General features: G+C 34.8%; 26 protein-coding genes and 1 non-coding gene across 41 annotated transcripts; 11 read left to right on the forward strand and 16 right to left on the reverse strand.

The window, feature by feature from the left end:
* Nucleotides 1-739: 739 nt before the first annotated feature.
* Nucleotides 740-4629, reverse strand: LOC127240069 (uncharacterized). Its single transcript, XM_051258510.1, has 7 exons — nt 4328-4629; nt 3491-3576; nt 3101-3247; nt 2867-2975; nt 2133-2256; nt 1145-1418; nt 740-1066 (listed from the first exon to the last, which is right to left on the reverse strand). The coding sequence occupies exons 1-7, from the start codon at nt 4452-4454 to the stop codon at nt 959-961; spliced, it is 975 nt and encodes a 324-aa protein (XP_051114467.1). The 5' UTR covers nt 4455-4629; the 3' UTR covers nt 740-958.
* An 85-nt stretch (nt 4630-4714) lies between these two features.
* Nucleotides 4715-4788, reverse strand: TRNAV-CAC (transfer RNA valine (anticodon CAC)). Its single transcript has one exon. It is a non-coding gene; the product is annotated as a tRNA-Val (tRNA).
* Nucleotides 4789-4890: 102 nt separating this feature from the next.
* LOC127240056 (UBP1-associated protein 2B-like) lies at nt 4891-6844 on the forward strand. Its single transcript, XM_051258492.1, has 2 exons — nt 4891-6127; nt 6610-6844. Coding segments are annotated over exons 1-2 (1203 nt in total). The 5' UTR covers nt 4891-4925; the 3' UTR covers nt 6611-6844.
* Nucleotides 6845-8708: 1864 nt separating this feature from the next.
* LOC127240058 (probable L-type lectin-domain containing receptor kinase S.5) lies at nt 8709-11156 on the reverse strand. The gene is made up of 2 exons (XM_051258495.1): nt 9876-11156; nt 8709-9779 (listed from the first exon to the last, which is right to left on the reverse strand). Exons 1-2 carry the CDS (start codon nt 11146-11148, stop codon nt 9013-9015), a joined length of 2040 nt encoding a protein of 679 aa, XP_051114452.1. The 5' UTR covers nt 11149-11156; the 3' UTR covers nt 8709-9012.
* LOC127240057 (transcription factor TGA7-like) lies at nt 10992-19181 on the forward strand. Of its 2 annotated transcripts, XM_051258494.1 has the most exons (7): nt 10992-11134; nt 12213-12281; nt 17469-17568; nt 18200-18236; nt 18311-18582; nt 18659-18892; nt 18977-19181. In XM_051258494.1, exons 3-7 carry the CDS (start codon nt 17473-17475, stop codon nt 19160-19162), a joined length of 825 nt encoding a protein of 274 aa, XP_051114451.1. In that variant the 5' UTR covers nt 10992-11134; nt 12213-12281; nt 17469-17472; the 3' UTR covers nt 19163-19181. The 2 variants fall into 2 exon arrangements, with proteins under 2 accessions (XP_051114451.1, XP_051114450.1); XM_051258493.1 differs by lacking the exons at nt 10992-11134; nt 12213-12281 and adding an exon at nt 16868-17233.
* A 36-nt stretch (nt 19182-19217) lies between these two features.
* LOC127240055 (alanine--glyoxylate aminotransferase 2 homolog 1, mitochondrial) lies at nt 19218-22327 on the reverse strand. The gene is made up of 9 exons (XM_051258491.1): nt 21943-22327; nt 21285-21515; nt 20972-21142; nt 20666-20809; nt 20413-20592; nt 20045-20270; nt 19835-19948; nt 19659-19745; nt 19218-19570 (listed from the first exon to the last, which is right to left on the reverse strand). The coding sequence occupies exons 1-9, from the start codon at nt 22186-22188 to the stop codon at nt 19527-19529; spliced, it is 1443 nt and encodes a 480-aa protein (XP_051114448.1). The 5' UTR covers nt 22189-22327; the 3' UTR covers nt 19218-19526.
* Nucleotides 22328-25890: 3563 nt separating this feature from the next.
* LOC127240487 (cytochrome P450 71AU50-like) lies at nt 25891-27512 on the forward strand. Its single transcript, XM_051259200.1, has 2 exons — nt 25891-26820; nt 26898-27512. Exons 1-2 carry the CDS (start codon nt 25891-25893, stop codon nt 27510-27512), a joined length of 1545 nt encoding a protein of 514 aa, XP_051115157.1.
* A 2092-nt stretch (nt 27513-29604) lies between these two features.
* LOC127240550 (nuclear transcription factor Y subunit B-1-like) lies at nt 29605-30361 on the reverse strand. Its single transcript, XM_051259274.1, has one exon. It carries the CDS (start codon nt 30239-30241, stop codon nt 29672-29674), a length of 570 nt encoding a protein of 189 aa, XP_051115231.1. The 5' UTR covers nt 30242-30361; the 3' UTR covers nt 29605-29671.
* A 1903-nt stretch (nt 30362-32264) lies between these two features.
* Nucleotides 32265-32891, forward strand: LOC127240648 (uncharacterized). Its single transcript, XM_051259443.1, has 3 exons — nt 32265-32410; nt 32479-32522; nt 32655-32891. The coding sequence occupies exons 1-3, from the start codon at nt 32287-32289 to the stop codon at nt 32778-32780; spliced, it is 294 nt and encodes a 97-aa protein (XP_051115400.1). The 5' UTR covers nt 32265-32286; the 3' UTR covers nt 32781-32891.
* Nucleotides 32892-33548: 657 nt separating this feature from the next.
* LOC127240600 (4-alpha-glucanotransferase, chloroplastic/amyloplastic) lies at nt 33549-39195 on the forward strand. The gene is made up of 17 exons (XM_051259347.1): nt 33549-34145; nt 34440-34502; nt 34823-34911; nt 35001-35061; nt 35894-35972; nt 36415-36551; nt 36649-36807; nt 36885-36961; nt 37090-37229; nt 37307-37338; nt 37422-37496; nt 37602-37674; nt 37766-37854; nt 38171-38215; nt 38352-38504; nt 38682-38811; nt 38910-39195. The coding sequence occupies exons 1-16, from the start codon at nt 33837-33839 to the stop codon at nt 38784-38786; spliced, it is 1686 nt and encodes a 561-aa protein (XP_051115304.1). The 5' UTR covers nt 33549-33836; the 3' UTR covers nt 38787-38811; nt 38910-39195.
* Nucleotides 39195-39890, reverse strand: LOC127240601 (monothiol glutaredoxin-S6-like). The gene has a single exon (XM_051259348.1). It carries the CDS (start codon nt 39662-39664, stop codon nt 39356-39358), a length of 309 nt encoding a protein of 102 aa, XP_051115305.1. The 5' UTR covers nt 39665-39890; the 3' UTR covers nt 39195-39355.
* Nucleotides 39891-43170: 3280 nt separating this feature from the next.
* LOC127240073 (uncharacterized) lies at nt 43171-44868 on the reverse strand. 2 transcript variants are annotated; one of them, XM_051258513.1, is made up of 3 exons: nt 44758-44868; nt 43919-44149; nt 43171-43536 (listed from the first exon to the last, which is right to left on the reverse strand). In XM_051258513.1, exons 1-3 carry the CDS (start codon nt 44773-44775, stop codon nt 43480-43482), a joined length of 306 nt encoding a protein of 101 aa, XP_051114470.1. In that variant the 5' UTR covers nt 44776-44868; the 3' UTR covers nt 43171-43479. The 2 variants fall into 2 exon arrangements, with proteins under 2 accessions (XP_051114470.1, XP_051114471.1); XM_051258514.1 differs by having other exon boundaries at nt 43171-43533; nt 44758-44790.
* A 318-nt stretch (nt 44869-45186) lies between these two features.
* LOC127240202 (ABC transporter F family member 5) lies at nt 45187-49236 on the forward strand. Its single transcript, XM_051258739.1, has 9 exons — nt 45187-46219; nt 46548-46889; nt 47024-47164; nt 47633-47812; nt 47930-48085; nt 48263-48364; nt 48448-48576; nt 48690-48794; nt 48885-49236. Exons 1-9 carry the CDS (start codon nt 45350-45352, stop codon nt 48978-48980), a joined length of 2121 nt encoding a protein of 706 aa, XP_051114696.1. The 5' UTR covers nt 45187-45349; the 3' UTR covers nt 48981-49236.
* LOC127240203 (uncharacterized) lies at nt 49147-52416 on the reverse strand. Of its 4 annotated transcripts, none has more exons than XM_051258742.1 (9): nt 52245-52416; nt 51912-51989; nt 51482-51555; nt 51307-51390; nt 51138-51226; nt 50698-50984; nt 49946-50180; nt 49650-49854; nt 49147-49377 (listed from the first exon to the last, which is right to left on the reverse strand). In XM_051258742.1, the coding sequence occupies exons 3-9, from the start codon at nt 51551-51553 to the stop codon at nt 49291-49293; spliced, it is 1059 nt and encodes a 352-aa protein (XP_051114699.1). In that variant the 5' UTR covers nt 51554-51555; nt 51912-51989; nt 52245-52416; the 3' UTR covers nt 49147-49290. The 4 variants fall into 4 exon arrangements, with proteins under 4 accessions (XP_051114699.1, XP_051114698.1, XP_051114697.1 ...); XM_051258741.1 differs by having other exon boundaries at nt 51482-51612; XM_051258740.1 differs by having other exon boundaries at nt 51482-51617.
* Nucleotides 52417-57468: 5052 nt separating this feature from the next.
* LOC127240336 (alkane hydroxylase MAH1-like) lies at nt 57469-58986 on the forward strand. The gene has a single exon (XM_051258955.1). The coding sequence runs from the start codon at nt 57472-57474 to the stop codon at nt 58984-58986; it is 1515 nt and encodes a 504-aa protein (XP_051114912.1). The 5' UTR covers nt 57469-57471.
* A 154-nt stretch (nt 58987-59140) lies between these two features.
* Nucleotides 59141-61387, forward strand: LOC127240335 (pentatricopeptide repeat-containing protein At2g33680). The gene has a single exon (XM_051258954.1). It carries the CDS (start codon nt 59154-59156, stop codon nt 61305-61307), a length of 2154 nt encoding a protein of 717 aa, XP_051114911.1. The 5' UTR covers nt 59141-59153; the 3' UTR covers nt 61308-61387.
* Nucleotides 61388-61466: 79 nt separating this feature from the next.
* LOC127240334 (RNA cytidine acetyltransferase 1-like) lies at nt 61467-70428 on the reverse strand. The gene is made up of 26 exons (XM_051258953.1): nt 70119-70428; nt 69923-70014; nt 69370-69541; nt 69138-69260; nt 68760-68933; nt 68417-68527; nt 68211-68344; nt 68009-68102; nt 67649-67747; nt 67211-67347; nt 66930-67027; nt 66011-66134; nt 65842-65929; nt 65619-65718; nt 65490-65542; nt 64990-65166; nt 64874-64911; nt 64417-64510; nt 63801-63980; nt 63603-63711; nt 63450-63519; nt 63231-63378; nt 62593-62721; nt 62099-62224; nt 61956-62021; nt 61467-61859 (listed from the first exon to the last, which is right to left on the reverse strand). Exons 1-26 carry the CDS (start codon nt 70221-70223, stop codon nt 61602-61604), a joined length of 3099 nt encoding a protein of 1032 aa, XP_051114910.1. The 5' UTR covers nt 70224-70428; the 3' UTR covers nt 61467-61601.
* Nucleotides 70429-75785: 5357 nt separating this feature from the next.
* On the reverse strand, nt 75786-79828 carry LOC127240337 (systemin receptor SR160-like). The gene has a single exon (XM_051258956.1). It carries the CDS (start codon nt 79613-79615, stop codon nt 76034-76036), a length of 3582 nt encoding a protein of 1193 aa, XP_051114913.1. The 5' UTR covers nt 79616-79828; the 3' UTR covers nt 75786-76033.
* Nucleotides 79829-83040: 3212 nt separating this feature from the next.
* LOC127240344 (uncharacterized) lies at nt 83041-85681 on the forward strand. Of its 3 annotated transcripts, none has more exons than XR_007836326.1 (4): nt 83041-83313; nt 83626-83706; nt 84734-85246; nt 85417-85681. XR_007836326.1 is itself a non-coding variant. In XM_051258970.1 (3 exons), the coding sequence occupies exons 1-3, from the start codon at nt 83152-83154 to the stop codon at nt 85115-85117; spliced, it is 627 nt and encodes a 208-aa protein (XP_051114927.1). In that variant the 5' UTR covers nt 83041-83151; the 3' UTR covers nt 85118-85294. The 3 variants fall into 3 exon arrangements, 1 of the variants encoding a protein (XP_051114927.1); XR_007836325.1 differs by having other exon boundaries at nt 83042-83313; nt 84734-85225; XM_051258970.1 differs by lacking the exon at nt 85417-85681 and having other exon boundaries at nt 84734-85294.
* A 621-nt stretch (nt 85682-86302) lies between these two features.
* On the reverse strand, nt 86303-92209 carry LOC127240340 (crossover junction endonuclease EME1B-like). The gene is made up of 12 exons (XM_051258966.1): nt 91855-92209; nt 91291-91449; nt 90445-90611; nt 89954-90136; nt 89706-89859; nt 89492-89601; nt 88579-88754; nt 87775-87838; nt 87560-87678; nt 87212-87301; nt 86903-87017; nt 86303-86822 (listed from the first exon to the last, which is right to left on the reverse strand). The coding sequence occupies exons 1-12, from the start codon at nt 92174-92176 to the stop codon at nt 86619-86621; spliced, it is 1863 nt and encodes a 620-aa protein (XP_051114923.1). The 5' UTR covers nt 92177-92209; the 3' UTR covers nt 86303-86618.
* Nucleotides 92210-92302: 93 nt separating this feature from the next.
* LOC127240338 (pentatricopeptide repeat-containing protein At4g19191, mitochondrial) lies at nt 92303-94417 on the forward strand. The gene has a single exon (XM_051258957.1). The coding sequence runs from the start codon at nt 92467-92469 to the stop codon at nt 94414-94416; it is 1950 nt and encodes a 649-aa protein (XP_051114914.1). The 5' UTR covers nt 92303-92466; the 3' UTR covers nt 94417.
* Nucleotides 94418-95439: 1022 nt separating this feature from the next.
* LOC127240343 (fasciclin-like arabinogalactan protein 19) lies at nt 95440-96345 on the reverse strand. The gene has a single exon (XM_051258969.1). It carries the CDS (start codon nt 96343-96345, stop codon nt 95440-95442), a length of 906 nt encoding a protein of 301 aa, XP_051114926.1.
* A 183-nt stretch (nt 96346-96528) lies between these two features.
* Nucleotides 96529-99023, forward strand: LOC127240341 (mediator of RNA polymerase II transcription subunit 4). 2 transcript variants are annotated; one of them, XM_051258968.1, is made up of 2 exons: nt 96529-96619; nt 97612-99023. In XM_051258968.1, the coding sequence occupies exon 2, from the start codon at nt 97641-97643 to the stop codon at nt 98865-98867; it is 1227 nt and encodes a 408-aa protein (XP_051114925.1). In that variant the 5' UTR covers nt 96529-96619; nt 97612-97640; the 3' UTR covers nt 98868-99023. The 2 variants fall into 2 exon arrangements, with proteins under 2 accessions (XP_051114925.1, XP_051114924.1); XM_051258967.1 differs by lacking the exon at nt 96529-96619 and adding an exon at nt 96744-96845.
* Nucleotides 99024-99079: 56 nt separating this feature from the next.
* LOC127240339 (kinesin-like protein KIN-7H) lies at nt 99080-103780 on the reverse strand. Of its 7 annotated transcripts, none has more exons than XM_051258965.1 (8): nt 103465-103780; nt 102625-102919; nt 102071-102175; nt 101870-101993; nt 101120-101758; nt 100945-101030; nt 100316-100638; nt 99080-99808 (listed from the first exon to the last, which is right to left on the reverse strand). In XM_051258965.1, the coding sequence occupies exons 2-8, from the start codon at nt 102823-102825 to the stop codon at nt 99484-99486; spliced, it is 1803 nt and encodes a 600-aa protein (XP_051114922.1). In that variant the 5' UTR covers nt 102826-102919; nt 103465-103780; the 3' UTR covers nt 99080-99483. The 7 variants fall into 7 exon arrangements, with proteins under 7 accessions (XP_051114922.1, XP_051114921.1, XP_051114919.1 ...); XM_051258964.1 differs by adding an exon at nt 103006-103057 and having other exon boundaries at nt 101120-101993; nt 102625-102850; XM_051258962.1 differs by adding an exon at nt 103006-103057 and having other exon boundaries at nt 101120-101993; nt 102625-102889.
* A 1139-nt stretch (nt 103781-104919) lies between these two features.
* LOC127240671 (PHAF1 protein At3g51130) lies at nt 104920-108808 on the reverse strand. Its single transcript, XM_051259472.1, has 15 exons — nt 108440-108808; nt 108084-108166; nt 107377-107451; nt 107142-107209; nt 106956-107061; nt 106798-106858; nt 106546-106712; nt 106303-106365; nt 106081-106128; nt 105878-105991; nt 105690-105789; nt 105544-105602; nt 105308-105412; nt 105167-105227; nt 104920-105021 (listed from the first exon to the last, which is right to left on the reverse strand). Exons 1-14 carry the CDS (start codon nt 108531-108533, stop codon nt 105180-105182), a joined length of 1191 nt encoding a protein of 396 aa, XP_051115429.1. The 5' UTR covers nt 108534-108808; the 3' UTR covers nt 104920-105021; nt 105167-105179.
* Nucleotides 108809-110935: 2127 nt separating this feature from the next.
* Nucleotides 110936-115586, reverse strand: LOC127240292 (uncharacterized). The gene is made up of 15 exons (XM_051258871.1): nt 115001-115586; nt 114847-114925; nt 114250-114759; nt 113983-114148; nt 113758-113910; nt 113564-113661; nt 113371-113462; nt 113201-113271; nt 112988-113123; nt 112856-112915; nt 112656-112741; nt 112480-112559; nt 111409-111479; nt 111270-111327; nt 110936-111201 (listed from the first exon to the last, which is right to left on the reverse strand). Exons 1-15 carry the CDS (start codon nt 115285-115287, stop codon nt 110953-110955), a joined length of 2196 nt encoding a protein of 731 aa, XP_051114828.1. The 5' UTR covers nt 115288-115586; the 3' UTR covers nt 110936-110952.
* A 1048-nt stretch (nt 115587-116634) lies between these two features.
* On the reverse strand, nt 116635-119762 carry LOC127240293 (plant intracellular Ras-group-related LRR protein 4-like). The gene is made up of 5 exons (XM_051258872.1): nt 119243-119762; nt 118298-119025; nt 117301-118214; nt 117065-117212; nt 116635-116935 (listed from the first exon to the last, which is right to left on the reverse strand). The coding sequence occupies exons 2-4, from the start codon at nt 118995-118997 to the stop codon at nt 117066-117068; spliced, it is 1761 nt and encodes a 586-aa protein (XP_051114829.1). The 5' UTR covers nt 118998-119025; nt 119243-119762; the 3' UTR covers nt 116635-116935; nt 117065.
* Nucleotides 119763-126548: the final 6786 nt, after the last annotated feature.

Consider the following 126548-nt stretch of genomic DNA (forward strand, 5'->3'; position numbering starts at 1 on the left):
ACTGATGTCGATATGAGTTAATAACCGCCAAACTATTATAAATAAGAAAAATAGAGCTGTGTTTGGTTGGGATTTTGTGGGGATTTTTTTATTTAATTTAAACATAAAATTATTTTTTATTTTTAATATTGTGTTCAAAATTAATTTATATTCAAAATATTATATAATATTTATTTATGTAAAATTTTTTACTATTCTCGAATTGAAATCAAAAACACATTCATACGTGCTCTAAATGGGATGCGTTTTTTTTTTTTTTTAGTTTATTTATTGATTTTTTCTTAAATTTTAAATATATTCTTGACAAAATTAGAATAGAAATGTAAAAAACAGAAAAGTCAAATATATTTTAGCTCCATATATATAAAAAGACAAGATTATTTATACATATTTATTTTAAAAGACTGATATATATATATATATGTATCAACAAAAATCAAAAAATAAAATCAAAATTATAACGTATGATTCAGCCCAATTCTTTGTTTTTAAACCAAAATCGAGACTGGAATCTTAAGCCATATCTACATTATATTGAGGTATACATATATTCATATACCTTTTGATCATCCTAATAAAGCAGAAGGTTGGGATAAGAACAATGAGTCAGATACACATCATAACTTTAATCGCATTCTTATTAAAATATATATATATATATATATTAATTTGATTACGAGGGTTTTATTTACATACCTATTACTTTTTATTTGAATAAAATGACGATGAATCAAAGCTGTAAAATAAGTATGAATTATATTTCAATCAGTACATATTTTCCTGTATGTTGCAAAAAAAACAACATAATAATATCTATAATCAGTGTTTTTCATATCTCAAACAAAGTAAAATTAATTTGCTCATATATGGATGGATGGATGGATGGATGGGTAGGTAGGCACATAAACATTCCTTATAATTAGTAAAAAGAGACTTACAGTAGTAGTCAGTCAGGGACTCACAGAAGCCCCAGTCCTTTGAGCTGCTGAACATGCTCCGGCGGCAGCGGAGGAGGCGACCAATCCGAGCCTGCCATCTCAGCGTCCACATCCTCGACAACATACTCCTGTAATAACCACACAAGATTACAACGAGCAAGAATCACGCGCGAAAGCTATGGGATTGAATTGGATCCATCACTCACTTTTGTCAGCATTCTTTTCGCGAGTATGTGGTAGTGTCGCTGCCAGATCCTTTGCCCGACCATGGTGGCGACCAGGACGCTGTAAAATATGCCGATGATTGTGAATAAGCCGAGGACAATTAATGCCATTATAAATAGTAGTGGCAGTCCAGCTTCACCAGCACCTCCCAGGCAACCACTGCATTCGCCAGCAGCGCCGGTGCAAGTTTCAAAGCAAGCTGCGCAGTCGGTCCACATACAGAGAGTTCCTGGCAAATGGCAATCTGCGCAAATTCTGCAGAAATGATGCAGCTGAGTATTGATTCGATGAGATGAAACTAGATACATTGCTGTTGGATTCGGGAAATAAACTCATCAATAGAACTATGAAAAATAAATGTTTGGATGTCTTCTTCGAAGGCAGAGAGAAGAAAAGTGCACAACAAATCAACCATAACTTTCACATAATAAAAGTTAAATATTTCTATAACTATTTACTGCTAAAATTTATCGCTACACACCATGCACTTAATAGATACCATCATCAATTTAGTATAAAGTCATTGCATCACCATAGCATCCAATCATATACATAGTTAACTAATAATAGTTTAAATACTATTCATATCAACAATGAGCACATAATTTTGTAGATTTGAAACACAACCAAATAGATTCACATACAGCCAATGCTTTTAATTAATAATGGCAAGGCTATGCTGAGTACACCTTCAAAATTAGGGTAAGTTTGTCAATGTTTCCTACAATAGGCATTGACATATGCAACAATCTATGTCCATAGTGAAAGAAAATTTCTTATTTATTCACCAAAAATTTCTTGACACAAACACGTGAAAATGCTTTCCAATTTCCAAACTTTACAAATGAAGCACAATTTTGGGCCCAATCATGGAAGCAGAGTAATCAACATTGTAGGATGGAAATGGGGAAATTGCATACTTATTTTTGACATAAAATATAGTAGCTGATTTCAAGAGAGATTACACACCCAGGATGACAGCAACAAAGGCACAACTCACGACATGGCTGGGCTAGGTCGTTGCGTACTCTTCTATCATAGCAGGTTATGAAGCACCCAGATAATCCGAGCAAAGCAAAAAATATTAGAGCACCTGCAGCAAAATATAAAGTTGGATTCCCCCCACATATTCACAGGAATCTTCATAAATTAGTGGACAAGTTCCAAGTCAATATTAGAACAGGCATTTTGTCATGTCATAAAATTGTCTGAGAGCCATTGTTTAGTGTTTAGATTTGTGTACTCCGAATGCAATTGTTTTCTTTTGTAAAACTGATTGAAGAAAAAGACATGATCAAATCAAAAAGAGAATAATCACAAACACACTTGCGAAGGAAGAGGAATGCAAGGAAAAGTTGGAAAGTGGGTAAATGATGTCAGTCCATCCATCTTGACAACATCATGCCTTTCTAAATCTAATTGCCAAAAAACACCATGACTCAACCAACCACTGTAATTTATGACCATAATATCAGTTCATCCGATCAATTGGAGCATAAGACCAACTAGCATACTTCATTCTTGGCAAATAACTTGCAAGAATGCACTTCTTTGAATTAATAATAAAAAGGTTTAGGTGTTTTGACAGCTGAGTAGAAACATGAAAAACTTCAGCCATATGCATCAGGAAGCTTATTAATTTATTACATATTCTCAGAATTTAACATAATATAAAAAATAGAGAACTACACAAGTTTCTTTACCACATATATAGTAGAAACTAAATTCACTGTCAATGCCCCAGGCAAGGCGAAGCCAAAATTTTTGAAAGCCGTCAATAAGATATACCAAATATGCCAATAGAGAAATAACCTGTAAAAAAAATGTGATTGGATGTTATTTAATGACAAGAAAAACTCACAAAAACAATGGTTCTTAAATGCACAGATGACGAAAACTCTGAATAAACCAGGAAAGAAAGAGGTCAAATAACCTACCAGTTGCACAGCAAGAAAGATAAATAGAATGTCCCGAGTAACAAAAAACCGGAACTTCAATGTTCGCCATTTCCTATCTGCAATGATGTGCACTCTCAAATAATAAGGAGCCTTGCAAGTGGTGCAGTGAGAAAATGCAAACCCTTCCTGCAGGGAGAAAAAAGCCAACAAATTGAAAGATATAACCCTGATTATATTAAGAACATACAAGCAGAGCATAAAGTTATATGTCACTCAGCATTTTAACAAATTAGCTGTAATAATTATTAACATACATGTGGTCTAGCAGAGAATGCTTACAAAACCAGGTTTATATGAAACTTCAAATACAAAGAAGAAAAAAAAAAAAAGCAGAATAGATATGTACTAAAGTTCACAGCTTAAATGAACCTTCACAGCACGCCAATGATCCAGGCATTCTCTGTGGACATAATTTGATGTCCCTTTGCACTTGCAAGGAGCAATAAAGTCCCTACCTGGGAAAGAAGATAATATCAAATACAACATGTGTTAGATATCATATCATCAATAAAAAATTTCAACTAATGCATCACTGATTCTCCGGGTTATTAAGACCACTAGATTGCTGAGTCAGAGTTCAAAACAAAACAATGAAATTATAGAGCTAATGTTCCTTAAAAATGTTTTTCAGAGATGTTGGCCCATTCCAGCAGGTGACAAATCCATGTCAATAAGGTGCAGAAAGCTTATAACTTCTAATTTACCTTCATTATTTAAGGAAGTGTATACTCTAAATCAACAACACAGCACGCGAATAGTACATTAAATTAATCTCCAAGAAGAAGATGAAGAAGAATGATTTAGAACACTAGGAACCAAATTATGAATAGAGATGATTGCGAGGAAGTGTCTTCTTTATACAGTGAACATCGTCCAACCAAAAGACTGCTATCATATGAAATCTTTCGTAAGATCAGAAACATGGGTGAAACCTGGTCAAATTTTAGATACTTTTATCAACATCTAGTCCACAAATACCTCCGAAGTGAAATCAAACCCAACCTGGGAAGCACTATAACAGAACCGACATTGTTGAGAAGACAATATATTCATATCCTCCAGCTTACACCACAACACACATTATAGACAGGATTCGGAACTCATTACGCATATGATTACCACAGCAAGAAAGCGATTTTCCACTAAATTCCTTCCCCAAAGCAAAAAACGGAAACAATATAGTGCAAAATCGCTGAAGAACTTTACCATCTGTTTCAAGGCAAATTCTGCACTGAATTTGCTCATCCGGTCCCGCCTCTAGGTCAATCTCCGAGGGCAGCGGGATCTTCGGCGGCACCACCAATGGCGAAGACTCAGATTCTTCAATATCCATTCCTACTACAAATTCGAGCTCAATCTCGCAGACACGGATTTGAAAACACACAATTCGCCTTGAACAATGCTGTTTCTCTACCAAAGGAAGATCGGCAGTTTAATTCTGCTTCAAGCAGAGGGGCTTCAGAAGCCAAACTTCCATTGAGCAGTACGTCCCAGTTCGGAAAACGCCAAGGACAAGAATACGTCGCAGAAAAGTCTTTGCACCTTCTTCACTGTGAATTCCCCAAATTGCCCCCAAAACAATTAGAAAAAAATTGTCTGAGCCCGGGTTCGAACCGGGGACCTCTAGTGTGTGAGACTAGCGTGATAACCAACTACACCACCCAGACATTTGTGAAAGAATTAAATTGATGTTTTATTTATTCAAAATAGTTTACATTAGTTGTTTCTGATGCTCATCAATTTCGCGTTCACGTATTTTGTTTACCCTATCTTGGTCGAAGTAGCGCCTCCAATTGCAGCAGCGATGGCGAAATCGAAATTGGGGAAAGGGAAGGCGGTGAAGAAGAATATAGCCGCCGGTTCGGTTTCCAAAATCGAGAAGAAGATGAAGAAGAAGAAGAAAGTCAAGCAAACGAAGGTGGGTTCCTCCGATTCGGACTCGGATATGGACCCGCAGACCAAGGTCCAAACCCTACTCGAACCCTTATCCAAGGACCAGCTCGTTAATCTCGTCACGGACCTCGCGCTAGCGAACGATTCCCTATACGCTCTCGTGAAATCATCCGCCGACCGGGATATCTCCCACCGGAAGATTTTTATTCATGGCCTGAGCTGGGAGGCCACGACGCAGTCGGTTCAATCGGTTTTTGGGGCTTATGGCGAGATTGAAGATCTTAATGTGGTGATGGATCGAAATTCTGGGAAGTGTAAAGGCTACGGTTTCATCACCTACAAAACTCGGAAAGCTGCGAAGAAGTTGTTGAAAAACCCTAAGGTCCAAGTAGGGAATCGTATTACGGCGTGCCAGTTAGCGTCGGAGGGGCCTACTGCTCCTGGCCCCGGTGGAATAGTTTCTCAGCAACATTTCTCGTCCGATTATCCTCAGCGGAAGATTTATGTGAGTAACGTCTCGTTTAACGTTAACGCAGAGAGGTTGAGGAATTTCTTCGAGAAATTTGGGGATATTGAGGCTGGGCCGAAGGGGTTTGATCCGGTGACGGGGAAATTCAAAGGGTATGCGATTTTTGTTTATAAAACCGTGGAAGGAGCGAAGAAGGCTTTGGAGGAGCCACACAAAATCTTTGAAGGACATCAATTGCATTGTCGAAAGGCGGCTGAGGGGAAGAATAAAGTGGCTAGTGGGGCAGCCTCTATAACAACAGCTTTGCAGCCAATGCAGCCTCAAATGCTGGCTGCAGTGGCGGCTGCGCAGCAGGTGCAGAATATGGCCTTGTTGGGGCAGCAAGCAGGGATTGTGAATCCTTTGTTTGGTGGTGAGATGGTTGCGAATACAAATTTAGGTGCATTGATGGAAGGGTATTATGGGATGGTGGGTGGACCAATGCACGTGGGTGCGGGTGCATATGGTGCTCCTGCTGAGCGCTCCTCCAGTCAGACAATGATTCAAGGGTTGCAATATATGTACCCAAATATGAAAAGCGGAAGAATGTCGTCCTCACCGAGGAATGCAGCCCAGGGTAACGGGGGTGGTTACTCTCCATTGTGGTATGATTATGGTTCTGCTTTATCGCACTAATTAAATGATATCTAGGTCAGTGTTTTTGCATGGATCAAAGTTACTTTCTTTGTTTGATACTCAAATTTGATAAGATATTTTGAAGATACAGTAGTTGTGGATGATTCAATTAGAGAAAGAAAAGCTTTTGTTTGGTTGTGTTTTTGGTAATAATAAAAGTTTGAATTGAAAATAGGCTATTGGGTGTGATGTTTTAAATTGAAATAGGTGCTTGATGCCATGCTTTTCAATGGGAAAAGAATTTGTTATTGTAGAATTTACAGTGATGAAAATGACTGCAAATACAACCAAACTTGTGTTTTCTGAAAGGTTTCTTGCATTTTTTATTTAGTTGGTTTAATACGCCGGTTCTTTGACGTGATTTTCCTCTCAATTAATCATCCTACGATGTTTGTTTTACTGGCTTAGTGCTATTTTCTGCTGTGTATAACTATTTACTTTAATTTTGCAGAGTTGTGGAGAAAAAGATGGATGACCGTAGGGCTGGTGAAATATACTAAGGAAACATTTAAATCATGGTGTCGGGTGTTGCAGATTAATTTTTCCAACTTTGATTTTATAGTTTGTTTGACGACTGTTTTTACACTTTTGGAAAACCATTTGCAAAATGTTGTATGCAACATCCTGTTTTGTTTGAACTTTAAAGTCTTCTATATTTGAATTTGGATAGTTTTTTATATTTATTATTGAAGTTGTTTCTCTCATTATTATTATTGTCTATTTTCTAATTATTGGTTTTGACCATTATCTCCTTTGTGTTTATGCTCACGCATCTCCTTGTTTTTTACCCTTCTAATTTTGTTTGTTGACATTTTCTTTGGTGTTGCTCCGGGAATTCTAATTACTTGGTACTTTTCATGAGTTGTTACATGGTTGTTTTTGTTTGATTTTCTTATAACTTTTTGTATGCAAGTTTTTCTATTTGAATGTTTGTAATACCGTTATCTCAGCCCCTGAGGAGTTGCTTGGATTTGATATTCTTCATTCAGTCATTTTAATGCACATACCGTGGGTGATTTTTATTTATAATTTGTTATTTCATTTATATTTTATTGTCTAAATGGAGGATTATTTGAATTGTTGCAATAAATTTATTTCTTTTCATGTTGGTTCTGTTTTTCATGTCAACTGCTAGTCATTATAGCAAGTGACCTGTGGCAGGCGAGTTATTTTTGACCGCTGGAAATTTGTTTTGTTATTTTCCATGATTTTTTACTTTCATGAAGACTGATCCTGTGCTGGTAACTAAGAAATTGTGACTGATTTATATTTTGTTGTTTAAATTGTGGATTATTCGGCATGCTGCAATGATTTAGTTTTCTTTCATATTGGTCCTGTTTTTCATCCCAGCTGCTTGCCTTTTTACTTATTTAAGCAAGGGAATCCAACTCTTTTCGTTTAGTAAGTGGGTTGGCATATCAGTTGACTTGGACTGCAGGGGGAAAGATGTTTTGCGATTTTTTATTTGTTGGTATGGTGTTTGAGTTTTGTTTATTGAAGTTTTTTTCTTCAGCATCTCACTATATTGACTTGCTGTGATCTTGAGGCATTTTTGAGCTGATTACACCAATTTGATTTTATTTTCGGCTATATGAGCTAAGAGCAGTATAAAATATTTTTGAGGTTTTATTTTGTTCATTTCACTTAATATATAATTGATTCATCAATAAACCAAGGATCACTCAAAGGCCACCAGAGAGATTGCTTATTCTAGTAAGGTTGAAGATTTACTTATGTATTTTTTTCTTAATCATTGCGTGATGTATGCCATTTCTTATACTGGCTACTGCTTAAATATTTCTCAGAGTACAGAAATCGTAGTTGGAGGACGACAAACATTCATTGTTGCAAACTATTGAAGAATTTTCAGAAGGGATTATAAAGATTATTTGGGGGATAAAACCTTGTATTTGGTCTTGATGCAGATTGGCTGGAATTATACACATTCCTCCGACACCATCCTTCCGTTAAGGAACATATTGCCGGACATTTGAATTTGAGAAACTGAGCTGATCTTTCTAGGCATTGATGCAAATCGATTTTGACATAAGTCGCATAACCATTCAAGGGCTCATTGTTATGGATAGAAGAATTAGAATTGGGAATTGTTGACATAGCGCCTGCCTGGACTATATAAACTTCAAAAGTAGGGAATTTTCAATGGATGGATGAATTATTCCAATTTGGGTGCTCATGGATTTCATATTTCATGGAAATGCACGGTATGCCTATAAGCAAGTAGCATATGGTCTTGAAGAATTATGTGCTTCTCGCTATTTTTTGCAACTGGCTTGGTTGTAATATCATGTAGAGTGAAATCGTTTGAGTTTTTGCTTTTTATAATGTTTGGATCATAAGCCTCTAGTAGTGCAATACAATTATAAATTGCAATGCCATTATCTCCTATAGATATTTTTAGGGAATATAATCTTGGGAACTATATATGTAGAAAAGGGTTTGGGAAATTTATTTACCTAATATACTAAAACAGTGGTACTTTTTCAACCCATAAACTGGTTTAGATTTCAAAAAATTTGGGAGGAATCTGAACCATTAAATCTATAGTACAGAGTTGTGAAAGTTGAAATTGGTCACAGCGTGGAGTTTAGAACTGTGATTCGATGTGGTTTTCCGGAAAGTTGGAACAGCACTACACCATCATATCTCAAACCTGATGTCTATGGATCTTTGTGGTTACGGTTGTCGCATCACTTGTGGCGGATGATGGCTGGTAGATATGCTATTTGAAATCTTTATGTTGTGTTGGTTTATATCATTAAAAACGCATCTTCTGATTCTGTTTTCTGATTGCAAATACAAGTGTGAGGAGGACAGAGCTATTTTTTTTAACATCTTACCTTCCTGAAATGATGAATGAATTTGTAATTGACTGTGTGTTGATTGATTCCATGTCCATTGCTCCACAGGCAGTTGCAGGCCATACAAATGCCGGTTTGAAAGGCGGCACTGTGGGCAGTGGCATTGTCCCGGACATGATCTGAAAGACATCCTTTGTTTTAGGCCTCTCAGAAGCATTAGGATGCGAACATGCTAATCCCAGCAGCAGTAGCCTCTCGGCTTCTTCAGCTATATAGTCATTGCCTAGTCTTTGATCCACGGCTTCGAGCAGTCTTCCTTCCCTATGCAGCAGCCAAACCCAATCCACCAAGAACTGGAAACCAGCAATCTTAGTTCCTGGCCTTTGGCCACAGACTACTTCCAACAATACAGCCCCAAAAGCATACACATCAGATTGCCGTGTGGCTTTTCCGGTTAGGAAACATTCTGGAGCAATGTATCCCATTGTGCCCATCACTCCCTCTGCCTCTGCATATGATGTTTTCTCATTGTCGAGAGCTCTTGCAAGACCAAAGTCACCTAGGCGAGCATTGAAGTTGGAGTCAAGCATAATATTGCTGGCTTTAAGATCTCGATGGACCACTTTTTTATCATATTCATTGTGAAGGTAGTGCAGGGCAGAAACCACACCGGAAAGGACTTGTTGCCGGAGATTCCACTTCAAAGGCTCTGCATCCCCTCCAACAAAGAGGTGCTGGTCGAGGCTACCATTGGGCATGTACTCATACACCAAGAGTAACTTCCCATTCTTGTAGCACCATCCTGTGATACAAAATAAAGAAAGGTAATATGATAGCATCTTGAATATTTGACTTAATTCAGATCATATGTTTGTTTAGTTTAATTCTTCTTGCTTACCAAGCAATTTGATGAGATGCTTGTGTCGAAGACGGTTAATAATGGTAAGCTCTGCCAAGAAGTCATGTTGGCTTTTTGTAGTTTCTCTTGAAAACCACTTGACTGCGATGTTGATCTTCTCTTTGGCCAAAACCCCTTTGTACACTACTCCGAATCCTCCTTGTCCGAGCTTGTTATTATTGCCGAAACTGTTGGTTGCCTTTTTCAGGTCCTTGAATCTGAATTCCTTTGGCATTCCGGGCAGGCATCTCAGCACCGCGCCCAATCTATGGTTCAAGTATGCGATCCTCTTCTTGTAGAGACAATATCCAGCCATGGATGCACAAATTAGAATCAGCAACATTGCCCCCAAGGCGGATCCTAATGCTATCTTCCACCGCCTCTTCCAGCTCTGCCTGTCTGTTTTTGTATCTGGAAAGTGGTGGATCGTCAGATTCCATCTCACCACACTGTTCAACTGCATATCGTTGCCTGTGGATGCCGAGAACCCGAAGTAGGAGTATTGGCTCACGTGATCTCTCAGGTTAAGATCAGCTGATAAGATTGGAGAACCTGGTTTTTTCGGGGTTGGATCCCAGTATCCACTCTGTTCTGCAATATACACATCCATCACTTTAGTAAAGCCACTGTAGTCGATCCACACGTTGTAAAACCTGGCACCTTCTGCAGGTGCGACCGAGATGTTATGTGGCGTCAAAGATGCAGTCTTTACAGAAATGATGCTGTGGACATCAATTCCGACATGGTTGTCATCTGGATCAAAGTATTGCTTCGAGGCATCGAGCTCAACCGCAACTAACTTGTTATCTTCCATGCCATCTGAGTGAGAATTTGTCAGGCCAAGAAACTGGCCATTGCTGTTTGTTGGCACGTCAAGGTCCGGGGCGATCACGAAAGCCAAGCCTTCGGCAGTTGTGTTCAAGTGAAATTTGTATACATTGATCAGAAAGGAGGTGTTAAAAGATGCCACATTTCGAACGCTGTTTTCTTCTTCCCACAGCCTGAAAGGACGTTTGAGGAGGATTCTTCCGGAATAGTAGCCCGTTAAAGCTCTTGAAGTAAATGAATCTGGAGTCAACTGGAGGCCACCGTTGCTGATAGCTGCAGTGGATGTGACAGAAAACATATTGGAGTTGGTTTCGTTAAAAGATCCGTATTCTCCGGTGAATGTCTGTAGCTTTGGATCTTCAGCAATTACTGCAAAACTCTGGAGAAGAAGAAATGCGGCCATGGCGATGTCCATCATCAGGTTTGCTGCTGTAAGTTTCCTCATCTCTTTGTATTTTGTTTGGCATGTGTTGTTGTTGGCCTTCTTTTTTAATGTTTGCCTAAATAATTTGAAATCTCAGTAGTCAAGTCGTCAACACGTTTTTAGTAGTCGAATTTGCCATGATTTTAGAAAAAGAGAGAGAGAGAGAGAGAGAGACGAGGGAGGGAATTGAAGTAGTCAACACATTTTTCTTGGAATTACAAAATACTTGTACCCTTCACCTGCAAGGGATTGTTCGTGATGTGAGGGTAAATTCGTGATCGGGAGTTTATGAATTCAAATTTTCGATGTCTTTAGATCTCATGTGTCACACATAGTTTGATTAATGTGATTTGTTTTGTTGGGCCTAGTTTGTAGGATGTTAGATTCAGTCTGAAATTTACTCAGAGTACACTCAACAAGCTGCGGCTGCGGATTCTCACATTATAAAAAAAAGAAATACTTGTCTCATAAGGGATGGATTCGTGACTAAATCATGGATTCAAACCCGACATCATCAGGTCATGTATGCTCCACATGGTTTGCCTAATATGATTTGTTTTGTTGGATTTAATTTGCAGACTATTAGGTTCGGTTGAGGGTTTATTCAAAGCTATAGGGAAGTTAGAATAAATAAATAAAACTTGATATTTAATGTGGTATTGTGTGATACTGTATAGATATAGTATTAAATTTTTTAAAATTTATTAATGTAAATAGAACACGGGTCTGTGTTTTATTTGTTAAGAATTTTAAATAAAGTGTAGATCATTATTATAAGTGGAGTAGAAAATAGAATTGTGGAAAAAATGAATTAATTAGATAATAAAAATTAATTAGAATTCAGTTGAAAAATATAACAAAATACAACTATATATATACATTACTATTCAATAATTCTTTACATTTCTTTGGATATAATAGAGAAATGAAAAAATGATTTATTTTTTATCTCATAGTACAACTATTTTTATTTCTGTTGTGTTATTTATTTTTACCAAAAACATTTCTATTTTACTTGTTTTCTTCCTATCTATTTACTAAATTCATCGCTAATCAATCAAGAAGATTGATTTCAAATCTTACAGATGACCGGAGGAATTTGTGTGAATTGAAAATTGATTTCCACGAGGATGCGTAACGGCATGGTGCACCAGGTAAGGAAAATCTTTTTAAACTAACTATTCCTTTTTTTTCTTTTATTTATTATTTCCTCTATCCAATTTCTATTGTCTTAAGATATATATGCACGGTTTTTTAGGTGTTATAGGGAGTACTTTTTTTAATGACATGAAAACCCACAACCACTACCCGAAAATACGCACTGGATAAACTGGCAGGTGATCTGAGGAGTCGGAGGTTTGAACCCATGACCTCGCAAGAGCAACCCCTACATTTCAGTCATACTTTCATCAATAAATAAATGGTGAATAGCATATACGATATTGTAAATAAGGGTGTGTTTGATTGAAATATTTTTGGAAAACATTCACTATTTATTAAAAAAAAAATTTCAAAAATATCAAATCAAACAGTTATTTTTTTTTATATTATTCTAAAAATTAATTTTACATTCAAAATATTACGTCAATATCTATTTATATCATATATAATTATTTCAATTTAAAATTTTTATATTCAAATCCAAACCTCCAAACAAACAGATCCTAACCCTAAGTAAACATCAACAATTAGTAAAAGAAAAAGGCAATAATGGGTGAAATATTAATTTTTCTAGTCAACACATGTATATCAGCATATATGTTATTTTATTTAACACTGCAGATGTTGTACTCCCTCCATTGAAGCTAAATTGTCCTATTTACTTTTTAAGTACAAAATTTTAAATATTGTATAATTAGTAAATAATTAAAAAATATATTTTCAAAAATAATTATAATTTAATAAAAAAATTATAAATTAATATTAAGGCAACTAAATAATTTAATTAAAATGAATAAAAAATGATAAATTATGAATTTTAAAATGAGATTAAAGTATAATTATATTTTTTTAAAAAAAAAACAAATAATGTGGGACGAACGAAAATAAAAATATTAGACAAATTAAATGGGACAAAAGAATATTAAATAATATATATATATATGTTGTCAGATGATATATAATACTATTGACTGAATATATTATTTTGTGTTGAAATAAGTAAAATTATGTGGTCTTTGAGTCTAGTTTGGGGTTTGGATTTTGAATTGGGATTGGAATAGTAAAAATTTTGAATTTGAATAGTTGTATGATGTGATATAAATAGGTATTGATGTGATGTTTTGGATGTAAAATTGATTTTTAATATAATATAAAAAATGAAAAATAAGTGTTTGATTTGATGTTGGGGGAGGGGAAATGGAATGAATAATGAAAATTAAATCCAATTCCCCAAACAAACACACCCTTAGTTTGTTGGTTGTTGATGATCTCCAAATATATCATCTAAAATATAAATATAAATTTTTTGTTGTCCAAATAGGTGAAATGTTAGAATGAAATTCCAATCAAATTGAAATTTCCATCATCACTAAAAACAGAAAGTATATTATTCTATGAACATAAAATATTATATTTAAATCACAATTTCAAACCAAAATATAAAATCAAATCCCAAATAAGTAAATCCTAAGTTTCACTATATAATATAATACTTTGAACACATTGGAGGAAAATGATATTTTTATTTTATTTTATTTTATTTTATTTTTAATTTTTAATTTTTAATTTTTTTTATCATGCAATCATCATTATTTTGTTATAGTCAAACTACTAGGATTTCATCAAGTAAAAAACAATTCAATAATTCTAATTTAATATTGGATTTGTTTACCCAATATTTTTTGGGTAGCAACGATTTTTTATACATATTATAAAAAATATCCCCTCCGCCACTTAACAAATTATTTATTTTTTTATTTTTTTTTTGTCTCGTAACAAAGTATTCATTTTCATTTTTAGTAACGGTACTATCTACCTAACATTATAAATAGTCTTTCAACTTATAATATATTACACAAATATCATTACTTTTATATCATACAATACTAATAAAGTTAATTTAATCTTCTAGCCTCCATTTCAATTTACATTCAAATATAATACTAATATTTCTAAAAAGCAAACGAATAAATAGATATGAGACGGAGGGAATGTAATATATACATATATTTATACAATATATATAATATATATTAAATTCACTCATAACAAATTCAATAATTCAATCCAAAAAAATTATTTTTTTATATTACCGAAATAAATCTTCATATATAACAAAAAAAAATTTTATATTCATTTAAAATACTATTAGATTTAAAAAATCAAATAAGTTTTAGAAATTTTAAGGCAGCCTAAAATAACTTTAGGGAGCAATGGGCATTATGGCATTGTTACATCCAAAGTCGTGGGAAGAATCTTTTAAAAAATGTAACATTTTAGATACTAAAAAAAATAAAAATAAATGAATAATATATATATATATATATATATATACATATTTTCTCAACTTGGTAAAGACATATTGGCCACACTTAGTGGAATGGCCACTTTACCTAACAAGTAAAGTAATACAATATACAAAAATAAAATTGATAAAATATTTTTTTATTATCTTTGTTAGGTAACTTAATATCATTCACTTTTGTCAAAAATATATATATATATATATATATGTGAATTAACTTGAAAAATGATTTAATAAATTTTACCTTGTTTCGAATCTTTCACTTTTTATCTCTAATTTAGTGTCTTAAGGGTTTATTTGGTTTTGAATTGAATATGATATGGTGATTTGAATTTTGATTTAAATATTATTTTGATATAAAATTTTGTGAAATAAAATAAAATATTTTTGTTGGGAACCCTCTGAAATGAATAGTGAATTTTTATTTATTTATTATTTTTTAAAAAAAAAAAAACACCCTAAGCACTTTTAACCGTTTTCTTTATTTATATACTATATTTTCCCTCATTTATCATTAAATATTTCATCCGTCTCAAAACTATAGTTTGGGTTGTATTTGGTACAAAATTTAAGTAATATTGATATTATATCGGTAGTGAGTACAAAATACGGGTAAATGATTTTTTTGTCCTTGTAAGTGTATTAGTATAAAAAGTAGTGACAATTGTGTAATAATAATGAAAAAGTAAGGGTAATTTTATAGTGATATGATTATTTATAGAAATGAGACTATTGTTTTTGGACGAATAAAAATGATAAACAGACTATTGCATTAGGACGGAGGGAGTATAATTTACAAAATGATCTACATAAAAATTAAGTCAAAAATAATTTTTTTTTTTTTTTTTTTCTATCAAAATTTTAAAAATTACCCCAAAAGAAAAACTAATAGAAGTAATGGAGGTAAGAATATTTTGACTTTTCTATGCTAATGGAACTTGACAATAATCCATAATAGTAATAATAATTTATTAATATTTCAGACATGTAGCGGCTGGAATTCTCGCGTCATAAAATAATAAAAAAATAATAATAATATTTTTTATTTTTAAAAGGCATGACGAGAGATGGAAAGTAAAATGGGTTGATGAAATAATACAGTTGGAGTATGGAATCTTTATCAGTTGATGGAGCCCAAAAGATACTACTAAATATTATTATTATTATTATTATTATTATTAAATAAGATACTCCATCCGTCCCACATACCATGTCGACGTTGCCGTTTTTGTCTATTTCACGTACCATGTTACTTTTATTTTTTGAAAAATGATTAAACACTTTAATTTCATTTTAAATTTTTTAATTTTATTTTTTTTAAATTTTAATTAAATTAATTAGTTATCTTAATCTTAATTTATAATTATTTATATTATAGGATAATTATTTTCACTAATACATTCTTAATTATCTACTAATTACACCCCTCCTAAAATACCGTGTCTACAATGTACCTACGTGGAACGGAGGGAGTATTATATTTTTATTAGATATATATTATTGCCTCATCTTTTCCATTCCTTTTAGGAAAGTGGCCATTGCATTATATAATATTTTATTAATTCTTTTTCCAAATTGATGGAGCACTACATGTTAAAAACAGTGATTCCTCTCTCATGTACACTAGTGTTTTGTCTCGACGAATTTCAAAATAATAATTATAATAATAATAATTTTTAAGTATGATATTTATTAGAATTAAATATGATTATTAAATAGTAAAAAATAATAACTAAATAGAATAGGAATATATATATATATATATAAACATTAAATAGCGCGATAAATATATTTTAAAACTCAGTAATTCGGATGTTAAAAATGAGTTTAAAACCAAGAGTTGGATTGATCATGCTTAAATTTGGTGTTGATTTGATTTTTATTTAAATAGTATTTGATGTAATGGTTTACGATAAAAATAATATATTTTTATTAAAAATTGTATATAGTGAATAGTATTATTGATTCATTTTGAAATCACAAGAAACCAAACCCTAAATTTGATTTGTTTGGCATTGTTTCAAGCTATATGAGCATGCATGTTATCGGTGTGTGTGTATATATATATATATATAGAGAGAGAGAGAGAGAGAGAGAGAGAGAGAGAGAGAGAGAGAGAGAGAGAGAGAGAGAGAGAGAGAGAGAGAGAGAGAGAGAGAGAGGAGAGAGAGAGAGAGAGAGAGAGAGAGAGAAGAGAGAGAGAGAGAGAGAGAGAGAGAGAGAGAGAGAGAGAGAGAGAGAGAGAGAGAGAGAGAGAGAGAGAGAGAGATTCTGTGTAACTAATTTGCATATATAAAACGAATCAGTTTGTGTTATGAAAGTATGTTTTTTGGTGTTGATGTAAGAATTGATCATTCCCAATATTCAACACACAAATTAAGTAATTATGAAAATATTATTGGTGTTGCCAATTCTTTCCATTGTTGCTGCTCTTCTTCTTCTTCTTCTTCTTCTTCTTCTTCTTCTTCTTCTTCTTCTTCTTCTTCTTCTTCTTCTTCTTCTTCTTCTCTACAAAAAATGGGGTTTGCAGAAGTTTGGTGCGATTATGGTCACTGATTTTCTTCTCAAGTTTCTGCATCACCTTTCTGCACAGAAAAACCCTAATAATCACTACACATCTCTATGCCAACATCTCTTAAGGTTTAATTCTATTTTCTATTTCTAATATTGCACACACACATATATATATATATATCTAACATTAATTTGGAGGTTTCTTGATTTTTTTTCAAATATTGAAGAAATTAATTTAATTTAATTTAATTTATTACATGAATTTAATTCAATTTATTCTTATATATGTTTTGAGATTGATTGAAATTTACTCCCCGAGTCTAATGAGTAACTTCTAATTTTATTTTTTCTCGACCTCGAGATGTATGGACACATGCGACGACGCAACTGCCATGTGTGCCGGAGGAAAGCTTTGTCTGCCGGAAATGGTTGTGCAAATTGATGACAAACTATACAACCAGGTGCAATTTATGTTTTTTGAACTCTATATATATATATATATATATTATGAATGTACCTATAATCTTTCATGTGTAGATTGGATATTTTTAATGATGTTTTGATTCAGCTGATCGAGGTTGTTCTGATTATGATTATTATTATTATAGGCAAAGGATAGTTCTTGATTTGTAATCTCTTTGAAGTTTGAACCCTAAATCGCATTATATGTTGCATTCTCGTTCGTATGAATGACTAATTATAAGGGTTTGTTCATTCATTTTTTTTTTTTTCAATGTTTGTATTTATAAATGAATAGTATTGAATATAATGCTTTTATCATTTTAGTTTTGAAAAAATCTCATAAATTTAGTCCTTCTGTGCTGGAGATGCCTGCTTGGCATCCGCGTGGCTCATCAGAGAACACGTGTTGGCATTTTAAAAATTTACGTGTCCTCCAGTGAGCCACGCGGGTGCCACGTAGATATCTTCAGCCTCGAAGGATTAAAATTGCAAAAAAAATTTACTAGGTACGAGATTAAAAAATTAGTTTACCCTCTTATGATATTTTGAATCATGCATCGATCATAGTACGTATTACACGACATTGATCAAACCCAACAAAATATAAGCAAGTTCAATCTGCTGCTGCAGGGGCTGCTCGTCGACCCGGTCGGAGCGACGAATCCAGGTTCCAGCAAGCTTTCCGATACCAGCCAAGTCTCTGTAACACATTTTGATCGTTTAAGTGAAAACTTCCTACAGGAATTTCTACCTTCGAAGAAGAGTACAAATACTGGATGGAAGAACTGTATCGACAAATCTCGGATCTAAAGAACATTTTGCGATCCCCCGCCGGAGATTCTGAGCTGCGAGTTCTTGTCAATCAAGGCGTACGGCATTACATCAATCTCTTCGAGATAAAGGCGAAAGTTGCAAGAGCCGACGTATTGTATCTCATCTCCGGGACGTGGACATCTCCAGCTCGACGGTTCTTCCTCTGGATCGGTGGCTGTCGACCCTCCGAGCTTATTAACGTAACGAAACATGAACTTAGTGTATCGATGTCGAAATACCTTAACGTGATATCCCGAGTAACTGATTCGTGAACAGGTTCTGATGCCGGAGCTGGAGCCGATGCCGGAGGAACAACGTTCGACGATTATTAACCTAAGACATATATGTCAGCAAGCCGAGGACGCTTTATCACAAGGTCTCGACAAGCTCCAACTTATTCTCGCAGAAGCCATCGTCGCCACAACCTGCGCAGACGAAAACCAAAACCGTCTCCCGCAGTTAGGCGGCGCTCCGGCGAGGCTCGATGCGCTAGCAAAGTTCGTCGGGCAGGTAATTACAAACTCATTCATGCTATTCGACATAAGATCTCGAAAACACGCTAAAAATTTGACAAATACGACGAATTTGGAACAGGCAGATCATCTCCGGAAAGAGACGCTGCAGCAGATGGCTCGACTCCTCACTGCCCGACAGGCAGCCCGGGGGCTGCTCGCCTTGGACAAGTATTTGCGAGAACTTGAGAATTTGAGCCCGGCGTGGTCGTCGTTGCACGAAACTGCCGGGGATCTCCGGCAGAGTGGCGACGCGCGCATCGTCTGAACTACTAGATCGGAAAAGTACTCGCTGCGTATAATTTAGGATCAGAATCCTTCAATTCAATTGAAAATGTTAACACAAACATTTCATATCTATGATGAACTCGATTTCGGATTATCTACGGGCATAAACATTGCTATTAATCGAGCTTCTCGCAGGCTCGAGTCAAATAGCTTCACTTAGCAACATTTCTACTAAAAAAACACGAATCGAAATAAGAATTAACTTATTTTCGGTAAATGCAAATGAAAGGAGAAACATAAAAATGGTTCTAAAGCAGGGGGAGTGGGAGGGGGGAGGCTTCAACACATTATTCTTACAAATGTTCGCCTCGCGATCATGGCACGATCTGCAGAATGACATTTCTTCACAGCTTCGATATGGCGTAGTCCAATGCATCCACCAGAAAATCTACAAAAAACCAAAACAATTGACAACCGGACAACATTTGTAGGCGAAGTTTCGGAGGCTGTAATAGCCGAGTTCTTCAAGGAATTACCTCCATCTTCTTTGGTAAAACACATCGGCGGCTTTATTCTGAACACGTTCCCATGAAGACCGCCTTTCCCAACAAGAACACCGAGTTCTAAACACAACAAATTTGCAATGCACGAAAATTACAGCGAGCCAATATTTTTCCAAGATAGAACATGGACTTCACAAGGATATACAAACCTCTGAGAGTTTCGAATAACACTGCAGTTTCTGCCTTGGCGGGCGTCTTCTGTTTTCTGTCGCTCACAAGCTCTACCCCCACCATTAAGCCTCTTCCTCTCACATCGCCGATTACTAGCAATAATTTCATCAATAATTTTCTTTACAATGAATATGAATATAAAGATAACCAACAAACCATCATCAAGAGAAAAAAGATGTAAAACGTACTATCGTGTTTTTGCTGAAGATCCCTAAGACGCTCAATCATGTGAGAGCCAACCTCGGCACAATGCTGCTGACGTTTCTCCTTATCAATAACATTCAGCACTGCAAGTCCTCCGGCTGAGCAGACGGGATTTCCTCCAAAAGTGTTGAACTGTATTTTTTGTGACATGACGCTGGCGATTTCAGGAGTCGTCACCACTGCTCCGAGTGGCAAACCATTGCCTATGCCCTGAGTTTCGATAATCCATTAACCTTTTTCCAGAAATTATTTTACTTGCAAACATTCACCAAGTCGAATTCAACTTCTGATTATAGTTTTCAGTTAGAAGTGAAAAAATCAAAGCTCGGAGATCAGGGATTACAGGAGAAACCTTAGCCATGGTAACAATATCAGGAATGACTCCCTGTGTCTCAAAACCCCAATAGTGGCTGCCTGTGCGGCCAAAGCCAGTTTGAACCTCATCGGCAATGCAGACACCACCAGCATTATGAACAATGTCGTAAACCATTTTTAAGTATCCCGGAGCTAACTCAACTGCTCCACCAACTCCCTGTGGTTTTAGAATATAAAAAAAATGCGTCCGAAAACAGAGTTTTACATGAATAAAAGTAATGGAGACAAACCTGAATTGTCTCCGCAATGAAACCGCCAACTTTGCCCGAGGTTCCATGTTCGATGTGATCTTGTACATCTTCAGCATAGCGCTTTGCATCAGAACCAAACACTCCGCGGTACGGGTTTGGGTTCAAAACATGATGAATTTCACCCTGCCAATAACAAAGTGTTCAATACATTAAATATGAGGAATTGAATGCATCAAGCCTTTGTTTATGGACCTTCTAAACTAAAAGATTCAATAGAATTTTGTTAATTTAAGGGAACATAAGAACTCAAAAGACAAAGCTGAGCTAATCGAATCCGAAGATAACCTGAGGAATTGGATACTTCCATGTGTGAAGAGCAGTCAATGCTATTGTGTTAGAACTTCCACCGTGATATGCATTTCTCAAGGCTATCATGTTAAGATTACCGGTGTACAGTCGCGCCATCAGCATAGCCAGCTCATTGGCTTCTGTCCCTGAATTTACAAAATACACAACCTACAAAACAAAAGTTTGAAATTTTTATATAGTAACCTATAACCAAGTCATTTCTTCAATCAAATGATAAATGTGGTAATGTGTGGCATTCAAATGCTCCAAATAATCTGACATCAGAACAGGTGGACATCGAATAAATAACCTTGAGGTTTCCCGGCATTTTAGATGCTAAAGCCTCGGCGAAATCAGCAATAGCATGGTGAAGGTATATTGTGGTTGCATGCTGGAGAAGTTTGCTTTGTTCAACAATAGCGTCCAACACATCGGGATGGCAATGGCCACAAGAAACCGTCACAATTCCTGCAAATGCATCAAGATATCGCCTTCCATTTTCATCGAACAAATACTGCATCTTCCCTTCCACAATATTAAGCTGTCCCAATGCAAAATCCAAGAACACAAATGAATAGCAGCCATAAGGAAAACACTGTTTGTTCTTAAATCACTGTTTACACTGTTCATCGATACATTTCAAAAATATCAAATTAAGTACTTATTTTCCATCTTTTGATCAAATACTTTTTGTTATTTTGGGTACAAAACATATCTAAACACAAGAATCTCTTCAAATATCTTGAATTAAATAAGGTTTGCATAACATTTCATATCATCAGCGATCACTAACTACAAGCAAGCACACCAATTTCTGCCAATAATTAAATTCAAAATTAAAACAGGCGAAAGGAAAGATGATGATTGTAGTATTTCGAAATCAATCAAATCAGAACAACGTACTCCAAATAACTCAAATGCAATAATCAATTCGAGGAAATTCGCGAATGTAATTAACAAGGGCTTACTGGTTTTTTGTAGTAATAAAACAGAGAAGGTCCTAGAAATCTCTGGCGCTTCCGTAGGACCTCATCGGCTGACGGACCGCTGTACGGCTTCGGCTGGTAATCGAAGGCCGGAATCTCCGGCGGATTCACGGCAGTGGATTCGCCGCGCTGCAGCCCCGCTGCGCCGCTGCAAAGCCACCGCCTCGAACGGTTACTGACGAATGCTCGCGCACATCTTCCGATCAGAAGCTTCTTCCCCAACCCCATTGATAATAGAAACGGTGTCGTCACTCGTCACTGAATTTGCATCCAATTCCAATAAATAATAATCGAATGCTGGCGGTGGGTGGAGGAATGGATGATTGTAGCTTATCGGATGATCTGTATTGGGTTCGAAGTTGAGTCAGCCCAAATCCAAAAAGATTCCACCGATTTCGAGCAAAACGTGATACCGAGGGTTGAGAGGTCCCGGAGTTAGGTGTTCTAGATCAGTAATTGCACAGGGCCGTCGAATGTAGTTATAATGGGTCCTGGCGCTTGGGTCCCTGGATCTTGTAAAATATAAATGCATCATGAGGGTCCAGTGTTTCACTATCATCAAAATCTACAAAGGTCTATTGTTCATATAAGAATCTTTATTGGGAATCTTCACACGTGTCGATATTAAAGCTATCAAAATGAGTTAGAAATTATTTTTCAAGAGAATTGAATTGTAACTTTTTAATATGGAATATCACTAAAAAAAAAAAAAAAAAAAGACTTTAATTTGAGGATAAATTTGTTGAAATTCAAACTAGAGAGAATTGTAGGGTACAAATTTAAGTGTGGGAGATTTAAAAAAGACGTTAATATGAGATATTTTTTTAAAAATTCAAAAATAAATTTTTTATAATACTAATGTTGAGTTAACTCAATTGTAACACTCCTTTCAAATAAAAAGTTGGTTGGGCTACTCGTTTGAGATATTTGATTTAATTCTCACTATATTATGTTCATTTATTGTATTTGTATTATATTAATTTAAATAATAAGGTTATTTGTATTAATATTATGTATTATAAAAAATTTTAATGTCACACTAGGCGAACTATATGTGGTAGGCACGACCTTGAAGCGTCGAAGTTTGAACTCATGACCTCACGATCATTGAATCTATTTTCACACCATCAAACGGGACAACTAAGTTGGTTTTTTTCTTTGATGACATGAAAACTCGCAATCACTGCCTGAAAGCGAGCATCTATTGTAATGTTTTATAATTTCTGTTTTGACAAATGAGATCCATAGAAGTGATTTATTTATTTATTGATTGATTATGACAAATTTACTAAAATGCACTTAATGGATTATTATTATTATTATTTAATTAAAAATCTAAAAACTAAAATACAAAAAAACAGCCCCTCTCATGTTTGTTTTTCCCCAACATTTTCGTTCTATCCAAACTAGAGATAAGATGAAGTTTGGATTTCTCCGCTCTTAATCGGCACAATGAACACTAATATATATATATATATATATATATAAGATGCTTTTAATTAATCGAATATATATATATATATATATTATTAATATATACTACTAATGATTAAATAGAATATTAGTTGTTTTACAATCCAATTGTCATTTAATATGTTTATTGATAATGTAGCCGTACCTAACAAATTAAAGTATGCCTCGTGGCTGCTTTAAATCGGGGTGAATGGTGTGAGGTTTTTTATTTTAAATAGTAAAATTTTGAATTGAAATAGTGATTTGATGTAATATAAATATGTATTGATGTGATGATTTGAATGTAAAATTAAATTTTAATGTAATAAAATAAATAAAAATTTAATTGTTGATTTGATGTTTTTGGAGAGAAAAAAAAATTAAAATAGTAAAATCAGAGCTATAAAATCTTACAAGTAAACATAACCAAATTTTCGTTTTTATTCCTTTTTTTTTTTCTAAGAAAATATACCACATTCATTGTAAATAGTTTTAGGCACTTTCTAATGTACTCCTTCCGTCCGTTCCAAGGTTGTTGTTTACTTTTTGTACGAAAATTTTTTAATATTAATATTATAAGGATTGTAGTGAAAAAGACAAAAATACCTCTATTAGTATTGTATAATATAAAAATAACGACATTTGTGTAATATAATGTAAGTTGGAAGGATATTTATAATGTTAGGTACGTAGTACATTAATTAAATTAGGAAATGATAACCTTGTTTTGGAACAGACAAAAATGGAAAATGACAACCTTTCAATGCGGCGGAGGAAATATATCATTCAATACTCTCTCCCTCATGTAAAAGTATATTTGTTTGACCATATACGAGTTTTTTTAAAAAAAAAAAAATAGATAAAGGAAAAATAGAAAAATGATTTTTTTTTACTAAAAATAAAAATAAAAATAAGTTTGGATGACAAAAAAAAAAATTGAGAATAAATTTGGATGATGGATTACAGAAGAAGTATTATCTTTATTTAGAAAAATATCACAATTACTTATACACTCAATTTATCAAAAAATTTCTTACTTCAATCATTTATATACTTTTTAAAATATCATTATATTATACTCCCTCCGTCCCACATACTATGTCCACGTTGCCGTTTCTGTCCGTCCCACATACCATGTTACTTTTTTTTTTTTGGAAAATGATTAGACACTTTAATCTCATTTTAAATTTTTTAATTTATTTTTTTGTTTAATTTTAATTAAACTAATTAGTTATTTTAATCTTAATTTATAATTATTTATATTATAGGATAATTATTTCACCAATACATTTTTAATTATCTACTAATTACACCCCTCCTAAAATACAATGTCTACAGTGATAGTATCACAATCAACTAATATAATATTATACTCTCTCCATGCAGCTAGAAAGTATATACATTTTTATTTTGGGACTGCCAATTACAAAGCATACATTTAATTAAGTGCCTCACTTTTTTCACAAATACTCTTACTTTACTTCACATTATTACTTTTACACAAAAAGTTAAAGGCAAAAATATCATTATATTACTTTTAACTACTCATTATAATTAAAATATTATTATTTTTTATACACCTTGAAAAAAAAATAAATGTTTACTTTACATATTGTGGGTGGAAGAATATTTTTAAAACATATTTTTTTTATTAAAATATTATATTAAAAACTTATTTTTTATTCAAAATATACACTTATCGTTATATACATATGTCTTGTTAATTGGAAGAACGTGTTGATAGCTTAGATTTATAGTGTATGTTGCGTAGATATATTATGTACTTCGATCAATAGTAATATGTATTGTATAGATAATTATCATATACAAGGTCTATTATATGTTTTATTTATACCGATATACTATCGGTTTACACCAAATTTGTATTGATTAATCCTAATAGTACACTAATCATATTTATCTATATTATTCTTTTTTAGTAAAAAAATATTCTATCTATTCGATGTTTTATGTTATTATACTTATCATTAAAAATATTTTTATATTTATATATATTATTTTTTCACAAATATCATTATAATAATATTATAAGATATTAATAAAAATATTTTTATCATTTTAAATGATACCTTTAGAATTGAACAAAATAATATTATTTCTTTTTTTATTTAAAAATAACATTTTATATTTTTAATTATATTTTTTTAAAATTCATACTCGATCAAATAACCACCCAGTCGAGTAACGCAACGATTATCATTCTAAATATTCCCTCGTCATCACTTCCCTCGATATTAGCTCCAAATTTGTCGGAATCCTATTCACATCAATTTCATCACCGCTCAAAAAATGACATAAAAAATCATCTTATTACATCAAATTCCATTAATGTCCAAACATGCCACTCCAACCCCTCTTTTCTCTATAAATCTCACTCCCAACCAACAAAAAGATTCCCCAAATTAAATCAAACCACACAAATCACCACAAAAAAAAAAAAAAAAAAAAAAAAACACAATGGCCATCTCCCCCTTCATTTGGATCATCACATCCACACCCATTCTAGCCACAATAATATTCTTACTCCATCTATTAACAACTTCCAAAAACAAAAACAAGAACAAGAACAGTCGTCTTCCACCTGGTCCGAAATCTCTCCCGATCATCGGGCACCTCCACATGCTCGGCAAGAACCCGCACCAAGACTTGCGAAAACTCGCGAAAACACACGGCGCGATAATGCACATGCGATTCGGCCTCGTCGACAACATCGTCGTCTCCTCGCCACAAGCCGCCGAACTCTTCCTCAAAACCTACGACCTCGTCTTCGCCAGCCGCCCCCCGCATCAAGCCGCAAAATACCTCTCGTGGGATCAGAGCAACCTCTCATTCGGCCCGTACGGACCGTATTGGCGCAACATGCGCAAACTATGCACCATCGAGTTGCTCAGCACGTCAAAAATCAACTCTTTTCAACCCATGCGCCGCGAGGAGCTCAGCCTTACGATCGATTCACTTGCACATCATGCTAGCGAGAATGCGCCCGTCGATCTAACGGCTATGATTTCTTCGCTCGCCGTTGAGATGAGCTGTCGGATGGTGTTCGGGAAGAAGTACGAGGATAAAGACATCGACGCGGAGAGGGGGTTCAAGAAAGTCATCCAAGAAGGAATGAAATTGGCCGCGGTTCCGAATTTCGGAGACTATTTCCCGTTTCTCGGGATTTTGGATCTTCAGGGGCTTACGAGGAAGATGAAATCGCTGTCGAAGGTGTTCGACGATTTCTTCGAGAAAGTTATCGACGAGCATGTTAAGGCTGCAGAGAATCACGACGACAACGATGATCGTAATCAGACGAAGGATATCGTCGATACGATGATGTCGATTATGGCGTCTGGTGGAACGGAGTTTCAGTTCGATCGTCGCCATGTTAAATCCGTATTGTTGGTGCGACGTCGATAGCTCTTTTTTTTTTGGCATCAAATGTTGTCTGATTTCGAGAATAACGTTGTTTTTGATCGCAGGACATGCTTGCAGCCTCGATGGACACGGCGGCGGCGTCCATCGAATGGACAATGTCGGAACTCATAAAAAGTCCTTCGACAATGGCGAAGCTCCAGCGGGAATTGGAGGACGTCGTCGGGCTCGACAGGATGGTCGAGGAGTCGGATTTGGAAAACCTCGAATACCTCGAATTGGTCGTAAAAGAATCCCTCCGGCTACACCCCGTCGCGCCACTATTGATCCCTCATTACGCGATGGAGGATTGCACGGTTCGAGGCTACGAAATACCGAAAGGGTCGCGGGTGATTGTAAACGCTTACGCGATCGGGCGCGATCCTAATGCGTGGGCTGATCCCGATGAGTTTTTTCCCGAGAGGTTCGTCGGGTCTGACGTGGATGTTAGGGGGCAACATTTTCAGCTTCTCCCGTTCGGCGCCGGGAGACGAGGCTGCCCGGGAATGCAGCTCGGGCTCACTCAGGTCCGGCTAATCGTGTCGCAATTAGTCCATTGTTTCGATTGGCGATTGCCGGATGGTTTGGTGCCAAAAGATTTGGACATGACCGAGGAGTTCGGGCTGGTTGTCGCGCGGGCGAATCCTTTGGTGGTTGTCCCAAGTTTGAGGCTGAAATGTTAGTTCTTGTTGCAATAAGAAAATTTATCGCATAATCGTGTAAATTGATCGTTTCACTTAAAAAGTTTCAGCTGACAGGGAAATGCATAATTAATTACGTATTTCTATTGTGCATAAGTGCTACAAGCAAATCTTGAAAACAAAGAACAAATTAATGTCATTGGGACTCTTATTTTTAGATAAATAATTAATTGTTCCGTTCCTAACGGGTCGAACTTTTAAATGAGACAGTCATTTTGCATCTGACATATAGATCTGAGTTGGCGATCCTCCATCCCCGTTTCCAACATATGTTTAATAAAATGGTTTTAGAAAATACTTTTTTTATATTGGTATAAAAAGTTACATAATAACTAAAAAAACCAATGTCTAATATATTATTTTTAAAAAAATATATTTTTGAAAAATTGTATTTTTCATAAAAAGAACAAACCCATACTCAATTATGACTTTTTTTAAAAGTAACATCAAGTATCCTTTTTTTTTTTTTTTCCTTACAAAAATCAAATTAAATACTTAATTTTTTAAATTATTATTATCAATATTCTTTTAAATTATACTAAATTGAACATGACCAATCTCGGGCCAGGTTAAAACATACAAAAAATAACCTAATCTGCTCTATGTACAGATTGTATTGGGCTAGCCCATTCCAGTTTTTCTTAATATTAAAACAATTCAATGTAGATTTCTATTTAAACAATTTATTATTATTATTATTATTATTATTATTATTGCCCATATATCTCCAACATGCACTGTCGGGAGAAGATACATATTTTCTTCACTTAACAAAATTCCATTTGTTTGATCCTAAAGAAAAATTAAGAAAAAATAATAATATTTTAATATAAAAATATAAACTACATATAGATATATTGAAAAACATATTAAAGAATATATTTAATTAATAGTATACATTGAGGGTGTGTCTGTTTGGGTTTTGGATTTTAAGTTGAAATTTTAATAGTAAAAATTTTGAATCTGAATAGTTGTATGATGTGATATAAATAAGTGTTTATGTAATATTTTGAATGTAAAATTGATTTTTAGTATAATATAAAAAATGAAAAATAGGTGTTTGATTTGATGTTTGGAGAGGGAGAAATGAGATGAACAGTGGAAATCTAATCCAATCAGTCTAACAAACACACCATATAATGTCCTCAGCAAAATTATTATGTGTTTAAAATATGAGTGGATAGAAAAATAAATATTACTATCATATTCTATCTTATCCTATATATTCTATATATATAACTATAGCAAAGGGTGTGGATCCACTTTCTTTAAAAGTTTTAAAATCCTGCAATCTCATAATTTTGAAATTTTTTTTCTTTTGTTTTTTTTTTTTTATTTTTGTATAGTTTTTCAAAATTATAGTTTACTATTCCATTATTTTCTCTTATTAATATTATAATTAACTATTTTTATTATATAAATTTTTCATAAATTTTTTATATTTTATTACTTTTTTTTGTTTATTAGATTATAATCCATAAATAAATATATAATATTTTAGTAACAAATATGTGATATCCTATATCTATTTTTTAAATAATTTTATTTAAATTTTAAATTTTAAAAAATTTAATGAATTTTAGATTAATTTTATATGTATATCAGTGTTTTCAATTTTGTTTATTTAATTTACTTTTAAATTTAATTCCTTTTTTTATTCATATTCGTATGTTATATTAATGAAAAATAAAATATATTAATTAAAATATATTAATTTATTTTATTTTTTATTAAATTTTGCAAATATTTTAATTGTAATTTATTTCATACTGGATTAATTTTTTTATTTTAAATTATATAAATTATTATATTATAATTTTTATTAATTATACTGTGCGTAGCACGGGTACTTACGGTAGTTATTTATTATACAAATTTGACGGATAGACTTAAGGGAAAAATAAATGTAAATTTAACAAGGAATTACATATTTTCATCTCTTCATATATTATTTTAATATTTATTTAAAAAAAATTATTCTCTCTATCCCAATTAAAAATATAATTTTCTGGTATATTATTATATTTGGTGATACATGAGCATGCTTTTAAGATAAGTATACGATCTTCTTCATTATCTAAAATTCATATACAAGAGAATTGCTTATAGATATGTATATTTCCATTCATTCAATTACACAATCAATGGAAGTCAATACAATTCTTGCCAACAACATTAACCCCATCTTGATGATGATCATAGTCATCATTAGTACCAAAATCCAAGCAATCTTTGTCATCAAGATTTTGATCATGATCAAGATCAAGATCAAGATCATTCACATCAACATGCGACGAGTACTTAGGACGGTCCGAGTCATGGCTAGCCTTATCCCCCTCGCTCTCCCGAAACTTGTTTAGATAAACCCTCAAGGATCCGACATAATTTTCAAATCCAAGGGTCGTCATAGCCCACAAGATATCGTCCCCATTCACCGTCTTCCTTTTCTCCCGTTGGCACTTGTCCGCTGCCTCGCCAGTGATGAAACTTATGAACTCGGATACACATTCTTGGACGGTCTCTTTGGCTTCTTTGGAAATCTTGGCGTTTGTTGGGAGGGATTTTTTCATGATCCGTCCAACGTTGGCGATTGGGAGGAGCCGATCATGGTCTTTGACATCTGCCAAATCGTCGTTGTTATTGTTGTTGTTATTATTATTGTTGTTGTTGTTGTAAGAACTAGGGGTAGTGGAGTTTTTGGTTTTCTTCATTTTGGTAAGTGAGGAAAAATGAAGAAGAAAGTTAAGGGGTTTTATGGTGGAGATTTGATGAGAAAAAAAATGGACGGCTGGATTTTGATGTTGACATATATAGGGAAATTTTTGGACTTAAAAAGGTGTACTACAAAAGGTTGTAATTGTCTTATTGTTAATGTAAGGGAATCAAACTATATGTTGTTAAATATAAATTATTTGTGGTTACCTAATGAATTGACTTTCTTTTTGGGGGGAAATAATAATAATATTAGAGAAATAAAGGGCTGCACATCAAAAAATAAAAAATGTTTGACCAAGTTTGTGTGGTTTGACTATAAGAATAATGATGTAGTTGAACTATATGTGCAGCCCGTGGAATATATTTAAAATATTTTATTTAATAGTCGGTCATTGAAGCTCAACGGCATATAGAACTCTGCCAAATGGCACTTCTGGTTTGTGTCAATATATATTCATATTAATGTAATAGTTTCTTTCCAATCTTTTTTATTGTACATATGAGAATTTACGATGGATATAATTAATAAATAATTAAGAATGTATGAGTAAAAATAATTATTATATAATAAAAGTAATTTTAAATTTAGATTCAGATAAAATAAAAAAATTTATAAATTAAAAAATAAAATGTATAATTCTTTTTTTTAAAAAAAAATGACATAATAAGTCGAACATACGATTTGAAAATATGAACACGGTAAGTGAGACATAACAGAGTATATAATATATACAAGATATTACTAAATTTTTATACTTAACATTAAAAAAAAAATTAATCCAAAAACACTTAGCTTGTTTGTTTATAAAATTTATTTTTAATAATATAAAAAATAAAAAATCAGTATTTGTTTGATATATTAAAAAAATTAATAAATAATAAAAATTTGATAAAATATATATATATTTTTTTTTTTAAAAAAAGAACTTTTGTATTTGATTTGTACCTTGGACGGCATGTGATACGACAATTTATATTCTAATGCACTTTTTTTAAGTCAATATTCACAGGCAAGTTATTAATAATAATAATTATAGTGATAAAACGTGTTTATGTGTTATATATACAAAAACTAATAATAATAATAATATTTAAATTAATGGAAAAATTATTGCTGTTAGAATAATAAACTGAAATTCTCTATTGCAATAATAAGAATATGTTTATATTTATAGTAATATGCAAATCATCTAAATAAGATAATAGTTTTACAAACGATAACTACCATAAATATAATAATATATTACTTGTAAATATATTTTAACCATTGTTATTATTATTTATAGTATAATTAAGCATAAGTTTAGTTAATAGTATTATAGTACATTTTGGGACGTTCAATTACAAAGTAACCGTTTTTTTTCATAAATATTCTTATTTTACATCACATCATTACTTTTATACCAAAAAGTAAAGGCAAAAATGTCATTCCACCATTTTTACGTACCAACGTGCTAAAAGTAAATGTATATTTATTGTTTGGACGAAGGGAGTATTTAATATTGAATATTATTACGAAGGATGGGCAGGATCCGAATCGGGGCGTGCACATGTTTAGAAATATTTATAACGATGACGTACGTGCTGTGTTGTTAGCCTCCTCGTTTCTCCCTTCCCTTCAATTCTTGCCTCCTGTCCTGGGAAAAGGTATGATGACGATCATCACAGCCAGAGATACATATATATATATATATATGCATAGATGATCGATTCGATGCACTGTACAATGGCCAAGGCTGGGGTTAATATATATATATATATAATTAAAAAAGATAAACAACATTCAATATATATATATATAATTAATTAATTTCTTCTCTAGCTGATCCAGTTCGTTTAATTGTCTGATTTTGATTTAATTACCTCAAGCAGAAGAACAACTTTCTAAGCACATGGGCAGGGTTGGAAAATCCACATTATATATATTAATAAAATATTGGTTGACACGAGCACAGGCACCCCTTTATATATATAGATATGTTACGTTAAAGAGCACACACACAATACAGATTATTAATTAGTATTATTTGATTATTAATTAATGGCAGCGGGAGTTGTTGAGAAGATGAAGAAAAGCTTTCTTCATCTGGTGGAATCTGTTAAGTCTTGTGGCTGCACCAAACCTCCTCCTCCCCCTCCCCCTCCCCCAACTGCACCGCCAACAGGTATCATCACTTCACTCTAGAAATTAAATTAAATTAATATATATATGCTTTAATTAATTTAATTTCAGGAAACGAGAGCGCGGGAGGAGGAGAGTGCGAAGAAGTTGAGGAGGTAAATTTGCTGTTTTATTTTATTTTTTTTTTAAAGATGATTTAAGATACATTGATACGGTACATGCAGTAATTAATTAATTAATTATTATTTTTATTTTTATTTTTATTTTTTTATATTGGATTTTGACAGAATGCAGAAAATGAAGAGGGGCAGGTGGGAGCCAGGGGCCCGACTCCTCCTAACAATCCTCCCATTCCTACAGCTACTCATCCTCTGCCTGCAACAGCCACTGCACAACACAACACACCACAATAATAATTATATATTATTTATGATTATGACTTTATGATTGTTAATTAATGTCATGCCATTAATATGGCAGCCTCATCATCTGTAATTTAATTAAGTCTCGAGTGATTACATTAATGACTATGGTTGTTTAAATTGAATCATTGTTCAACTGTTCCATTTTTTTTTTTTTTATTCTATTAATGAAAAATTAATATTGAATGCAATAATTAAAACAGTACTCCTCCGTCCCATAAATATAGTTTTAATTAGGTTCAGCACCGTATTTAAGAAATATTAATATTATATTATATTGATAGTTGATAAAAAGTATAAATAAAAAAAAATTTTTTTTCAGTGTATTAGTGTAAAAAATAGTGGTAATTGTGTAATAAAAATAAAAAAGTAATGGCAGTTTTACGATGATATGATTATTTATAAAAATAAGACTATTGTTTTGGTACGGATAAAAATGGTAAACAAGACTATTGTATTGGTACGGAAGGAATATAATCTTAGGGTGTGTTTGTTTGGGGGGTTTGGAATGTGAGGGGATTTAAACCATACAAATTTTAAATTCGAATAGTTATATAATACTATATATATAAATAGATATTTGATTTGATATATTTTTTTAAAAAAATAAAGATAAATAATATATTTTAAATCCAATCCGCAAAACAAACACACCCTGATAAATTTAAGAATACGATTAGTATTAATACATAAAGAGAGCCACAGTTCCAATCCTACCTGCCACCCTGCAGTTTAGGCAATGATGTGGTGATTTGATCCTAGACTGGACTGGACTGGACTGGGTGAGAGTTCTGAATCTGAATGTAACTAAAAATGGAAAGATGAAAATTTGCAGTGACGACACTGAATTCAATCCACCCACCATGAATTGGGAGCTGTAACTTTTATCGCACCCCAAAATCTCACTTTCCACATTTCGAAAGCTATTCACGTGCTTATCGTTCTCCACCGCCGCCCACTTCGCATTTCCATTTACCCCTTTTTGTCGAAATTCAGTGTATACATTTAGCGCGGTGAAGTCGCTGACGGGATCCAATAACCGTTCACATGGCGATTCGTACTTCTCTCACTTTCCCCGTCTCGATTCCTTCCCCTCCAAATCGATTTCTTGCCGGTCCAGCCAAGCCGAGGTGTGTCGGTGTTAATTTCAAAAATGGGGGCAGCCTATCGGCAGGTGAGGACCTGCCGCTGGATTACGAGACCTGGCTCCCTAAACGGGAATTGAAGAATCCAAGGAGGGCGGGGGTCCTCCTCCATCCGACGTCGTTTCAGGGGCCTTATGGCATTGGGGATCTTGGCCCTGAAGCCTTCCGTTTCCTCGACTGGCTTCACGATGCCGGTTGCTCCCTTTGGCAGGTCATTGTTCACATTCAGTGGTTTGAAGTTGTTTCAGCAATTCGAAAATTTTTTGTTTGATAAAAAGCTTTCTAGATGTAGCAGGGTCGTATAACTATTGTGTGTTGTGGTTTGATCTTGAATGTGTGACATTTTCACACTTGCTTGTGGTCTAATTTGATGGACTAGTGAATAGATGTTTGAAGATGAAAGTAAAGCTTTAAATTGGGGAAGTCAATATGCTTAATGCACATTCCTCACTTTTGCTAAATAAATTGAACCAGGAAAAATAAGATCAATTTTTCGTTTTAGCAGGTTCTTCCTCTTGTTCCTCCTGGGAGAAGGGCTGGTGAAGGGGGCTCTCCCTACTCTGGACAGGTTGTTGAATTTTCTGTCACTTCATTTATATAATTATTACACAGTTACTTTGAATACATTACAGATTGACTGACAAATTAAATGCAGACTGGAAGTTGAAATATAAAAACTTATAGCTTGAGGATTAGCAATAATACAACTGCAATGCTACAATGCTTGTGTTCCTATCATGGAAAATGAGTTATACATTCAGTGATATGATATGCATTTGATCGTAGTTGTATATTCTTGAGTGCTAGTGAAAGTTATATGCATGATGTTGTGATGCTATTCTTCTGTGAAATTGATTAACTGCATTCGTGGTGGCTGCATACTGTTAGGATGCTAATTGTGGGAACACTCTGTTAATTTCTCTTGAGGAACTTGTCAAAGATGGACTACTATCAAAAGAGGAGCTTCCGAAACCACTGTAAGAAATAAGTCACTCAATACTGTATTATAGTGTTTCAAAGGTTTATTTAGATATGCACTCGTACTTATGCGTGTTGTTACTTGCAGAGACGTGGATCATGTGAATTACTCAGCTGTTGCTGAGATCAAGGATCCTTTGGTAGCTTTGGTAACACATAAATACACCATTTCAGTTCCTCATTTAGCTAGTAGTACTACACACTATTGTCTCTGTGAATTAAAGTGATTTTTTATGCAACAGCTTGCCCAGGGAATTACTCTTATCTATCAAAGACTATTAAAAATCGCTAAAGTATTAAACCATATCATGTCTCTGTGATCTATACAAACAGCATGAAATGAGCTTATCATTTATGCACATATGTGTATTGTCCTATCGCCAAACCATTTAGTCATAAAATGAAAATCAAATATGAAACTTCATACACCTTAAAGCTCATAAGACGAAAAGAAAATTTTTTGGAATAAATTTGTCGGCTCTGTTTGCATACACTTTTGGAATTTTAGCACTATTCAATTTTTGGAAAAACATTACATCAAACACATTTTTTCTCACACAAAACATCACATCAAATACTAATTTTTCACTATATCCAAAATTTCAAAACTCCAAAAGTTTCTGTCTAAACGGAAACGTTGATAACCAGTATTGGCTTGTTATTTTGATTACTTGGTTGTAATAGTTGCATTAATACATCTTTGAGTTGGATTATCTTTAAGCCAAGTGCTTTATGATTGATTTTAGTTGTAGTGTGAATCTTTGATATATTGTTACTAGGATTCTGCTGTTTGTTATCCTGATTCACTGGGACTTGTAGGTCCTGAATATTCTTCTTTTATAGTTGTATTAAGTTTAATGATTACCCTACTTGGAAGGATTTGTTTTTCATATCGAATAGTCAGCATGCTTGCTGCATACTGAATGGTGGAATCACAAGGCAACTCTTTTAAGTGTAGTTCGGTTTCCATTACTGGTTTAGGCTGCAAAGAGGCTCCTTGCAAGTGAGGGGAACATGAAGCACCAACTTGAAGAATTTCGTAAGAATCCAAATATTGCAGGTAACACTTGTTTTTCCATTATGTGAGTAAATGGTCCAACAAGATGAACATTAAAAAAGAATCTTTACATTCAATAAGTAGGGAATGAATTTTTAAACCACTTTTAGTTCCGAAAAAAAATGCTCACACCAGATTATGGTCAATTGGTGATGAAATATGCCATGAAACTATTCTGGGAAATTTGTTCTTTTATTATCATGCATTAATCCACTATTTGGAAGCCACTTCAATACATGTAGTTGTGTGTGTGTAAATATTTATATTATTGTTATTATTTTACTTTGAATTGCCATAAAAAAGTCTGTGTCCAGATAACCCGTTCATGGAGTAAGTCGTGTGGTTCAATAATACTTTGAGAATTCGCTCTCTAATTCTTTAAAGTACCTAGTTAGAAACCATAAATTACCTGTTAGTTCTAATCTAATGCTATAAAGTTGCATAGGCTGGCTTGAAGATGCAGCTTACTTTGCTGCAATTGATGACACTTTGAATACTTTAAGTTGGTATGATTGGCCTGAATCATTGAAGAATCGTCATCTTGCTGCTTTGGAAGAGATTTATCAAAGCAAAAAGGAATTTGTAAGATGTTGATGTTGTCTCGCCTGCACTCCCTTTCAGCTTTCAGCTCTAGTGGAGGAAGGTTACATGACATGTGAATTTTGGTTCTCTTGCACAGATAGATACTTTTATTGCTCAGCAATTTTTGTTCCAACGACAATGGCAGAAACTCCATGATTATGCTCATGGGAAAGGAATCAGTATAATGGGAGATATGCCTATATATGTAGGTTATCATAGTGCTGACGTATGGGCTAACAGGAAACAATTTTTGCTGGTAATTTCTCCCTTTCTTGACAATTAGCACTCCATAAGTGTTTAATATGGTTCTTTAAAGTTTCTCTGATACTACAGAAAAAAGATGGCTTTCCCCTTCAAGTTAGCGGAGTTCCTCCAGATGCTTTTAGTGAAACTGGTCAACTATGGAACAGGTTGACTCTATTCTAGGGATTGAATGTACATATATTGCATGTTTAATATAAATGTTAGTTGAATTTTGTATTCCTCAATGCCATGTAAAAATATATATATTTATGATGAGCTTTTTGGTGTTAAAAAGCCCTTTGTATGATTGGAAAGCCATGGAAAAGGATGAATTCTCGTGGTGGGTACGGCGTCTAAAACGGGCACAGAATCTATTTGATGAATTCAGGATTGATCATTTTAGAGGATTTGCTGGCTTTTGGGCTGTTCCTTCTGGTGAGATGACGTTACTCTTGTGGTATTGTTGTTACAAGGAGTACTGGAGCAGTAACATTTCATCAATTTCATTGCAGAAGCAAAAGTTGCAATGGTAGGCCGATGGAAGGTCAGCATCCTCTTGTATAAATTTTGGAAATTCTTCGATGAACAATTCTAGACGCTCCAAAATGATATTCTGATTGGCAGTAGGTTGGACCTGGAAAATCTCTTTTCGATGCCATCTTTAAAGCTGTTGGAGAAATCAATATTATAGCAGAAGACTTGGTACAATCGATTATTAGTTCATATTAATCATGTGATGGATACCAAAAATGTATTTTTCTGTCACAAGGGTATAGTCGAAGTCTTGTGTTTTTTATACTGCTCCAGGGGGTAATTACGGAAGATGTAGTGGAACTTAGGAGGTCCATAGGCGCACCTGGAATGGCAGTCCTCCAGTTTGGTAAGCGTTTTTCGCATCTTATCCTATGTTGGAAATCTGTTGAAAGAGAGTTTGTTCACATCTTGGTCATAATTTTTGTATTTTTATCCAGGCTTTGGAAGTGATGCTGAGAATCCACATCTACCTCACAATCATGAAATAAATCAAGTAGTGTATACCGGTACCCATGACAATGACACAGTATGTATTCGCCATAGACTTTCCCGTATGGACAAGCCTGTCTGTTTAGTATGGCACTTATATGCAAGCTTTTATGCTTCATTTCTTTGATGAGGAAGAGTGTAGTAGTTCCATATCAGCAAAACATTTTCACGAGCAAGGATGGTAGCACAGTTATTTTTATTTGCCATAAGAGGTTCATCTCGGAAGTAATTTTTATGGCATTTGCTCTTTAATCCACCAGTCATTTTTAAATAGTAGACTTTCTTGAGGGGGCCATGGGCACGGCAATTATATTGCTCAGTCGAGTACTAATTCACAACTATAATATACTCAGATACAAGGATGGTGGGATGTCTTGCCACAAGAAGAAAAATCTAATGTGAGTATGTTTAGTGTGAGAATTTTGAAGGCAGACACTCACACTACCTTTGTTCCCCTTTATTTCATAGAAAAATTGTTTAATTGTTCCTCGGCAAAAATCTTGTATTTAAATGTGGCAATGTTATATTGTTTAGGTGATTAAATACCTTGGTTACATTGTTGAAGATGACATTTCGTGGGGGTTAATTCGGGCAGCCCTTTCGTCAGTTGCACACACTGCAATCATTCCCATGCAAGATATACTCAGATTGGGAAGTTCGGCCAGGATGAATATTCCAGCAACACAGGTAGTCAGGTTCATTCGGTGTGCCTATTGATACTGTTCTTTTTTGTTCTACTAAACATCTTAAAATATAGGAATGTATTTATGTATGTCTTCGATAGATTCAGGCATATAGTTCACAGGGTTTCAGATTTTTATGAGAAGCACCGCTAATGGGAGTTGGATTATGTTTTATGTGCAGCACGGAAATTGGAGTTGGAGAATACCCAAGTCTAAGTCATTTGACTGCTTGACATCTGAAGCAAAGAACCTGCGAGACATGCTCCTGATGTATGGTCGATTGTAATCTGTAGCAACTACAACTGAGACTGGTAAGTGGATTCAGATATTGGCAAGACAGACAAATGAGCAATGCAATACAATTTATATGGATTCAGCTAGTAATTAAGTTGTTTTTAATTCTTTCCAGGTGATTATATATACTATATGATCTCAAGAGATGAACTGGCTGGAGATCAAAACAAACCCGTGGTTGCATTCTTGTGCTGTGATGGATCTTTAGGTCTGGACACACAGAGGCCGCAACTTGGTATGTGTTTTTGTGCCACCGTAACAATAAACTCGAGAATTAGATAAAATCAAGTGGATTTTTATCAAGTTTGTTAATCAGATTGGATTATAGTCTTAAGTGGTAATTATCTATGTTATTCAAGAAATAAAATTAACATTCTGTCGAAGTAAAATAGGTTGCAAGTCACGTAAAATGCAGTGTGTCATTTAATTCTGCTGATCCCACATACACACTAACATTACAACAAAAAGAGTTCCTCAATATTGCACAAGATGAAGCTGTAAAGTAGATGTTAACTAGTCTTAACTCTCGACCATATGTATGTATATGCTGTATCTATAGTTCTATACCCAAATAGCATAGGCATCAATAAGCAATTGCTTGAGCTCCCCTTTGATATTGAGGGTCATAATCTCATTCGATCCCCCTCTAAATTTCCTCCCTATGAACACTGCCGGGGTGCTCGGGTTGCATCCCAGCTCCATCAATGCTTTCTCCATCTGCCTCCCATTTGGGAGCTTGTCCAGCTCATATACCACGGGGTTGGCCCCGTAATCCCTTATAAGCACATTGACTGCATGAGTGATGCAGCAATTGGTTTTGCTGAAAATCACCACCGGGCTTGCAGACCCTAATACCTTCACTGCATCCATCCTCTTCTTTACGAATTACTCAAAAGCGGATTTAGAATATGTATGTGCTTTGTGGTATCTGTAAATCTTTTCTGAGAAACTTAGCGGGTCTCAGGTCTCTTTATATAAGGGAAGGATGAAAGAGAAGGTGTAAGATACATTCGGTTGGATTGGATTGGATTCTGTCCTCGATCACACACGATGTGATCATGCATGAGAAAGATGGATGACTAATAAATAGATAGAGGGAATAAGGGATGTTTGTTTATGATGATTGCTTGTCAATACATTGCTGCTGATAAATTTAACTAGAAGCCGTAGCCTCACTTTATTATATGCTCGAATATATATATATATTTACTTGTCCTTTCCTTTTCCAATGCTGCTTTTAGGATATTTACAGATATATCATCCTTTCTTGAAAAAATTGCGCGCACTTTTACCTTTCGCCTAGAAAACTGGTATTTTAGCACATGTTCCTCAGTCCATCTATGAAGTTTGGTTAGAAAATCTTTAATATTGTAGATTTTTGTTAATAGTAAGTTTATCAGTATTTGATGCTGGATTCAAGCATAAGTAAATTCCCATTCTGAAATGGTATTTACTTTTGTGTCAAGTTGAGACTAGAAATACTTATAGTTGACAATGTATATATATATATATATATGTATGTATGAATAAAACACTCTCTCTCTTTTTTCGATAGATAATTTAAGGCCTGCTGTAAGTTAAGTGGGCATCCACAGGGATGGATATTTGTGTCCCCTGTTTTGAGAATCTTGTTATTTGAGATGCATCAACAAGTAGGCATACGCCACGCCCACGCCCATGCCCCCACGGCAGCCCACCGTGCGTGTAGCGGAAAGCTAAGTTTTAGAGCAAAAATCATTTTTGGTCTCATTCAATATCATAATTATCAATTTTGGTCTCATTCAAAAAAATGTTGGTCTCAACCCGTCAGTGTTGATTACCCTGCACTTCTGAACACCGACTCTGCCCGTGTTCTGAACACATCTATATTAATATCCATGTTCTCAACATTCTAGCTCATATTTTTAATATAATCATTTAAATTTTTTTTAATTTTAATTAAACTAATGAGTTATCTTAATTTTAATTTATAATTATTTATATTATATAATAATTATTTTCACAAATACATTCTTAATTATATACTAATTATACTTATCCTAAATTCTCGTCCAGACATCCAACTTGGGACGGAGGGAGTATTATTTTAAAATATTATCTTGAATAATCAATTTAATTTATAATTTATAGAAATAATTATTTTAAAATAATTTTTTAAAATTTTTACGATAAATTTTTAAAAATATATATAATGATGATTATTAAAAATATATATTAATATATTAAATATTATTTTTAAAATATTAAAAATTAATTATTTTTTATATTATGAAATAATTGTAAAAAATATTTTTGTTGAATTATAAATATATATATATCAAATAATTTTAACCAAAAAGTGAAAATAATAATATATTGAAAATATGCTTGTGAACATGCAGAAACATGGTCTAGAACATGGCAGTGTTGAAAACATGGACATAAAGTGTTCAGAAATGCAACGTAATCAACACGGTCGTGTTGAGACCAACTCGGCTGTGTTGGCTGCCTGGGACGCCCAGTCACCTTCGAAGTCATCCAACACGGTCGTGTTCAGTCCCGGTTAACCACCTTAGTCTAAAATTGATAAATTTTTATTTGAGTGGGACTAAAATTGATAAAAAAATTTTAATGAGACCAAAATTGATAATTATAATATTAAATGAGAAAAAAAAATGATTTTTCCTCTTAGGTTTATTATTCTTTACTATCTAACTAAAGTGAGCTTTTCCTAAAGTAGGAAAAGGGCATCACTCTGTAGATGGTGATTGATCTAAGAATCCTTGAGAACCAATCTGTGTAAGTCAATTAGTTGTCCGTACTCGAACATGGTACGCCCAACCGCCTTTTCGGTTCTTGAAGGAATGAACGTACGTATATAACATATGCCATTGTTGTTACAGCTTATCTTCTGGATTATTGTTCTGTGATTCGATATGTCTGATTCTTGTATATTGTATTGTGCATGTCTTCTTCTATATCTATCTGTGACTGTAACTGCCTGTCTTCTTGTTGTTGTTGTATTATGTATAGTGATGGATGAAATGAATCAATGGCTGCTTCACGTGTTAAATGCCAAATTAAATTCAGTTGTTGGAGGGAGTCCTTTCATCAAATCGAATGGCCAATGAATTTGGTGTGATTTGATCTGATTTGATTTGATTTGGTATGATATGATTTACATTCTTACATGTCTGAATGAAGATCAGGCAACTTTGTCTAGGGTAGCTAACTTAGAATCAAGAATATATTTTATAGAAGAGCATAAAATAAGATAAAATGGACAAGGAAGATATAGGTCGAGTATATATGCTATGCTAATTGGATATATACATATATATTTTTTTGAAGCATATGGGTGTTCCTTTTAAGCTTTGGATTTGAATAAATAGGTGGTTTATACAATGTTTTGAATAAAATTTTGATCTTTTTAGTAAAATATTAATCATTTAATTTGATGGTTTTGAAAGAAATCTTTTTTTTTTTTTTTTTTTTTTTTTTTTTTTTTTTTTTTTTTTTTTTACAAAATACCAAGTTAAGGGTTACGGTTATTGTGTTGAATTTAAAAATTCATTACATAATATATGACAAAAACATAACAAGTCATTTATGTTAATGTAGTATACTTTTATTGATTTCAATATGTAAAATATGTTGTGTATATTTATATAATGGGTCAATAGTATTTTATACTATGATTTTACTATATTTTGTACATAAATCAACACACTCTCTCTCTCTCTCTCTCTATATATATAACATTTCACAGCACACGATCCAAATCCACATATTAGTTTTGATTTTTGTGTCGTTGAATATTTGATTTTTTATGATGTCGAATCAAACTTAAAAATTGATTATAATTGTTGATCAATAATATTAACAGATCACTTGGATTAATAGATGGCCAAGAAATAGGTGTAAATTAGTAGAGAATAATTTATTTGAACATTTAACTAACAAATTACCATGTACCATCATTAAAATATTTTCATTTTGATCAACAAATGTCTTGTATTAGTCAACTAAATAATATATTTAGAGTGGGAATAATTAAGGTGTTGATTAACATATGGATATATACAACATATAATTGAGATTAAAACAATTAGCCTTGGGTTAGCATATAGTAATAATATACATAGGGTTGTTTATGATCAGTCAGTATAGTGCTAATAGCATTAGAAATATATACTGGTTACAAAGTTATATAATTTTATATTGAAATCAATCATTTCTATTATATAATTTTATCATATATTATTTAACAGAACATAGTTGAAACATATACAAAGTTATATAATTTTATATTGAAATCAATCATTTCTATTATATAATTTTATCATATATTATTTAACAGAACATAGTTGAAACATAAAGCTGTTTGCTAATGCTAATTTCTTGATGTATGTTTCCCTTATATTTTTCACACTCCATAATTTACAATAAAAATATATCTATATGCCCAAAAACACCACAATTTATTTTACATTGAAACAAAATCCTAACCTAATAACACCAAGAACATTCCAAATTATAACCATAGTACCATACAATTCTCGATCAATACATCAGCATCAAAAGGGCATCCTAAGCACCCACACATATATATAGAGAGAGAGAGAGAAGTGGGGTGGGGGGGGGGGGGGGGTAAGACTCACTATACGAAGAATACAGCTCGATTTGATGAATGCATTGTTATGTGATCATGCTTTGATGCAGCAATTGAAGCACCTGAGCCTGAGGATGCTCCTCCTTGTCTGCTGCACAATACAACCATTTAAGGAGTTATAGTACATTCCATTCATAAATCGACATCTTTGGATTTCAAGGCACCCCGCCGGGGCATCAGACATGATTGGTAATCAGAACAGTCGACAAAGCTAAGAAGGCATCCACAATGTGTTTCCTTTTAAGGGCAAATCTCAATTTTCATTTCTACTAAAACTAAATCTAAATGTTACAAGAAAGTAGATTGATTCATTTATCTTTTGCAAAGATTTATATGCAATCTAACTAACTAATTACTATGCATCGATATAGCTACTTCGACATCACAACCTGCCGTTTTTAGGAAGGAATAGAACCACATGACAAAAATAAATTACGGCAGCTAAGTATATATAGTCTAGAAGGTATGCATACCATTGGAGAGTGGCTCCGATCGTAGACATGTTGGTTGTTTGGCGTGGTGTTTGAATCTCTTGTGTTCGATGAAACAATCTCCTCTTCATTCCCTAGACTAGCCCTCGATGGATCCCTCTTGTTCTGCTTCCTCATTTCTCTAATTTTCGAGAAATCCATAGAGTAATCGGGCATCGCCCCCTTTTGATCCCAATCCCCAAACTGTGGCACAGACAGCCATGGAGCATGCTTCTACAAATTCAAAGAAACTTTTACAGCAACAATAAGACTGTCATCCTGTGATAGACGACACCAATGACGATGATGACAGCTTCTTTTCGTCATAGTAAATTAGGACAGCTGTAGAAAAGCATGATAGAAATGGATATTTTGGTTTGAAAATTCAATCCTGTAAACAACTTTCATACTTCAAATTTGAATTATGACTTATTCTTCCTCCAGATTTTCTTTGACTTATTCCTTCGCAAAGAAACTACTCGTGAGCACACACTTTGATATTATCTGTTTTCTTCTTCAATTAAACTAAATTAGACATGTTCACAAAACCTAATTTCAGAATGCCTCATTCATCAAATGAAAGCAATTAACTGCATAAACAGACAATTCCATAGCTAAACAGTACTTAATAAGAAGCTAAGAATCAGTAACTTCAAAGTTTCGCATACAATAATTGAAACAAAAGCAAGGAGAGCAGAAAAACCATGAGAAGAACACAAAACTAGCTTTTAGCTAAAATTATCTAGTTCTTAAGATAGAACAGATAACAAACCCTCGAGGAAAACAATCAAGAGAAAAAAGCAGCAAACAAGTGAGGAAGATGAGAAGAAATTCCACTTCACCTCCTTGCGGTCTTCCATGGCTAACAAACAATGAACAAGATTCTTGTGCAGCAGAACAGAATAACAGAGGTGAGAAAGATGTTTGTTTATAAAAAGATCGAGGGACAAATTGATTTTTTATTTTTTATTTTTTAATATTGATTTTCTTATTGGGCCTTACTCAAAGAGCCCAATAAGAAACCCTAAAATTATTCTTATTGGGCCCTCTTGTTAAAACTAAAACTAATATAAATAGAATTGGGTCAATTTTTGCTATATAAAAAATATGTATAATCCTAAATAATCTTTATTTTCACACGTGGCACAAATGCAGAGGACGGACTCATGGATGGAATATGAACCACAAAAGACATTCTTGTGTTTTTGTGCAATGAAAAGACGACTTTACCCCTGCCTCCGTTGGCTTATCTGCCATGGCTATAGCTATGGCTATGGCTCTCGAAGAAGAGAGGCGGCAAGAGACGAGACTCATTGGACTCTGTGCTTTCCTTCTGCATTCGATTCTTCGCCCTGTATTTGTACCACTAATTTCTTTGTCTTTCCCCAAGTTTATCGCTGATTTAGTGCAAATTTTGGGGAGGAAGAAGAGGAAATGGACTTGGCGTCGAAGCTCCAGTTCCTGGAGCTGCGGTCTCCTTTTCTCGCCGGAACAACCCTTCTTTCTCCCGCCGCCCGCCCCCGGCATCTTCCCTTGACGAGCGCCTCCCTGAAATTGGCAGTTGTTAATACCTCGACCTTCAAAAATCCGTCTCGAATTTCGTTCAAATTACACTCGATTGCTACTGAGAATTCCACTTCTACAACCACACTTGAAGAGGAGGATGAAGACATAGAAGCTCTGCTTTCCAACGGCTCTGCAGAATCAGAAGTTAACTACAAGCGCGGCAACAAGAGCACCACCGGCGCATCCAGTATTTCATCGGGCGTCAGGTTAGAAAACGTGAGCAAAAGCTATAAAGGTGTCACCGTGTTGAAAGATGTCAGCTGGGAAGTGAAAAGAGGGGAAAAGGCTGGATTGGTGGGGGTTAATGGTGCAGGCAAAACGACGCAGCTGAGGATGATTGCTGGATTAGAGGAGCCTGATTCAGGGAATGTAATCAAGGCCAAGGATAATATAAAGGTTGCTTTTCTGAGCCAAGAATTTGAGGTGTTGTCTACGCGGACTGTGAAGGAAGAGTTTTTGAGTGCTTTCAAGGAGGAAATGGAGGTTGCAGAGAAGCTGGAGAAGGTTCAGAAGGCCATAGAGAAGTCAGTGGATGATTTGGATCTGATGGGGAGGCTACTTGATGAGTTTGATTTGTTGCAGAGGAGGGCTCAAGCTGTTGATTTGGATAAGATTGATGCCAAGATCAATAAGTTGTTACCTGATCTTGGATTTGCTCCAGAGGATACAGATCGTCTTGTTGCATCGTTTAGTGGTGGATGGCAGATGAGGATGTCACTTGGGAAGATTCTGCTGCAGGTATATACATGAATTGTAGCTATCATTTTTGTTTATTGGCGGCATCTTCGATTCGTAGTATGAGCATGGTTGTAAGTTTTAACCAGCAATTTATGTCTGGATTGAATTCAGTTCTCTGTACTACTAGTAGTTGATTATATGATGTGCAGCACGATTTGGATTTTTTGGAAAGGGTGTTTATTGCACTAAAATGTAGGTATTACATGTGTTTGATTGATTTGTGTGGACTAGTACATGGATGAAGTTTTGAGGTTCATTGTATGCTTATATGTTTGAACAGTTTGTGTAAATTTGGTTGTTGGTTGCTCACTAGTGTAATGATCTGCAGGATCCTGATTTGTTGCTTTTGGATGAACCGACGAACCACCTTGATCTTGATACAATTGAGTGGCTTGAGGGTTATCTACAGAAACAAGATGTGCCAATGGTTATTATATCCCATGACAGAGCTTTTCTTGATCAACTGTGTACAAAAATTGTGGAAACTGATATGGGCGTTTCTAGAACATACGAAGGAAATTACTCGGATTATGTTATTGCGAAGGCAGAATGGATTGAAGCTCAGTTTGCAGCATGGGAAAAGCAACAGAAGGAGATTGAACAGACAAAGGACATGATAAGCAGGTTGAGCGCAGGAGCAAATGCTGGCCGTGCTTCTACTGCTGAAAAGGTCTACGAAAGTTTATTATGAAAATTATTATACTGAGGCAGATTTAAGTTCTATTCAACTTTATCCGAAGCACCAGACATGCCGTATGATTGTGACTATTTTATGAACTGTATTTTTATGTTTTTGGGTAACAGAAGCTGGAAAAGCTCCAGGAAGAGGAATTGGTTGAGAAGCCCTTCATACGTAAGCAGATGAAGATCAGGTTTCCCGAGCGTGGAAGAAGTGGTCGATCTGTTGTCATGATGAAGAATTTAGAGTTCAGTTATGAGGATAAGGTAGGTTACTTGTTCATTAACATGATTAGAAGCCTTTTCAAGAAAATGTTAAGGACATTCATATGCATAAGGCTGTGAATATAATTTGCTTGGCTGTTCCTTGATTTGGATAGCTACGTAACTCTAAATTTTGTTGTTCAAAATCATTCACACAACATTTACTTACTCAGATATATATATATATATGTGTGTGTGCTTGAAACAAGAAGCAACTTATTTCATCCACATTTATCAACAATTATGATAAAATTTGGCTAATAGTTCTGTTACGGTAAGATTTGAGTTCTGTAAGCCATCGTGCTATGGCGCTCGCTTTTTTTCTTATGTGTAACATTTCTGATTTCTAAAATGCTGCGAGACCAGCTAAATTTAGCTTGGCATTAAAAGACCTGACCTAAGGAGCATTCGCATACCTCCCCATCCAATCTTTCTTCGATATTTCATGTGGATTTATTGTTTTTGCTCCAGGTTCTATTTGACAAGGCAAATTTGGAGATTGAAAGGGGTGAGAAAATTGCAATTCTGGGACCAAATGGTTGTGGAAAAAGTACATTGCTTAAACTGATTATGGGCATGGAGAAACCAGACAAGGGAGAAGTTTTGCTCGGGGAGCACAATGTGCTACCCAATTATTTTGAACAAAATCAGGTTTGCTATTTTTCTAATCCCTGTCTAAATTAGTTAATATCTCTGTTTATATTGTGCCCTATATGTTCAGTATCCTTTTTTCCAATTTATCATAAAATCTTCTGTATATCATTTCAGGCAGAAGCACTTGAATTAGATAAAACAGTACTGGAAACTGTAGCTGAAGTTGCAGAAGATTGGCGACTCGATGACATTAAGGGTCTCCTAGGCCGATATAATTTCAAGGCTGACATGCTTGACCGGCCAGTTTCCTTTCTAAGTGGTGGCGAAAAGGTAGATGCTGCTTGATATATTTAATTTTCTTGTTCATGTTTTAAATCTTCACTCTTCTTTTTGGTGCCTTTTCTAGATCTATCCATTACTCTCATGAATGTTGATGCTATTTAAGAATCTTTCCTTCCTTTCGATTATGTTCCGTGGTCCAGCTAGTCTCACTTTCCTTTATTACAGGCTCGGCTCGCCTTTTGCAAGTTCATGGTCAAACCTTCTACTCTTCTTGTTTTGGATGAGCCAACAAATCATTTGGACATCCCTACAAAAGAAATGCTTGAGGTTTGCCTAGGTCTTCCTCACATTTTTGTGATCCATTGCTGCCTCGATTTTCTCATGCTAATTTATTGTATTTTCCGGTGTAGGAGGCAATTAATGAGTATGAAGGCACGGTTATTACCGTTTCTCATGACAGATACTTCATAAAGAAGATAGTTAACAGAGTCTTGGAAGTTAGAGATGGGACCATACAGGATTATGCAGGAGACTACAATGTAAGTAAAAAGCCATTCCCATGGCTTTGATCTATGCCATCGATGTATGCTTAGTCTTTATCTATTGTGAAATTAGAAATTTTGATGGCACAATGGGTGTATGATTATCACAGTATTATCTGGAGAAAAATCTTGAAGCAAGAGAAAGGGAGCTCGAACGGGAGGCAGAGCTAGAGGAGAAGGCCCCAAAAGCAAAGGCCAAATCCAAGATGTCCAAGGTAAAAGAGATGTTTCAAGTTACACCAACTAATGTTGTTATTCGAGATCTTAAATATAACCTGAGCGTGCGATTTTTATACTTTGTTTAGGCGGAGAGGGAAGCTAGAAAGAAGCAAAAAATGCAAGCGTTTCAAGCTGCTAAGCAGAAATCAAAGGGATTGAAAAATGCCAAGAGATGGAAATGAGCTACCCCATCTAACAGTTTCACAAGCTTCTTGCTGCTGCTATACCGATTCACAGCAGATTAATCGGTAGCTTGTTTAGGCTACACTGTTTGTTTCTATGTACAGAACACAACAAAAATAGGTTACTTGTTTAGAAATGAATGATTTGAGATTGCAGCAAGCTGTATGTCAAAAGTGCTAGCTTATATTACCTCAGTTAATAAATTGAATTCGACAGCCTTAAATTACAAATAAAAGCATTTGCCTATATATTTCACATTCATGGCATTCCAATTGGGAGAGTAATTTTGAACTTTTCTTTGGCATAAGGTCACTCGCACTGAGCTATAACGGTCTCCTCGGCAATCATCCAGTCTTCGCCGTCCAATTTTCCTTCTTGTGATAAGCCTGTGCAACTCTGTAATAGAACAGAGAAGCCATCCAAATCAACACCATTGTATATAGATAGATGTGGTCCTAGCATGAGTTAATTTATGGTATAGAAAGAAGAAACTATAGCGACCAGGCAAGAAAAAGTGCCGCTAGTTTCTTCTTGTTCTGAAGTTTGAAAGATTGACATAAAATAAAATACTTATGTGCAATATACCATATTGCCATTTTCTCAATGATTCTGTGATTCAACTGTGGTTATGCTGCATATGTAGAACCTGATACTGATAATGCTTTTACCTTAGAGCAAGTGTAGATTAATAAAGTCATCCAATCGAATTTTTCTAAAGATTTCATTTGTCCTTTGTCAGCTATTTCCTGCAAGAAGTATATCACAGGCGGCATCAGCTGCATCTCATAATGCCTTGCTCCACCGCAAAGTGTGCATATCCCTGGATCTCCCACCTCCGCAGAAGCCAGTAAAGGTTTTCCACCATGTGAATATCTGGAAGCAAGAAAGGCACAATCGGTAATACTTACGTTGAATTCTATATACTTGAAAGCAGAAGACTCAGCTTTTTATAGGGGCATTTTACCTAAAGCATTGCTCTGGGTTTGCATCCATTCGCTTCTTGAACTTAAGATATGTCCTATCAGCATTTAATGCTCTATCGTATTCATAATTCTCTTCTTCATATGTTTCTCCATCTGAATTATCTTCAGAATTGCTCTTACATTCTTGGAGAGAGGACAAAGTGCCTTCAAAAGTTTTAGGAGTAACTTGTTTGGATAGTTTTTCTGCCTGAGAGTATATATAAAAGCACGGCATCACTGCAAAGACAACGGAAGAGTATAAAAACAATTTAAATCACATGGACATAAGTGCACATCATTTGTAAAAGACTGAAAAAGCAGAACCACAGTGTCAATGTGAGCTTTTGTATTTCGAAATGGCAGAAGCTTTAGAGGGAATTTTCACCAGCAGAAATCCTCACATGGAGCAGATTTGCTACATCCCAAAGCTTGAATTATGTGTATTCTAGAATCAGTTTTATGCTTTTATCCATTCCATATCCTATCATGTGATAATTTTGGAACCACAAATCTAACAACAGCTATAATATGCATATCTTACCATCTGACAACATGAGCTACAAAAGTAACCACAACACATTGTACCAGATTAACTCAATGAAAATTATCAACCTCAATCTTTGATCTTTACATCGAAAGAAGCTATAGCATATGGTTCTTGTATTATCATTTTTTCCCCTCCTTTTTGAGCTCAATTATGCTACATGGTATGGCATCCAATCAAAGATGTCTTAAAAGCAGAAGTTATGCATACCTGGTGTTTTATCATTAACAGATCTGGCTGGGTGACCGGTGAGCCGATGCTTTTTACTGGAGTCACCGTCATTATTTTGCATTTTTCCACTTGGACTGATATTTGCAGCCTGAGAAAATGCCATCTGCAACTGCTCCAGATCTATGTCGTCTTCGTCTTCACCTTCCATAGCATCTCCCTCTATAAAGCCAAATGAACATCCATCCTTCTCAGAGTTACTAATTGAAACAGTAGGACAATGCACTGTCTCATTGCTTAAAATCTTCTGAATTCTGAGAGCTCGCCAGCTGCACCCGTTAATGGCATGAGAAAGGCACAGTGATATCATAATAAAACTAAGTGAAAGAAATCATTTCAAAGAAAAGTTCGCCATCATCTCAATCTTTACATGTTAATTAGTAAAAATAGAACTTTTTAAAGAGTAAAGACAGAACACTTACCTAAGGCTCTGGCAATCTGGAACCAGACAGCAAAAAACATAGACAATTCGCTCTACCTCTGAAGATTTACTTGACAATGGAGCATATACCTCGAAAAGATTAAAGAAAAATATAAAGACAGAAAGGAAAGAATTTCGTTATTATTATTAATAAGCAAAAAGATCTAAACCTGTGCAAGGAGAGAAAGTTTGTTCCGGCAAGTATTACACTCAAGCAGATCTTGCCTCTCATTCACAATCATAGAAGGCCAATCCTAATCAATAAAAAAAGAATCCTCAGTTTGAGAAAAGCTGTCTTATAATTTAGATATGTAATTGGTATAATGAATCAAGCTGGCTGCATACAGGAAGGCCTCCAATTTTTGTCGTGTATATGTCCGCAGCTTCAAAATTACTGCCAGCCCATTTCCCTGGCATGCCTAAAATGATTCCATCCATAGTCTTTGGGGTTTATTAAGTTCCAAAAATTCAACAATCTGGGCTATAACAAATAGGATATTGGAATATAATGCAAAAACTAGGAACAATGGATTTGGTTAAGAACACACAGGAATGGCTAGTGAACATTTAAAAATTTTCAACACATTGTTATCTTCATCCATATCCAAAGTAATGAACAAAATAATTAGCTAGCCTTTGGTAAATGTGTTTCAGAAACTATAGGGGAATTAATTAGCACAGAAAATGTGATGATCTCACCAGTCCATTCTTATCTATAGACCAAATAAAATCTTAATAGTATTAAGTATTTTACACAACACATGCAAAAGCTCACCTTTATACCACTAACAGCATGTCAATGACGATTGCGCTCTCTGCAGGCTTGTTAAAAATCATCCAATTACAGTGAAAACTGCGAAGAAAAATGAAAATAATAAAAATTAATAAATAGATAAATATTCCATTGGCGCGATATAAAGTCATGCATGGATGCTGCAAAGCAAGCGATGAGTATAACCATGGCAACGCCAGATTCATCTACTGTAACACCACGAGTTCATGTAGGCACTGAAAAATCAGGCCAAAACAGAAACACAGATACAGAAAAAATAAACTAAAATTCAAGAACATTGAAAAACATTTACTGAATTTAACATAGAATTTATACCCAAATCTTCAAATTTGAGGTAATATCAAACTCAACAGGTGGCCAATAACATAAGTTATTATCACAGTTGCAGAAATTGAAGCAGAAAACTAGCACCCCAAAACCCTAATTAGCCAACTGCGAAGAAGGAGCCACCGACGACGCCGCTATTATTGTTATTATTATTTTTCAATTTTAAGGGAAGAAATAATGGGGAGTAAATAGGAAAAAAATATATATATTGAATTATTGATTATTTTTAGTGAACAAAATTTATATATTATATAACAATATATTAAAAACATATATTATATTTTTTATAATATTAATTAAAATTTATCAAATAATTAATCTGCTTTAATATTTCAAAATTCACTCTTTTATAATTTAAAGTTTCTATTTTTATAAACATGTCATATATATTTATTTTATCCAAAGTGTGAAGAACTGCTGATTTTTTTACTTAATTTAGTACAATACCTTTTTCTTTTCAGATGTGGTGTCCCATATAGATGAGAATTTAAAAAAATATATAATTAACAAATAATTAAAAATATATAATAATATATCACTTTCTTTTTAAAAAAAAATGATTACACACTTTAATCTCATTTTAAATTTTTTAATTTTATTTTTTTAAATTTTAATTAAGTTAATTAGTTATCTTAATCTTAATTTATAATAATTTATATTATAGGATAATTATTTTTATTAATATATTCTTAATTATCTACTAATTACACCCTCCTAAAATATCGTGTCTATAATGTAGCAGACACGGTATGTGAGACGGAGGGAGTATAATTTTATTGATTTATTTTATGACTTGTGAAATCACTATCTCATTTATTGATTATACTCCGTCAGTCCCATAACAAAGTATTATTTTTCCATTTTAGTCCGTTTCATAACAAAGTATTTTTTTTTTTTTTTACAGTAACTGTACTTTCTGTTTAACATTACAAATACCCTTACAACTTACAATATATTACACAAATATCATTACCTTTATATCACACATATTAATAAAGTTATTTTAGTCATTTATACTATATACTAATATAATAATAATATTTTTAAAATTACGTGCAAAAAGCAAATGAATACGTAGTTTGGGGATGAAGTGAAAATTATAAATGGCTTATGCAAACTTAAACTATTGATCAAACCAACACTCAACTTTTAATTAGAGAGATATATCAAAATCTCATCAAGAACCACTCAATAAAATAATGGGGATTTTAATTTCCCTCAAGATCCTTTCTAAAAATATAGAGTTATCACTTTCAAGATATAAAAAATTCTTTTTCATTTTTTTTGCTTTTCTCAAGGGATGTGACAAATAAAAGATAGTTCCAATAATTTTACCATTCACTTTCCAAATGTTGTAGCCAAAAAGCCCTTCAAAATAATATCAAACTTTCTCTCAAATACTCTATTCCTCTCCTATCTATATATCTATTTATTTTTTACACTGAGTTTTAAAAATATTAGAATAAAGTAAAAATAATGGTAAAAAAACTAAATTGACCCTATTAGTATTGTATGATATAAAAGTAACGACATTTGTGTAATATAAATTTGAAGGATATTTGTAATGTTATATAGATGATACAATTACTAAAAAAGAAATAGATACTTTGTTACGGGACTGACCAAAATAAAAAAATAAATAAATTATTAAGAGACGGACCAAAAAAAAAAATAGATGAATTATTAAGGGACGAAGAGAGTATAAAAAAAAATTCTCACAATTTTCTTTTTTTTTTTTTAATTCAAAGTAATTTTAATTCGGTATTGCAATAAAAAAATAAAAAAATAAAAAAAAATCACAACATTCAAAATGAACTAATGTGTGAGAACAAATAAGTATGTGAAAGATTGCATGGTTAGCCCATCATATTTCAACACTACAAAAAGTTTTGCGATCAATTAAATAATTAAATTAAATAACGATTACATATATCATGCACCAATATCCACCTTTCATTTAGTTGGATCAACTTTAACAACTGAGGGTGTGTTTGTTTTGTATTTTGGTTTGAAGAATTTTTTTTTAATGTAAAGTATAAAAAATTGTGTAGATAATATAAAAATAATGAATATTTGTAATATATTAATTTTTTTGAAAAAAAATAAGTTTGAAAAAATTCAAAAGACAATAATTATAAAAAGAATACACCCAAATTCTTAAAATACATTGGAAAACTATTGTTCAAGTGTATTCAAAGTTATTTTTTATTATTTTATGACATAATAATTAGAATTGGATTAATTTTTTCTTCTTCTTTTTTTTTTTTTTAATTTAGTTTGTTTGGAATTGTTTTACATTAATTTATATTCAATTTTTTTTTTTAATTCAAAATGTTTAAATATCAAAGTATAACTAAACAAACCATGGACTTTGTTGATTATAATCTCAATATTCTACATTAAAATTTTTAGTTTATTTACTTGTATTTTAATTATTCAACAATTAATTAATATCCTAGGTTACCTTCAAAAGTAGTAGTATCATATTAGATTAAAAAATAATTAAATTCTACCTAAAAATATTTGTGTAACCTTAAAATCTTAGGTATGTTTAGTTAATAATTCAAACTCAAATAATCCTATTCAACTTCAAATTAAAAAATACTATTTTCTATCAAACTCAAACTATAAAGGTACTAATACAAAATATAAATACAAACTCAAACTATACACATACTAACATCACATTACTATTTTATATTCAAAAAACCTAAATAAAAAATATTACCACCCTCCGGCTCCAAGAATTCATTTACCTTTTGCGTGTTGATCTTTGAATATTAGTTATTATATCAAAATATAGTACAAATTAAAAAAAAAAATTGTAAAAATACTTTCATTAATGTCTTATAATATTAATAAAATGATATTTTGACAAAAGATTATACACGCAAAAAAATAAATCTGACCATTAGATGCACAAATGAAGTATCAAATATATTTTCAACAATTAGATAAACACATTCACCCCTTTTCAAAAGCTATGAAAGATAAATTAGGAATATTAAAAACTGATCACGTTGAATTAAATTGATATACTCCCTCTGTCCCATAAATATAGTCTTAATTGGGTTGGACATGAAATTTAAGAAATATTGATATTACATCGGTAGTTGGTAAAAAGTATAGATAAAAGACTTTTTTGCCCTTGTGAGTGTATTAATGTAAAAAGTTGTGACAATTGTGTAATAAAAAGAAAAAAAATAGGAGTAGTTTTATGGTGACGTGGTTATTTATGGAAACAAGACTATTGTTTTGAGACGGATAAAAATGGTAAACAAGACTATTGCCTTGGAGCGGAGGAAGTGTATACACTATTATATTTTCTCAATATATTTAGATCTATTTTCCCTTTAACATAAATCGAAATTTGGTAATATGGTTGAACACACGTAATGCAAATATTAGAGGATTTGTCAGGTGCTAGGTACAACTAAATTCTAAAAATTTTACCAAAATTGTGTAAAATAAATTAAATAATATTTCCCTATCTATCCAAAATAAATCTAAATATATTAAATTAAATTAAATTAAATACTAAGTCAAATTAACATATATATTTACATACTGTTTGAGAATAGTTGGGTGATTTTTAACCAAACAACTACCAAACTCATCTTGGCAACCTGATTAAGCTTATAAGTTTTGAGAAAGGGACTTTTCAACTAATCCAATTTTTTTAGCTTTTGCGTAATCAACTTAAGAAAATAATCGGCTTATTATCCATACTATATGTTTTTTCCATGATAGTACTATTTCTTGCATAACTCACAAAAATCATTTATTTATAAAAACAAGTTGGATTTTGAGTGTTTTTTTCAACCATTATTACGCTAAATTATACTCCCTCTGTTATCAAATTGTGTGCTCATTTGATCGGACACGAATTTTAAGAAAAATATATAAGAATAAATTTTTTTTTTAAAGAAAAATGGTATTTTTTACTAAAAAAGAAAACGGTAATAAATTTGAATGATAACTTAAAAAAAATAATAATAATATATTTGAATGACGGATGGAGTAAGATTCAATAGGTGTTGATAGCACTTGATAAAGAGCAAACAATATTTTATATATATATATATTATATGTTAATATAATATAAATGTCGAACTCACAATATTTAAATTATAGTATATAAATTCGTACAATATATATTATCATTATCTACAAATATAATAAATCAGCATTATACTTTATTTGACTTGATCAATAAAGTGGTTAGATTATACTCCCTCCCTCACGGAAATTAGATAAAATATGATTAGTAAATAATTAAGAAATGTATTAATAAAAATAATTATTATATAGTAAAAATAATTATAGATTAAGATTAAGATAACTAAATAGTTTAATTAAGATTAAAATAATTATAAAATATAAAATTTAAAATGTAATTAAAGTTTATGACTGTATTTTTTAAAAAAATAATAAATTATGTGAGATGAACGAAAATAAAAAATATAGACAAATTATGTGAGACGGGAGAGTACATGTGTGTGTTTCTATAAAATCCATGTTAAATGTAATAATTTTGTATAGAGAATATTCATATAAATCAATTAGAATTGAATTGGATTAATATATAGCACATATATTTATTATCATTATTATTATGCTTCTAGTGTTCGTATGTGTTTTAATTATGATATAGAAAATTTAAAAATAATAATAATAATAATAAAACAGAAAAAAAAAAAAAAGAAAAAAAAGGAAGGTATTGAATGCTGAAATAATCATATTAATAATATAATTAAATAAGATAAATCAATATAAATAATAAGCATCAGCTTGAGTATTGAATTAAATGGATCAGAACTTAATTCATGGCAAAAATTAATAATAATAATAAAATTAAAAAGAACAAGCTTTTTATTAATGTTGCTAAAATTGTATATAATTTCAATTATTTAAAATTTTAATTCAATAATCGATGTTAAATATTTGTATAATAATTATAAAAATATATATATTTTTTATATACGTAATATAAAAAATACTTTCATTTACCGCTCCACCTTATGCAGTGATTCCTGTAAGCTCCGGGACCTCAAACTCCACATACCAAGCATCTACTAACTAAGGATCCATCGGCTGCCGAGGTCCACGGACCTGTCAAGAAAACACTCCACCAATACATTTCTTCCACTCCAAAGATCAGCAAGACTACAAATAGACCCTTCCAGTCCAGATTCAAGAACCAGAAATCGCAAAAATGGCGTCACTGACCTACTTAGAAATCGCGTTTGCACTCATCTGCGTTTTCTACATTTGGTGTTTCCGAAACATCAACGGGCTGCCCTGGAATTGGCCCCTCCTCGGAATGCTCCCCGCCCTGTTCTGCCACGTCCACCGCGTCCACGACCGCTGCGTCGACCTTTTCCGACTAACCGGCGGCACCTTCCACCTTAAAGGCCCCTGGTTCGCCTCCATGGACATCGTCGTCACCGGCGATCCGGCCAACGTCCACTTCATCATGAGCGCCAACTTCACAAACTTCCCCAAAGGCCCGGAGTTCAAGAAAATCTTCGACGTCCTCGGCGACGGAATATTCAACTCTGATTCCGAACTGTGGAGCCGCCACCGGAAAATCGCCCGCAGCCTGATCAGCCACGAGCAGTTCCGGCGTTTTCTGTTGTGGACGAGCCTCGAGAAAGTCGAACATGGCCTGGTACCCGTCCTGGAACATTTTTCTGCGGGCGATTTGATCGTCGACTTACAGGACGTTTTCCAGAGGTTCACTTTCGACACTACGTGTATGTTGGTGACAGGTTTCGATCCCGGATGCCTGTCGCCGGAATTGCCGGATGTTCCGTTCTCCCGTGCGATGGACGAAGCGGAGGAGGCGATCTTCATGCGCCATTGCCTGCCGGAAAGCCTGTGGAAGCTCGAGAGATGGCTTGGGATCGGGCACGAGAAGAAAATGAGCCGAGCTCGAGCCATCCTCGACGAGATCATAAACAAGTATATATCGAGAAAGCGAGAGGAATTGTCGAGGAAAGGCCGGACGCGGGAGCTCAGCTGTGCCGGAAAAAATGGCGTCGACCTATTGACGTCGTACATGGAAGGGGACGAGTCGTTCGACGACGAGTTCCTCCGCGACACGATACTTAACTTCATGATCGCTGGCCGCGACACGACCAGCTCGGCGCTGACGTGGTTCACATGGCTGGTCTCGACGCATCCGGAAGTGGAGAAAAAAATCCGGCAAGAGCTGGCCGGAGTCACGCCGGAGGAAAATGACAGGACGAGGAGGCCGAGGGTGTTCGGCTCCGACGAGGTCCGCGGCCTCGTCTACCTGCACGGCGCATTGTGCGAAACGCTCCGGCTGTACCCGCCGGTGCCGTTCCAGCACAAGGCGCCGGTCCAGGGAGTTGTGCTCCCGAGCGGACACTACGTAGACGCGAAGATGAAAGTGATGTTCTCGCTGTATGCAATGGGGAGGATGGAGTATATATGGGGGAAAGACGCCGGCGAGTTCAGGCCGGAGAGATGGATCACGGAGAGAGGAACGATTAAACACGAGCCATCGTATAAGTTCCTGGCGTTCAACGCCGGTCCCCGGACTTGCCTGGGGAAGGAGGTGGCGTTCACGCAGCTGAAGGCGGTGGCCGCCGCCATGCTGCATAATTACAAGGTGGAGCCGGCGGAGGGGCACCGCGCCACCCCTAATGTCTCCGTCATTCTCTACATGAAGAATGGATTCAAGGTTAAGATTTCCAGAAGATGATCGATCGATTGATGATGATTGATTGATGATCTTCATACCTAGAAGATGTAGACTGTGATTAAACAATGTGTGTGTGCTATAAGAATCTAAAATTGATATGAATTTGTTCGTTATTTTCGATCAGTGAAAATTGAAGAATTCTTTTATACCTGTTGCCCTTCTTCCCTATGAGCATTGCTACTGCCGCCGCCGCCTCCGCCGGATCGGCGCAGTGGCGCCGCCTGCTGTTCGAGAAGCTCCGCCGCATCACCGATTCGAAAAGCCTCAACCGTGGAAAGTCCGTCCACGCGCTTCTCATTAAGAGCGGCGACTTCCCCGGATGTGCTCTGCTTTCGACGACTCTCCTCAATTTCTACGCCAAATGCGACCTCTTCGCCGACGCCGGAGTTCTGTTCGAAGAAATTCCCGGCAAACAGGACGACGCCGTTTCGTGGAACATTCTGATCAACGCCTACGCTCAATTCGGCGTCCCTCGTTACTCGCTCTCCGCTCTGCGTCTCCTCAAGGAGCTTCTCCATCACCGCTGCTCCCCCAACTCCCACACGTTCGCCGGCGTCTTTTCCGCGGCGGCGATTTTGGAGGACGCGGTTGCGACGAGACAGGCGCATTCTCTGGCGGGGAAACTGATCGGATCTTGGGATGTGTTCGTGTACAGTTCATTGTTGAACGTTTACTGCAAGCTGGGACTTATGAACGATGGCCGCAAGGTGTTCGACGAAATGCCTGAAAGAAACTCCATCACTTGGTCCACCATGATCTCCGGCTACGCTTCACAGAGGCTGGTTAAAGAAGCATTGATCCTTTTCAAAAACATGTTATCTTCAGAACAACAAGAGGCTAATGAGTTCATCTTCACCAGTGTTCTTAGCTCATTTACGGCACCCGACTACGCTGATAACGGTCGACAAGTTCATTGCTTGGCGATAAAGAACGGATTGTCGAACATCGCTTCCGTAGGCAATGCAGTTGTCACAATGTACGCCAAATCCGGAAGCTTAAACGACTCGGCTCGGGTGTTCGAGCTCTCGAGCGACAAGAACGCCATCACGTGGTCTGCGATGATAACGGGGTACGCGCAGGCAGGTAATGCCGAAAAGGCGTTGAAATTGTTCGAGGAGATGCATTCTAACGGGATGAAGCCGAGCAAGTACACAATAGTCGGGGTGCTTAACGCTTGCAGCAACGCCGAAGAAATCGTAGTTGGAAAACAGGTGCACGCATTCTTGATCAAACTGGGATTCGAATCCCAGATGTATATTTTGACAGCGATGGTCGACATGTACGCCAAATGTGGATTAATCGTCGATGCTCAAAAGGGGTTTGACTATCTCTACAAGGCGGATCTCGTACTGTGGACATCCATGATCGGCGGATACGTGCGCAACGGCGACAATGAGAAAGCGATAACTCTATACTGCAGAATGCAGATCGAAGAGATCGCTCCGAACGAATTAACCATGGCGAGTTTGTTAAAAGCATGCTCGTGTCTTTCCGCGTTGGAGCTCGGGAGACAAATGCACGGCCATGTCGTAAAAAACGGGTTTAACCTCGAAGTTCCGGTAGGAAGCGCGCTGCTAACGATGTACGCGAAGTGTGGCAGCCTTGACGACGGGAACACGATTTTTAAGAAGATGCCGGCTAGAGATGTGGTGTCGTGGAACGCGATGATATCCGGGCTAGCTCAAAACAGTCGCGGAATCGAAGCACTTAATCTTTTCGAAGACATGGTGCACGAGGGCGTGCAGCCCGATTCCGTTACCTTCGTAAACGTTCTCTCGGCTTGTAGCCACATGGGACTTGTGGGTCGAGGTCGGGAGTATTTCGAACTGATGCCCGTCAAGTATGGTATAGCTCCGAGGCTGGAGCATTACGCTTGTATGGTCGATCTGCTCAGCCGGGCTGGGAAGCTCGACGAGGCGAAAAGATTTATTGAATCGGCGAGCGTCGATCATGGTCTGTGTTTGTGGCGGATTTTTTTGAGTGCTTGTAGGAACCATGGGAACTTTGAATTGGGTGCTTATGCAGGAGAGAAGCTTGTGGAACTGGAGTCGCGGGAATCGTCTGCGTATGTTCTTCTTTCGAGCATTTACACGGCGTTGGGGAGACTAGACGACGTCGAGAGAGTTAGGAGGATGATGAGTATGAGGGGGGTAAGTAAAGAGCCAGGGTGTAGCTGGATTGAGCTGAATAATCAGGTTCATGTGTTTGTTGTAGGGGATTTGTTGCACCCAGAGATCGGGATCATTCGCGAAGAGTTGTCGATGTTGAACGGGCAAATGAAGGAGGAGGAAGAGGAGGTTTTCGATCTGGAATGTGAATGATAACGAAGTTTTTTTTACATATATAACGTGAAAATCTGCAACAGCTAATGGACCCTGAGTGAATGAAAGTTTTGAATATTTTTGGTATAATATCAACTTCTGTTGTAGTATAGATATACAATTTTATGTTTCAAATTTAAATAGTTTTTATTTTAATGAAGTACATAAATAAAAATTTGATAACCAAAATTGTGAGAAGTAGATCACAATTAGTCTTCGAATCCATCTTCCAAATAGTGTAAAAAAAAAATTGTTATGATAAAATTAATGACTGTTTTGTGTATAAAATATGGTTCAGGCCTTTCTCTTCTTGTTTGATCTCGAGCTATGGTCGTTCTTGTTTCTCTTCTTTTCACTCTTCTCACTCTCGGCTGGTTTCCCGCGTTTCTCACTCCTCTCCCGATTCGACTTTACACTAATAAGACTGCCGGAGAGAGCCTTTGCACCGCTATTTCGCAAGGCATTTTCGAAATCAGCATCTTTATCTACGATGGCGTACTGTTGAAGGAGATCTGGATTAAGTGCACCATCTTCTTTCGAATTCATGTCATCCTGACGATAGGATCGAAACTAAGTTATTCCTCTTTTTTGTTGTAATGAGACGATGAAGAACAGTTTGGATAAATATTATGTTGAAACATTGCAAACCTGGACTTGCTTTGCTGCATCGGTCAGATCTTCCTCCACGGATACCGGATGTGGTTCCATTATAATCTGAAAAGCAAAGCAATCAAACAGAGGAACATAGAGCATAAAGTTGAGGTATAGTAGTGTTTCAAAAGTCGAGTTACATCTTTTAGTCGGGAATTGGTGGGCTGAGTCCCTTGGGTTGCGAGGGCGCTAATGAATTTGTGAAACTTCGTCATGATTTTGATGTATAAACCCAGTATCTGTACTCTTTCCAGATCCATCTCTCCCTAAAGAAGGCATACACAACAGAAAATGTTAAGAGTACATATCCAATTAATAAATTAGGAAATGAAATTAGCCTAATCCGGAAAACTTTCATCTAAGAAAATAGAAGATAGAAAAGTCTTTTTATCGCACGATCCCTTGCTAATACCATAACTGTTAACATCATTTGCACCATCCTTACAACTTCAATTTTCTTGAAATATTTTATTTCAATATTCACTAAAATCCAAATTTGCTCATATGTTGTAATCTTTAAGTATCCACCGCACATACAAGCTTCTAGAAATCATTTGCAAATGCTTTGTGTGTGTGTGTATATATATATCACACTGCAAAGATATACCAATCAAGAAATAGGGGAAATCAGTACCTCGACGTAGGATACATCTTTATCTTGCAAACCAATACAGAGCAAAATAGAAGTCTGGGCCAACGACAATGTAACTGGAATTTTCTCCCAAAAGTATGCAAGAGCAAGATCACACTTCAAATACTTAATCTGCATTGTGTGAATTAATAACCGATCACCTTATAGCCCACAAGGCAGGGTATGCTAAAGAAGAGAAGTCTATTAATAACTGTGAAAATAGAACTAAAATAGATATGCATTCAGAAGAAAAACAACCAGATGGAGGGTCATAGGTGGGTGGCAACTGAAAACCAAATTATTTTGAAATGAATATTTGTTTCTCAATACTTCTGTTGGTTGGGTATACTCGATTTAAATTTTAATTTAAATTAATTCTACAATGTCTCTTGCCACTCATCACCAATTCAAAGCCGTCTACTCCTACTCGCTTTAGAAATTCCAAAATTATCTGTTCTATCTATTGCATCCCGTATAAACCAATCTAAATTATATTCTACATCGTATTACACTGTTTGAACTTCATCTTTGCCTCATTTATTTTCCAATAATTTTATTGAATAAAGTGTCATATAAACATAGCATTTGAACAATATGGCAAATTTTTCAATGTCTAAAAGAAAGTTCTTGCAGAATCTTACAGTGTGATAATCTGCACCATTCTTTACGTATGCTTCAAGATCTTGCATACCATCTGAATCCAACATTTCACTTATAGATTTTAAGTGTTCATCGGAGGATGGCACGGAAAGATCCATATTTGAGAAGTTGATTTTTGGATCCAATATACTGCAAATACAAGGGGCGTCAAAATATTTGAAAAAGAACTCCAGAATTAGAAAAACCAATAACAACAATACCTCATGGCAAGCTTGTAATCCATTCGACGAAAATCACAGGGCAAAAGTTTCGAGAACCTCTTCCTGAACACTGAAAACATTATGTAAAAAATAAATCTACAGTTCAATATACAGCTCTTTCAATGAAGCCAACAAAACTGAAATTCTATAAACCTTGATAGAAAGGTCGGAAAAATCCCAACTCATCCGATCCATTGGACTCAGTATCATCGTTATTTAGTGGCTTCAGGACCATACAAGTGTGTTCCCCGGTGACATTGTTCTGATTTTCATCATAATAAATTAGATAAGCCCATTCATAAACACATTGTCAGCAAAAAAATAACAATGTTAGAATAATTAGATTGATACAGGAATAGGGCTGATGAAGAATGGTGCAAATTTAAGCTTCCTCCAAAACCGGAAAAGATCAAGAGTAAGCCCAAAAGAAACTCCAACGTAGTGGAGTTTTTCTGGTCTCCGTTCACGAAGTGGTACAAGCAGCGGAGGAAGATCAGTCCGCGGCTTTATATTTTCTTCTAACAAAGAAGCCTGCATCAGTTTAGATCTTTAGAACTTCACTACAAAAAAGGAAAAGGACAACCATGACAAGTGCCAGGTACAAGGAATTTATCAATTAAATTCGTTGTTATTTTATTAGTTGAGAAGAAACAGGTTTACAACAGCGCCTGTGCAACAATTGTCACAATTCCATTAGTTTAGAAAACAGTTTTCAAGTCGACAAAGAGTCCTTTCAATGATTGCATGTCCATGATAAGCTCAAGTTCCATCATCGTACAATGTCAACACAGATTTTGACAAATTGACAGCCAGCTGAAAAAGATTTAAATTATCATATTCAATGTAAATAAGGAAGCATTTTTTTCACATGTGATGGGGGTAAGAAAATACAGACAGAAAAAGAGCTAAAATCCAGAAAGGCAACACAGAAGATATACAGCAATGGGGGGAAAGGTGTAAAATGGACCTTCTCTGCAGCCTCTGTGACTCTAACTGGAGAATTCTCTGGAAATTCTTCATCATCCAACTCAGAGATTGGTGTTAATTGACCCTCAAAGTACCTAGAAGGAATAACCACTCAATGTCATATACCTGAAGAACTTCATCTACTTGTAATTGTCATAGTATGATAAATTTGTATTCTCAAACAAGAGGTAGAAAAGTTAGAGAGGCTTTCCAATTGCCACCCAAAAACTTGCAACCTACAGGCTAAAAATCTTCCTATATTGAAAATCTTCTTTGATTATATGGATTTGTAAAGCAAAGTAAATGGAGAAAGGAAATATAATAATTGAAATTAGAATCCCATCAGTCACCAGTGGGTAATGGAGTCAAGAAGAAAAGGACAGAAGAGTTAGAAAAAATAAAAATAGCAACAAACTGGAAAAATGAACAAAGCAACCCTTCAAAATAAATAAGCATACCTTGACAAAAGCTCGACAGCAACTGAACCATAGCCAAGCTGCAATATTCAGAAATTACTGAGTGAAGTGACGGAATGAATACACACATACTCCAAAACGATCATGCAAAAAATTACCCTCATTGCATTTGGATGGGTAGCAATGCGCACAATGCGAGCACCTGATAGACTTGGGAAAACTGGATCCTTGAACACCTCACAAAATTTCCAAGGTATTTGATCCCCAGAGGGCTGACGACCGTTCCTTAAACTCTCGGTTGCAGATTCACGAGAAATTTGTCCCTCAAAAGATATCTGTACATATGTACGTGCAAAGATATTGTGATCGGTATGATTGAAGATGATGGAAGCTTTGTTAAAATGGTCAATTTAAATTTCTTACAATGCATAAGATTTATGTAAACAAAAAATTGTTTGTTATTTGAGACAGCCAAATAAAGAAATCTATTTACTTAAGGGAAGACTGTGTTTATCTGGAATGGAGAACACAAAAAGAAGGCTATTTATGTGGCGCACATATAAGGTTACAAACAGGTAAAGGAAAAGCAAATTAAATTGGAGCATTGTGATTGTTTAAAAAAAAATATATATATTAAAAATGAAACATTACAAGATACCTGGATGACACAGAGAATATCAGGAAGGTGGTTTTTGGACTCATCAACAGGTCCTGTCAAAAAATGAATCAGCATTCCACTGGCAGGAAGTCAGGTAGATGAAACTAGTATAATGGAGCTCATATATACCAAGTAGCACAAACAAATGGTGAGCTGGTGCATCAGCCATCAATTGCAGATCGTTTGGAGAGTTCTTGTAGTGAGAAGCAACGTAGAGAGCCATCATCCTCTGTATATAAAGCATTCAAAATGGCATTATAGACATAATTAAACCAAAATACAAATAGAGATTAAGCCAAGGACAAGTTAAAACTCAAACCACACTCACAAAAACCAATTCATCTATGCATACCTGCAAAAATAATTCACTGTCCTTGTGATAGGAGAAAAGGGTATCTTTATTGACATAGTAGAGATCACACTCATTGGGTGGCGGTAACCTGTTAAAGAAAACAAATATTTACTCAAAGAAATATATATTATATCAGTTATTTCTTAACCAGACACTTCTACATTATTACCTGGTAATGCCAGGGATGGAACTTGTAACATCCAGACACAACAAACCATGAAGCCAGGATTCAATGGGATCACCAGAAGCATATCTAATGGACTCATTCAATTCAATTTTTTTGAAGAGCGAGCCTGCCATAGAAATTCATTGACAAAACAAAATTTACTAAAGAAAAACTTTTACCATAAATAAAAGCATGCCGTTCCATCAAAACTCATATGTCATATTTCCTATTGGAAACAATAAGTTTACAGTTGATAGACTACGTAAATTTCCAAGTAAGCACCATGGGCATAAAGTTAAATTCAGTAATACCAAATGTTTCGAAAAACAGCCCAACCCTGCCATTTAACTGGTTAGTAATAAAGAATAGTTGAAATAAGATAACCTAAGAGTGCAGGATGAATGAGACTTGTGATACTTTTTTAATTATAAAAGCAGAATACGTCAATAGATCTTATTTCATTAGAACAAATAAAACTAATTATTCTTCAGCCATTACCTCAATAAAACAGAATATAAATAGTGCACATGCTATCACATTTTGTCTTTGTGAGAGCTGTTTAAAGAGGTAAAACCAGTCAAACCAGTAACTACACTAGTTTATTTGCTTATTGAGTTTCCGTAAGTATGCATGACTCATAAGTGATTACTCATCAACTATCTACTTTCCACTCTTTCTGCAATTTATTCTGGACAAAGTTAAACATTCTCGCTGGTAGATTTTAATCATAACCATAGATAACTGGTAACTCAGAGCAGTTATTCAAATCCAAAAAAGTTTTAGCATAACAAAGTGACACTCAAATCAAGTACAGAATTATATGGAAACCCCTGCAGACATGAGAAATCAGAGCACAGAAATGAAATTACATAAGAAAATGAGAGAAGTAAATTAAGTGTTGGGACGGGGGAGAGAACTATACCTGAGTCAACTTTCTTAGTGCTTCTACTTGATAGCTGATTTTTCTCCTCAAGTTGCTGAAGGAGTTTCAAAGATAAAGACCTTCCTGTACCTTCATAGCTGAAACCAAAAAAAAAAGGTAAAATGTACAAATAATCATCTTTTGCTGAGACTAAATTTAAATATAAAAAATAATTGAAGAGAGGATTCAGGGCAGATGTGGCCCTTCACAGAAGTTAAGATTTAAAGCTAGTGCAAGATATAATTTTTAGAGGAAAAAGGTAGCATAAGAATATCTTGTACCCATTCACAGTAGATGAAAGGAATACTAGATAGGGACCAAGTAAGGACTTCACAACTGGTAATGGTATAGCTGCAGCTTCATCAACAACCAGCAATTCAACTTGGGAGAGCTTTTCATGTTCATGTGGCTGTATATACTGCAAACATATCAGGGAAAACGGTCACCTACCTCATACTGTTACTGAAACTTAAATGCAACAGTACTGCAGTCGAGAAAACAGATCGCAGCAGGTCCATAGCTGCTTAATATTCTTCCCTTAGAGCAGCAATGCAGCAATTACCTTTTTTTATCCCTCAAACAAAAGCGTCCACAAGGGATTAGATGTACATTTTTAATGAAAATGGCGACCAGTTTTCAAATGATGGCTGAAAACTATATGGCCGATACAATTTGATCATAATAAAGAGAATTTACTTTCTATTCCCGACTTTACTTACTTGAACAGTCTGTCTGTGCTGTTTGTAAACATTTATCCGGACAATTGCTCTCTTGAATTCAGGGTTTGTGCTCTCCACCTTGTCATAGTGCAAGTGCTCCTACATGGACACTAAAAGTTTCAGATTTATGTTATAAATTTTACATGATGCATATTGCTTTGCATGTAATCTCCATAGCATGCACTCAAAATATAAAACTACTTTAGAATATAGGAATACAAAAGCATCTGCTTTCAGACAATAACCAGCTGAGAGCGAAGTTGTTCTGCAAACAGAAAACCATTTTGACTATTGGAAGACAAATAGCAAATACAGTGTAACAGGAAAAACACATATGGATGCAACAGGTAAACCACATACCTTGTACTCAAGCATTTCAAATCCCTTGCATATGAATTCAAACAGAGTTTTCAGATTTTCTGGGCTAGGTGCAGTCACAAAAATATTGGAATATCTGGGAAGCAAGTTTGTTCTCAGTTAGCATAGTCAGGTCTAGGAAAAGGCCTGCAAAGAAATGAGGGAAAAGGCAGAACTCTAATTTTTTTTATTAATCTCACAATACCCTGCTGCAACAGCACCGGAAATTGCTAGACCAAGAGCAGCCGACTTTCCTCGGCCACGAGCAGCAAGCAAAGCAACTGTACCTCGAAGACTCTTGTCCAAGATTGCATCAAGGAATTCAATTAATGCTTTCCCCTGTTTGAAAATTCATATTAAGAATCAAACCAAAAAGTTATTAGTCGATTCCTCTAACGAATAAATCATTACCTGGTCCATTGTGCGGCACTTTCTAATTAGAGGTCCAACAGGAAAGTCATCATCATGTTGCTCTTTTAAATTAGCCAATTCCCTTTCAGCTTCTGAAAGCCCCTCTGAATCCTTTTAAAAAATATATTATAATAACAGTAAAATTAGCAGAACATATGTCTAGTTCAGTATATCAATTGCTTTCTCACTAAATTTGCCCTCCAGTATTTAAAATAAATCCTAGATAATGAAATATTTGCATTTTGTGTCTAAAAATGATTGGAATCAGAATGTTTAATAAATGAAGGCTAATGCAGTTCCCAACTGAAAAATCTCAGGATGAGCCAGAAACTAATAAATTTACCTCTCTAACAGGAATTGGGGTAATTGATTTCATATGAGAAGAAACGGGAAGAATATTGAGCTCATCATCCATGACAATGCAAGCTTTGCATGAAGCAAGTGAAAGCAAAAAACGCTCATTGAAGCGCCCAGCAGGACGAGAATGTGATTCTGTACGGAATCTCTCATGAACATCCTGAGATCAATGAAGTCTACAAATTGTTAACAATATATAAGCAGGAGAAGACAATAAATCACACTTTTATCCATGAAAAAAAAAAAAGTCTTTTCAGTTGCATGTAACTTCTATACTTAACCCCTTCTATAATTTCTTGGGTCAAAGAATTATTTATTTGTGAAAATAAATAAAAATATTTTGGGGAAAAATAAGTTATCATACCATAACCATGGTGTAGAGACTAGTGAGTGAGGAAAGAGAGCGAAGCAACAATATTATTATGCCACCACCTTCAACAGTCTCAATAGTCCTTGCTAGGAGATTTGGAGTCAAAGCTTCAAAGTCCTTTTGTCAGACAAACATCAAAGTTGATGCAGATAAAAGAGAATCAGTTGCTTGTATTTAAATTATGAATGTCCTACTAATTGAAGGTTATTAAAGGTTTGCATCGTACCTGTAATATACACATGCCGAACGTGTTACCAAGAACTCTCTCTGAATCTCTATATAAGCAATAAGTTATTCCAGCAGTTTCAACAAAAAGTGAGAAAGGATCAACTTTCTCAGGATCCAAAAGCCCCCTCTGCATGAGCTTCTTTACTTGCTTGGCTCGCTTTTTTTTATGACTAAGTACCAAATAACAAGAATGAAATTAAACAAGATGCCTTGCAACTAAAAGGCAATTATATGATGATTCAAAATCTGTATAAAGAACCGGACTCAGCCCATTTTAATCCCTGTTTAGATGAATATCTTTTACTATTTCGTTAAGAAATTATCTCAATAGTACGAAGTTTGCTTTGTCCAAAATACACTATTATGCCACATGCCAAGTTCATCACAGCAATAACATGCTACCCCAACCCAACTGTCTGGTACAAACCAAAAGCAAAACTCATAAAAGGATTTTAATAGCATCTCGCATCAAACAATCAATGTCACGTAAGTGCTTAGTTCATAAAATAACAAAAGGTTTACACTTTAGCAGAGAGATAAAGAAAATGAACCTGCTAAGCGTCAATTTGTCCTTGTAACACCACAACACAGTCGGCCTCGCTTTGGTGACCGATTTGCTCAACATATAGTGCAAATTAACTATCTGTTGGTTTGGCGTTACAAGAAACGAAAACAAGAGATTAATGGAGACATATATGCATTATATCCGTGCGTGTGGATTATTGCATCTTGTTCATATTCAAATACCTGATCGAGGGACTTGTCACCAACTATGACGAACATAGAACGATGGCGGGCTTTGACCCCATTCTCAATAAGAGTTCTGATACGTTGGTCCACCTTCTTCCTCATCTTCTTTTTTCCCCTTCAATGCCCAATTTCTCAACTTGCGATACCAAAGCGACGCTGAACGGAATAACAACCTAGGTGAAATGGAAGTAAATGGGATTTCAGCGCACTTCCTCTTCGAATCGACAGTTGCAGGCTGAGGAGAGAGCGAAGCGGGAGAAGAGGGGTAGAAGCTTTGGCCTTTGGGTTTAGGGTTTTGTAAAACCCGAAATCGGTCGGCATTTGATTGGATTTTTTTATATTTTTATAATTTTATTAAATTATTATGAATTTATATAAATTAAAATTTATAAATATACCATATTTATAATTAAAATTAAAATTAATAAATACTATATATTTTTAAAAAATATTATTTTATTATTTATATTTATTTTATTCAAAAATAATCATGTATCAGCACATATACATACTTTTATTACTGCAAAATTCTATCGTAAGATATATATAATACCAATATTTTGTGAGTATATTAATATTTTTAATTTCATAATTTTTATTATATTATCAATTTATTTTTATATTTTTATTATATTTTATTTTTTTATTTACATAATTAACATAAAAATAAATATAAAAACAAATTAAATATAGAATTTTCAATTTTTGAAAAAAATAAAATAAAATAATATAAATAAATATAAACTAAATGTTCAACAAAAAAAAAATATAGGTTTATTACATTTTCATTATAATGACAATATAATTTGTCTTTATAATTAAAAAAATAAAATAATAATACATATTTATTACAATAATAATATATTTTTTAATTATTATATTTATAATTTAAAATTGTACATTGATTAACTTCTTACTTTATGGTTAAGATTTTATATTATTTTTTTTCTCCAAAGAAATTCATTATAATATTTTCTAAATATATTAATTATAATATTTATATTTTTCATTTTAATTAGATTTTGTACTGATGATTAATATATTTATTTTTATTGAAATTTTATTTTTTTCTAATATATATATATATATATGATATTAATTAAATTTAGAAAAAAAATTTAATGTTTACATACATATTTTTTTATAAAATAATAATAATTTGCTAGTATATTTTAGCTTTAAATTATTACTTTATTTTTTTTGTTAAAAATTATAATAGATATTATTATATCATTTATCACTTATATAATAATAATTTTAAAAATTCATAAAATTATCTTCCTATAAAGAGAAATTTTATACTATATAATTTTTTATTTTTATTTTATTAAAATCCAATAAAATTTATAAATTTTTAAAGTTATAAATTGTTGACTACTTTGGAATTTAAAAAAATAAAATAAAATAAAATCTAAATTAATTACCTTCAAATTTAAAAAGAAAAAAATTAAAAATTTAAATGAAATGCACTCAAAATTGAAAAAATCTAACAAAATCATACTTAATCGAATAAGCTCCTGTTGATTGAACTCCCGAAATGTGCTACGGACCAAATTCAAATTGTCTATCGGGTCGGTCTGAACCGTACCATATTTCAGTTTACGGGTCAGGATCTGGGCCTTTATATAGGCCCAGCCGCACCACTTACATGAGCCCAGCCCGTTATTTTTTTCCCATTCAAACTTTTTTAAAGATTAAAAAAAAAAAACATTAAAAATTTATTTCATCTTATTTATTTTTCAAAAGAATTTACACTAAAATTTACTTATACTTATTTATTTATACTATCTCTTCAATAATAAATAAATAATATATATTTAAAGTATTTATATTTTATTTGTTGAATATATATAACTTATAATCACCATATGGACCCAAAAGTTGTATTCCATGGTCTCAAATATCAAATATTTTATATAAAAAATATTCTCTCAAATAATTTTACAAAATAAACAACCCTCATTACTCATTCAATGGTAATATTATTACTATTTTGGGCAATATCAACAATTATCATTTAAACATTATATTCATTTAATATCTATTTACAATGAAAATGAAAATACAGTACAGTATCGAAGCATTCTACCACCCTTTAAGCTTTAAATTAATCTAACAATATATATATTGTAAACAAATATTACTATTTTTATTATATATTATTTATTTTAATTTTTTATCTAAAATTTTAAAAAACCTTCAATTATTTTTATTTTTTATATTTTGTATCGATCCAAGTAAATTAATTTTACTGGATCCGTATGTGAATTAAAATTCCTAAATGTCAAACTTTAATGGTGTTATATTTATATATATACTCCATTCGTTCCAAGTGACGTAATTTTTTAAATATTAGTATTATAATTAATTGTAGTGAAAAGGACAAAAATATTCCTATTAGTATTGTGTAATATGAGACTGAGGAAGTATATAAAAAAAAGACCGTGAGTGTTCATAACAAAAATAGGAATGGCCCATGCCAATCAAAGGTGAGCCCACAATGCACGTGGGCGAGTTCAGCCTTTTATGCCAAGCTCAAAGTATTGCAATAATTCTCCTTTCACATCTTTAAGAGTCGACCTCAGTATGTCTTTCAATTTATTTAATTTTTAATACTCTTCATTCAAATCATGTAATGTATAATAATTTTGTCACTTTTATCTGTTTAATTTTAACATATATACAATTACATATGTTTAGTATAGTTTTTTTTTTTTTTTTTTTTTACTTTAATAAAAAAAAATACTTTTATATTTATTATCTAATGATATTATATATATTTTATTAAAATATAATCATTAAAATAATTATTTACATATTTAAAATTTTTTTATTTTATATATATTACATCATAAATAAAATGTTAATTAATTAAATAAATTACTTTCAACCTAAAAAACTCAACTGCTAACCGTTGAGAAATAGTTTTGTGGAAATCTTATATATGGCTAAAATCGAAAATACAAAATCAAATTCATGCGAAATTAAATTCGAGCCTCGTGTAGCACGCAATTTCCTTGAAGCGAATTCGACCCTCCACCGATCGCCTCTCAAGATAGAACGAATTGTGAACGGAATAACAGATTCCGCAAACCGAATTAGAATCGAAGAACAATTTTCAGAATGAATTTTTGAAATTGATATTCCGTCTTCCAGTGAAAAATGAAGGAAAATATAATATATATTATATTTTTTTATTTTATTTTGTATATAATAACGTGTAGAAAAAAAAATTGCCCAAGTTCTACTGCACCATTGAGTTACAACAAACTATTTATTTGATTATTTATTTATTTATTTTTCAAATAAAATAAATTAATCAAATAAAATGTTGGACAAATAATTTATCTGTCTTTCACCTGTTTAATTAAATACCCAACACTAATCACACTAATTTTTTTACTGTATCAAAAAATTTCAAAGCTCATAAACTTCTACCTAAACAAACATTACTCGTAAAATGTTTTTACGTTCTAAATCTTTTCGAATAAACGCGCAACAACAACAAAAATAACAGCGCGTCATAAACATCACACAAAGTTGTGAGGCATAAACAAAATCGAGCCGATCCGGGCCGGGCCGGGCCGGGGAAACAAGACAAGATCCAATGCAGCTGGCAACTACTTTGGGAGATCAGCATTCATCTTATCTGCTCAATTCAATTAGGCGTTGGAGGCGTAGCAGTGATCTCAAGCCCCCACCCCCACCCCCACTCCCACTCCCACCCCCACCCCCAATTATTATTACATCGGACATAGTTTCGATATTTGCAAATATGTATATAATTGATATTATAGTCGAATTGAACAAATATTCAAAATTGTGAATGAAAATATTTGTAAATAATTCGAATCGAATCGAAAATAAAAAAATATATTAGAATTTTAATTTAAAAAAAGTATGTGTAAATATTTCAAAATATCCAAACCGAACCCGAACTGAATATTATTATTAATATAAATTTTAAAATATAATAATATACCGAATAAAAAAATATATTAAAAAATCGAAAACCGAATCAAAACAAATATCAAATGTACAGTATTTGTATTCGAATCGAATTTGCTCGATTAACCGAATATTCGATTTGGTATAACGGTTCGACGATTCAGTTCATTTTTTCTATCCACACCCTATCGCTCGGAGCCCGGTCCAGCCCGGCCCGACACATCCGCTGATATTTTCTCCTCTTCTTCCCTCTGAGTGTGTGACGACGAACAAACAAAATTATAGAGAGAGACAATGTGTTGGAGAGAGAGGGAGGAGGGTGCGACATACGGGCCCTCCTCCCCCGAACACATCCAACGGCTGCATTGTCATGGCCTTAAACCCGTCCGTCCACACTTTTTATTACTTACAAAAATATCAACGGATTATTCATTTCATTACAATCAAGTTTTAGTTTTCCAGGATCGATGATCATTTGTTGTTGAACAATTTAATTGGACATGGAATAGTTAGATGGTCGCCCGACCCAATAATCAATATGTATCGAACTTTCGTTCTCGTCCAAACTTAAATATCTTCTTAATTTAATTATATATATTATTATAATTAAAATAATAAAAGAAAAAAATTAATAAAAGAAAGACGATATAGATGTATTAATTATTGAGTGTAATTTTCATCGTTTGTCATAATAGGAGAGAATGATTATACACAATTTAGTCACGAGTAAAGAAATATTACAACACATTAAAATGGAAAAAAAAAATAAAAAAATAAAAACGTGTCTGTTCATAAATGAATGCAAACAACAGTCACATTTTCGATTTGAAACACAAAATTCATATCAAAATATTTGAATGAGTCATTAGATTATTCTGAAATCAAAATCATACTAATTTATTTAAAGACACTCTCACAATTAAATTTATTATTCACCTACATTGATTAAATCATTTTTTTAAAAAAATATTAAAATTTAATTAAAACAAAGAACACATAAACACATGGAATTAAAAGGAATTGATAATGTAGGGACGATTATAGACATGTTGTCTGGTAGTAGAGCATTACACGTGCGCGTGGACACGCACACACACACAAAACTCCAATCTCAATTAATTCTGTGTTGCCCAGCCCCACCCCACCCCACCCCATCACTAGCCACTAATAATACATATATGCTTCGTCAAATTGAACCACCCCCCAGCCCCACCCACACTGCCTTCAAAACTAAATACTCTTCTTCCTGACATTGATTGATAATTGATTGGATTGATCCAACATGAATTTTAAAAAAAATAAATAAAAAATAATTTTTCTTTTTATAAAAAAAAAATAGAAAAAATAATATTTTGTTACGGAAAAAAAATATGAATAAATTTGGATGACAATAAAAATAATAATAATAAATTTAAATGACGGATGAAGTAATATTTATTTTAAAAAAGTATTATATTAAATACATATATATTTTTATAAAATACCAAATCAAAATTTAATTTTTTTACTTTTAAAAATTCTAATGTTTTTTTCTAAACGGAATTTTTTCATTCAAATAACTTTTTTGAAAAAAAATAATATAATAAAAGAAATTTAATATTTGATATGATATAAATAGCTGAGATCGTACGGTGCTGATTCGATGATCCATGCATGCTTCAATGTATACACTACGTACAAGGAATTATTAATCGAAACCCAGAAGAACAAACCCTCAATCAAATCCATGCATGCTTCAATGTCCCCTCCCAAAACCCTTCCGCAAATTCACGTACGAGGATCCATGCATAAGCATTAATGCATGTTTCTTACACTGTAATCCCCCTTCCCCTCTATATATGTATGTACAGGCAAAATGCAGTAGCCATTGAGTCTTCTTGAACATATATTTCTAGCTACAACAAAATTAAAGAATAATACATCACATACATAATGCTGCTGAATTCTTCCCGGAATAACCTTCTCTACCGGCCGCCGGCGGCGGTCTCGTTGCCTTCGTCGATCCTCGTTTCGATTCCATTGGGCGCGTCGCAAAGACCCGTGTCCTCGTGAAGCGCCGCGGAGGATGTTGAATCAATCCCCGACCTGGTGGCCTGAATTTCGCGGAACATATCGAGCACTTGGCTCATCGTGGGTCGCTTCCATGGGCGATCGTCGAGGCAGGCGCACGCGATCTTCAAGTACTGCAGAAGCTCGAGCTCCAACCCGGGATCGTCTTTCCTGAACGTAGGATCGAAGACGTCGCTCACTTTCATCTGCCCACGCTGCTTGACCCACCCGACGAGATTATTATCCCCGAAATCACTCGAATCTGTCGGCTGTCTCCCCGTGAGCAGCTCGAGGAGGACTACCCCGTAGCTATAGACGTCGCCTCTCGTCGAGCATTTGAAGCTCTGGTAGTACTCAGGAGGGACGTATCCCGGAGTCCCGGCCAACGTGCTCACGCTCAAATGTGTGTCCATCGCGCTCATCAGTCGAGCCATTCCGAAATCAGAGACTCGAGACTCCAATTTGTCGTCGAGCAGGACGTTGCTCGACTTCATGTCGCGGTGGATGATATGCGGAATGCAGCCGTGGTGCAGGAAATTCAGCCCTCTCGCTGCTCCGATGGCAATTCTCCGTCGCGCGGGCCAGTCGAGCTTGATCCCGGCTTTCTTCCTGTTGTGCAGGACATCGTCAAGGCTCCCGTACTTCATGTATTCGTACACTAAAAGTCGTTCCTCGCCAACCTTGCAGTAGCCTAAAAGCGGCACAAGGTTGTGGTGTTTGATCTTCCCGATCGTTTGCATTTCGGCGGTGAATTCCCGATCGCCCTGGCCGCTGATATGTATCAGCTTCTTGATCGCGACGACGCTCCCGTCTTTCAGCTGGGCCTTGTACACGTCGCCGAACCCGCCAGAGCCTATCACGCTGTCGTGGTGGAATCCGTTCGTCGCTTCGAGAAGATCCGCGAAACAGAGCTTCTTGAGAGGCTTTTCGAACGTCGTTAGGTTGATGCTCAACTTCCACGGGCTGGGCGCCGTGTTCGAGTCGTGATCCCGATACGGATCGAGAGACACCTCTCGTTTCTTCCTACGCTTCCTCATCTCGATGGCCAAAACGATCAATCCGAAAATGCAGAAGAACGAGAGTAGCAAACCCATGGCTACACTCCCGGCGAGGGAAGTTTGTCGCCGGTTCGATCTCTGATGCAGCAGGTCGGTTTCCGGGCGCGATCCCGAGCCACAGCGCGGGAGGGGTAACCCGCAGAGTCCGGAATTGTTCGCGAACCGATATTCTGGGATCGTGTCGAACGGAGCCACCGGAGGGATCATTCCGGAGAGATTGTTGTTCGACAAGTCGAGCTCGCCGAACGTGAGCTTGACCTGCGGAATCGTCCCGTTAAGCCTGTTATACGACAAGTCGAGTATCGCGAGGTTCTTCAACCCTCCGAGCTCTTGCGGGATCGGGCCGGAGAGATCGTTGTGCGCCAAACTCAGCACAAACAAATAGTACATCGATCCGATCTCCTTCGGCATTACGCCCTCCAACTTATTGTACGAAAGATCGAGAAAAAGCATCGACCCGTTGTGGTTAAACGTCGGCTGAATGGTGCCGTGGTACACTCGGGTGAGCTTACACGGATACCTCGACAAAACTCGATCGAGCTGCTCCCGACGGATACCTTCGAATTCGAGCAAATTCCCAGCTCCATGACACTCCTTGGTTCCATCATTCTTAATCTCTGCATAACTCTTCCCTGTCAGCAATTCGACGGCAATGTTGCCGGATTGCTTGAACAGAGCCGGAGGGATGATCCCGTCGAGGAGATTCGTATTCAGGTCCAACCAAATCAATCTCCGGCAATCCCCTAGCTCCGGCGGGATGCTCCCCGACAGTGAATTGTTCCCAAGCTTAAGGATCGCGAGGTTTGCCAGACGGCCTAAAGTCGCCGGAATTGCACCGGAGAAGTTATTGCTGGACAGGGAGAGCCAATACAGGTTTGTGCAGTTGCTTAGGCCTTCGGGTATCGATCCAGACAAGTAATTGAAATCAAGAATCAATTTTTCGAGGCTCTGCAAGTGAAGAAACTCTTGTGGGATTTGGCCATGGAGTTGATTCAGCCACATGATGATATCTCTGAGGTAGGGCAAGGAGCCTAAGCTGGAAGGAATTGTTCCTGTCAAATAATTTAAGCTGAGATCGAGCGATTCCAGCTGCGAGCAGTTGCAGAGACCGTCGGGGATGACGCCGTCCAACATGTTATTCTGAAGGTACAACACCTTTAAGCTGCTGCCGGGGTCTTTGCAGAGGCCGGAGGGGATCGAACCAGACAGGTTGTTGGAGCTCAAATCGAGAGTTTCCAAATGCACCATTTTAGACAGAGAGCCGGGAACGTCGCCGACGAAGGCGTTGAAAGACATGACTAGAGTTTTCAGACTGGTCAGCTCCAAAAGAGTGTCGATCGGCAGCTCGCCGGTGAAATTATTGCCGGAGATGTCGAGAAGCTCCAGCGCAGAGCAGGCGGCGAGGCTCTCCGGCAAAGTGCCGGTCAGAAGGTTTCGGGAGAAATCCAATTCGACGAGAGTTGTGCAGAAATCAGACAAGTATGGCGGAAGAACGCCCTGGAAATTGTTGTCCTGGAGGTACAAGTACTCGATGCTCCCGCTCGGAAGATTCGGCACCTCGCCGGAGAGATGGTTGCCGGTGAGGTTCAGGAAGGTGAGTTTCCGGCAGGAGGAAAGTGAGTCACCTAATTCGCCGTAGAATTTATTGGAAGACATGTCGAGGTGCTGCAGATTAGGGCAGGAGGCGAAGAATGGGAATTTGGAGGAGAAATTGTTTAGGGAAAGGTCCAAATGCATCAAATTGTTGTTCGTCAGGTTCAGCTCCGGCAAGCTCCCCGACAGTCTGTTACTCTTCAAAGACAGGATCTCCATCGCCGGGAACTCATCGGACAATAGCCACGAAACCACGCTTTCGCCGGAGCCGGAGATTTTGTTGCCGGAAATGTCAAGAACTCGGAGGAGGGGCAAGCCGGGAAAGCCTGGATCAACAGGAACATCCTTACCAAAATTATCCATGGAATTCTGGGAGAGATTGAGGGAAACTAAGCCGGGGCAAGCCCTGATAGCTGAGACGTCGGAGACATGGCCGGAAATGGCGTTTCCGGCCAGATCTAACAAGCGCAAGGAAGGAGTGCAGGAGGGGATAGGAGCAGAAGCAATATCGCCGGAGAGATTAGCATTTTTGAGGACGAGGGTGTCGAGGGTGTCGAGGGGGAGGAGGAAGGTGGAGACTTGGGAGAAGTCGGTGCTGAGGAGATGGTCGGAGAGGACGATGGAGGAGACTCTGGTGGAGTTGTTGCAGGTGACGCCGGCGAATGTGCAGGGGGAGGCGGCGGGGTCCCAGTTGGGGAGCTGGGAGGGGTCAGGGAGGGAGTTTTTGAAAGAAATGAGGCGCTGGGCGTCGCTGCGGAGGCCATTGGAGGAAGCTTCAATGGACAAGAAGAAGAAGAAGAAGGTGGATGTGATCAAGTTGCAGAAATAGTTGCAATATGATTTCATCTTCCTTTGTCAAATTAAAGGGTTGATTGGAGGGTTTTGGAGATCTTTCTAGCCATGATTCTGTTTGTGATCAGTAGAGAGAGAAAGAGGTATGAGAGAGAGAGAGAGAGGGGAGGAGGAAGAAGCAACGTAAGACGTGTGCTGCTATCTATCCAATGTTAGAACGGAAGAATGAAGAGGAAGAAGAATCAATCATTCATTATTGTTATCGTATTATTATTTTATTTTATTTTATTTTAGCGTCCAACTTAATTTGTTCCTCGATACTCCGTCCCATCGCTTTTTATACAAAATTTTAAAAATATTAAGATAAAATAGAAATAAAAGTAAATTAGTCATATATTAATATTGTATGATATATTAATATTGTATGATATAAAGGTAATGACATTTGTGTAATATATTGTAAATTATAATGATATTTATAATGTCAAGAAAACGGATATTTTGTTATGGAATAGACCAAAATAAAAAAATGAATAAATTATTAAAGAACGAAGGGAATATTATTTTTTACTATTTTTTTTAAATAAAATTATATATTTTAATCAAATTATATTTCTTTTTTAATAAATTTTTAATTACTTATTAAATACTCACTACACCGTGTTTAATTTAAGTGAGATAAATTAGTGATAATAGAGAGAGAGAGTATTTTTTTATAACCTAGAAATAGGTCGCTGTTGCTCTAAAATGAATATTGGTTAAACCCTGACCAAACGTAATACTTTCTCTGTCCACACAATAAGTATACATTTATTTTTTGCGCAAAGTTTAAAAAATAATAGTATTTTAATTATAGTGAGCAAGTAAAAGTTGTGTAATGATATTTTTGCCCTTATTTTTTCGTATAAAAATAATGATGTGATGTAATATAAAAATATTTGTAAAAAAAATAAAATATTTAATAAAATAATTACTTTATAATTGGACGTTCAAAATATTACGTATACTAAAGTATTTCGCAAATTAAATTTGACAAAACAATTCACAGTGCACAAAAACATATATTGAAGTTGGACATGTAATAGTCGGGTTTGAACCCATTATTATTATTATAATTATTATTTTGGAATTAATGCTACTATACCTATACGTATGGGTATGTATATATTTTCTGTGTATCTAAGTTGGAAGTGAATTGAGGGAGTAATGGCGATCACATGGCATGGCGGTCTCTCTCTGTTTTGTCTGGTGTGAATCCTGGGCGGTCCCTGGAGTGGCAATATAAATGGTGTAGATGGGTGTGGAGCAAGGGGTCCGGGAGCTCCGAAAGAAATGCAATACGTACGTGTGACTAAGGACGGATGGAATGGATCCATCGCTGTCCTGTTATGGGTATGGGGATGGAATAGGATTGCCAACTTTTGGCTAACTATTGCATCATTCACTCTTACCATTTTTTAATAGTAAAAAAAATAAAAATTACTTTCCAAGTTAAATTGATTTTATTTGACTAAATTAGAATTTATAAGTAAGTAATTGTTTTTTATCAAAAAGTTTTACCAATTTTAAGATTTGTTCATTTCACAAAAATCTTCGAAACACTTTTGGACAAGTATTAGTATTATAAAAAAATACATTTCATCGAGCTTATATAAAATATTCATATTTTTTATTTTTATTAATTATATAATAATTATTTTTATTTGCAAATTTTTAATTATTTTACTAATTATATTTTATCTAAATTTTCGTATATGCATTAATATAAATATATTATCTTAAACGGATAGAATATAGGGTGTGTTTGTTTGGGAGTTTGAATTTTGAGTTGAGATTTGAATAGTAAAAGTTTTGAATTTAAATAGTTGTATGATGTTATATAAATAAGTATTGATGTGATGTTTTGAATGTAAAATTGATTTTTATTATAATATAAAAAATAAAAAATAAGTGTTTAATTTAATGTTTTTGGGAGAAAAAATACGATGAACAGTGAAAATTAAATTCAATCCCCAAACAAACACACCCTATAAAAATTCAATATAAAATATGATTTATATATAATATGGAAAAAAAAAATATCAACCTTAAAATAATAATAATAATAATAAAAATAAAAATTGAACACACCCTAACTACTTATAATTGTAGGTTTGCTTGGTTTTTGTTTAAATTTGATTTAAGATGGAGCGTTATATTTGAATTTTTATTTAAAAAGTTTTTTAATATAATATTACATGAGAATAAATAATAGTATATTTTTAGTAAAAGAATATGTCAAGCAATAATGAGATTTTGAGTTTGTTTGTTTATACTTTTTCCGTCATATATAAAATATTAATATTTTTTATTTTTATCGATTTTATATAATTAATTTTTTTCTTTTATAAATAATATTTTTTAATTATATTTTAAATTTAATAATTTATAATTATTGTATTATATCATAATTACTTTTATTAGTATATTTTTAAATTACTCACTAATTATATTTATTATAAATTATTGTATCTATATTAATATGGGTATTTTTACTGGCATTGAGATAGTAGTATTTTCTAACTATCCACAAAACCTATGTACGTTTTTTTTTTTTTTTGGTTAGTCCACAATAATATATACTTTTTATTTTATAAAATTAGTTAATAATATTGATATTGCATGTATTTTAATGAGATATAACTTTTAAAATATTTAAATATATATTCTAAATTTGGTTTTAATTATATATAAATTATTATTTCAAATTTATTAATATTATCACTCATATGAAAAATAGTATTTTATTCCTCTCATATAATTTATTTTTATTTTTTATTTTTGATTATTTCCATATTAATTTATAATTATTTTATTGTATAATATTATTTACGAATATTTAGGACGAAGACATTAACAAATAATATTAAAATGTATTATTATTAATTAATTAAACCTTATTATATTCCAAATTGAATAAATCATTTGTTTCGAAACTTATAAAATAGTAGGAGTATTTTATGTCATCTAAATTTATATTTATATATATTTTTATTGTAAAAAAATATTTATGATTCTTTTTTAATAAAAATATCATTATTATTAATTAATCTATTTTTTATTATAAAAAATTATCGTTATTAATATATATATTTTTATTTTTAAGTCACAGATAAAATTTAATGACAAATTTAATGACAGAAGAGATTTTTTATTTTTTATTTTTTAATATTAGTATTCGATATTGTGATATAATTAGCAAAAAATTTACTAATTTATTGTGAAAAAATTGGACTCTCTTCCACAAATAATTTTCATTTGTTACACAAATAATTTTTATTCATTTAATACTATTTATTATTGAAAAAATATTATATTAAATATATATTTTTTATATTATAAAAATTAAATTGAATACTAATTTTTAATTTCCAAAATTTAGAACCTACTGAGTCTGAAATCTAAATAATAAGTAACAAAATAAATATTTCGAAAGTGTGGTGGTGTGATTCTAGGGTTAAGCATATGTATATAAATTCACCGATATCGTTTCTTCGACGGTAGGGTTTTGATCTGCACGCGCACCTCTTCGCCAAAATTCTCTTCTCGCCATGGGAGGAAGGAAGAGGAAATCCGATGCCTCGCGCCTCGACGAGGTCGATCGTCTTATGTACACCAGTTTCTGCAGCGCCGCTAATTCCCTTTCCCAGCTCTACACCCATGCGATGCACAAGCAGAAGCTCTCTTTCCAGGCCGGTGAACGCCACGCCTTGGTCTGTTTCTCCTTGTGCAGATTCTTTATCAACTAACTGTTAATCTTTATCGTTGTATGGGATGGAGTCGTCAGATTGTCTTGATTGCGATTTGATTGAAATACGACTTTGCTATTAGATGTATTTGTCGGTGTTTTGCTTCGCATATTCCGAAGATGAGTGACATCCTGTTTCGATGCCAATTTATGATGGATATGTATATATAATGTTGAATTTAGTCTGGAAATGTGTTTGCTCACAGAACTGCGATTTGTAATTTTTTCTTTACAAGGTTTTTCCCCATCCCTGAACTCGTTTATTTTTGTATTGTAGGATAAGCTTTACAGTTGGCTCTTGAGACAGCAAGAGAACGGCGCCAGAGTGACGACTGGTGATATATTCACATATATTCAGGTCTCTTTCTTTACCACATTAACCTCTAACCTTTAACTTAGTTTTATCATCTATAACATCATGCTGATTAGCCTGAGTATAAATTTTGGGGTTGCATACTGCCAGTAAACATTTATTGTTGATGAATTTTGAGTCTACATTTCTTTCTAGATCAGAACTGTCACATTATCCTGTAGTTTTTGTTGTTTGTGTGGAATTTTATTGTTCAAGATGTAATATATATGTCATCAACCCTATAATGTTACATCCGACTCAGCTATACTAGGTTACGAACTTCTGTGTTTTGCCAATCTAACCTGAATGGTTATTACTGACTATTGGCTTGATGAACTCACATCTTAAAAATCCTTCCATGTGGGACTGTTCTGTTGTGATTAATGTTTAAATTTTTCAGTGTAATCTGCTAATGGTTTTTGACACGGATAAGAGCAGAATGGGTGTCCATAAATTTGGGGCAGAAATTTTTGCTATCAACTCCATCTGACATTTTTTTTAATACCCAACACAAGGCATATTAGATAGATGCCCATTACCTGAAAATTAAATATAACTTTTATCAATAGACACATTTGTTTAAATATGTTATGTACATATATTGTATTTAAATTGAATTTGGTATTCGATTGGGTTCAAGGTTTTTTTGATAGAGCTTTCACTGTAGAAGTCTTAGGCATGGTGGGCTGTTACTCATCTTCCCATGCTACATCCACATCTAGTGGTCTTTTAGGCTATCATTGTGGAGGTATGGATGATATGTCATCTTCTTATACCTTGCATCCGTGTATCATTAGTGAAGTTCTTTGCTTCATTGCTATTAGTTTTCTAACGGCAACATATTGAAGTTGTCATTGAATATAATTTCACAATGAAAGCAGCAATGGAACCAGTAGTTATGAAGTTCTATGTGTAAGTGAAATAAGCATATAAATCTTCTGTATAGATTTCTCTAAAATTCTTTGGCTGAATTTTCTCCACGGGATACTGTTAAATTTCGCATCCATCTAACACCCTTTGCTCTGATCTGCAGAATGAACTCGATAATGGAACAGAGGAGCCTCCACCATCCCCGAGGCTTCCAGTCCCGCAACAACAACAACCACCTCAAACTTTGATGCAGTTACCTCAGTCAGGACTCCCTGTAGTATCTTCGAATGCATTTGGTCCCATGACTGTTGGACAAGGAGTTCGCTCGGGGAACTCTGATCAGACCAAGAACTCTGTTTTCTCAAATGCCCTCTCCAGCCCAGTTCGCCGAAGTCTCCAGAACTATCACTTATCTCAGGGAGGTTACTCGGCTAACAATGGGAATCGAGGCAATGAGAACAATACCAATCCCACCAATCCTCCAAGTTCCAATGATACTTCCATGGATATGCATCCCGACAGCCCGGGCCACGATTCTCCTTACTGAAACCGATCCCCCGTCCCGTGTGAAAAAGAGAATAACATGGAAAGATAGGAGTGTAAAGAAAGATTGATAGTTGTGTGAGGAAGGAGCATGGTTTTGTATTTAAGCAAGGTGAATGGATGCTTACAGTATGTATGTATTCCTTTGGTCTTTGATGCCCATGCCATATTATCTATTTAATTTGGTTTCTTTATCTCTTATCTCTATCCCTACCCTAATTATTTTTTGCATTTGTTTTCAAATTTATTAGATGGAGAAATAAGTTTAGTTGCTGACTGACTCTGGCTCTGACTTGTTTGCAGGAAGCAGACAATGGATGGATGGATGGAATGGTGGATGGAGAAAGAAAGAGACAAGTTTGTGTTTCTCACTCTGTATATTCTGGAAAATGAAAAATCATTTTATAGTCTGTACTCTACTTCAATGTGAGTTTAATTGAGTTCAGAGTTTCACCTGACAGTTTATATGTTGTGTTTGCTTTTGGTTTGAAATATCTATGCTGTTTTAAATGACTCTGTATCTAAAAATTTTGGAGTAGAATATAGTTGTTTCATATTTTCTCATTCATTTAAATTTATACTTTTTTTTTATAGAAAATATATATTTTTTTTAGTAAAAGCTTGTTTCTCTATATTTTTCAATTGAAAGAATTTTATTTTATTATTATTATTTTTTATTTTGGTATAAAGTAAAGTTTTCATCTTCTATTCTATTATATTCTATTCTATTATATTATAGTAAAGGTGATTGTATATTAATATTAAACTATTTTTAATTTTTATATAATTACTTGTATATATTGTACATATGATACTAAGGATAAAAATATTAAAAATATTTTATAATTTTACTAAAAAATAAAAAGTAAAAATTGTTACTTGTATTTTTTATATCTGAATCTAATTTATAAAATTATTCTAAAAAAATAACAAAATTATTATTACTGCGACTATTATTATAGATTCAATGTGTTTAGTTTGAATTTTTTACATGAAAAATAAATATTTTTATAAAACATCACCCAAATCAAAAGTCCAAACTTTTAAATCCAATTGAAACCATAAAGAAACAAACTTAATTGTTTTAAATCAAAATATAATTAACTTAAAATATCAAATCCAAACAAAACAAACTTTCTATGGTTGGAAAGAAAATATATTTAAGAATATAAATATATATGTACTGAAATGGAATTAGTGGTATTACTGTATTGCTGCTTTAACATCAATGTGATAAAAGAAAAGCTTTCATGGCTTCAAATTCCCATACACAGAAGCAAGAGAGAGAGACGTAAGAATCTTTGACGAGCCACAAATTGAGTTGTGAATAAGACAGCACAGTGGTTCATCTGTGTCCTCTTGATTTCAGACACAACAATGGGACCTCAAAGCTTTTTCCAGATCAACAACACCACACCCTGACAAAGATACATACATACATACATATATATATATATATATATCTAGAGAGGAGAGAGAGAGAGAGGGCTGTGATGGTCTGTGATCTATTGGGATTGGGATTGGGATTGGGATTGGTGATGTGTGAAGAAGAAATCAGCTCCATTCTCAACATCATCTGTGTTGGTGTTCCCACACTGAGCCATCACTATTCTGTAGATTCTCTTGGAACATACCTCCCCCACTCGCCTGTCCTCACCAACCAACCCTTCTGTGCTCAGGTCCTTCAGCAGGAATTCTTTCTCATGCACCTGCAACACACATATATATATACATATCATCAACCATTATTATTACAACTAACAAATCCCATGTCAAAAAGACCACTCACTGATTTAGTTGGATCCATGTAAACACTCAAAAGAGACTTCATGGTTGGGTATTTCTTCCATACAGATATAGCAAACCGTGGTTGCACTTTTGGGATAGCTACCAATGCCCTTAGCCTGCATGCATCATCAAATCACTTCATGAATAATTTATTAGAACATATGTATGATTGAACAGCAGGGTAGTAGGAGCCATCTCAATCCACAGCTTGAGTGGAACATGATTCCATAAGTTTTACAAAGACTGTTGAAGAAATTAGATATAGATAGATGCAGCCATGATTAAGTGGTATGAACTATGGACTACGTACCATAAGTTCTTCTTAATTAAATTCTTGTCGACGCAGTCTTTTGGAATAATCAACCCATTTGCACAGACTGATAGCCGCGTCAATTTTTTCCTGCATAAACATATGTTATAGAAAATGTATACTAAGAAACTAAGTGATAATCCAAATTTAAGCTTGTCACATGGTTCATTTCTATAACTAGGTTTATTGCATGATGCTTTCGATGCTGGTGAACATTATGATATAACGGCGTGAGTGAACTTTGGGAAACAGACCATGCATGAATGATGAAGCTTTATATTTATCCGCAAGGGTTCCATGTCGAATACTTTATCAATTCTAATAAGTAAATCACGGTTCTTCACTTACCTAAAGTGGCAAGAAGCAAGGCTGCTAGTAAGTCCGACCACATGTTCCGCCAATTCTGCTTCATCAACACATTGTCTTGTATGTACTTTGAAAAAATGAGTGGCTAATTTTGCTAAAACCTGAAAGCAAGTATTTAGTTCAACAACTTGTCAACTACGGTAAGCACTAACAATGATCTAATACTACTGCTTGCACTTCAAGTTAATTTTACTAACCTCTTCTATCGGAGGGCGCTGCCAACCAGCATGGTTTGCAGGGTTCTTATACCTTGCTTGTTCCCTGTGGCAGAGGCAACAAAATAATATGCAGAATCAATGTTTAGTATATTAATCCTTCTGATACATTCTTAATTTCTAATCATTGTAGCTAGATCATGTTTCAAAACTAAATGACTAAGTCCTATCAGATTGAGCAAATATGAAATGGATAAGCAAAGCATGATGTTATGCCTATATTTCCACATACTAGGAGTCAATATAACGATAACAGTAAACCGACAGATATATATTTAAGAGGGTATAACAGATGCAGCCATCCATTGTATTCCTAAAAGTTCAATTGCAGGTAGAAGAAGGTTCCAGCAACACTGGTTATTGAAAAACAACTCAAACATATTTTCAATCACCACCTTATAAACAATAATAACCTTAGACCAAGATTTGTGTACCCAATAAATCACGATGGGAAAAAATCGTAGCAAATTGTACCTAGATAACACACACATACGAATGTGCACATATTTGTTTACTCCTAATACTATAAACTTCAACCATGCAACCTGCTACTTGTGATGTAGTGCAAATGCTTCAAAATCTTGGAGTAATTTCTAATATTAGTATCCGTATGCTAATGAACAATGAAGTCCAACTTGTGCTTTTTCCACTTTCAGTGGAGTTTTCATCAAATCACCCACATGAATGATCACATGCAATGCACTGAACTAGAGGGGTTTATTTTCATAGCCGAAGTATATTTCAGGGAGGGGGTTTCAACTTACAAGGCAAGAAAGTTCCACTCACATTTTATTGATGTAGGCCATGAGCCTATTAGTGAGGTAGCATATAGTGTGATGAGGATAATGATACCGGACGTTATGAATGTGCTCCACAAGAGATTCATTCACAACTAGGTTACAGAACTCTTCAGCCTCATATACAACTAAAACATAAGAAATCTTAATTTGTTCCGATGCAATCTGCAACATATTCATAGAAATTACAGTCAGGAGCAGCAGCAGTAAAGCTTTAAATCCAACAATATAAAGTAACAGTAGTACTAGGCTAGCATATAAAGCTATCAGCTTGGGAAAATTACGAAGGGAGTTTGGGTGACCAATGCATTGCAAAGTGAAAATGCTACACATGTTAGAATTGCCAAATAGACGAGTATGCATTGCTTATATTCTAGGTCGTCCACAAGAATAGCATACATCTAATATTGCCAGCGAACTTCATCCTAGTTTTTAGTGAGTTCCACATTGCAGATATATCATGTAAAGTTGATCAATCACAGCCAGTAGTAGTTACTAGTTACTTTGATCACTCTTAGTTACAGAGGTGAAAACTCTGCCAAAAGGGTATTACAATTCCTTAAAACCTAACTAAAAGAAGAACTATTATACATGTCTTACGAATAGATAAAACATAGCAAGCTATCTGTAATGAACTTTTACTTATGTGAGGTCCTTAAATTGGATCATTTATCTTCTATCACATATATCTGTTTTCAGGGCATTTTAGAAATTCAGTTAATATTATTTTATTTTTTTAACTGAACATGGAAAACATATATAGGACTAGTGCACATACTTTCACACACAAATACACATGGTATAAATCTATATCAAACAACATTAATGGTGAAGATAGAGATGAGAATATCATGCAAAATCATCATAAAATAAAGACAAATAAATTACAAATTAAAAATTACCTCAGACATTTCTTCAGGAATGACCATGGTCCATACAATAGTTCTTTCTACTGGATTTGTTGTTACTTTATATGTTAGTCCCTTTTCTGCAAACCTTGTCAGTAGATGTCCTACACTATGATAGAAAAATTCACTTGCTCAGGCAACAAGCGATAAAAGGGAAAAAAAATTAAAAATATGGTACATGTCCTCTACAGGTTATGTATAATCCTACCTCCAATTGACCCCATTTCAATAACTTTCTTGTCAATTTCAGCCACTATAGATTTTAAAGCATACTTCCCCTTTTCCCACTTCTGCATTTCCTTCTTCAATTTTTTCATCTCGGCGGCTTGCGCCTTTGTAGCAGCTTTAGACAACTTCTCTTGCTATTTAGAAAGATCAAGAAGATGCATCAGACAAATAAACATCATTGAATGAACATGTATAAGCATTTCATATTGGCATTTGTGTATCGGTTACTTCTTTCAGTTGTTTCTTTTCTTCCATCAAGCGAATTTTCATCTCCTTAGATATTCTCTTTGGTTTTTTAGATTCATTTGCTTTCTTCTCATCCTTCAAGAGGCATCCATCACTATCTTGTTGTTTCAAGATTTGGTCCATAGGCTCCAAGTCATTAGCTTCATTATCAAATTGGTTGCATCCCTGTAAAGATCTTTGTTATAGCTTTTTTAAAAAGAAGATACAACATAACAGAAGTACAGAACAAATCCAAGTCATCAGGTGACTGTAAGTCCAATTGAATACAATAAATGAAAATTTTCTCAAGAATGCTTTTTCTAGGAAACAAAAGATGTAAAATAGATATCGACACACAACTATTAGATAGAGAGAGAATGATTATGATTAGAGTGCTTAGTTTGGATTAGGTGTTTAACAACTAGAAAACCTATACCATAATAAACTAATTGTGAAATTAACCAGCAAAAGCTACATGGCTGAGGATAACCCACCAAAGAATTTCTGGAGTTATCTATTGAATTGTATGTGAATCTGGAGTTAAATTCCGACTCATCCATCAAATTGTCATGTACTCCGGTCTCATTATACTTTGGATCTCCAAGTTCATCAATACCTTCAGACCCATCATCTGACTCCACGCTTATCAATCCATTGATTTCTACAATAACAAAAAAGAATGAGAATGAACACTACATATTAAATATAGAGGTGAAAGTAACGGCAATAGGATTGCATGTTAAGCCATATCAGGCTATTTATGAAGCAGATCAAGAGGCAAATTTCCATTATCATAAGATAAAAATGTAACAAAAAATTCACTATGGCACTTTGTGAATTTAAAAAAAAAAAAAAAACGGACTCCTACATCTCATCTACAAATAATATTGTAACCGGACTAAAAGCATTTATGTGTAATGTAGGTACCTATACAGAAGGATTAATGAGCTATAAAATAAGAATAGTGGCATGAAATGGCTCATCCTTACATAGAAGCAGTAAACATCGAAGCGCATGACCTGTCATCATCTGTTTCTAAGCCTATATCATACAATGTAAGGACTACTGACAATAACATGTATACCACATTGCTGTTATGTGTTGTGCACAAAGAAACACGTCCTCTCCTTTAACATTAACATTTCAAACATGAAGAGTGAAAATTTGAATTAAGAAATTACTGCAATAACCATAATGCTCAAGTCTGGGAGAGTTTTATTGTCTTTCAATCCTAAGATTTAATTATAAATTATACCTAAAACTACGTAAATAAGAACAAGGGGCTGGGCTGGTAGACATGCATTACTTTTAAAACTATTTTAAAACTTTGGAACAATTACCATTAAAATCACCCACACAATTGGGTTCTGAAATCAAAGAACACGAAGGATCACAATTGGAGGCTCCTTCAGTATGCCTGGTGATTGAAACTTCAGGTTTCAAAGTTTCAGACATAGGAGTGTCAGGTACTACAAGTTTCTGAGTAGCTGATCCATCACCTGAAGAAATAAAAAGCTAGATCACCCACAAAATAATTGACATACTGAACCAAGTTATGATCGCTCCAAAGCCTAAATTCAGCAAAATAGTTTAGCTTTACAAATTGAAATCATACAAGTTCTTCAAAATTTCTTCATTTCTTATTTTACAAGCAAAAATATCAAAATTTCCAATCATCAAAATTAATCATTCAGAAATCTGCAAACGATAATAGCACCGAAGAACCATCGAATGGCCTTCGTCCAGCGTCAAACCGAAGCCTTCATGATTATCTCCTGTTTTCAGCAAGAATAATGGGTTCCAATTGAAAATATCGTCCCCATATCCCCAAAATCTCAATGTCGATAAGCAAAGCCCAGACACACAACATTACAGCAACCAGCAGCAGCGAGGTTTAAAATTACCAGAAGACGAAAACTTCCCTCTGGAACATCCGGCAGTGGAGGCATCGGAGAACGGCGTCTCGGCGACGAATGAAGGAGTGGCGGAGCATTTAGAACCTTCTGAAGACTTACTTCGCTTACATGGCGTGGGGTCATCATCGATAACGAACACCGTTGAGTCACAAGGGTTTAACACCACCTGTGACTTTACTTTCTTCTTACAAAGCGTAAACCGCGGCGGAGTAACGAGGTCTATGGGGTCGTCTCCAAGATCCTGACGGCGGTTGTCGCCGGATTCCTGATCGGAATCGGAAATAATATCAACCGGAATTGGGTGCGACATCTCTTTCGGACGGACTCGAAAGATTGATTCCTTCATTTGCGCGGGATGAGAACATATTAGGATATCATAATTGGGCCAGGCTTAGCAGTTATTTGAGGCCCATATAAAATTCTTAAGCAGTCCTATACAGGCCCAATTTATAAATTCTTAATTGGGCTTATCTAAGCCCAAATATGATTAATCAGTTATACCTAAAAGGAAGCATTTTTAACGAACAGCATACGGTTGGACTAAAGTCAGTGGTCCGTACAGTGTCCGTACAGCACATGCATATTGTATGTTTTTGATACATGGTTCGATCGCACATCATCCCGTTTCTCCGCACGTTTTGTTCTTCTTCTACATCGTCGTGGAACTCCCGCATAGCACAAGCTGTCAGCCATGGCGACGCTGCAAATGCCCTCGTAATTTTTCGCCACCTGAAGCAGCAGTCTTATGCTAAACCCAATAACTTCACTTTCCCGGTCATCGCTAAAGCATGTGGGAAGCTATCAGACCTCCAAGCCTCGCGGATGATCCACGCCGACGTTGTCAAAACTCCCTACTCCTCGGATATATACGTACAAACTGCGCTCGTCGATGCGTACGCCAAATGTACCAATTTGGATTGTGCCCTTCGCCTGTTCGACGAAATGTCCCATCGAGATGTAGCCTCTTGGAATGCGATCGTCGTAGGGTATGCTCAAATAGGTGATTTCGATTGTGTTTCAGTGTTGATTAAAAGAATGAGGAGTGATGGAATCATGCCCGATGCTGTTACTATAATGGGGCTGACGCAATTGGCATCTGGCATTAACCATGGGAGCTTGTTGAGCTGTGTTCATTGCTTGGGTATGAAATATGGATTGGGAGGCGATGTCTCTGTTGCTAACACATGGATTTCTTGCTATGGAAAGTGTGGAGATTTATGCTCGGCTGAGATGGTGTTTTCTTGCATCTCTAGGGATGCTTTGTGCGTCGTCTCCTGGAATGCTATGATAGCTGGATGTGCTTGTTTCGAAGATTCGGAGAAGGCTATTGGAGTTTACCAGAGTATGATTAATGGTGGGTATAGGCCGGACGTGGTTACATTTGTTAATTTACTTTCGGCAATTGGCGAGCCCAAGTATCTACATTACGGGATGCGAATTCATGCTCTTGCAGTAAAAGAGGGTTCAAATTTGAATGCTACATTGCTCAATACACTTATCTCCATGTACACAAAGTGTGGAGATCTTAACTCTGCAAGATCGATTTTTGGTGGGATGAATGAGAGGTCTCATTGTTCTTGGACTGTTATGATTGGTGGTTATTCAGGAAATGGCGATTTAGGCGAAGCATTCTCATTGCTCGACGAAATGGAAGCTTCCGGAAAGAAGCCTGATACATTTACGGTTATCTATTTGATAGCAGGGTGTGGCAAAGTCGGGACCCTTGAGTCCGGGAAATTGATTGATAACTACACCATGTCAAAGGGGCTAAAGAACAATGTAATGGTATGTAATGCATTGCTTGACATGTACATGAAGTGTGGAAGCGAAGGAGATGCGCAGAAACTTTTTCTTGCGATGAATGAGAAGAATGTCGTCTCTTGGACAACTATGATATCTGGATTTGCACTGAATGGGAACTTCCAAGAAGCATTAGATCATTTTAATGAAATGTTAGAGGTGGGTATTAAGCCAAATCATATTACATTCCTTGCAGTCCTTCAGGCCTGCACCCATGGAGGTCTTTTGGAGAAAGGATGGGAAGTTTTCGACATGATGAAAAGAACTTATGGTATAAATCCCGGACTAGATCACTATGCTTGCATGACTGATCTCCTTGGGCGTCGAGGAAAGCTGAAAGAAGCACTTGATTTTATTCAAGAAATGCCAATGAAGCCAGATGCCGGGATTTGGGGCTCTTTGCTCGGCGCTTGCAAGATTCATGGCAGCGTAGATATTGGGGAACAGGCAGCATATAAGCTTTTTCAATTACAACCACAAGCTGCGGCTCCTTATGTCGAAATGGCTAATATATATGCATCACAGAAAGATTGGAGCGGTGTTGCGGCTATGCGCGTAAATATGAAGAGTAAGCAAGTGACGAAATCCCCGGGGCAAAGCATCGTATTTGTTGATGGAGTGTGTTGTTCATTTACAGTGGAGGATAGATCCCATCCCAAAGGCTTTCAAACATTCGAGACGTTGGATAGCCTAGTTTTGCAATTGAAAAATGAAACAGATTTGATTGCTGTTGAGGAGCTGGTGCTGTGATTCAGTTAGTAGGATCTCCATGAATGGGTTTTGTGGCCATGTACAGATTGACTATACTCCTATACCTGCGAGGCCTCTTGGAGCTGCCATTGCAACTGCTACTGCTAGTGCAAGGATCTGGTTTGTAATTCAGCTGCGCTGCCGACCTTTTTCTTGTCGAGGAGGAGCAATAACCGTCGCCATTTTTGTAATCTTGCCTCTCTGCAGCTGCTGCTTCTTCTTCTCCAAATAACTGCGCAATGAAGGATGCCAGATGATCCAACTGCGGCGACGAACATTCAGCCATCGAAATATCGAATCGAAATGTAGCTGGTACTGATGGCTATGGCTGTGGCGGTGATTAGTATATATGAACCTCTTGGATGGATTAGTTCAAGCATAAGTATGCGTGTGGAGTTCTGATCGCTTTCTAAAACAGAAATAGAAACAGAAAGATCCGCGTTGCTGCTCTGGAAATTGGGTATGAACTTGCCTCCCTCACTCCCCATTACACGCATCATATTATACTTTACTAATTCATAGATAATTGAAAATCTTGACAAGAGTTTCATGGAAAATATATTTATTTGATTCCTGATTTCATGGCATGGAATATTTTGTGGGTTTCTTCCACGTAGTTTCTGTTAGGTCATAGTCATACTTGCTTTTCTTTGCTTTGATTCAACCTCTTTTCACATTGTCTGTTCAATAACTTGACGGGCTTGTTGAAAGATCACTTTTTTATCTTATTAAGAGAATTGTTCCACGCTGCCAAGGCAATCGATTCAAAGAAATACTAGCTGGTATTTTCTATATTGACTTATTTTAGTATTGCTTGGGGTCAATCCAAGAATTGTTAATGAACAGTAGAAGAAACAGTTTGCTTTGAAGAATTTAATGGTCATCTATGTGAAATTCACAGTCATGATTACAGGTATGTAGGTAAGCAAGAATTTCCCCAATTTAGTTGAAGGGATGATCGGCAAAGAAAATTTAAGAGCTAGTTACAGATGTACGGACGTAGAAGTAAAGCAAGAAATGCGTCTAGAGATCATCAAGACGATGACCTCGGAGTCTCCGGTGCCTCCTCCGGCGGCCATGGTGTCCATTCTCCCGTTTCTCTCGCTTCCGATTGCTATTGTTATTATTCTTTTTCCGGCCATGATTCTTCTTCTTCTTTTTCTTGGGAGATTCTTCCGGTGCAGGTGCAGGTGCTGGGGAGTGTGCATTGCTGTTTTTCCAGTCCTCCGACCAGTCCGGCGACAGCAGCGGCTGCGGAGATAGAGTTGCAGCTGGGTCTCCGTCGAAGATTCCCGGCGATGATATATCGGAATCTTGGTACATGTTGAGCCCGGTGACGAGAATTCCGTCTATGCCGTGAACGGCAATGGTGGATCCGAGGAAAAGATCCGGCGAGGTGATTCGGACGCCGTCGACCAGGACGGCGACGGAGGTGGCGTTGGTGTTGATCGAGAAGTCGCCGTCGTCGTCCTGCTGAGTCTTTCCGATCAAGACGGAGTAGTGAGGGAGCAGCGTGTCGAGGAAGGGGGAGGAGAGGTTTACGAGGTCGAGGTAGGTGTGGCGCTGTTTGGGGACGACGTGGTAGCGGAGGGTGCTGATGTAGGTGTCGGAGTCGGAGATCATGTCGAGGGCGTAGAGGAGGGTGTCCTTGGGGGCGAAGATGGTGAACGGCGCGGCGACGGCGGCGGGGGAAGCGGCGAAGATCTCGTATTTGAGGTCGGAAGTGGCGATGGCGTTGATGAAGAGCGTCGAACCGTGGCTTCTCAGTGCTGTCATCATGCTTTCAACTTCTTCGGGGCCGGTGGCGGGGGTGGTTGTGAAGCTCGCGAAGAGGCCGGAGGCGGCGGCGGAGGGGTAATTGGCGATGATTAGGAGGAGGAAGACGAGATTGGGCGGAGGCGGCCATGGACGGCGGCGGCAGTTGGCCATTGTTGATCGGAGAAGAATCGATGAAGAATGAGAATGGGTAGGGAAGTTTTACGTGCTGTGGTTATAGCTAGTTTGCTGTACGGTTAGAATTTTAGTAATTGGGCCGGTCTTTAAAGCCCAATTCGAGACTGGGCCTTGGCCCAAATAAAGAGATATATATAGTCACGACGCTCACGTATTTTGGAGGGGTTGAAATCGATTTGCGTCTCCTCTTTGAAGAGCGAATTCGAGGATTCTCATTCTCTGTGGAATTGGCCGCACGGACTATGTACTGGTGAGGTTTTTCTTTTTGGGCTTTAGGTCGATCTCGATCGTTGTGGCTCGAGTGATCTGCTTGAATGCTGAATTAGTAAGAAATTGACTGCTGAAGTAATTTAATTATGTTTTGTGAATCGAAGTGAAATGGCGGCGAAGTATGGTCGGACAGTTTAGAATTTCCTTCGTGCTTAGTTCCTCTTCGCAGCTGGATTGATTCTGTTTCTGGTATTATCTGCCATCAGGTAGTTCTTCCTGTATCTCTGTTTTGTTTTTTGCTCGTGTAATTAGTTTCTGGATAAGTTGAAGTTTGGTTCTCTGGATATTTGAGTGGTCGATTAGGCTTGGCCATTGTTGAAATTTTTGTAGAATTGAGCACTCGAGTATTGGTTGATTATGAGATAGTTGCACTGTAGTATGCTGTGCTATCCAAGAAAATTTTGCTCATGATGCTTCCATCTCATGTTAGTTAGGGCATAGTCATTCGGTTATGATTTTTTTATGAATCAGACACAATATCCTTTGTGCAATTACATTACTACATTCTCTATTGCCTTAGTGGAGTCGTAATCGCAAGCTATGTTCTACAATGGTTTAGGATTAGAGTAGATGCTTTAAAAAGTAGCAATGGCGTTTTAGTTGGAATATGCAATAGGTTGTGAATCAATCAGGTGAATGCGCGCACATACTCGATAATTCGAAGTAAGGGTACCTGTTTAAGATTAGTGAAGCTGCATATCGATTGCACTTTCTAGATTCCTTTTAGTCTAGTTTTACTTGATGAATGATAGCTTTTATAAATCCAAAACTATCGGAATGATCATTGACGGAAGAACATCAAAAGATAAGAATCATAAGATTAAGATCTGTTCTTACGAAAGGATTAAGTATACAAGATTGTATGTTCATTTTTTATTGCATAACCTTAGTATGTTTTCATGTCATTCATTATAAAGAGTAGCATTTTATTGATGCATCATCTCTTATTCCATGTTCTTGACATTGCTGCAGGAACTCTTTCTGCATTCCGGGTGATCAAAATGCTGCAAAATATCCCCCACCAAATCGTACAATCTCCGGCTAGGCTTGGCCTGCCGAATCCCAACTCACCATCTCTTCAAAACTCCACTCCATCTAAATTCTCCTCCCAAAACCCTCAGACCCACCCACCCCATCCAGCCTCGAATCAGTTAACAACTCCATCTGTTTCTTCGACTCTGCTTCCACTTCTTCCCCCTCTCCCGAGAGCCCAATCTCTTCTCCTCCAAATGGCATCTCTAACCTCGAAACTTTTTGAAGTTTCCCCAAACCGCCCCCACTGGATCAGTGCCTTTCGGGGCTCCCTCCCGACATTCTTGTCCTCCCAAACTCAGTCATTATCTCTCCCTCAGAAGGACTCATCTCCTTCCTCCAGCAAAGAGATTGTTGCCTTGTTCACAATCCTCCAGACTCAACTCTTTGAAGCTGTTGCCGAACTCCAGGAGATTCTTGATCTTCAAGACGCTAAACAGAAGCTCGCCCGAGAAATCAGGTCCAAAGACTCCACTCTCCTTGCTTTCGCCAACAAACTCAGGGAGGCAGAGAATGTCCTCGACATCCTCGTTGACGATTATTCTGATTACCGTCGCCCCAAAAGGGCCAGGTCAGCTTCAACGGCGGACGACGCTGAGGATTCCTCCACAACCACTGTTTCAACTCGGCTGAATCTATCAGACATATTGTCGTACGCACACAAGATAAGCTACACCACATTTGCACCCCCAGAATTCGGCGCCGGACAGGCCCCCCTCCGGGGAGCGCTTCCTCCAGCCCCCCAAGAGGAACAGATGCGTGCATCTCAGCTCTACGCATTTGCCGATCTCGACATCGGTCTACCAAAGACAGATGAAGACAAAGCGAAGATTATCGAACCGTTGATCGAAGCCCCTGCAGCTGAAAGCAATCCCCTGGCGAACATGCCCGCCATGCAAGGTCTGCTTCCGCCTAATATTGTGGTGCCGTCTGGATGGAAGCCCGGCATGCCTGTGGAATTGCCTAGTGATCTGCCGATTCTTCCTCCACCGGGATGGAAGCCCGGCGATCCGGTTACATTGCCCCCAGTGGATCCTCATGCTCTTCCGCCGAGGGTGGAGGACCAGAAGTCGAGGGCGGTGGGGCCTCCGAAGGCGGCGCCGGAGCCAATACAGGTCCGGCATGTGCAGCTTGACATTGAGGATGATAGCAGTGATTATAGCAGCGATGTGGGCAGCTCGGATAGTGAAGATTGATCGACACTCTTCTCTGTACCTTACCTTTTTTTCCGATCATCAAACCAGACGTCTGGCGGTTTCCGGTGGCATTTGTTGATTTGGAGAGCACGAAAATGATTGGTGATGTTGGATTTATTAGTAGCCCTTTTTAAGGCAGCAAAAGTTGTTGTATCATATCAGTGGTCATTTTTCTTGACGTATTAGGTTTAACAACTTCGAAGACAGACGCGGAGAAGATTTCATTGTTTACACGTTTTCGAATAAAGCAAACACTGGACCACATACTTGTTTTTATCTATCTATATATATATATATATATGTATGTATGTATGTATGCATGTATCCCGGAGGAGGAGTACACAAACAAGTCAAGAAAGATACAACATCTGAAAGGAGGTTAAGAAGTCACAGCAAAATCCTTCAGTCCATGAAGAATAACAACGCAGAGGCAAGGGAAGGAATCATTCGAATCTCATACCGTTGAGGGGGTGGGACTTTTATTCAATCCTTGATGGCGAGCCGGTCGACATCGAATGCAAGCTCTGGACCAACACTACTGTCGACCGCTGGAAAGCACGATGACATGACATGACATGACGGCGAGTAACGTAGTAAGCTTCATTGGACAGCATTATTACAGGATGGAGACGAGGCTGCGTTTGAAGGTGCTGCTGATTCCAGAGCCGGGCTTGGGGGTGAAGTCCAGCCCGAACATCTCTTTGTTAAGAGATTGCCCCGGCTCGATAATCCCTACTAGCTTTGCAACAAGCAATGCACTCTCGGCAATGTGGTTCATATCATCCGTCTTTGCCCACACCCGGTCAGCGAGCTGCTGCCGTCTCATTTTGGTGTTGAGACTAATCCCCCATTCCAAGAACATCCTTTCGCGCTCCTTTTCCGAAAACTTCTTCATCATCTGCTTCGCCAACGCTTGTCTCTCCTGCCGTAGAGCTTTCTTGCTGTTTGTTCAGAAAAACAATAATAAAAGCCTTTTAGATCAATTCATATTTCTCATGTAGACACACCTAAATGCAGAACTAGCAGATACATGATCAAAAAAACACAATGCACATTATATAGTTCCGATTCTTTACTAGATTACACTTATTCGATTCATGACAGCCTTCTCTCCCTGGGAAAATTCTGAGCAACAATTCTAATGGAGACTGCTCCCCTAAAAGACCTTGTGTTCGTTCGGGGGTTTGGATTTTGAATTGAGATTTGAATAGTAAAAATATTGTTTGAAATAGTTGTACGATATGCTATAAATAGGTGTTGATATGATGTTTTGAATATAAAACTGATTTTCAGTATAATATAAAGAATGAAAATTAGTTTTTGATTTGATAATGTTATTGGGGAAAATCCTTTTTATGAATAGTAGATTTTCGGAAAAATCCCATAAACGAAATCGATAGATAGCTCTTATCTAATACCTTGGAGAGGACATGATGGAAAAATCTTACCTTGATGACAAGGTTAGACGTTGTCCGTTCACGACAGCCTTTTCTCCCTGGGAAAATTTCTCCTTCAAGAATTTCAGCTTCCTTATCTCTACCTCCAGATATATAGCATCAGAAGGATCGCCTTTACAGAGCAGGAAGAAGTAAGTTCTATGCACCAGTGAGACGTGGCAAGTGTGCCATAGTTCGATTATTTGTCTTTGGAGTCTCCTGAATTCAACAGGCCAACTTGTAACCACTTTAGATTCATCTTCGACAGGATGTACACCGACATCATTGACATTCTTCTTATGGGACTCGGTGACTTTTGATGCAGCATCATTCTCCTACATGCAATATCAGAAAGCGGCATTAAATCAATCAGCCGAAATCCATAAGCTTTAGTACACGCAACGATTGGCAAGAAACTAGACAATGTATATGCTTAAACTAAAATGAATGATTCAAATAAACTTGGTTTTGTTATATTAGTTAAGTACTGCATGATTGCTAACTTGATGTTAACCAAGGAAGAATTATGCATAAGAAAGCACGAGAGAAACAACAGATGGAACAACACTTAATGATGGTAACCACATGAATATTTCAGTAATAATAACAAGAACTAAATAAAGAAAATTGTTTTCACTCACAGGTTTTGCAGTATATTCTTTATCGTTTGAAAGCTCAGCCTCTCTCCTCGTGTCCGGAGTGCAGTTTAAACTATCATCCTCAACAGCTGAAACATTAAAAACTGGATTAATTGATCACAATATTAATAGTACTTTCTGGAGGAAGCAGACAATTCTGTTGTCAAAATTTCCACACCTGGGCTAAATTTTAATGCAGATGTTTTCCATCCAAAATCATCAGATTCTTTTCCTGGTTCTAAAGATGATGTATAATCACTGCATTGCTTCTCTGTCAGCCATGGAGAGATTGAGCTAGTAAAAATACTTGCTTTGCGTCTTTTCATTCTAGGAAAGCTTGAGCCTCCACTTCCAAAGGTATCACCAGCAAGATGATGTGCGAGAGAAGGATTTTCGAGAGATGTAATGCCAAGATATTGAAGGGGGTTGTCAAGAGATGTAATGACAAGACACTGAAGACAGCTAAAATCCCTTTTGTTCTTCAGCATTTGAAATGATTCTTTGTCATCCATAGCTGATGGTGCAATTAATTTTTGACCTTCATTTGGGGGGATGATCTCAGATGCTTCATGCTGCTTCACTTCATTGTCATCATCGTTCAAAGGAGATGACATGCAGCTCTCATTTGGAGAGGAACCAGACGATGCAGATTCTACATCCTGCATTTCTCCATTTACACGCACTTTGACAACAGGGATTCCAGTGTAATCTTCAGAAAGCATTTTTTCTGCTGAGATGCAATGAATTCCCTTGCATCTGTCCTCCAAAGTTTCTTTATTTTCATTTTGTGCCTCCTCCCAACATTGGTATGAATCTCCTGTATCAGAGTACGGACAAGTTCTGAACATCATTCGGGATGCATTACTGCAAGAAAATTTTTTACTAAAGTATGGAGCTCTCGGAAAATGATCCCCTGAAATGCTCCTACTTTGTCCTCTTCTGGTATCAACATCCAAAGAGTGGGTGTCTGCCCAGGCAGAGGTCTCTTTTCTTTGAATCTCCTGATCAGGTGATTTCCGCACTCGCAAATGAGGGTAATTTCCCAATCCTACCTGGATAATAACAAAGAAATAAACAAACAGAACAGTGCAAAAAAGCATACCATGGTTCTTTCAGTCTGAGATATTACCCGTGTTAAGGGGCCTGCATTGTCTCCGAGAATTTGTAGAAGTTCTTTGACTTGTGATTGAGCAATATCTCTTTGCAGAATTAGATTTCTAATCTCCTCCTCAAGCTGCATCAAAATGAACATATCATTGGAGCCTCAAAGTTGCACACGTTATTCTGTTGGTTGTCCAACAAGTATAATGAAGAAATGAATAGAGGAAAGGTGTAAGTGTCAAATTTCATAAGGAAAAATGAATGTTCCTCCAGCTGTCTTGCCTGTCAGGAAAATAGTAAAAACTGTTTGTCCCAGAATTGTCTTTGCCTTGCTTAGGTAAATGTTGTGCAAATTATAATTACGAATAAAAACAATATAATGCATCTCCTCAATAACATGGCATTGTTTTGACCTTGCTTATAAACTGTTTAGCTAATGTATTCATTAAATTAACATGGCATCAAATCTGCATTAAGTCCTTCATCCAAAATATAAGAAAATGCTTCAAATGCAAGTTTCAATGTAAAAGATACCGTTGCGCATAAGAGAAGTATAGATGCTTTGTGGCATAGCTTGCATACCTTTTCAATGCGGGCATCTTTCCGCCTCAGCTCACTCTCCAGTCTTTCTACTTCCTTTGGCAAATTCTTTACCAAGGGTTTGTCTGACATGGCTACATTAACTTTTGCATTGGCGGTGACTTCCTTAACACAGCTTGCAAATCTCTTCCTTGATTCCTCAGCATGACTTCTTGTGTAGCTTTTGTAGCTCATTGTACACATGATTATGATATCCTAGCATTTCCTCCTGGGGACAGCTTGCAGAATTCGAGTTAGCATGATATCTCTGCAAGGGAGGTGTCCATTTCATTTGTTGCTGTATATATGATTTTATATGATAAGAAAAGAGACAAAAGTACATCAAAACAGGCATTATGCAAGGGTAACATCACTCTTCCTGACCTTCTATCAATCGATGATCATAAACATCACGGACTTTGATTAAACCTTAAGTCTGAAAAACCAAAAATTTTGGATTAACTAACGGACTAAAATGTTGAAGAAGATTATTTCATCTTGACTTGCACTAAATATTCACCGATACAATTCTAATTCTCGAAAGAGTCTTCAACATAGCTTTGCACAACGAATTGAAAAATCACATAACGTAAATAACAAACACCTTATAAATCTCAAGCCATTGTTATCGACCGACACACGTATTTATAATGTACGAATATATCGATTCCTCCGTTTACCCTAGAATCCAAAAGGCTACGCGATACATATTCACAGGAGCGTCCAGATTCCTCATCAATGATTCCCAAAGGCCAAAACATCGGCTGATTACCGAGAAACAGAAATCTGAAACCGCAACCACGTGAAATGTACGACGACGCGATGCATGATTAAGAAAACTACCTGAAAGGTTCAGGAAAAAATCCTGGCGATTGTCATCATCATGTATTGGGGGTTCCTCGGATCCATGGATGGCGATTGTTGCGTTGCGTTGCGTGGTGCTATTTCCCCCTCTCTCGGTCGGTCAGGCAGGCAGATTCCTCCTTCCTCGCGACTTGCCTCTGCGCAAAATGCGATTGGACAGAGGTAAAGCACGGGAAGGTGGAATCGAAAATGGAACGATCGGCTCGAATGGATATTGGATGGAAATTATCTCCGACGGAGAGCTCTGTGTGTCTCTCTCCCTCTGCGTTTTGCTATAAACAAACCACGCGGTTCGTTCCCCTTTCTCTTTCTATTTTCAGTTTACATACGTATGTATTTGTATTTGTATTTTATCATATCCAACCTAATTCTAATGCAAATTTTAATAATAATAATAATAATAATAATAATAATAATATAATACTATTACTCCCCTTGTATCACTAGTCACTAAATAGTTAAATTTTTTATAAATATGTTTAGTTTATTAATTTTTTTAAAAAAATCATGCTGAAAAAACAAAGAACAAAGTCTTATAATGTCGGCTAAATAATTATTTTATGTTCAATTTACCTAATTTTCTCGCCCGCAATCAATATTATGTTATTATTATTTTTAATTATTGTCCATATATTCTAATTAATAATGATAACTATTATTTATTTATTTATTTCTATTTAAACTATCATAATTTATTAATTCTTTAATAAATTTATTATAATGTGCATATTTTACTTTTTATTTATTTTACTTTAAAATTATAATATCTATGTCCAGTCAAATTTGTATAAATTTTGTAGACCAATAGAATACCAAGTTTGTTTTAATTGAACGCGTTATATTAAATTATGCTATATATTGTTTAAAGTTTTATTTATTTTAAAAGCACTCTCGAATGTATTTGCTTTTTAATTTTAAATAATAAAAAATTATCGTTCTCTAATAATTTTTAATAAAAATATATTATTTTTTTGTCAATTCAAAACATTAATCGAAATAAAGTTTAAATAAAAATACTCAATTTCAAATAAAAGAAAAATCGGTACTTATGAGTTGCTTTGAAAATTAGTACTATTATTTTTTAATACAAATAATGTAAATAGAAAATCATTTCAATGTAATTATTTAATTTTTTACACATTATTTTTTTATATACTTACACAAGTATATTAATAAAAAATCTTACATTATTAACATTACAAAATTTCAATTCTATCTTTATAAATATTACTCTAATGCAATATTTGTTTTCTGCCATAGTATTAAATAAGGTAATTTGATAATTAAATGATATAATAAAAGAGAAAAATATATATTCATTTTAGTGATACGATAGGAAATAAAATTATTTTATTAAGCAATATTAAAGTAGTATTTTTCTTAATCTCTGGTAATTTCATAAGTCGAGTAAAATACCAAAGCGAGGCAAAGCAATGAAATGAAGATTCAAATTTCACTAAATTGTTTCAAATGTAAATAAATACAAACGCCATAACTCTAACTGTACAAACTTTACTTGTCACCCAAACAGCAATCCTGCCAAAGAGTAAAAACCGATGAAATTGGTCAAAGATTTGACCAATAGAGATAGAGACAATGGCAAATAGCAGCATAAATTACTAGCAGATACTTAAAGCTAAAATAAATTCAACACACGAGGAAATAAGTAAGTGTCCCCCACCTGTACTAGAGCTTCATGAATGGAAGAGAGTGACAGTGGCAATGTAGCCATTCTTCATTACCTGTAAACATCAAATTTATGTCTTAAATCACCAAAAGTGAGATAAATCAAAGAAAACCCTTGAAAATGCCAAAGAATGACCTCGAATGCAACGTATGGGTAACCATATACAAATGTAGATCCAAATGGGTTGCTGGTAGAGCCTTGCGTCTGAATTGCAGCACGGCCCGAGTCACCAAGAATTTCCTGCAAAATGGCAAATTAAATTGATAATAGAAATTGATGACTAATGTAGGCCTGAAATGTGGAGTGGATAAAATTTCGCTCGACGTCCACTAAACAAACATGAAATTTGTTATTTAGTCTCGGACGTCTACCTTGACTTGTTCCCATTTTGTGCTAGGTGTAATGGCGCATTTTAAAGCGTTTGATCCAACTGAGACATTCGAAATCAATATATTAACATTAGCCAACATTAGCCGCGGCCTATTTTATTTATAGTATAAGAAGAGTGAAAACTTACGATCAGGACTGTACAGCAGAAAGTTGCACTTTATGTATGAGTTGAAATCAGCATGTCCGGGATAGTTCGTATGCAGAACAAACTTCTTGATTTTATGAGTCTACAATACAAACAAAGATAGCCAGAAATTCTTCACATTAGTTGTATTTAAATCAGTAAGATCGGCAACCAACCTAAGAAGAGATTACCTGGCCATCAAATAAAATATCCAAGCCACGTTTGAAATAATTGTAGAAGTAATCCCCACAAAGAGTTGTTCGTGGACGAGGATCCGAAGCAGAATGTATTACCATTTGGTCCACCTGTTCAACACACATAAAGTCAATGCAAAAAGAAACACAAAATAAAACTGGCATATCGAAAACAACAAGAGGTAATAAAAAAGTAACACCTGTTTATGATGAATACCACAGGGTCGTCCCAATTCAGTCCATACATCCTACATATAACAAACAGAAAGGAAATTTTATGTCCGAAGCAGCGAAAAGTGTTTCTATTCAATAAATGATTTATCAAAATCATAAGGATAAGATGAAAACCTAAGTAGGTTTCGTTCAAAGTGAATGAAAGTGTATAGCCAACGAATGATCAAAACCTTTAAAGAAATTCATACCTGTGTTGACGCACCAAAAGGGAGATGCTGACCTCCGACTGTAAACCACAACTCTTCCCCTAACTAAACAACAAATGGAGAGTGTCATGCAAAGCTAAAAGGGTGTAATAACACACAAATTTAATCACATGGGAGAAAATATACATATACTTAAAATAGAATACATTATATGCAACAAAAAAAATATAAAATGTGTTCTTGCGACGTATATATAACAGAGAACAAGGTCAGTCAGTATATGACCTTCACTTGCACTTCTTCCATGTAGAGGCTGCCGGGAGGCAATGGAGGCACAGATGCCTTGGCCATTAAAGATCCTACACCAACCTTACTGTCCGTAGAAGTATCATATACTGATACACGGCATGTAACAGGAGTTGTGCCATCAGGAAACTCCAAGGGAAGTTCAGCTTAAAAAAATAAAAAACCTCTCAGTACAAATTAAACAAATTTCCCAATAAGAAGACTGAAAAATGGGGGTTTAAAAATGAATACCTTCCCGATCCTGACAGCACTCCGCATGTTGTGGGGGGATAGGAAATGCAAATGACAAACCCTACAATATATGGCCACAATTACCAACATGGACAATTTATTAACCAAAGAGTTAGCAAAGTAACTGTTTTAGTTGTTAAGATAATCGACAAACTTACCGGGTAAAATAGCGTGTAGACCCCCCTTTCCTTGTCATAAATACCTGGATAAGTTGGCCCAAAAAGAGCATAGACAGCAACGAAAGTTGCAAGAGTAGAGGGTCCCCTGGAAGTAGAACACTTAGGAACTGGAAATTCTTGAATTTGAAAATTATAAAATTTACAGGTAAGGACACAAGATCATACCCAATCAAGGCAGTGGCATATCGCATCTGAAGCCGTTTGACGTCAAATATTTCTATAAGACGAAGTCTCTGACATAGAATGAAGTATTAGTTAAGATTTTTTACTATATATATACTCGGTAATTGAGAGGATATTTTATGTATTTTCTTATTCTAGAATCAAGAAGTTCCTTTCAAAAAAGCAATTCTTTTTCAGTTGTACAAAAAAACTATTAATTTCTTTCTAAAGAACAAACCTGCGACCAAGGATCAAACCGAAGATGAAACCCGTGATCAGGGAAGCTAATAACAACATCAAGTTTTAGAGGGTCCTGAAGAACATACAAATACAAATTAGAAGCAGGATAATTCTCTTACAAGATATTTAGCACTAGTTATACGCAGTTCCAATTTTAAAGCACAATGTTAACGTGGAAAAATGATGTAAATGATAATGTGATTCTGAATAGTCAATTCAGTGGAACCGACAAAAGAATGTACCAAAATCAACATGGCTAGAAAATAAATGTACTTCGTAAACGATATAAGATGCCATATATAGCATACAAAAAAATTATAAATGAACAACACGTGTATGCCCCGAATTTTTTAGAGACTCCAACTAGGCAGGGATGCAGATAAAACAATGATGCCCCGCAAGCAATCAAAGTATATGAGATCAAATTGATAAATACAAACATAACAAAAGGACTCGTTCAAAATCCCATCAATGTGAACGAGAGGTATGTGTCATACTCATATACATAATTTCCCGAGTGCACAACAAGAAAGTTCCATAAAAAAATTGCAAAGAACCCTAGTAAACAGGCTAAGACCATATTGTCCAAATGCCCAAAGAGAATACATGAATTCCAATTTAAATAAAAATCTGCAAACAGATGCCCAAATAGAATATATATGAATTCCAATTTATATAAAGATCTGCAAACCAAGCCAATTGAACCTCGTCATAGTACTTGACATGAACAACATCATAAACGTTCGGCTGCTGATCAATTTGAGCAAAGGCTTCACATATTGGCATTCCTGACATTGCATCAAAACATATTTCTCAGTAACATTCACAATACCCTCAAAAAAAGTGATACGAATGTGAAATTGATCAGACAGTTAAAAACCCTAATCACCAAAAACACAGAAAGATGCGATCACGCCGTCGATAAACCTAAATATACTCCCGGATTGAAATTAAACCCCAGAGAAGACTAATAGAGTGCAAAATCATTAAACCCTAATAAACTTCCGATCCAAAACAAAATCGCAAGGGGTAAAATTGAAAAGGGGTTCGGTAAACTTCACCAAGGGAGAAAGGGCCGATCCCGAGACCGGGTCGAAGATCGAGTACGATTGAGCCCATGGATACGCCTTCGCACCTGCGCCTCGTTCTCTGCATCTTCTTTATTGTAGGAGATGATTGCGGCTTCTAATGGGTTTAGAGTCGATTTCGAAGAAATTGAAAGGATCAATAAAACGAATTCATAATCAGTTGAATTATGAGTTTATGGGGATGGAAATCTTTGGCGCCTCAAGGAAGAAATGGAGAGATAGGGTTGATGATTTAGCAAGAAGGGAAGGGAAGGGAACTTCGTCGGTCTTCTGCTTCAAGAAGGGGAAGAAGAATTGGGTAGCCGAGAAGAAAGCGGCTTGCTGCAGTGTAGACGTCAAAGATAAACGATAAACGTGCGTAAGATGAGCTTTGTAATTTAATTTATTTTATTTTTCATTATTCTTTTTAATTTTTTATTTTATTAAGAAATATTAACTCTGTTTATACAATACAATTTATTTTATACTATTTATTTTTTAAAATAAACGTCACATTAAATTTTTTTTTTTCATAAAATATCAAATCAAATACTAAATTTTTATTTTTTTCTTAAACTTCTAAATTTTCAAAAAAACTTCAAAAAAAAAAAAACTCCAAAAACTCCTATTTAAACAAATTCATTGATTTGGTTTGAGGTAAAAAAGAAATGCAATGAATTATAAGGGTATGTTAGGCCGTTTGGCCATAAGTTGGAGTGCAGTGCGTCTAACATGCTTTTATGTTGAATTTGATTTTATATCATTATTATATTATTTAATTTATACTCCCTCTCTCTCAATTTTTATGTACCCTCTTTTATTTTGTTCCGTCTCATTTATTTTGTTATTTTTTTAAAAAAAAATTATATATTTTAATTTTATTTTAAAATTTTTAATTTTTAAATTTTTAATTTTAATTATACTAATAAATTATCTTAATTTTAATTTATAATTATTTTTACTAATATATTTTTAATTATAAATATTCGGAACGGAGAGAGTATAGTTTTTAATAGAAATATTATTTTGGTTCGAAAAAAATATATATATACCTATTAAAATAATTAAATAATATATGTACTTTTAGAAATTTAATAACTGAAAATAATATTTAATATAGATAAATGTTAGTATTTATGTATATTGCTAAAACATATATACACTCATATATAATAATAGTATTCATAGATAATATGTTCTTGTGTAAGTATAGATTGTTAATAATTTTAGGGCGAGTTTACTTTATGTGATATAATAATCATATGATAAAATAATATTGTTTTGAATATGTGCTCTTATTATTTATAAGGGTGAGTAATCTCTCTATTTAATACTCCCTCTGTCCCAAATAAGGTGCAATTTTTGTTTTGGGCACGAATTTTTAGATGGGTAGTATTAAGTTGGATAATTTAAAAATTAAGTGATGTGATGGAGAGAGAAATATATATTTTATTTTTTTATTTGGGTGATGTGATGGGATAAAGTATGGGGTAGATATTAAGTATAATTAATTATTTTCTATTTTGGAAATGTTGCAGGATATTTGGAACGTACAAAAAAGAAATATTGCACGGTATTTGGGAGGGAGTAGCAATTAGTTTTAAAAGTTAGAATTTGGATCCCAAAGTATTGACATTTTTTGGATTTTTTAGTTTTCTGATTATCATCTCAACTTTTATTATTCAATCCAACATAAAAGAAAAATATTAATAATATTTAAATACTTACTATAATACCGGATTTTATTTAATCACAGGCCATAATACATATATAATTTAAATTGATTAATTATCCACCTTAATACATATATTATTTTTAAAAAACTATATAATTATATACTCCCTCTGTCCCATAACAAGATATTCATTTACGTTTTGCTTCATTGTACTTAACGTTAAAAATATCCTTATATTTGTATAATTTTTTATTATAATTTTTTTATACAAATGTCATTATATTAGTATTACAAGACACTAATAGAAATATTTTTGCAATTTTTCTTTGATTTGCAATACGTTTTGATATAATAATTAATAGTAGAGATTTATGAGATACTCTTTATTTACATTATGTTATTGGAAGATTTTGCAAATTAACATTAGAGATTTATGATAATTGATTAAAATATATTTAAACTATTAATTTATACATTCTTCCGAGTATTTATATCTTAATAAAATATATCTCATAAGAGATGTTGTTTGTTGTGTTTATTTGTATATTAAACTAAACATAAGTCTATTTATTATCTATATATTGATTAGAAAACTGTGTGAATAAATAAATATCAATATTCTTATATAAAATATTTTATTAAGATTATAAAGTCCACGTCGACCGAATAGGAAGATGTGTTTCCTAAGCACCGTAAATGCAAAAAAATGTCTATTATTAGTAGATTGATGAGGTACCATTCAAGAATTAAATTTAAATATTCTTAAAATATTTTATCATTAAAAAAAAAAAAAAAAAACAAGGGAGGTGTAAGGGTATAGAAAAATAGTTGATTAATTATTTGAATGGAAAGATTTGAAAAGGGAATCAGATTGGTTTAGTGGATCAAAATTTTCCATGAACATCTCTTTTGTGTTAGTGCGATGATGGTGGTGAGGAAGATGATGATTACGGGTAGTGGATTTGACAATTTTAATATGATGGTAGGGAAGGTGGTAAGAGTCGAGTTGAAGCTGTTCTAAGATCTGCTGTGACCCCCAAAGATAAGCCGAGTGCCCATCGATCATTTCACTCACATCAACCTGCAATTGTAAATCAAATCATTATTATACATATAACATAACAGTAAATGACAAGATAGCATACATACGTTTTGGATTCCTGGGACCTCCACTGCTTGAATGCCAGCCAGTCCCTGGCTCAGAAGACTGCCACGTCATCCCCAAATATAATAAGTAATTGGATAAATAATAGTGGAGGAAGAAATTGGAATTGGAATTGAGATTTACGTGGCACGGAATGCGATTCCAAGCATCCAGTCGTTTGTGGAGTATGCATTCACGTACCGTCCACTCACCGCCTAATTACAATTCATCAATTTCCTTAAGTAACTGAATTTATTAATTAATTAAGCAATCCATCCCCACTGACCAAAATATTCAAAATTCGAAAATTCAATCCAAACAAACTGAAATTTAAAATTTGGTTCGAATCAGAACGGATTGAATTTTTAACGAATTTCGAATTTTCGGATCAGATCGATATACTTAAAATCCGAAATATAATATTTTAATATATTTTTTATTATACATATTTAATATTTTATTAGAAAATATTATATTTTAAAAAAACTCAAATTTATTAATTATATTTTAATATATTTAATTTTTTTTTATATTATAGTATATATTTAATATTATAAAATAATAATAAAATATAAAAGAAATTTAAAAATTAAAAATAATAATAATAAAACCAACGCGCCACCTAGAAGCCCTACTTAAAATATTTAGAATTTCGAAATTTTCGATTTGGTTCGAATTTTTTAATTCGGATTACAAATTTTCGGATTTCGAATTTCGATTATTTCGGTTCGATTTGGATTAGTTTTTCAAAAATTTCGGATTTTCGGATCGATTCGGATTTAACAAAATCCGAAACGAAAATCCGAATGCTCACCCCTTTCCCGATGGGCATGAGTCAACTACTGATTCGGCATGCTGATTTGACCAAATCAGTTTATATTTATATATATTCAAATATATTTATAATGCAATATATATTGTATTATAATTCAATATATAATTTCGTATAGAATTGACTTAATCGAATCAATACAGGATATACAGTCAATCTGTTCAACCAGTGATGCCCTCTAGAATAATTTATATTTTTAAATTTTAAATTTTTTTTAGTAAAAATTATTAAATTTTAAAAAAAATATTTTTTAGTTATTTTTTCTCTTATTTATCCTATTGGATTAGGAGAAATAAAAAAATATATATATTAAATAAAAAATAAATTAACATTTTGCCCTTAAAGTTTTAGAGCTGGTTCGTTCAACCCAATGTAATTATTACCTTTCGAGTGGTTTCCCAGTTCATGTCTGAGATTGGTACTGGAGCCCCCATAAGAACAACTCTTTCCACAATTCCTCCACCTGACATGACACACACAGACAAACAGACATCTTGAGAGAGAGAGAGAGAGAAATAACATAACATTTGAGAACTGAGATGAGATTACTACTACGTACTATCGAGTGGATGGGTCTCAGCCAATGTCTGGAGGCAGCTGAAAATGACCCGAGCTCCCAGTGAGAACCCCACCAGTGTCACAGGCCTGTATTGCATTGCATCAGATTAAATGATCAAATGACCATACCATACCCATATCAAATATCAACACTCAATTCGTTCAAGTTAGTAGTTTTTTAGTATACCACACCCTACCTACCTATGACCTTGCAGCCCCTTTTGTAATACTTCCGCCAGCAGTTTCCCGGCCTTGTCCGACCTACACAACACAACACAACACCCAATCACCCTGTTCAATTAATTAGTTCAATTGATGATCATACAAGAATACCTGTCGATTGCAATTGCCCATTTGCTATCAATGAACTTAGTGAGAGAGAGCAACGTTGCTGGCCACGCCACTGCCGTCACCAGCGTGCTCAGTGCTGTCATCATTGCTCCTTGCTTCATTATTTCCCGAGATATTTCTGCACCACCATCACTTTTAACTAATCAACATCTTCTTCCTACTTCTATTTCGATTTCTTACCATCAATTTACTTACTTGATGTCACCCAGTCCTGAATAGCATTGCTGATCGGAATTAGATGCTTCGACTCCCACTGCACCACGTACCTACGTACACAAATCTATCTATCTCTAAAAATCAATCAACATTTTACTTTTTTTCAACCCAATGATTCGTTCAATTCTATCTTCTTTCTTTCTCTCTACCTTTCCAAGTTATCATCGTACCCTTCCCAGGGCCTCATAAAATCCTCTTCCTCGTAAACAAATCCCGACACTAATATCTCCACCGCTAGCCGCTGCCCAATGAACAATTACCCAAACTTCAGCCATCTCATATATACAAGAACAAGAACAAACTGATCACCATGACAGAAATCAAGAAACGAAATCAACTTACTCCCTGGTTATGATTCTCTCCTATAGCTTTGAACTCGAACTCTTCCACGTCGCTAATTCTCTTTGCCATTTTGCTCCCTGTCAGTCCTGCTCCAGCAGCTGTTCGTACCATTTTCAAACTCCCATCACACTTCACAACGTCGTCTACCACAAAACAGACAACTCAATACATATAAATAAATACCCTAAACTTACCTCCAAACGAAGCTGCAACCGCCACCGATCCGGCGGCGCTGCCGGCGGCAGTAGCAAGAAAGGCACATCCACTCGCCCCCACCACCGGAATTATGGCCCCAACTGTAGGCGCTAAAGCACTGAATCCGGCGGCTATTGCCGGCGCAGCTAAACCTGTGAACGACGTTCGAATGAATCCAGAGAAGAAGCATTCCATTTACCCTAGCCTAGTCGAAAATGGCGTACCGCCGGTAATCGCCATCAATGTGCCTCCGGTCAATGCCGCCGCCCCGATGATCCCTCCTCGCTTCCACTTAGCCCACGTGTCGTCCGTCGATGCGTCTTCTTGCTTCGATTCCTCCTCCTTTAAAATAGCCATTGCAGAGCACGCAATCGTGGTTTCAATCGCTTCCTGGAGAAGGGGATTCAAATTAGGGTTTGAGAGGATCGATCCAAAATTAGGAAATGCATTCGTAAGTACTAATTCATACGAGATCGCGGAGATTTTCGTACCATTTTTATCCATTTGACATCGAACCATGCCGCGAGCAACCGTAATGCGACGCGATGTCTAGCGTCGTATCCCTTTCTGCTCGCCGGCGTGGATTTATCGCCGTCTACGGAAAGATTAGCCAGGCAAGCAGAAAGCAACTGATATAGAACGGTGATCTTCCTCGGATAGGTGAGCATCGTCGCCTCTTCCAACGGCTTACAGTCTGAATCGAAGATCGAAGAACATCGGTGGGGATGATCAGCCACAGGTTCTGCAATGACATCAGTTTTCGGCTTCGGACTTTCAGTTGGATCGCTTGCTTCAGATTTTGATTCTGTCCCTGGCTCCGGCGCCGTAAACTTCTCCCGGCACGCCTGCTCCCATTCGGTTTGTTTCTCCTTCATGTCGTCGTAATTTGCCCTGGTTTTCTCCACCTTGGAAGACACAGCATCGATTCCTTCTGCAAGAGCAACTTCATCGGCTGATTCCGATGATTTCTCACCATTTTCTTCCCCGAGTAGCTTTACGAACTGAAAAAAAGAAAAGAAAAGGATCATCATCACTACACATAGTACGCCATGGAGTTACGATCAAAACGAAGAAATGAAGCAACTAACAGATCCAGCACGAGGTAAATCAGCCGCAGAGGCTAATTCCTCCAGTTCGCCCCACTTTTTGCTCTCGATCTCAAGAAACCTGTACATACAAATCAAAATCAACAACCGCCATTATATGACTGTATACAGAAAGGAGCTGCTAATTCAGTAATACTTGAAAATCGGACGAAGGAGGCCGGAATGATGATGAATCCACTCATGAGTCTCCTCAGAAGCCAAATCGGAACCACCGTCATGAGAGAGGTGCTCTCCTGCACCTCCACCACCACCATCATCATCGTCATCATCATCATCATTATTATTTCGGGAGGCAAAGAGAGTCTGGTGGATCTGTGCGCGGTGCACGGCTATGGCAAAGAGTGCTCCGGCGGCGTACTTCTGCGATGCACTTAGGACAGCCATTGGATTGGAAGATGCTGTCTTCCTGTCATCTTTCTCCATTATTCTGGCCTTCAAACAAGCTTAATTAATAATTAATTATACAGAGCAAACGTGATACAGCAAATTTCTCAAATACAACGAAGAATGTGGTAAAAGGCTGTCGTTGCCAGCATTCATTTCTGATGAATTTGTGTTGATGGAGAGGAATGAAGTTGCAGATAGCAAACAAGCGCGTGTGTGAGAGAGTTGTGGAAAATCAAATGAGATACGGTTAAGGGAGCAAGCAGTTAGTTTTAGGAGTTTTACGGACAGAAAGATCCGACCATGTTTAGCAAACAAAGAGAGAAAAGAACGAACGAACAAAACTATATATGAACTGAATTCCGTGAATACTTCTCAACCATTCAACTTCTTCTCCATCTACTTCAATTTTATATATTATTAATTTTATTATATATTTTGGATGTATTTTTTTTTTATTATCGATTGTATTCTTATGTTATATAAACGGTGTGTTCTTTTAGTAAATTTTTTAAATTTTATATTATTCATTAAAAAAATTATCAAAAATACCAATCAAAAATTTATTTTTTATTTTTTATACTTTCTCTGTCATCCAATTATTTGCTCATTTGCAGAGGCACATTCAAAACGTCATATTAACACAAATTTATATCATATCGTACAACTATTTCAATTCAAAAAATTTATTATTCAAATTCAAAAAATAAAAAAAATAAAAAATCAATCCACAAACAAAACACACGTTAAGATCTATAGCATTAGTATTTGTATTATATTAAGATACAATTATTTTTATCATATAATATGTATATATATTTTCTTATGCGTAGTGCACTGCTGATTAGGTTGAAAACATGCATCCGCGGCCATATATATAAACATAAAACATGTGTTTGGCACATCTCATGTCACTGGTACGACGAAAGTAGACCAATATTTTGTTAGGTCAGGACCTCAAGTCCCCGGTGGCACAGTCAACAGCTAGGCCAGGGTCATTGATCAGCTCATCCGCTCAGAGAAGCCCAGCTTCGGCACAGACGTCCAAGGACCCCAACACCAGCTTAAGCCAGACCATTTAAATTTTTACGTGGGACCCACCTTCGGGATCCGAGGTCCGTGGCCCTCACTCGCATATGAAACAGGCAGGCAGGCAGGAGGAGTTGGAGTTTGCAAGACCGATGATCCATTGCAACCAACAACAATACTCAACACAGACAAACACACCATCATTCATTTATGCCGTGCTGCTGCAAATCCAAATCCAAATCCATGACAGCAAAGCCTAAAAAGGTCATCATCCATCATGATTCATGAATAATAATACTAATACTTTCCCCCTCAATTGGTATCCGGTAAAAGTTATAAAAAAAAAAATAGAAAATGTAACAGTGGTAAATATGTCGTTTTGCTGAATTGTAGCTGTTCGTTCATGTTCATGCTCATGCTCATGGAGTTTCAGATATATATATATCAATCAGAAGACAACAACAGCAACAGCAGGAGCAGGAAGAGGCCAGATTAGAACCAAAACAAGAATACAAAACAAAAAGAAGAATGACGAATCTACAATATGTTAAAAACCAACAAGGAAGGATCAGAGCCATATCTGAAATCAATCCATTGTTAGTTCCTCTGTCCACACCAATCTGCCAAACTAACCCCTTCTGCACTTCTGCTTCTGCCACTGCATATAAAAAACAAATGGGAATTAATTTCACACCACAGTTGATACAATTTTACAACTAAAAGCCTAAATCAGTTGATGAGGAGATTAAACATCATATATATATTTCGATCACAATAGAGCTCATACATCAGGCTTTTGTGGATGCCAAACCATTGCGCTTTCGTTTGTTGGATTTTGAGAAGAACCATAAGTTAGCCCAAGGTTTCTTTTTCTTCGCGGGCTGTGGCTTCGTGTCCTTTTGCACTCCGATCTCAGCCATGTAATGGACGACGGCCTGTGTTGATAAAGATGGCTTCAGTTTATGAAAAAATGATATGAACAAGAATGATATGAGTTAATGAAATGGTAGCAAATCAAATCACCTGTGCTCCTTTCTCAATTACATCCCTCGGGGGGATTGCCAAAGGATTCCCCTCAACATTCAACACACGTAACCGGTTTAGCATTCCAAAAGATTCGGGAAGGACTCTTATCTGGTTGTTATGGCACAGCAATTCCTCCAGCATCTCAAGGTTTCCTATGGACCTCGGCAGGGATTGCAGATCTGCAAAATTGTTGCTTATGTCCAACTTCACAAGCGTTGTTGCGAAACACAGGCTCTCGGGGATGGACTCGATCTCATTAAAGCTAACATCGAGCTGCCTTAGGCTCGAAAGGGATGCCATGGTGGTGGGCAGCTGTTTAATGTTGTTGTAACGGATGGTTAAAATCTCCAACGATTGAATCCGTCCCACTGCTTCGGGGAGTGCTTTGAGACGGTTGTAGTCTGCGTGAAGCTCCTTCAGAGATGCGCAACGCCCGATGGTGTGAGGAATTTCCTCTATGTCATTTGTTTCGATGTTCATTATCTGGAGCTGTTCGAGCAATCCGATCGACTCTGGAAGTGCTGTAAGCCCGTTGGAGCTCAAATCGAGCTTCTGAAGACGGACTAATTGGCCGATGCTCGCAGGCAAAGAGGTTAACTGGTTTCCTCGGAGATTGAGATGAAGCAAGCTGAGCAAACCCCCAATTGATTCAGGCAGTTCCTGAATTTTGTTGCCATGTAAATCCAAGGTTTGTAACGATGATAACCGTCCTATGGTGTCAGGCAACACTGAAATCTTGTTTTCAGATAGATCCAGGGTGATCAAACTCGACAGCTTTCCTATTGAATCTGGAAGCCATTCAACCTGATCGGAGAATTTACCGGAGAGGAGAAGCTCTCGAGTTCCCTTCTTGGCAGACACTTCAATGAGACTGGCTAGCTTTATTAAGCTCAGTTTCTGATCGCCTTCATCTGCAAAGGGCTCAATTTCATTCTCCATAGATACAAACACATTGGAAGAAGTAATAAATCCAGGAAAAGGAAACCAGACTCACCGAAAGTTGCAGGCGGCTTAAGAGTGGGATCGACAATTTGCGGCGCAGCAAAAACATCCTTGGATCGAACGCCAAACGGGACAACCCCACCATCACCATGAAAAGATGGCTTCGTTTTCAAATAAGAATCGTCCTTGGATGTATAGGTCTTTGAACCCCTCACAGCAGCGCTGTCATCGTTGTAGAAACTCGAAGAAGCCATCGGCAATGGCGATTGAGATTTGGAGGCCGCCTGAACAGCAGAGCTCAAACTGCTGGGGGAGAAGGCGGCAGAAGTTGAACCAGGATTGGAGGTTCCTGGGGAGGGGGTGCTTGGTTTGGCCGGACGGGATTGGGGAGTGCGGGAGTAGGAGTACTTGATGCATTCGGAAGCTCTCTGAATCAAATCGTCGAACACGAGGTGGACGCCTTCGAGATCCAGGAGCTTCTCCGCCTCTCGCCGCTGTTCCTTGCTCTGGAAATGGATCATGTTCCGCTGCATCTCCTGTAAGATTCTGAACAATTCCTCGGGGACATCTATGCTCCTCGTTTGCTTCGCGATTGCCTCGAGTCGCAGCTGATCTTCTCTCTCCACATTCTGGATTAAGGTTCGCGCCGCCACAACCTCGTCGATTCCCGGCCGGGGCGGCAACGATCTATGGATTCGCATCACCTCCTCCACGGCGTCGTCCATCGTCATCGAGGACAAATCCATCATCATTTCTCGTCAATTCCCGTTCGATTCTCGCCTGGAACCGAGAACAAACAAAAACGCACAGAATTAGCACAAGAATCCGAAACACCAACAAAAAATTCACGGCGGAGACTCCGTCCCCCCTTCCTCGCAACCAAAAACCTAATTTCCCCTTTCGAATCCAGAATTCCCAATTCTAACAACACCACCACCAACAACAGCAACAAGTGTTTTTTTCCCCCAAAAAAAATAACTCGTGAAAACGCACTTACCGAGGTTAACCTGCAACAGCGCAAAATAGATGTCGGAAATCAGAGGAATTTGCCATGGCGGAGGGGCTGCAATTGTTTATACTAGTCGAGCATGAGCGGCAGCTGGCTTTTCCAGAGGAAAATGAGAGGAAACATTGGTGGATAATTAAGAAATAATTTTCAATTCTGCCTGGTTTCCTCCAAATGGGGCCCCAATGTCTTCTCTTCTCTTCTCTCCCCGCAGCTACAAAACTCTGCCAATTTTACTGCTCTGGGAAGGGTAACTGCGCAGCAGCCACACAACCCTGCACAACAGCCAATCTCCCCTTCCCTCCAATTCCAATTCGATTTCCCCAACCACCACTGAAACAGAGCAGATGAAAACCAAGAAGAAGAAGAAGAAGAAAAGCAGATTGGCGATAACGCCTGTATTATCAATCAATCCAAGGGTGGGTTAGTTTGATTTGATTCTCCCAAACCCACCATAGCCTCCTCTTCCGCGTCTCTTGTGTTGTGTTTTGCATTCCATCCTTGATTCTTCTTCTACTGTAATATTATTTTTTTTTTTTTTCTAATTTTTTATTTATTTATTTATTTATATTATGTTAGAAGCCATTGATTGATTTCCCCTTTTGTCTTTTTTCACCATGGGTTGTTACACACACGCGGATAATACGTACAATTTTCAAAGCATCCGAGCCTTACTACTTATCTTTTAAATTTTATTTTTGTAATATTCGTTAAAATACTCAATTTTATTTTACGTGTTATATTGAAATCTTATATAGAATATACAAATTATTATTATTATTATTTTTATATATTTCAAACAATATAAGTACTCAAATATTGCTAATGCATAACTAAACAAATTGTTTCTATATTACGTGCATTTATCAATTAATAGAAATATATGAGTCGAATAAATATAAATAATTGCATAAAACTTAAATCAAAATTTTCAAAATTGTAACCGAAAAGGTGAGTATTGAGAATCAAATCATTAATTAGATTATATTATGGGTGCAATTGATTATTCCTTTATGGTTTTATTATCATGTGTCCACTACACGACTGTTATAGGCAGCAATAATAAATTAATAATAATAATAATAATAATAATAATATTTAGGTTATATTTATTTTGAATTTTTCTTAAATTTTTTATCATGTAAATTTTTATGTAATTCATATGTATCAAATACTTATTTTAATATGTCTCAAATACTTTACAATATTTTTAAAATAAAAAGTAATTAACAATAATTTATCTCGTCATATCAATCAAATAAATATATATACATATATATTTTTCTCATCACATTACCTAATTCTCAAATTATCCTACTTAATATTACCAACTTAAATTTTTATGTCGGAAATAAAAAAATATCACACGGAGGGGAGTATATAATAATAATAATTATTATTATTATTATTATTTAATTTTATATTTTCAGATAAATAATTGAAATCTTGAAATAAATAAATAAAAAAAAAAAATTGTTAGTTCTTGCATAATTAATGAGAAATGAATACAATTTGAAGATCGAAATAGAAAATCGACAAAACGATCAATAAGACAACAAGCAGCAAACTTATGTGGTGCGTTTGATTGCATTTAATAAATCAGGTGAGTTTGATGAATTTTTGTTTGTTTGGAGATTGGATTTTGATTTAATATTTGAATAATAAAAATTTTAAATTTAATTAATTGTATGCAATATAAATAGAATTTGACTTAAAATTTTGAATATAAAATATTTAAGATAATATAAAAAGTAAAAAATAAGTGTTTGATTTTATATTTAAAAAAAATAAAAATTAATGAATAATATAAATGTAAGAAAGTTTTGTAAACTAAAAACACCTGTTTTCTTTGTATCCTTCTTAATCATAAGAAATTATTTCCTCTAAAAAAATATTTCATTTTATAAACATTGAAATTTAATTTTTATATTTTTATACAATATCAAAATTTTTGTACAATTTAAATCCAAACTGTTTTTATATCACTACAAGAAAAAATCATTTTTGTAATAAAATTTTTTTGTCTCTAAATCTACTTTTTCCGTTACTAATGACATTAGAGACGGAATTAGGAACGGAATTACGTTAGCTACGTGAACTTTAGGGACGGAATTCCATTACAAATATATTATTTTTTTGTAGTGTATGTTTCAATTACATATATGGTACAAAATATTTCTCCCAAACTATTATACTCCCTCCGTCCCAGAACTATAGTCTGGATTGTGTTTGACACGGGATTTAAGAAATATTGATATTATATTGGGAATGGGTAAAAAGTAGAAGTAAAAGACTTTTTTGCCCTTGTGAGTGTATTAGTGTACAAAATAGCGGCAATTGTGTAATAATAATGAAAAAGTAAGGGTAGTTTTATAGTGATACGATTATTTATAGAAATGGGATTATTGTTTTGAAACGGACAAAAATAGTAAACAAGACTATTGTATTGGGACGGATGGAGTAGTATAATACATTTTTATCGGAATTATAGTATAATACATTTATTTCTATGTGATATAGCATATTAAAAATATTCAATCTTTTTTATTATTTTGAAACAAACTAATAAAGTAGGTGGCGGATCATATTTTCATTGGATCAAATAAGCAGTATCTGTAATAAAGATATACGATATATATTATATACAATGTAGCATATTTACAACATATTATATTCCATCCGTCACACTTATTATGTTTGGATTAATGTAGATACGAAAATTCAATATATAAGTATAATTAATAAATAATTTAAAATATATTAATAAAAATTATTATCATATAATATAAATTATTATTGATTAAAATAAAAATAAATAGTAATAATTATAAAATAGAAAATGTGCATAATCATTTTTCTAAAAAGAAAGTGACATAAAATATGAGACGGACAAAAATAGTCATCTGGATACGCCAGGTAGAACGAAAGAAATAATAAAACATATATTTTTTTATAACATAATATATATTATGCTATATAGAAATATTATATATATAATATTAATTTTGATATGATATTTTATAGAAAAAAAAACTATAAAATATTATGTAAAGGAAACTATAAAATATTATATATATTTTATGAAAAATACTAATAAAGATTACAAATGCAACCAAATTTAGAAAGAACACATAATGCAACGTATCCAACATATTTAGAATATATGTTATTTTATTTTTGTAACTGACAATGTCACACGATTTAAATTTTATAAATTTTAATTTATTGGTGTGTAATAAATATTATCGAAGAAGTCAAACATACGATAATAACTGAAGCAGAAAAATACAGACTCTATTATATAGCTAGTTAATTAGCCAAAATAGAAACATATTAATTAGGGAATTGTTCCCATAAGTTTATTATTATTATTATTAGTTTTTAATGTATTAATTTTCTTTATAAAAATATTATTTCAATATTACTTTTAAAATATATAATATAAAATAAATCCACAAATATATGAACACACGCCGTAATAGTCGTATGTGAGTTTATTTTAAAAAATAAAAATAAAAACAAAAAATCGTAAGCGTTTTTTACCATTCATTTTTTTTTTTTTTTAGATTGTGTTTTAGATTTTCCGTTTTCAAAAATAATAATAATAATAATAATAATAAGTGTTAACTATGATGTTTTGTATGAAAATTGAACTTTGAATATAATACTTTAGGGTGCGTTTGTTTGGGGTTTGTATTTTGAATTTATATTTGAATAGTAAAAATTTTGAATTTGAATAGTTGTATGATGTGATATAAATAGGTGTTGATGTGATGTTTTGAATGTAAAATTAATTTTTAGTATAATATAAAAAATAAAAAATAGTTGTTTAATTTAATATTTTTTGAAAAAAAAATTGGGATGATAGTGGATTTAAAATCCAATCCCCAAACAAACATATAAATAAATAAATAAATAAATAAAATAAAATGTTGTAAATTAGCAAAAATAAACTCAATACATACGTTTTATATTTGTTCTTTCTAGTTATTATTTTGTTGAGGTGTAACCATGTAATTGTAGGTTTCAATACAATACTATAAATATAAAATATAATTTTGATCAGCTTTATATTTATTTCTTATCACATTTTACTTAAGCAAATGATAAAAACTAAAAATAAATAAATAAATAAATAAGGTTCTATTCACTTATATTTATTATTAAAGTTTTGTTTTATTTGTAAAACTATTCATCTAATAAGACCATTACATGATGTCTACTTACACAGTAGAAAGCCAATATTGGGAAAATTAGAGTGAATTGGAGCACATATTCGTAAAAGGTCAACTCTTTTCGATTTAATGACAGCGGCAATAAAAAACAAAAAGTTTTGCACTTAAAAAACATGTGGTATTATTCCGTTGATATAACGTTTGTGTGTGTCAATTATACTTGGCTATGACGGAGCTACAGTAGGGCCCCCAAATCCAATTTTTTATGATTTTGTTAGTGTTAAAAATATTAATTTTTATGTGCTCCATCTGTTTTAATACAATATTCTTGTTTTTATTTTTGTCTGTCTCAAAACAATAATCTCATTTTCATAAATAAATATATCAATATAAAACTATCATTATTTTTTCATTATTATTACACAATTGCCACTATTTTTTTTACACTAATACACTCACAAGAAAAAAAAAAAGTCTTTTACTCGTACTTTTTACTCACTACTAATATAATATCAATATTCCTTAAGTTACGTGTCAAACACAACCCAGACTATAGTTACGAGACGGATGAAGTATTTATATATAATTTCCCCATCCCCACACCCAAAATTATCTAAATTTATATATAATTCTATAATTATTTTTTATTTAAATTTATCAATTAAATTTAAATAAATTATAATATTTTGCCCCTCAGATTTAGATGCTAATTTCGTCACTAAATTGAATGGTCAAGAATTTTAGCCGACTATCAATCTAACGGGGAGTACTAGATTAATCTCCTTTTATTGGAACTTCATTTCCTCCTTTGAATGAACTTCAAATTTCCACAATAGTTCATATCTTCTTCATATCAAAAGAGCACTGAAAACGAAAAGCAAAAAAGAAAAAAACATGTTTTTTCTCTTAGGGTGTGTTCGGTTGTTGAATTTTATCAAAATTTTACTATTCATCCAAAATTTTCCTCCCAAAAATATCAAATCAGACACCTATTTTTTATTTTTTATATTATACTAAAAATCAATTTTACATTCAAAACATCACATCAACACCTATTTATATCACGTCATACAACTATTCAAATTCAAATTTTTTACTATTCAAATCCCAATTCAAAATCGAATCCCCCAAACAAACACACTACTAGATTCAAACATGATTTTCACTCTTCACACAAAACTGTCTCACAGTATGCTATACAAATACATTGCAACGGTGAATTATTTGACTAACATTGGAGCATTAAATGCACTACCACGGGTCTGCAATTTGATTTTATTTTATTTTAAAAGTTCTTAAACATTTGATAATTTATTTTTAAATAAAATCTGTACAAAAAGAGCACAGACAGAGTATGTAGCATTCTAATTTTGTGTTGTCCTCGAATTCTAACACACTAAAAGGTTTGTATAACATTTGTAAAACAAGAAAGAGTATTTTTGTAATACTCAATAATGTATGTGTGAATTTGTTTACTTTAAGAAAACATTAAACATAAATGTATTGTTTCATACAAAAATGATATTATTTTATTTTATAAAATATTTTAAAATTAATAAAAATAAATATTTTCATAATTTTTTAAAAACGAACAACAAAAGTTAAAAATTCCTAAATACTAAAAACACAGCATATATGCATACTCTCTTCGTTTCAAACGAAAAGTATTTAAAATGACTTTGATATTTTTGTCTTTTGTATATATATTTTTATAATGTAGGAGTTCGCAGCCGCTACTCGACGAGTGCGCTCTGGGTAAACTCCGACCGAACTTAATAGCCTGCAAATTAGGTCTAACAAAAAAAATCACACTAGATGAACCGTATGTGGCAAGTAAGGCTTGGAGGCATCAGGGATTTAGACCTATGACATTACGGTCACAAGTCCACGTCAATACCACCGGGTCATCCATCACGGGACTTTGTACTTTATATATATATATATGTGAAATGGTATGTTTATAATTTATATAAAATTGAATGGATGTGTTTTTTATCAAATTTTATCCAATTTTTACTATTCACACACAAAAAAAAATCTTCAAAAATGTCAAATAAAATACATATTTTTTATTTTTTATATTATACCGAAAAATAATTTTACATTTAAAAGATCACATCAATACATAATCATATCACATCATATAATTATTTAAAATTCAAAATTTTTAATATTTAAATCTCAAATAAAAATCTAAACCTCCCAACAAGCAAAAGGATATTTTGATACTAGTGTGTGATTAACTTTACTACAAAAAAAGCAAAATATATTGTTTAGTAATTAAGAAGAGCAAAATGGTAAAATAGATACTTTTAGTTGAGACATGATGTATATGTTTGATTTTTTTTTTTATCATTATTATTTTTTGTTTATATTTTGAATTTGCACAATAATTTGATTTATTTTACATGGAATAATAATATATTTTTAAAGAAAATATGAAAATTGCATAGTGACCTAATAGAAAAAAATAATAATAATAATAATTGTATCCAATTAATATTATGATTAATTATTTAAAAAATATTTGATATATGTATTCAAATATATTCACATGAATAACTTGTTACAATTAAAAAGTAACGAGCGTAGGACCATGTTAGGAGGACAAATATTTAAGTTTTATTAATTGGCTTATAAATTTTTGAAACTTGCATTATACACTAAAATATACGTTTTTTTCAAAAACAAAATATTATATATTATATATAAATACTATATTGAATAGTAGTATTAAAAAAAAAAAAAAAAAAAAAAAAAAAAACTAAAGCTATAAAAATCTCTATGTTAATGAAGCCTTAACATTATTCATATAGCGTGTATTAAGTTCAATTAAAAATTTATTTAGAACATAGTGAAAGAATAATGATATTGAATTCTCATATTATATATATATAAAAAAAATATAGCATGCATTAGATTCAACTAAAAATTTATTCAGAACACAGTGGAAAGAGTAACGATATTGAATTCTCATATTATATTTATACTTCCTCCATCCCATAACAAAATATTAATTTTTTTATTTTAGTCCGTCTTATAATAAAGTATCTATTTCTTTTTTTAGTAAGCGTACTATCTACCTAACATTACAAATACCCTTACAATTTACAATATATTAC

The sequence above is a fragment of the Andrographis paniculata genome, unplaced genomic scaffold (assembly GCF_009805555.1).
Source record: "Andrographis paniculata isolate CXL003 unplaced genomic scaffold, ASM980555v1 Contig79END, whole genome shotgun sequence".
In the NCBI taxonomy this organism is placed as follows: domain Eukaryota; kingdom Viridiplantae; phylum Streptophyta; class Magnoliopsida; order Lamiales; family Acanthaceae; genus Andrographis; species Andrographis paniculata.

Coding starts and splice junctions, on each gene's coding strand:
- LOC127240343 (XM_051258969.1), bottom strand. CDS start 96,345: ATGGCCAACTGCCGCCGCCGTCCATGGCCGCCTCCGCCCAATCTCGTC.
- LOC127240344 (XM_051258970.1), top strand. CDS start 83,152: ATGGGAGGAAGGAAGAGGAAATCCGATGCCTCGCGCCTCGACGAGGTC. Junction 83,314..83,625: donor CCGGTGAACGCCACGCCTTG/GTCTGTTTCTCC, acceptor TTTGTATTGTAG/GATAAGCTTTACAGTTGGCT. Junction 83,707..84,733: donor ATATATTCACATATATTCAG/GTCTCTTTCTTT, acceptor TCTGATCTGCAG/AATGAACTCGATAATGGAAC.
- LOC127240338 (XM_051258957.1), top strand. CDS start 92,467: ATGGTTCGATCGCACATCATCCCGTTTCTCCGCACGTTTTGTTCTTCT.
- LOC127240073 (XM_051258513.1), bottom strand. Junction 43,537..43,918: donor ATCGGAGCCACTCTCCAATG/GTATGCATACCT, acceptor TGTATTGTGCAG/CAGACAAGGAGGAGCATCCT.
- LOC127240339 (XM_051258963.1), bottom strand. CDS start 102,825: ATGTGTACAATGAGCTACAAAAGCTACACAAGAAGTCATGCTGAGGAA. Junction 101,031..101,119: donor TGCATTAAAATTTAGCCCAG/GTGTGGAAATTT, acceptor TTAATGTTTCAG/CTGTTGAGGATGATAGTTTA. Junction 100,639..100,944: donor AAGAATATACTGCAAAACCT/GTGAGTGAAAAC, acceptor TATTGCATGTAG/GAGAATGATGCTGCATCAAA.
- LOC127240340 (XM_051258966.1), bottom strand. CDS start 92,176: ATGTCGCACCCAATTCCGGTTGATATTATTTCCGATTCCGATCAGGAA. Junction 90,612..91,290: donor TTGTGTGGGTGATTTTAATG/GTAATTGTTCCA, acceptor TTGTTATTGTAG/AAATCAATGGATTGATAAGC. Junction 87,839..88,578: donor ATGGCCTACATCAATAAAAT/GTGAGTGGAACT, acceptor CCTCTGCCACAG/GGAACAAGCAAGGTATAAGA.
- LOC127240671 (XM_051259472.1), bottom strand. CDS start 108,533: ATGCAGAGAACGAGGCGCAGGTGCGAAGGCGTATCCATGGGCTCAATC. Junction 107,210..107,376: donor GGTTTGATCCTTGGTCGCAG/GTTTGTTCTTTA, acceptor ATTCTATGTCAG/AGACTTCGTCTTATAGAAAT. Junction 105,603..105,689: donor TCTGCTGTACAGTCCTGATC/GTAAGTTTTCAC, acceptor CGAATGTCTCAG/TTGGATCAAACGCTTTAAAA.
- LOC127240056 (XM_051258492.1), top strand. CDS start 4,926: ATGGCGAAATCGAAATTGGGGAAAGGGAAGGCGGTGAAGAAGAATATA.
- LOC127240292 (XM_051258871.1), bottom strand. CDS start 115,287: ATGGAGAAAGATGACAGGAAGACAGCATCTTCCAATCCAATGGCTGTC. Junction 114,760..114,846: donor ATTTACCTCGTGCTGGATCT/GTTAGTTGCTTC, acceptor TCTTTTTTTCAG/TTCGTAAAGCTACTCGGGGA. Junction 113,272..113,370: donor TACGATGATAACTTGGAAAG/GTAGAGAGAAAG, acceptor TTGTGTACGTAG/GTACGTGGTGCAGTGGGAGT.
- LOC127240487 (XM_051259200.1), top strand. CDS start 25,891: ATGGCCATCTCCCCCTTCATTTGGATCATCACATCCACACCCATTCTA. Junction 26,821..26,897: donor ATGTTAAATCCGTATTGTTG/GTGCGACGTCGA, acceptor TTTTGATCGCAG/GACATGCTTGCAGCCTCGAT.
- LOC127240069 (XM_051258510.1), bottom strand. CDS start 4,454: ATGGATATTGAAGAATCTGAGTCTTCGCCATTGGTGGTGCCGCCGAAG. Junction 3,577..4,327: donor AATTTGCCTTGAAACAGATG/GTAAAGTTCTTC, acceptor CTTCTTTCCCAG/GTAGGGACTTTATTGCTCCT. Junction 3,248..3,490: donor ATCATTGGCGTGCTGTGAAG/GTTCATTTAAGC, acceptor TTCTCCCTGCAG/GAAGGGTTTGCATTTTCTCA.
- LOC127240055 (XM_051258491.1), bottom strand. CDS start 22,188: ATGGGGTTGGGGAAGAAGCTTCTGATCGGAAGATGTGCGCGAGCATTC. Junction 20,593..20,665: donor TCATTGCGGAGACAATTCAG/GTTTGTCTCCAT, acceptor CTAAAACCACAG/GGAGTTGGTGGAGCAGTTGA. Junction 20,271..20,412: donor ATATTGTTACCATGGCTAAG/GTTTCTCCTGTA, acceptor ATCGAAACTCAG/GGCATAGGCAATGGTTTGCC.
- LOC127240341 (XM_051258968.1), top strand. CDS start 97,641: ATGCTGCAAAATATCCCCCACCAAATCGTACAATCTCCGGCTAGGCTT.
- LOC127240337 (XM_051258956.1), bottom strand. CDS start 79,615: ATGAAATCATATTGCAACTATTTCTGCAACTTGATCACATCCACCTTC.
- LOC127240648 (XM_051259443.1), top strand. CDS start 32,287: ATGGCAGCGGGAGTTGTTGAGAAGATGAAGAAAAGCTTTCTTCATCTG. Junction 32,411..32,478: donor CCCAACTGCACCGCCAACAG/GTATCATCACTT, acceptor ATTTAATTTCAG/GAAACGAGAGCGCGGGAGGA. Junction 32,523..32,654: donor AGTGCGAAGAAGTTGAGGAG/GTAAATTTGCTG, acceptor GGATTTTGACAG/AATGCAGAAAATGAAGAGGG.
- LOC127240293 (XM_051258872.1), bottom strand. CDS start 118,997: ATGATGATGGATTTGTCCTCGATGACGATGGACGACGCCGTGGAGGAG. Junction 118,215..118,297: donor TAAGCCGCCTGCAACTTTCG/GTGAGTCTGGTT, acceptor AGCCCTTTGCAG/ATGAAGGCGATCAGAAACTG. Junction 117,213..117,300: donor TAATTGAGAAAGGAGCACAG/GTGATTTGATTT, acceptor TTATCAACACAG/GCCGTCGTCCATTACATGGC.
- LOC127240601 (XM_051259348.1), bottom strand. CDS start 39,664: ATGGATGCAGTGAAGGTATTAGGGTCTGCAAGCCCGGTGGTGATTTTC.
- LOC127240550 (XM_051259274.1), bottom strand. CDS start 30,241: ATGAAGAAAACCAAAAACTCCACTACCCCTAGTTCTTACAACAACAAC.
- LOC127240202 (XM_051258739.1), top strand. CDS start 45,350: ATGGACTTGGCGTCGAAGCTCCAGTTCCTGGAGCTGCGGTCTCCTTTT. Junction 47,165..47,632: donor AGTTCAGTTATGAGGATAAG/GTAGGTTACTTG, acceptor TTTTTGCTCCAG/GTTCTATTTGACAAGGCAAA. Junction 48,086..48,262: donor TTCTAAGTGGTGGCGAAAAG/GTAGATGCTGCT, acceptor CCTTTATTACAG/GCTCGGCTCGCCTTTTGCAA.
- LOC127240335 (XM_051258954.1), top strand. CDS start 59,154: ATGAGCATTGCTACTGCCGCCGCCGCCTCCGCCGGATCGGCGCAGTGG.
- LOC127240203 (XM_051258741.1), bottom strand. CDS start 51,574: ATGGATGGAATCATTTTAGGCATGCCAGGGAAATGGGCTGGCAGTAAT. Junction 50,985..51,137: donor CCAGATTGCCAGAGCCTTAG/GTAAGTGTTCTG, acceptor TAACGGGTGCAG/CTGGCGAGCTCTCAGAATTC. Junction 49,855..49,945: donor AACCCAGAGCAATGCTTTAG/GTAAAATGCCCC, acceptor TCTTGCTTCCAG/ATATTCACATGGTGGAAAAC.
- LOC127240334 (XM_051258953.1), bottom strand. CDS start 70,223: ATGAGGAAGAAGGTGGACCAACGTATCAGAACTCTTATTGAGAATGGG. Junction 68,345..68,416: donor AGTGCCGCACAATGGACCAG/GTAATGATTTAT, acceptor ATTTTCAAACAG/GGGAAAGCATTAATTGAATT. Junction 65,930..66,010: donor TCCATCCCTGGCATTACCAG/GTAATAATGTAG, acceptor TTTCTTTAACAG/GTTACCGCCACCCAATGAGT.
- LOC127240058 (XM_051258495.1), bottom strand. CDS start 11,148: ATGAGGAAACTTACAGCAGCAAACCTGATGATGGACATCGCCATGGCC. Junction 9,780..9,875: donor GCATCTCATCAAATTGCTTG/GTAAGCAAGAAG, acceptor TTTGTATCACAG/GATGGTGCTACAAGAATGGG.
- LOC127240336 (XM_051258955.1), top strand. CDS start 57,472: ATGGCGTCACTGACCTACTTAGAAATCGCGTTTGCACTCATCTGCGTT.
- LOC127240600 (XM_051259347.1), top strand. CDS start 33,837: ATGGCGATTCGTACTTCTCTCACTTTCCCCGTCTCGATTCCTTCCCCT. Junction 34,503..34,822: donor GCTCTCCCTACTCTGGACAG/GTTGTTGAATTT, acceptor GCATACTGTTAG/GATGCTAATTGTGGGAACAC. Junction 37,230..37,306: donor CTTTTGGGCTGTTCCTTCTG/GTGAGATGACGT, acceptor ATTTCATTGCAG/AAGCAAAAGTTGCAATGGTA.
- LOC127240057 (XM_051258493.1), top strand. CDS start 16,980: ATGAAAATATTATTGGTGTTGCCAATTCTTTCCATTGTTGCTGCTCTT. Junction 17,234..17,468: donor CTATGCCAACATCTCTTAAG/GTTTAATTCTAT, acceptor CTCGACCTCGAG/ATGTATGGACACATGCGACG. Junction 17,569..18,199: donor ATGACAAACTATACAACCAG/GTGCAATTTATG, acceptor CTGCTGCTGCAG/GGGCTGCTCGTCGACCCGGT.